The following is a 144,179-nucleotide window of genomic DNA, read 5'->3' on the forward strand; positions in this document are numbered from 1 at the left end:
TTGCTGAACCAACTGAGGATGAAACAAAAACTCTACTTTAAAAGAAAACCCCAAAAAATGTGTGTATATATATATATATATATATATATACACACACACCAATATCGCCTGTTCCACACTCCAGCCCAGCTGGTGGCGGTAATGGTAATGCACCTTTAAAGGTGCCCTTCCACCAAAAACGTTTAATACTGGCTCTTTTTGAAATACCATAGTTCACTCCGAGTTGCATATGCATGCTGCATGTGAAAATGTAATTCTACCCCCATTCCCTGTATTAGCTTATGAAAGAAAATAGTCAGAAAAATGAGCGGATCTGAAAAAGCCATACGATCTTACGTCACTTCGAAAATTAGTATTCATGGCCTCGCCCACCTTGGCTTGCGACCGCCCACGGGAAGGAAGTTCGGATTTAAGCGTGAGGAGAGATAGCAGAGCCAGTGTTGCCAGATTGGGCGGTTTTGAACATATTTTGGGCTGGAAAACATCAGCAGTATCTGGCAACACTGAGCAGAGCCCATCTCGTCAGTAGCTAATGAAGAGGACCTAACAGCAAGTTGAAAACATGTCTGAACAAGTTCGTGCCTGTGTTATTTGTGGCAGTAACACATCAACGTTGCATTTCTTGCCCAAGATAGAAGAGCTGAAGAAGAAATGGTTGGAATTTATCTTTGGAACACCACCAGCGAAGTATAATGCAGCGTTAGTACTGTGTTCTGATCATTTCAACCACAGTGACTTTTCAAACTTCGGTGCCTTCAGTAGTGGTTTTGCTTTGAGGCTGCATTTAATCCCTGGATCTGTGCCGTCAAGACGATCGACCACCAGCTCACAAGCTGTAAGTAAAACATGAACTTTTTGTTACAAAATAGCATGTTCATATTCTCCAAAGAAAAAAAAACGTAAAGAAGAAGAAGAAAACCCCAAAAAATACAGAAAAAAAGCGCAACTAAATATGGAATATAAGTATTTCATGGTAAGAATGTATCTTTTTTATTTTCCAAGAATTAATATTATTATAGCATTTTTCACAAATTGCTACTGTCATTTTGCCAGTTTGTTTACATTCTAAGCGGAAATTATTTTGTCAGACATTTTGCATAAAGTTTTTATTTATCGAATTTGCAAAAAATACAAACAAAAATGCTCCATTTCTCAAAATCCAGTCAATGTGGATAGAATAAAACAGTTATTCCACTCAATCTCATTGTACATGGCTTATAGCCAATTCGGTGCTACGTGCCTCGTCTGCTATCAGCTCATGTAAGACTTGATTTCATGGAATAACTGTTAAATGTATGTCTAAGGTATTAAAATACTTGAAAATGTGCAAAAATATTAATCTGTTAAACTCGCAGGAAGCATCAGTGGGTCATAGCAGTTACAGACGAATATGGTTGAAGGAGAAGAAGAAGAAGCTAGGATGTTTGGAAGTTAAATGATTGCTGGAGACTGTAGCTCATAGATCCATTTTCGTTCACTCATCTTCAGTAAGTGCTTTATCCGGTTTAGGTTGTGTTCAATCCAGAGTGTATCCTCGGAGCACTGGGAATACACCCTGGATACAACACCAGTCTATTTCCTGGTAATACTCACACACACACTCACACTTCTGAATAATTTAAAGTCAACAATCCACACACATGTTTTTGAGAGGTGGGAGGAAACCGGAGAACCCTGAGGAAACATTTGCAAACAAGGCAGATGGTAAGCCGAGCTCAGGATTGAAGGTGTCTAAGACCCTGGAGGTGTGAAGTGTTAACACCCAAATGTAGTTCAAAATGCATTAAAAGCAGCAGAAGTAAAAAGCAGAATTGAAATAACATTGTGTATAGTGGCAAAAAAAGGAACAACTGAAAGAAATTACTCAATGAATCATGTCAGAGGTTGGATGGAATGTGATACGCAGTTAGTGCATTAAAGCAATCACTTTAGCCACGCTGATGGGCACTGGAGGAGCCAGATGTTGACTGCGGCCCTGAGGTCAGCCTAATTACAGCGCCGTGTGGGTTGGTGGCTGCGATCCAATCAAAACAGATGGGGGTCTGAAAGGGGCTTTGTGCAGTGCCTGTGCAGAGGCTGGCTGTGTCTGAGACCAGATTTGTCTCAAACATTACACTCTGATATGAGTGAGAAGGTGCTTACCAGCATTAAATAAAAACATTTTTTTTTTTATAAGTCAGGATCCACATGACCATGCATGTGCTTAAGGTCAAAGTGGCTGTACTTCCCTTCTGGAGACATGTCTTTGAAGATTCTCAGTCATCCAGGCCATAGTAAACTGTGGGTGGTAAAAGAGAGCAACTGGACTTGCTTGAAGATTCTTGAAGATGTTTCACCTCTCATTCGAAAGGCTTCTTCAGTTCCGTCTGACTAATAGGGCGTATCAGGTATTTATCCTCTCATGGATGAAAAGCAATCCTAAGGTGTCGTTGAGTCATCCTGTTGGTGTGGGTCACTGGGGGCTGGGTGTGAATGGCCTAGAGAGCCTAGAGAGAAGCAGCTTCTCAACGAGAGAGTGAGACAAGTACATTTCACCATCGATGCTCTCCAGAACAAGACTGAACTGATGTTTGAAGAGTTGACAGTACTTCTTCCCAGTGAAGTTTTGGAACGAGTCTCTGAGTTCGCTGAGAATGCACAGATTTCACAACATACCAAAGGCAAGGAACGACAGATGTGCAAATTTCAAACATTGCTGTCTAAAACCACCTCCTCCAGCAAGACAGAAGTGCTGACTTGGAGGAAGAAATCTGACCAGGCTACACAACCGGACATAGAAGAGGAATAGGTGAAGAACTTATCCGACAGGGTACTCACCCAACCAGAGAAAGATGTTTTATCCAAGGAACTTAACTTTGCAGTTTCACCAGAGTAGATACCAGTGGTAGACCTCATCACAGCCACAGAGTCAGCCATCAAAAACAACAGTCTGACCAACACAGAGGCAGAACAACTTAGACTGAAGATATCAGCTGCTCTGTCCAGTGCAAAAGCACCCCCCTCCGACCTCACCAGTCAAGAAAGGAGGGCTCTTACATTGCTTCAAAGAGACTGGAACATCACCATCCTTCCTGCTGACAAAGGGAGATGCACAGTGGTGCCAAACACAGCGGACTACCACTCAAAGATGACCAGTCTCCTCAGCGACACAACCACCTATGAAACCGTGAGGCGGGACCCCACCGGTTGTTACAAAAAGAAAGTTGTTAGCTGTCTGTAACAACTAGAAAAGGACCAAGCCATCAACCGATCTCTGTACTACTGATTGTACCCTGGGGAAGCTGTTCCTCTTATATACGGACTCCCTAAGATTCACAAGGAAGGAGCTTCACTCAGACCTATCATCAGCAGTATAAACTCTGTCACCTATAACATTGCCAAACACCTAGCCACCATCCTGGCTCCTCTTGTTGGAAACACACCACATCACATCAAAAACTCCCAAGATTTTGCTACTAAAGTTGCAGACCTCAAACTAGACTCAGATGAAACCATGGTTTCCTACGATGTCACTTCTCTTTCCACCTGCATTCCCACCACAGAAGCAGTCGAATCTGTTAGAAAACGACTCCTTCAAGACAGCACCTTACTGGATAGAATGAACCTCACCACAGACCAGATTTGCACCCTGGTTGACCTCTGCCTGACCACCACCTATTTCCAGTTTAATGAAAGTTTCTACTTTCATTAAACTGGAAATAGGAAATAAACTGGAAAAGAAGCATGGATGCACCATGGGCTCACTGGTGTCCCCTATTGTGGCCAATCTACACATGGAGGAAGTGGAACATAAAGCTTTGACCACTTTTTCAGGAGTTGCTCCCAGCCACTGGTTCAGGTATGAGGAACGGCTTCCCCAGGGTACAATCTGTAGTACAGAGATCGGTTGATGGCTTGGTCCTTTTCTAGTTGTTGCAGGCAGCTAACAACTTTCTTTTTGTAACAACCGGTGGGGTCCCGCCTCACGGTTTCATAGGTGGTTGTGTCGCTGAGGAGACTGGTTATCTTTGAGTGGTAGTCCGCGGTGTTTAGCACCACTGTGCATCTCCCTTTGTCAGCAGGAAGGATGGTGATGTTCCAGTCTCTTTGAAGCAATGTAAGAGCCCTCCTTTCTTGACTGGTGATTTTAACCCACCTGGGTTAAAATCAAAACCCATGAGGTGGAAGCCTTCTCTAAGCACATCAATGCAGTGGACATCAACATCAATTTCACTCGGGAGGACATCAGTGGGAATAATCTAGCCTTCTTGGATTGTGATGTACACATTAGACAAGACAGAAGCCTTAGCATCGAGGTCTACTGGAAACACACACACACACCAGTACCTACTTTTCAACTCACACCACCCACTGGAACACAAATTGAGGGTCATTAGGACCTTGCAACACAGGGCTCAGAACATTCCTATGATGGTAGAGGGAAAAAGGAAGGAGCAGAATCACATTAAGAAAGCACCTCAGAACTGTGGGTATCCCAACTGGGCTTTCTTCAAGAGCAGAAAAAGGAACATAACGGACAAGGAGGATAACAGGAACAAACGCAAGAACATTGTCATTCCCTACATTTCTGGTCTATCTGAGAAACTCAGGTGGATCTTCTACAAACACAACATTCCGGTACATTTCAGACCCAGTAACACCCTGAAGCAGAAACTGGTCCACCCTAAGGACAGAATAGCCAGACACAAACAGGACAATGTAGTGTACGCAATTCAGTGCAGTGAGGAATGCACGGACTCATATATTGGGGAAACAAAACAACCGCTTCACAGGCGCATGGCTCAACACAGGAGAGCCAGTTCCTCAGGCCAGGACTCTGCTGTCTATCTTCATCTTAACAACAAAGGACACTCTTCAGGATTGCAACGTATGCATTTTAGCCAGAGAGGATCGTTGGTATGAGTGAGGAGTTAAAGAAACCATTTTTGTCAACCTGGAATGGCCATCACTGAACAGAGGTGGTGGTCTAAGACATCATTTATCAGCCACCTACAATGCAGTCCTTAGCACACTTCCCAGACAACTGAATGCACACCAAATCCCAGCTGTTTTCAGTGACTCACAGGAGGACAGAGAACCAACAATCCAATGATCACCCCAACGACTCTCTAGGCCGTTCACACCCAGCCCCCAGTGACCCACACCAACAGGATGACTCAACGACACTGTGGCAGTTTGTAAGAGTGGGCGGAGCACAGAAGACGGCAGGACAGAACTAAGTTTTGAAATCCTTTTTATTTTGTACACTTTTCAGTGGTCTCTCAGTAATATGCAGACACACGCGCACGCACACACATCCGGTGTCTGGTTCGGGAGAGCTCTCCTCTACTCTCGCTCTCTCCTTAAACAGGGTGCGGTCACTGGGGAAGACACATAAACACACGTTAATTAACCTCAGGTGCAGTGATTCTGCCACTTACCTTCCCTGACTCCGCCCTCCGGTCACAGACCGACGCTTGACCACGACCCCGCTGCCACATACCCCCACCGCCCGACTCAGGCCGGGCGGCTGTCCGGCCTGCAGCCGACTCACCCCCCCCCCCGACAGGAGAGGAAGTCCACCACGACCATCTGCGCCCCCGGCCTGTGGATCACCTTGAAGTTAAAGGGTTGGAGTGCCAGATACCAATGGGTGATCCGCGCGTTGGCATCCTTCATGCGGTGGAGCCACTGGAGGGGTGCGTGGTCCGAACAGAGGGTGAAAGGGCATCCCAGCAAGTAGTAATGGAGGGCAAGGACCGCCCACTTGATTGCCAGGCACTCCTTCTCAATAGTGCTGTAGCGCCCCTCACGCACCGACAGCTTCCTACTGATATACAGGACGGCGCGGTCCTCCCCCTCCACCTCCTGGGACAAAACAGCCCCCAGCCCTCTGTCCGATGCATCCGTCTGTAACAAAGGGGAGAGAAAAGTCAGGGGAGTGTAACAGTGGCCCCCCACACAGTGCAGCCTTTACCTCAGAAAAAGCCCGCTGGCATTGCTCCGTCCACTGGACTGGATCTGGTGCCCCCTTTTTAGTCAGATCAGTCAGCGGGCTGGTGACATCCGAATAATTAGGTATAAACCTACGATAATAGCCAGCCAGCCCCAGGAACTGTCTCACCCCCTTTTTGGTCTTGGGCCTTGGGCAGGCCACAATTGCTGCTGTCTTGTTAATTTGGGGACGCACCTGCCCGTTGCCCAAGTGGAAGCCCAGATACCGTACTTCCACCCGCCCAATCACACACTTCTTCGGGTTGGCTGTGAGACCCGCTCGCCTCAGCGACCTAAGGACGGCCCTCAGGTGTTGTAGGTGCCGCGGCCAGTCATTACTATAAATAATGATGTCGTCGAGGTATGCGGCCGCATAGGTGACGTGGGGGCGGAAGACCCTATCCATCAGCCGCTGAAACATAGTGGGTGCCCCAAACAGCCCAAAAGGAAGTGTGACAAACTGGTGTAAGCCGAACGGTGTGGAAAAGGCCGTTTTTTCTCGGGATAATGGAGTCAAGGGGATCTGCCAATAATCCTTTGTTAAATCCAGTGTCGAGTAAAAGCGAGCCGTGCCTAGTCGATCGAACAACTCCTCAATACAAGGCATTGGGTACGCGTCGAAGTTAGACACCGCGTTGACTTTCCTATAGTCTACACAGAACCGGACCGACCCATCGGCCTTGGGTACCAAGACCACCGGGCTGCTCCAGTCACTGTGGGACTCCTCGACGATGCCCATTTCGAGCATGGCCTCGAGTTCTTCCCGAACCACTTTTTTCTTGTGTTCGGGTAGCCTGTAAAGGCGGCTACACACTACCACCCCCAGGGGCGTCTCAATGTGGTGCTCTATGAGGTTGGTGCGGCCGGGCGGGGCGAGAACACGTCCGAAAACTCGCTCTGCAACTGGGCAACCTCCGCGAGTTGGGTCGGGGAGAGGTGGTCTCCACAGGGGACCGGAGAGGTACGTGATGCCAATGCTCCCTTTTGAACCTCCGGCCCCAGCTCCGCCTTCTCCGGAACCACCAACACCACGGGGACCTCCTCGTTCCAGAGTTTGAGCAGATTGAGGTGGTAAATCTGTAGCGACCCACCCCTGTCCGTTCGCCTCACCTCATAGTCAATGTCCCCGACTCGCCATGTGACCTCAAAGGGTCTTTGCCACTTGGCAATCAATTTGGAGCTCGATGTGGGCAACAGTACGAGTACTTTATCTCCCGGTGCGAACTCCCTAAGGCGCGTACCCCTGTCGTACAGGCAGGTTTGTCGTTCTTGGGCCTGCCGCAAATTCTCCTGGGTTAGGTGGGTTAGGTGTGTGAGTGTGTGGAGTTTTGCGCGCAGGTCAATACCGTATTGAATTTCATTTTTACTTGGTGAAGGTCCCTCCTGGGCGGCACGGTGGTGTAGTGGTTAGCGCTGTCGCCTCACAGCAAGAAGGTCCTGGGTTCGAGCCCTGGGGCCGGCGAGGGCCTTTCTGTGTGGAGTTTGCATGTCCTCCCCGTGTCCGCGTGGGTTTCCTCCGGGTGCTCCGGTTTCCCCCACAGTCCAAAGACATGCAGGTTAGGTTAACTGGTGACTCTAAATTGACCGTAGGTGTGAATGTGAGTGTGAATGGTTGTCTGTGTCTATGTGTCAGCCCTGTGATGACCTGGCGACTTGTCCAGGGTGTACCCCGCCTTTCGCCCGTAGTCAGCTGGGATAGGCTCCAGCTTGCCTGCGACCCTGTAGAAGGATAAAGCGGCTAAAGATAATGAGATGAGATGAGATGAGAAGGTCCCTCCTCCCAATTTTCTCGCAGCACATCTAGAATGCCGTGCGGCTTATGCCCATATAACAATTCAAACGGGGAGAACCCTGTGAAGGCTTGGGGGACCTCTCACACTGCAAATAACAAGGGTTCGAGCCATTTATCCCAATTACGTGCGTCCTCACTTACGAATTTTTTAATTATATTCTTGAGGGTGCGATTGAACCGTTCCACTAAACCATCCGTTTGTGGGTGATACACACTGGTGCGGACCGGCTTAATACCTAATAACCCACTCTGCGGTTCCTGCTGGTAAGCGAGCGATGAACTGCTCCAGTACCACCTGGTCAATGATTCCCTCGGCGTGGCCGTTGTCGGCCCTCAACCACCACCAGCAGGCGTCCTGGAGTTGCTGGCTAAACGTGAACGGCCGGCCGACTTCCTCCAAGCGCAAAGCGTGGAAGCGCTGTCGTTGTTGCTCAGGGGTGCACCCCACACACTGGAGGACAGCCCGGCGAAGGTCCGCATAGGCCAGCCAGCAGTCGGGGGGGAGCTGTAGCGCGGCCAGCTGCACCTTGCCCGTTAGCAGGGGGAGGAGGCGCGCTGCGCACTGTTCCACCGGCCATCCCGAGGTCTCTGCTACCTGCTCAAAGAGCGTGAGGAAGGCCTCGGGGTCGTCCTGTGGGCCCATCTTCGTTAGGGTGAGGTGGGAAGGACCCGTGGCGGTGGAGTTGGTGGACCCCGCCGACGCGAGGAGGTGCCGGAACGCCTGTTGATCTTCCTGCTGAGCCAACACCAGGGCCTCGAACCGTTGCTCCTGCTCCTTCCAGAGGGCAACTAGCGCCTGGTGCTGGCTCTGCTGGGCCGTGGCAAGGGCATGGACCAGGTCGGCGAAAGGGGAGGACTCCATGGGGCTATTCTGCTTCTGCACTCCACGTCCTGGGTTTCGGCACCACTGTGGCAGTTCGTAAGAGTGGGCAGAGCACAGAAGATGGTAGGACAGAACTAAGTTTTGAAATCCTTTTTATTTTGTACACTTTTCAGTGATCTCTCAGTAATATGCAGACACATGCGCACGCACACACATCCGGTGTCTGGTTCGGGAGAGCTCTCCTCTACTCCCGCTCTCTCCTTAAATAGGGTGCGGTCACTGGGGAAGACACACAAACACATGTTAATTAACCTCAGGTGCAGTGATTCTGCCACTTACCTTCCCTGACTCCGCCCTTCAGTCACAGACCGATGCTTGACCACGCCCCAGCTGCCACAGACACCTTAGGATTGCTTTTCATCCATGAGAGGATAAATACCTGATACTCCCTATTAGTCAGACAGAACTGAAGAAGCCTTTCGGATGACAGGTGAAAAGTCTTCAAGAATCTTCAAGCAAGTCCAGTTGCTCTCTTTTACCACCCACAGTTCCCTTCTGGAGTTTTCACACCTCTTGTAGTTCAAATTAGTCGATGCCGTTAGTAATACAGGAAATTAATGAAGTTTGAGCTGAGAAAAGAGTCTCTTAGACAGAACATGAAGAGTAACTGTGTGGAGTAAAATGTCAGTACACCATGTTAGTAATTCTGTTAATCTATATTAAATACTGATGGCTTGAAACCAAAGGGAAATGAGTTCAACAAACTTTTGGAGGGAGAACAATGTTATGTTATGTTACTTTAATAGCATTTAGCAGACACTCTGGATAAGAGTGACATACAACATACCCAGAGCAGTCTGGGGAGCAGTTGGGGGTTAGCTGCCTTGCTCAAGGGCACTTCAGCCATTCCTGTTGGTCCAGGGAATTAAACCAGTGACCTTTTGGTCCCAAAGCTGCTTCTCTAACCATTAGGCCATGGCTTCCCCATTATTATTATTATTATTATTACTACTACTACTACTGATAATAATAATAATAATAATAATAATAATAATAATAATAATTTTTACATAGCGCCTTTCTCAACAATATGTCCTGTTATGCCTAGCAATATAATGTAATGTAATATGTCCAACAATGTTGTGTTGTATTGTGTTATGTTATATGTTGTGTCCAACAATGTTATGTTATGTTATGTCCAACGATGTTATGTTATGTTATGTTATGTTATGTTATGTTATGTTATTGTGGCATTTCCCTGATACAGTGGACACTGAATCACAGGCAAGCAAGTTCAAGTTCACTTCCAGTTTTATTTCAAAGCCAGGAATCAAACAAAACATGCTTTTCAGCTGACTTCAAGGATTTTCAGTGTCCCGACACACAGGCGTGGGGAAGATCCTCACTTTCTGCTCCCCCCTTTTATCTGCTCCCTCTTATTGAGCACAAACACACACAGACAACACATTAATTCACAACAGGTGCTTCCACTTTGTCACTCACCTTCCCCGGCTTCACTCTCCATTCACAAACCGGCACTTGACCACGCCCCTGCTGCCACAGTTATGTTATGTCACGTTTTGTCCAACAATGTAATGTTATGTTACTACATTGTGTCCGGTAATGTTATGTTATGTCCAACAATGTGATGTTGTGTCCAACAATGTTATGTTATGCTATTCTATGTTATGTTGTTACAGTGTGTCCAACAAATGTAATGTTGTGTTATGCTATGTTGTTACATTGTGCCCAACATCCATCCATTATCTGTAGCCGCTTATCCTGTTCTACAGGGTCACAGGCAAACTGGAGCCTATCTCAGCTGACTATGGGTGAAAGGTGGGGTACACCCTGGACAAGTCGCCAGGTCATCGCAGGGCTGACATAGAGACAAACAACCATTCACACTCACACCTACGGTCAATTTAGAGCCACCATTTAACCTAACCTGCCACCAATTAGCCTAGCCTGCATGTCTTGGACTGTGGGGGAAAATCAGTGCACCCGGAGGAAACCCATGCACACAGGGAGAACATGCAAACTCCATGCAGAAAGGACCTCGCCGGCCGCTGGGCTCGAACCCAGGACCTTCTTGCTGTGAGGCGACAGTGCTAACCACTACACCACCGTGCCGCCCCTTGTGTCCAACAATGTTATATTTTATGTTGTGTCCAACTATGTTATGTTATTTTGTATCCTACAGCGTTATGTTGTGTTCAACAATGTTGTTATTTTGTATCCAACAATGTTATGTTGTTGTTACATTGTGTCCAACAATGTTATATTATGTTATGTCATGCTATAGGGCGGCACGGTGGTGTAGTGGTTAGCGCTGTCGCCTCACAGCAAGAAGGTCCTGGGTTCGAGCCCCGGGGCCGGCGAGGGCCCTTCTGTGTGGAGTTTGCATGTTCTCCCCGTGTCCGCGTGGGTTTCCTCCGGGTGCTCCGGTTTCCCCCACAGTCCAAAGACATGCAGGTTAGGTTAACTGGTGACTCTAAATTGACCGTAGGTGTGAGTGTGAATGGTTGTCTGTGTCTATGTGTCAGCCCTGTGATGACCTGGCGACTTGTCCAGGGTGTACCCCGCCTTTCGCCCGTAGTCAGCTGGGATAGGCTCCAGCTTGCCTGCAACCCTGTAGAAGGATAAAGCGGCTAGAGATAATGAGATGAGATGAGATGAGATGTCATGCTATGCTATGTTATGTTGTTACGTTGTGTCCAACAATGTTATGTTATGCTATGCTATGTTATTTTGTATCCAACAAATGTTATGTTGTTATATTGTGTCCAACAAATGTTGTTATGCTATGTTATGTTGTTACGTTGTGTCCAACAATGTTATATTATGTTATGCTACGCTATGTTATGTTATGCTATTATGTTGTGTCCAACAATATGTTATGTTATGTTATTTTGTATCCAATAATGTTATGTTATGTCCAACAATGTCACGTTATGTTATGTGTTGTGTCCAACAATGTTATGTTATGCTATGCTATGTTATGTTATGTCCAACAATGTTACGTTATATGTTGTGTCCAACAATGTAATGTTATGTGTTGTGTGTGATATGTTATTATTTTCATTATAGTTGTCATTCACTGTAAAGTCTAATTACTGGAAAAATCCACTCCAAATGACTTGCATCTTAATCTTTATACTTAATTAACATGTGAGCTTCAGTGGCATTGAAATTTTAGATTGTAATGAAATGTAATAAAGTGGACATTTTTGTTTAAAATTATAGTTTTAAAAACTTTTCATCAACATGTTGGTCTTTTTTTTTTTATAAACAGTCTACTACATGACTCACAATGCCATTCAAGTAATACAAATACCACTGTCACCGTGACTGTGCTAGTCATCTCACAGATCGCTAACTAACCAAGCCTTTGTGCAATTATGTCGTAGCGCTGTATTGCATTCTGGACCTTTGAATCCAATATTTGCACCATCATCTACACTAGTTCTATGTTAGATTTCTCATGAATATGACAATGAACATCTCTTGCTTGTGAGAAAAGAAACTCTTGCACTTTTGATTTCGAAGTTAACAGCGAAATCTGACCAGTCATTATCCCTTATATTAGAGATTGCTCAATTTTTCTCTTATTAAATGCCGTTGTACGTGTGCTAGCAATCTCCTGCTGTGGTACTGGCACAACATACAACTAATAACTTCTCACAGGAATAATACAAATACAGCACCAATTAACAACTTAGAATGAGAATCATTCAGCACATCATAAATAGTTAAATATAAACATATCTACAGCACTTAGTTTCAGGCTGGAGGTTTTCTTTAACAGCTAATTAGGAGCTTACTGAAATTCTTTTCAGATAAAGTGTGTTGAAATAAACACAAGTATTCGAAAGTGCACACATCATACTGCTCTACAAATCTGAACCTGGACCCTCTGGACTTTATCATCGAATCCTTTCTAATGAGTTGCTTCAAAACTATCAAAGCCAACAAACTGCTGCTTTTACTGTCTATGTGAGATAGTGTACCAGAAACAGGAGCTTCCTGTGATACTACAGTCTCCCAGAGCATAAACAGAGAACACATGGAAAAGCACATGAGCTGACAGACGAACAGAGGCCCCATTTACTGTCCCTCAGGGTGAGAGAGGAGAGCATGACACACAGGAAAGGCCATATCCTCCACCCTCGCTCATCACACAGCAGAGCTTTACACCACCAAGTTATGTCAATGGACTCGACCTTACTCTCCAACCGCTTGACCCTGCCATTAATACTCCCTAATGCTCTCTGATCTCAGGCCACTCTTGTTCTCAGGCTGCTTGTTCTTACATAAACACTGGCGATTACTGAGATACTGAGACATAACAGAGAGCCATTCCAGAAAGGAACTATAGAGAGCAAAAGGGGAAGAAAAAGATGACACACAAGCGTGTTTTTACAAGTTGGGAAACTTTGAGGAAAGGTGGCTGGAAAGTTTGTTGCTACATATACAGCACTAAGCATAAGTGTTGATTTATTAAAGGAACATTGTAATGAGATGTAATATGACGTTTTGTGACCACATTCAATGACTTGCACCTGCACAAAGAGTGAATCATAAATTCTGATCTAATGCTCTGCTTTGCATCCAAAATAAACTTGGCTCTATGCATTTAAAGGAGAACTGAAGTCATTTTTAAACTTGCTTTATTTTTTAATTAACGTGTTATTCAATTACGTTTTCGGTTTTAGTAACCTTATATCATGACTCGTATTGGCAACTAATTGCAATTAAATATTATACTTATGGCGGCACGGTGGTGTAGTGGTTAGCGCTGTCGCCTCACAGCAAGAAGGTCCTGGGTTCGAGCCCCGGGGCCGGCAAGGGCCTTTCTGTGTGGAGTTTGCATGTTCTCCCCGTGTCTGCGTGGGTTTCCTCCGGGTGCTCCGGTTTCCCCCATAGTCCAAAGACATGCAGGTTAGGTTAACTGGTGACTCTAAATTGACCGTACGTGTGAATGTGAGTGTGAATGGTTGTCTGTGTCTATGTGTCAGCCCTGTGATGACCTGGCGACTTGTCCAGGGTGTACCCCGCCTTTCGCCCGTAGTCAGCTGGGATAGGCTCCAGCTTGCCTGCGACCCTGTAAAAGGATAAAGCGGCTAGAGATAATGAGATGAGATGAGATATTATACTTATCGGCCTGTTCGGTTTTTCTCTGTGTTGAATTTAGTTCGTTTGGTCCACAGCAGGCGTCGCTTATCCACGCGATCTTCACGAGACTTGTGCGAGACTTCGAAACGTGAAGTGTCAGCCAGGTGTCAGTGCCACCATTTTGAAAACTGTTTTCCAAACGAAATATTGCACCAAAACGAGTTTAAATGACGTCTACTTTTTTCAAACTTTCCTGATTGCTATCACAACAAACAAAACTTCCGGGTTGATTACATCAGCATTCGAAAGAGGGTGCGCGCGTCTTTTGGCAACGTTGGCAGATGCCGGTCACTTTGATTTCCGTTGTACATTTTACTTCCGTCCTACGATGTCTCGCACAGGTCTCAACGAATCTCGTTTACGGCCATCGCTTTGACATATGGACTGATGGATTACATAGCATATTTCAAACACTCATAACTTGCTCTAGCAGTGACCAAATAGCGATCAGAAATGCATTCCTATATTTAATAAAATGAGATAAATAGAACTTTGATAATAAAAAATTTGCATTCAGTTCTCCTTTAATATGGTTATGGGCCAGCCTTGATTTGTTTGTTTTTTTCTTCCCTGTATTATAACTAACATTAATACCGGCGAATCCGTTTTTCAGGTCAGCTTTAAGTGGGATATGAAGAAAAAACAAAGGCATTAAGCTAAATGCCTTAAAATCTGGATCGAGCTATATGAATATTAAACATAACTAAAAATAGTGGACATAAATCTACAGAATGGTCTTTTAAAAAGGCCACTGTTGAAGGAACTGGGTACAAAATAAGGCTAGAATTAGTATTAAACCTCTCACAAATACAAGGAACAAATCTTCAGCTAAGTAGAGCACAGAATTATGCAAGTTAGTGTAATATAATCTGACAAAAAATGCTATTGGGGAACTTTGTTATATTTATGAGGAAGATATGCAAGTCAAAACTGAATTGAGCCCAATAAAAATTTTAAGCACAGCTGCGAACAGAGTGGGCTGAATGCTCCGAGTCGAAATGGAGGACGTCCATGATGAGGTCAGATTATCCAAAGGCAGCTCCTGGATTCCTCAGTGTATGTACCAATCCAGTGAGCTTGAAAAAAATACATATAAAGCTCTCTCTCTTGTGAGTTGCATCTACACTATAAACTTCTAAAATCACTCGTCTCTTGGGAACAGCGGCGTACAAACCATCATGGGTCACACCCCGATACACCAACCATGATGAACTGAAGCTGCACAGAGATATGATCATGCAGTCACATAAACACGAGCAAATTATAGACTTCCCTTCCAGCACAGAGCAGGAAATAATTACTGCCTTTGAGTTAATGCCCAGTATCGTTCTGAACTCCAGGTTTTGTACACAAACAGCAAATTAGTAAGACAGTCTGTGGATCCTTTTTCCCTACTGAGCAGATGTTGGTGTCTTGGTTGAGTGTCTGGAAGACTGGCCAAAACGACTGGGACTTCTGAACTTGACAGAAAAGTAATGCTGAGAAAGCAGTGTGTGATCCTGAGATCAGTTGACCTTGAACCTGTATGAGATGTGAAAAAAAAAAAACTGTAGAGAACTGGGTCACATTTTAAAAAATATATATTTTCTACTGTAGTTCCAAAAACTACAAGCGTTCCTGACTCTTCAGATCACAATCATCATAATTATAGCATTTGAAAGCATTTGAAAGATACCCAAAAAAGTGAAAAAGGACAAAATCACATTGAAAGATTTAATTCCATGTCCACTGAAAGACCTCTTGCCTATATTTATAACCTAATCTACTCATGGAAAAACAGCAGTATTGTCAATTACGGCCACAGTCTTCACACACAAGCCTTGATGTCTCTTCATTCCACTGATCTTGGCTCATATTAACATTGGTGGTGAAATAATCACTGAGTAATGCAATGAGTTCTGTTCTGTTGGCTACGTTTCCTTTTATTAAAGTGTAACTTCACTCCCAGTTCTGGGCCTAACTCCACCCGCTGCATAATTTTGAAAAACGCTAAAAAGTGGGCAAGGGGTTGAAAGAGGGGGCAGGGAGGGGATGAAAGGGGATGTGGGGAGGGTGTGGATGTGTGAAGCAGGAGTTGCTCAGTGAGTTCTGATCAGCATATATTTGAAAATGAGTGCAGATTCATAGACTCCCACTCAAAGGCGGGGGTTGAGTGAGGTGGATCGCCCACCTTTGAATAGAAAGCTTTAACATTCTTTTTTTTTAATACAAATTTCATGATGTAGAGAATTAGGGCGGGATGGTGGTGTAGTGGTTAGCACTGTTGCCTCACAGAAAGAAGGTTCTGGGTTCGAGCCCAAGGGCCTGATGGGGGCCTTTCTGTGTGGAGTTTGCATGTTCTTCCCACGTCTGCGTGGGTTTCCTCTGGGTGCTCCGGTTTCCCCTACAGTCCAAAGGCATGCAGGTTAGGTTAATTGGTGGCTCTAAATTGAGCGTAGGTGCGAATGTGAGTGTGAATGGTTGTCTCTATGTGTCAGCCCTGCGATAACCTGGTGACTTGTCCAGGGTGTACCCCGCCTCTTGCCCATAGTCAGCTGGGATAGGCTCCTGCGACCCTGCACAGGATAAGCGGTTATGGATGTAGAGAAATAGCAAAGAGTTGACTCTACATTAGCATCGGCCTTGTGAGGTTCAGGAAGATTTTAACCAGTAAATGGCATTTTGAGCCATTTTCAACCCAGAAAATGCCATTCTTTGGCTGGACCCTATAGAGGCACCTGTCTGTATGTGTATGTTTAACTGAGTTCGAGTGTGTTTAAGAATGTAATTGGCATGCCAGCCTCAGGTAGCGATTCCACAGTCACAGTGTGGTGCCACTGTGTAAGCACCACGTTATATAACCTCAGCTTGCACTGCACTCCTCTGTGGCTGAGTGGTCTAGAGTGCTATTCAGAAAAGAAAGTGATTTTAAAATGTTGGTTCAAATCCTAACGTTGACATAAAAGGCTGAGCTCAGACGTGCACAGGTCTCTAGTCTCCTCTCATTATCTCTAGCCGCTTTATCCTGTTCTACAGGGTCGCAGGCAAGCTGGAGCCTATCCCAGCTGACTACGGGCGAAAGGCGGGGTACACCCTGGACAAGTCGCCAGGTCATCACAGGGCTGACACATAGACACAGACAACCATTCACACTCACATTCACACCTACGGTCAATTTAGAGTCACCAGTTAACCTAACCTGCATGTCTTTGGACTGTGGGGGAAACCGGAGCACCCGGAGGAAACCCACGCGGACACGGGGAGAACATGCAAACTCCACACAGAAAGGCCCTCGTCGGCCCCGGGGCTCGAACCCGGACCTTCTTGCTGTGAGGCGACAGCGCTAACCACTACACCACCGTGCCACCCCAGGTCTCTAGTATAAAACTGATAATTTTGTCAATATTATCACCAGTACAGTCATCTCATTTAGTTTACAGATTTTAAAAAAAAAAAAACCACACACATTTAAGTGTGCAGTATCTTTTTGATCTCTTTTTATTAGGCAATTTAAACATTTTAAATCTTTCTCCACTCTCATCTGTACAGACTTTGTAAATGCTCTTCCTTGTTTTGATGATGATATTTTTTTTTTTAAAGATATTTTTTGGGCTTTCTTCACCCTTATTATTGGATAGGACAGTGCAGAGACAGGAAACGAGTGGGAGAGAGAGAGACGGGGAGAGATCAGGAAACGACTCCGGGCCGGAACCAAACCCAGGTCCCCGGACCCACGGTACGGCGCCCCATCCACCCGAGCCACGACGCCCCCTGTTTTGATGATGATATTAAAGCCCAGGAGCATTTCTGACATTTGGTTTACAAACTGAACTGATAAGGGTTGTATTCACACTGTGGGAAAAAAAATCTCATTGAATGTACTTAATTTAAATGTCTACATCGTTTCCACATCAATGAACTGAGTTTCACTCATTGAGTTTGTTTTCGTACATCCATCATGATTTGATCGTGTGTTTTCAAAGCCCGGAATATGATCTCACCTGAGCTCAGGATCAAACGAAGGCTGCTGGGTTTGTAAAGCAGTGACGTTACCTGCTTCACTATCATACTGCATATGGGATAATCAGGTTAATTTCATATTATACAGTAGTTGTTTCTTTCCTCCAACGTCCTCCTGAGGTTTTATTTGGATCCTGTTAATACGAAGTGAATTGAGCCTGACATTCACACTTAACTCGGAAGGTTTTTAGGCAAACTGATTATATTTACCACTGTGTTTCTTAAACTGGCTCCTTACTCAACTTTTACAGGCAGGCAGCCAAGTCAAGTTTTGAAAGAGGATCTAAAAAAACATATCTAGGAGGCATTGTGGTGCAGCGGTTAGTGTTGCTGCCTCATGGAGCTTGGGTGAGATCATGGGGTTTGATCTTATTCAGGGCTTTGAAAATACATGATCAAATCATGTTGGAACAAATATCACTTCGGTGGTGAACCTTTAGGTAGTGGCTTCTTAGCTGGTGTTGATTTGACACAGCATGTATGCATCAGGTAGAGCAGTGAAGACTCGGTGGTTAAGACTCCAGGTCAATAATCAAAAAGTTGGGGGTACAAGCTGCCACTGCTGGGCCCTTAAGCATGGCCCTTAACCCAATCTGCTCCAGGGGAGCTGTATCACGAATGACCCTGCACTTTGACCGTAGCTTTATAATAAGCTGGAATATGTGAAGAAAAATAACTTCATTGTACTGTAATGTGCCTTTCTGGGTGGAGTTTGTACATCACATCACATGTTTACCAGCATATCACAAGACACTGTTTACATATCACCAACATATCACAAAACTCTGTTTACATGGTCAGTACTTAATTTGCCTTCAACAATGTGCAATTGTTGGTACTCATACATGTCACTTTCTCCAATGTGCAATACTAGCACTTGTGCTACACCCCTGTCCCCCCACACTACCCCCGGAGACAATGTATGCACATCTCTTAATTATTTCTATTTTTACTCTAATTTTACTTCCATTTTTATACTTAGGACTCTGAATCTTTTTTATTGCTATACTGTTAAACTCCTGTGATTGGCGCCACCCAATGCGCCTTAAGGGCCTGGTCAGTACTGGGACGGGAGACCGCCTGGGAAGACCAGGTCCTGGCATGGGAGGTACTTTGACTTTGATACTGTTAAACTCCTGTAAGGCTCCAATGCTGAGAGACTTGTTTCAGGTTCTTATCTCGTCCAATGCATTTCATTCTAAGTTGACCCTGTGTTAACATACATTATGACAAATAAAACTGAACTCAACGGAACTGAATTGAACTGAACTGCATGTTCTCCTCATTCCTGCAAGGGTTCCTTCTAGTCCTCCGGTGTCCTCCAGCAGTCCAAGGACATGCAGATTAAGTCAACTGGCTACTCTAAATTACCCAAAGGTGCAAATGTGAGTATGAATGGTTGTTCATGTCTGTGTTTGCTCTGCGATAGATTGGCAACTTGAACCCCGCCTCTCGTCTGAAGTCAGATGCGATTGGCTCCAGTTTTCCCCTGCAACCATGACAGATAAACGGTATAGATAAAGGATGGATGGATGGATGGATGGATAGCTGTAATGTATATGTGACAAATAAAGGCTTTCTGTTGCTCACCTCAGAGTAAAGAATGGTTATTTAAAAATGCCTCTGTAAGAAAGCCTGGGTACAAATAAAACAAGACTGTCAATGACGGCGTAGCTCACGCCGACCCAGTGAGAAATCAAATCTGGGTAGACGTTATATGCACCCTAGGTACCCCTACCTTCATGCCAGAAAGAATCAAAATCAGTGAAGAATTGAGGGACAAGTGATTTGTGTGGAAACTGCTCATTAGGACTTAATTACTCCATATCCTTATTATTAATTGCAATTATGCTAATTTGGGTAGAACCTATATACACCCCAGACAGACCTACCTTCCTGCGAAAAAGAATAAAAATCAGTGATGAACTGAGAGAGAAGAAGCGATTTTCATGAAATGTGGATGACGCCAGACAGATGACACATGATGGCATAAACTCATCGCCTGTCGGCCGGATGAGCGAACTAGCACTAGGTCTTTGTAATACAGTGACCAGTAAGTTCACAATACAATGGCTATTATATAATATTATATAATCGCTGTCCAATGAAAACGTACTTCATTTTCAACTGGGATCAGTTTGTGCCATAAAAAACAGACATCTGAGTGTCTTGTGCACATGTGTAAATGAAAAAGAAATGGAATTTATGGCACCAGGTTTACTGTTCGATTCTCCCTGTTAAAAGACCCACACAAAGCCCATTTTGGAACAACAATAAAACAATAAAAGACCTTTTGGGTTTCTGAACTGGTTCCATGGCTTAATTCATAAGCCAGTATACACTGTTTTATTGTGTAGAATATATAACATACATTAAAGTACTTCATCTGTACACTCATCTTGGCCATCGTGTCTCTAATAATTGCCTTTAATCAGACCGTGAGTGAAAATGATCAGAATACACAATTTTTTTAGACAGATAATAAGAGAGAAAATGAAGTCTTGATGGGAAATCGAAGTCATGAAGTGATTTTAAAGCATTGTTTACCAAAGACTGAGTCATCAAGCCCCTTTAGTCAGAGTCCACAATGTGTAAACAAAAAGGAACAGGGGGTACAAAGGTAGGACAGAATGTTCTTGGCGGGGGACCCCTGAGGACAGTTCTTGCTTTAACTGAATACCAATGACTGCTAAACCTGGCAAAAGACATGTAGGTTGAAGGCTTCATGCCATGTTTAGCTCTTAGCTTTTTACTTTCAGTCGTAGATCATGCTTGAATAATCAAGACATCATGAAATAGGCCATTTCTGCTTGGGGTTTAGATATTAAAACCATGTGACATCATTTCTAAGCTGCAGAGCAGAAACTGTGTTAGACTATTTCCTCCAATGTGGTCACATTTTTCTGTGAATGTGTAATACAAGTGCCACCTAGTGCACATGTGAACACCAATGTGACTGCAGGAACGTTCTGCCTGCATCACCAATATTCCTGTTATTCTGTTTCGAAATATGGAAGTGTAAAATGCATGATTATGGACTCATACATACTTGAAACTCATCAAACCACATTACAAAACAGATGTTATCACTGGATGATTTCTTTTCTATGTTGTGAAACAGGAATTTATGCAATGTCACTCAAACGAGTTCTGCTCAGTGACTGTCTTCTCTGGAATGGTGAAATGTGCAAAAAGACCATAAATATAGCGGAAGCTGAGATACATGAAAGGTAGAGTGAACACGTCGCATGGTGAATGGTAATGCCAGTCTAACAGAACATGGGTTGGGTTGATTACCTTCTTGATGAGGAAGGGTCCAAGGAACCTGGGTGCTAGCTTGCGAGAGACGGTCCTAAGTGGCAGGTGGGACGTGGAGAGCATAACTCGTTGACCTACTCAGTAGGTGGGTGCCTTGGAGCGACGTTTGTTGGCCTGCTTCTTGGATGCAAGTGCGGGGTGAATGAGTCTTCTCCGGGCCAATGCCCACGTCCTCCTGCAGCGGCGTATAAAAAGCTGGAGAGATGATGAACCCCAGGAACAAGACAGAGCCTTGGTGGAACTCGCTGTTCTCTGCCTTAACGAACAACTTATTCTCCAGCAGGCGTTAAAGAACCTGCCGGACGTGACCCCGATGTTCCTCCAGGGAGCGAGAGAAAATCAAGATCTCGTCCAGGTAAATGAAGACAAAGGTGTTAAGAAAGTCTCTCAAGACGTCATTAACTAACACCTGGAATACCGCGGGTGCATTAGTCAGGCCGAAAGGGACTACGAGCTACTCATAGTGGCTTGTGGTAGTGTTGAAGGCAGTCTTCCACTCATCCCCTTCCTGATCCTAACAAGGTGATAGGCTTTGCGTAGGTCCAGTTTAGTGAACACCTTAGCTCCCTGGAGTAGTTCGAAGGCTGTGGTCATGAGCGGTAGTGGGTAGCGGTTCTTGACCGTGATGGCATTGAGACCTCAATAGTCAATGCAGAGGCGGAGCAACTTGTCCTTCTCCACAAAGAAGAATCCCGCCCCTGCTGGGGAGGAGGAAGGGCGGATGATCCCAGCTGCCAGAGACTCCGTGATATATTTCTCCATGGCTTGTCTCTCGGCGGGGGAAAGAGAGTAGAGACGTCCCTTGGGTGGCGCCGTCCCGGGCAGGAGGTTGATACCGCGGTCATAGGGCCTATGAGGGAGAAGGGACACTGCTTGGGTCTTACTGAAGATAGGCTTGAGGTCCAGATATTCCAGAGGCACATGAGAGAGGTCGGGAAACTTGCTGGCTGAGGGCTGTGGTGGTTTGGCGGGAGGCAGAGCGGAGTTCAGGCAGGAGGCCAGGCAGGAAGGACTCCAGCCTAAGATGGTGTGGTCAGTCCAGTTTAAGTGGGGGTTGTGCTGCATCAACCAGGGTAATCCAAGAATAACGGGAACGTGAGGGTTGTTCATGACGTGAATTTGTATCATTTCGGAGTGATTGCCTGAAATCCTTAGGGTGAGCGGAGTGGTGAGGTGAGTGATGGTGGTCAAGCCAGTGTCATTGAGTGTCAGGACGGTGAGAGGGACCTCGAGGGCGAGTAACGGGATTCCGAGATCCTTGGCGGTGGCAGAGTAGATCAGGTTCCTGTCCGACCCCGAGTCAACGAGCGCCTGAAGATGGCGATGCTGGTTGTTGAGAGTGATGATAACGGGGAGCAACGGTCGGTCAGCAGGGGACTGGTTCCGAGCATTGCCCACCAGGGCCCCTCGATTCACTGGTGGGCTCGTCCTTTTAGCGGGCAGACTTGGCAGATATGTCCCTGCTGACCGCAGTAGAAGCAAGCCCCCATGCTCCATCAGTGCAGTCGTTCCTCCGCTGACACCCGTACCCGATCTACCTGCATGGGTCTGACGGATGAGGCGGGAGGTGGAGAGGGGTTGAAGTTGAGGCGGCTCCTCCCTCTCCTCCATTGTTGAACCCGCACATCAATACGATTGGCAAAGTCCATCAGGCTGGAGAGGTCCGACGGCAGTTCCCGAGAGACAAGTTCGTCCTTGATGGTGTCGGATAAGTCATGTAGGAACGCGTCGACCAGGGCACTCTCGTTCCAACCACATGACGCTGCCAACGTCCAGAGCTTGGTGGCATAATCCGAGGTAGATCGGGACCCCTGCCACAGCTCCATGAGCTCTCTTGCCGCCTCCCGCCCAGACAGAAAGCAGTCAAATGTTTGCCTCATTTCCTCAGAGAATTCCTTGAAGCTGGAACAACAGGGTGCGTTGGCGTCCCAGACCGCTGTTCCCCATTCCCTGGCCTTGCCGGTGAGGAGCGTGATGGTACAGGCTACCCGGGAGTGTTTTGTGGGGAAAGCCAGAAGTTGAAGCTCCAAGATCAGTGAACACTGTGACAGAAAGGATCTGCAGGCACCTGGTTCCCCGCTGTAGGGCTGAAGCGAAGGAAGTCTCAGTTCCTGGCGAGCAGCGGTGGTGGGAGGTGAAGGAGGCAGCTGAGCAGGGGTAGGCATGGCTTGGGAGTGCTGGAGTTGTGTGGCTAGAAGGTTGAGTGAGTTGGACAGGGTGGACAGGCTCTGGGTGATCTGTGAGTTCCTGTTGGTGGGTCCCGAGGAGGGCTCCTTGCTGCTGCATAGCCGTTCTCAGATGGTTCAGTTCCGCTGGATCCATGTCGGCCAGAACGTACTGTTATGGGTGGTGAGATGTGGTGAGTAGGATCCAAAAGCAGAACGCAGACCAGTAACTCCAATAATAAAAAAAAAAAGATTTAATAGGAAAAAATAAACCAAAAATAATCCAAAAGACTAGGGACAAAAAAACGAGGCAGGCAAGGACAAAAAACGTTAGCATAAAAAATAGTCCAGACAAAAAACTTAACTCAGAAACATAGTGCAACAAACATGAAAAAAGACAAAAACGTAGTGCAAAAAACTGTGACAAGAAACAGGCCAAAAAAAAACAGAGAGCAAAAATCCAAGAAGCGATAATGGCACAGAGACGACGTGAAAAACCAACAAGGTGTTCTGGCAAAGTCCTCTTCTGAGAACGGCCTATTTATGCACAGCAGAGCAACCAGGAAATGAATGCCGGCAAGATGAAAGTCCCGTCCCGGTTCCGGATTGGCACTGGACTGGGAGATAATACATCTCTGGAGTGGAAGTCCGGGGCGGAGCATGACAATAAGAGCCACTGTAGCACAAACTGCTGAAAAAGTTAATGATAACACCTTTCTGTTTTAGCCAGCATTAACTTTTTCATCAACTTTTTTTTATCCTGGTCAAAGTCATAGTGTATCTGGAGTCTATGCCAGGAACAGGGTATGAGGTGAGAACACCACAGGACACCATGCACATACAGATTCACACACTCATTGACGCACCAGAAGAGCTTCACTTTTATTTAAGTTTCATGTTACTGCCCACTGACTGTGCCAAAGGGCATGAGCACCAATAAACTGAATCTCGAGTTGGGTGAAGATGGCGTCTGCCGTTCCGTTTTGCAAACAGGCATGTCCAAAACCTCTCTTGGTCAAAAATCCTGACTAGAATCGCAAGTCTCATCTCACATTTCTGATCATTAGACTCCTCAATCATCAGTGAAAATGGTTTTGTTTTGCTGTGATGAATCACTCTCTGTGTTGCATCCTGTGATTGGCATCTCTTATTTGTGTGTTTTTGGTGTGTTTGCAAGTCATTTTCTTCGCAATCTCACTTTCTGGGCAAATTTCTTTAATCGTCACAGAGATGATCTGACACGGCAAGTGGTGCACTGTGTTGAGCAATAAAATTACTCATTAACAGTTTGTCATGCAAAACATTCAACAGTGTATTCCAAGGGTTGGATTTCACAAGCAGAGCTCTCCGTGGCTGATTCTGACAATGGTGGAGATTTGATTTCATTACAGGTACTGAGCAGGCAGTCTTATCCAGAGTGACATACAACATATGTTGGGAGTTAGGTGCCTTGATCAAGAATATTTTAGCTATTCCTGCTGGTCCAGGGAATCAAACCAGCAACCTTTTGATCCCAAAGCTGCTTCTCAAGCCATTAGACCACAGCATCCCCAAACTGCAATTACATGTGTTCCTTGATGTTGTAAACCCTAGATGCCACCACTTTCATGTCACAATTATACACTGTGCAGTGAGCACACTGTTCGTCTTTTGCGGGAAAAATCAACAAAGTTCAGTTCACGATGGTGCGAAATGTTATTTGGTGTCATGTGGACACGTGACTTTCGAGTATGATATCGAAGTCTGAGCTTTCAAGCACCTAGTAAACCTGGTCAGAGGACGAGAATGGCTGAGATTTTGTGACCTAGCCCCTCTGCCTGCGTAACATGATGGTTTCCGGTTCGATTGTCTATTGCTTGTTTTGCATGTAATACACACTGTGAGCACACGGAAGAAGTACTTGTAGAATAAAAACGTTTTGGAGAAAACTAAGAATCCATAAGACTCTTAGACTTCAGCCATAAGCCTGACAAAAATCGAAAAATACCTAAGATTTAGGCCTATGGCTATTCCTTATAGGTCGACAGGAATGCAAAAGTACGAGGAAAATATTTTCAGTAATTTTACTGACTATCTTAATTGCATTTTGAAATACCTCAGCGTTTCTGGAAATGGGGTTTGTAACAGCACAGATGTGCAAATTGTTTACACCAAGATTTATTTGCTATGATAAAGACCCAGTCTGGCGGCATGGTGCTGTAGTGGTTAGCGCTGTTGCCTCACAGCAAGAAGGTTCTGGGTTTGAGCCCAGTGGCTGATGGGGGCCTTTCTGTGTGGAATTTGCATGTTCTTTATGGGTTTCCCCCAAAGACATGCAGGTTAGGCTAATTGGTGACTCTAGATTGACCGTAAGTGTGAATGGTTGTGAAGCTGTGACAGGCCTAACAAGCTTGCGTGTGTGTGCGCACACTTGATAGATGCAGACAGCCTTGTAAGAGGCTGGCAACTGACAGGCTAATTTGGTGTCAAGATGAAAATAAATAAAGACCCAGATCATTTTTGTTCTATTTAGGACTAGTTTAATCATTTATCTGGGTGCTGGTGCAACACAGGGACGACCTGAAACAGAAAAGCAGAGCCGAGTTCATGTACACTGTGTGTGTGTGTATGTGTGTGTGTATACACGTGCATATATCACAATAATTATCAAACCTTTTATAATGGTTTATACTATTCTGACAATATTGTTTTACCATTGTGGCATTTTACATCATTTTATTACTGCATTAAAATTTTTTGTCACTCCACATGTGCTTTGTTCAGTAGGCAGCTACTGGTAACTACATAGTGCAAAGATACATTCTGTAAGGCATTATAAGGACAGCTATGACTTATGATGTGGCTACATCCTCTGAGTCCAGGCAAAGGAAGCCTTGCACTGCTCATTGTCTTTGGCCAGCTTCATGTACAATGGCCTCCTGCCCAGGATCTTCCCATTCATCTACTTTACTGCCTTTCTGGCTTCATCAGCAGTTGAAAAATGCACAAATCATATCCCTCTTGAGCAGCCATTTTCCATTATCACCTGTAGGGGAGATACTATCCATCCATCCATCCATCCATCCATTATCTGTAGCCGCTTATTCTGTTCTACAGGGTTGCAGGCAAGCTGGAGCCTATTCCAGCTGACTATGGGCGAGAGGCGGGGTACACCCTGGACAAGTCACCAGGTTATCACAGGGCAGAGAAACAAAAACCATTCACACTCACACCCACGGTCAATTTAGACCCACCAGTTAACCTAACCTGCATGTGGACTTTGGGGGAAACTGGAGCACCCAGATGAAACCCACACAGACATGGGGAGAACATGCAAACTCCACACAGAAAGGCCCTCGCCATCTGCTGGGCTCAGGACTTTCCTGCTGTGAGGTAACAGTGCTCACCACTACACCACCATGCCGCCCTAGGGGAGATACAGAAAGTAAAAAGTGAGCATTACACACTCTCATGTGGCTAACCATGAGGATAACCTAGCACTGTCTGTACAACAAAATATAAACTTGTATCAGGGTTCCGGTATTGCACGTCCCCATAGCTGATATGAACCTCTTTTATGTTAAAGGTAATTTCTGGTAGCAAATATAGAAAAAAAAAAACGCCTCCCTGCTCCACAGTGGTCTGCTTGTGCTGCAAGTGTACATAGGTTTTGATGTAATAGAGCGAGTAAGGGGACATGAACACAGGTTCTTGGGAAAGGACTAATATAGATATTTAGACGGTGTCTAAAAGCGGAGCTCCTGATGAGTGTATGAGCAAAATATTTGCAAAGGCACAAAATCGACCTGAATAGAATAATAACATTAGAGCATATGAACCATTGAATTGTGTAGTGGCGTGTATTTCACGTCAATAAGTTGCTGCATTGTCTTGTGACAACTGGAGTAATCTCATCTCTTTATCTCTAGCCGCTTTATCCTGTTCTACAGGGTCGCAGGCAAGCTGGAGCCTATCCCAGCTGACTACGGGCGAGAGGCAGGGTACACCCTGGACAAGTCGCCGGGTCATCACAGGGCTGACACATAGACACAGACAACCATTCACACTCACATTCACACCTACGCTCAATTTAGAGTCACCAGTTAACCTAACCTGCATGTCTTTGGACTGTGGGGGAAACCAGAGCACCCGGAGGAAACCCACACAGACACGGGACAACTGGAGTAACCCATATTATATTAAGAACTGCTCAACTCAGTAAAGAGAAATGACATCCATCATTGCTTTAAGACATGACATGTCTTTTAATGAATAAAAATAAAGAAAAGCATTGAATTAGGAAGTGTGTCCAAACTTTTAACTGGTACTGTAGTTCTATAGTCTTACAAAACCTTTGTGATGCAAATTTGAATAAGCTTGTTGTGTAAAGAGGTTAATCCTTGGTTAAAAATAATACATGTTCACAAATAACCTATATGCTAAGTTAAATTTGGTTATTGTATTAAATATAAACAGGAACCATCCAGCCATTATCTGTAGCCACTTATCCTGTTCTACAGGGTCGCAGGCAAGCTGGAGCCTATCCCAGCTGACTACAGGCGAAAGGCGGGGTACACCCTGGACAAGTCGCCAGGTCATCACAGGGCTGATACAGAGACACAGACAACCATTCACACTCACACCTACGGTCAATTTAGTGTCACCAGTTAACCTAACCTGCATGTCTTTGGACTGTGGGGGAAACCGGAGTGCCCGGCGGAAACCCACACAGACACAGGGAGAACATGCAAACTCCACACAGAAGGGCCCCCCCTCGGCTGCTGGGCTTGAACCCAGGACCTTCTTGCTATGAGGCGACAGTGCTAACCACTACACCACCATGCCACCCTAAACAGGAGCCCCATCCATCCATCCATCCATTATCTGTAGCCACTTATCCTGTCCTGCAGGGTCGCAGGCAAGCTGGAGCCTATCCCAGCTGACTACAGGCGAAAGGCGGGGTACACCCTGGACAAGTCGCCAGGTCATCACAGGGCTGACACATAGACACAGACAACCATTCACACTCACATTCACACCTACGCTCAATTTAGAGTCACCAGTTAACCTAACCTGCATGTCTTTGGACTGTGGGGGAAACCGGAGCACCCGGAGGAAACCCACGCGGACACGGGGAGAACATGCAAACTCCACACAGAAAGGCCCCCGTCAGCTGCTGGGCTCAAACCCAGGACCTTTTTGCTGTGAGGTGACAGTGCCACCCTAAACAGGAACCTTTAGCATGTATTTGGTGAAAACACACAAGTGGGAAGGCAGGTGGAGTGATGTTTACCTGTAGGGGGCAGTGTGCTTCTGCACTATCAGACCCAGAAAACAATGTTAGGATTAGACATGTGGGTGGAAACTTCTATCTGAGGAAGTGAACAAACCTTCAGGTGACTCATATGGCGTGTTTGATACTTTGAAGTTTGTGACTTGCCAAATTACTTCACGTTTTGGATGTCATTAGGTTACTTGAGAAGATCCGGAGTGAAGATTTCTGTTTTTACAGGATGTAATCTGCATTTTCTGTCATAAATCAGGTTGTGTGGAATTTTATCATCTGTGGCTTTACTAAGATGATTTCAGTGATGTAAGTGTGTGTATGTTTGTGTTTACTGTGCTATAAGCATTTTATTTGGGTTATGGAGTTGCAGATTTATTTTCAAAAACATTTTGTTACTTTACTACTACTAATTATTATTATTATTATTATTATTATTAAAGTAACAAAAAATGTTTTTGAAAAGAAATCTGTCTGTGACGGGTTATTTTTATCCAACAACACTTTATTATTATTATTATTATTATTATTATTATTAGTAGTAGTAGTAGTTTTTGTTGTTGTATACAAAGAATCCATCATAGATAGATATGTAACATCTGACTTGTTGTTCAGGCAATCAATCAATACTCAACCAAAGACAGGAAAAGAGAATCAAAACAAAAAACGTATGTTAAAACAGTTCAGTTCTAGAAAATCCTCAACTGGTTTTATGAAAGCATTTTTTTTAAGGTATAAAAGAAACTTTTTTAAAAAATGACAGGTGGTGCACTGCAAAAACTGATCTTATTAAAGATATTTTCTCTTAACATGGGTGAATTTATCTAATATTTCCTATTAGAAGCGTATTAGAGCTCAAATATATGATTATTTAGCTTACTATTAGACACTTACTCATTTCAAGCTTTAAATTTTCTTATTCTATTGCCAGATAATTTAGCTTCTTTCTAGAATTAAATGTTTAAAATTGGCAAAATTACCTGCCATCAGAATAATAAAACGTAAAGCTTGAAATGAGTAAAAGTGTCTAATAGTAAGCTAAATAATCATATATATTTGAGTTCTAATAAGAAATATTAGATATTTTCTCTTAACAAGATATCATTTTTCTTGCAGCGTGCAGCATGTAGTCACTTTTTTGTTTTAGCTCAGATTGCTGTCTCTGTGGTCTTTCACATGCTCCCTGTGTCCTTGCAGGTTTCCTCCAGGTTCTGAGGTTTCCTCCCGTCTCCCAGAAACGTACAGATAAGGTGGACTGGATAAAGATAAAAGTGTCCTGAGGTATGAATGTGCGTGTGAAATATGCTCTGAGATAGATTCATTCCAAATTATGAAGAACCGGATAAGCGTATAGATTTATTCAAAACAAAAAATGTAATCTTCAGTAATATCTGCTGAACTGAAATAGGTTGAAATCTTAGTATGTTCTGTGATTACCTGGCATTTCATCCAGGGTATATATCCACCTGGTACCATTCCTGGGATAAGTTCAGATGAAGGTGAATGTATAAATAAAATGAACTAGGTGGCATTTCATTGAAACACTGGATTGTACTGATGTGGAAGTGCATACTGGTGTTTTGTTTTGTTTTTTAAGCCTGTGGGTCTTTGGGAGGGTTTTGTTCATCATGCTTGCTGGAATGAGGAAGTAGCCTACAGATAAGACTTGACTCTAGCACATGCGTTTGACCAGCAAAACACTTACCTTGACTGTGCAGCTGAAAAACTCTAACAAGATAAGTCCATGGAGCTGACTTTCTAACATCATATCTTGTAGTATTTTAATTTTATTTTATTTTTTAAACGCAGTTGTTTGAGACGTCACAGTAAAGAATTAGTGATTCACTCCTGAACCTTTCTGACCTGCACCTCTGACGACCTGAAACGTTTCTGGACTGGACACAGGAAGAACATTTCTTCTTAAGACAAAGGATACAGGACTATAACCATGCTGCAGCAGATTCTCAGCGACATGTTCATCGAGCCGGAGCTGCTGGCCGAGCTGAACGAAGAGCAGAAGCAGATTCTCTTCTTTAAAATGAGAGAAGAACAGGTCCGCAGGTGGAAAGAGAGAGAAGCACGGCTCGAGCAGGAGGCTAAAACGGTGAAGCCCAAAAGAGGTAACGGTTCTCTTTTTTTTTTTTTTTCATTTACCACAAGAGAAGCTAAACCTTTTCAGCCTGAGACACAAATAGCACATGTCCTGGGACCCACACATCCTCATTCATCCCAAATGTTAAAGAACCTGATGAGATGAGATGAGATGAGATGAGATGAGATGAGATATTTAGTTGAGCAGTTCAAAACAAAAATCTAACAATCATTTATTTTCACAGAACCGAAGTCATAGTTCAGCCTGAAACTGGAAGTTATTGCAAAAGAGTTCAGTTGTGTGGTGGTGTTTTTTTTTAACTGATTAACAGACAACTGCTGCATCACTGCTGCTGTGTAATGAAAAAGGCTTCATGTTGTTACGAGTTCAGAGACTATGGCTTACAGAATAGTAAAAAAAAAATTCACTTGGAGTTAATTTCTAATGGATGTTTAATACTTTACAACACTTTTTGAATTCTTGAGTCTGATTGGTCACAAGCTGTTGATTTTAATTTTCTCTAATAGCAGCTGGGACAGTAGTGCGAACTCTATGCGTGTCTTCCAGAATTGTTCGAAAATCATTGAGTTGATTTGGTATAAAAGGACTAAAACACTACAGGATGCCAGATTTAGAAATCATAGAAATATCATCAACTTCAAGGTGATAAAAATAACTTTGTTTAACTTAGCATCGAGCCTCATCATTTTTATTATGTCAGGAAAAAAAAACAAGACAGGGTGTGCTATTCTAGGGAAATAATCAGTGATGGAGTCACCACTCCATCATTGGTTATTTCCCTAGAATAGCACACCCTGTCTTGTTTTATTCTTTACATAATAAAAATCTTCAGATGAAACAAACATATAACAATTATTCCATGCCCCTTGTCGGCTCACGTACGACGAGATTGAGTGGAATAACTCTTTTTTATTCTATCCACATGCACTGGATTTTGAGAAACGGAGCATTTAATTTTATTTTTTGCAAATTCGATAAATAAAAACTTTTATACAAAAGACGGACTTCTTAAAAACCTATTGATAGCTGCCTGAACTGACTTTACCGTTGTTGTTGCGTTTTTTTTCTCTAGAAAGTGCCGTCTTGCTGTCGTGCCGAGGTATACAATAGCTTTGGACATTTTATTTAATTCTTCCTTGGACATTTCAGTTCTGTAATTTTCAAACTTCTTTGAGCTTTTGAACCAGTCTAAAAAAATTCAATAAATTTTAATGGTTAAAGATGAAGAATGTAAACAAACCAGTGAAACGACAGTTGCAATTTCTGAAAAATGCTATAATAATAATAATAATAAGAAGAAGAAGAATAAGAATTTATTAAAAAAGATGTACTTCATTCCATATTTTGTTGCTTTTTTTTGTATTTTTTTTTGGGTGTTTTTGTTTTTGAGTAGAGTTTTTATTTCGTCCTCGGTTGGTTCAGCAACATGCTCCTCCATTTTGTTTTTCTCTACTCATGGTATACGAGCTGATAGCGTTGTAGTAGAGTAGCCAATCAGAGTGCATGATTACTCATGTCCAGTGAATGTGGATAGAATAAAATAAAATATCTTACCAAATCTGCTTCCTCCTTATTTATTTATTTATTTTTACCAAGCGTAAGAGCAGTTGTTGGGGTGTTGGTTAAACGTTTCAGTTTAACACTAAAGTCATATGTTCGTTTAAAAATACTTCAGCTAAAAACTTCGTAATCCTTTCAGAGATGGGATATGATTAAGCGTGTAGCAACATAACCCGCATAACTTAATGCCAACGCTACAGAGCTTCAGTTGCGGACTGATCATGCTTGTGTATCTCAAAACCCCAGGGAAAGCTTATATAAGTGGAATTACTCTTTGCTGTATTTCTCCAGTGTTGAATAGTGAGAGAAAAAACCAAAAAAACCCTCAGTACAGGGAAACATTTTGAAATGCTCATCTGCGGTAATCACACTTAAACTCCAGATATAATGGATATAGTTTAGTTTGAAAAAGCTAGAATATTCTCTAAACATTACCTTTCCTTCAATTCAATTAACTTTGTGTGTGTGTGTATTTGGTCCCTCAGTCTCAGTGAAGACAGTATCATGGCTGAAAGCGTCAGACAGTGACGTGTGGGTGTGGGTGATGGGTGAGCATCCTGACGATAAATCGTATGACCAGATCTGTGATGAGATCATGGCTGAGAGGGCGGCACTACAGGCCCAGAAAGAGGCAGAGGATCTCAGGTGTGTGTATTATCATTCACTAGAAGTTCACTACACTGGAACGGACTGGAATTTCCCATCTTGCTTGTTTCCAGCTACAGGAAAAACTGCACTGTAATAATGATTTGTTCTTTTAACTTAAAACAAAAGTGAGGAACCTGGTGTCTTAACATTGTGAGTTCATTGAATCTCATATAGTAAAGTAGCACAATGAGGCCATCAAATTGCATTGAACTAATGTACGATATGAATTTTAAGGCGATCACACATCATTGTACCTATAGGGGTACACTAGCTTGTCACTGGGGCAATACCCTTTTATATACTGATTGGGAGCATGGGGCGGCACGGTGGTGTAGTGGTTAGCGCTGTCGCCTCACAGCAAGAAGGTCCTGGGTTCGAGTCCCGGGGCCGGGAGGGCCTTCCTGTGCGGAGTTTGCATGTTCTCCCCGTGTCCGCGTGGGTTTCCTCCGGGTGCTCCGGTTTCCCCCACAGTCCAAAGACATGCAGGTTAGGTTAACTGGTGACTCTAAATTGACCGTAGGTGTGAATGGTTGTCTGTGTCTATGTGTCAGCCCTGTGATGACTTGTCCAGGGTGTACCCCGCCTTTCGCCCATAGTCAGCTGGGATAGGCTCCAGCTTGCCTGCGACCCTGTAGGACAGGATAAAGCGGCTAGAGATAATGAGATGAGATGAATGAGATGAGATTGGGAGCATGGATGTGCCTTCTTGACCCTAGAAAGATACACACAGTTACCCTGAAGTCCAATAATGAGCCGTAGGGGTACATTAGTGTAGCTTGTACCCTGGGGACAGAAATGGACTCTGACTGTACCCCTATTTCTGACTTGGACTTTCTTTATTGTCATTCAGATTTGCATCAAACAATACACACCAGAACGAGACTTCATTGCTTTGGCTCAGTGTAGTGCAGAACGAAACAGCAGCAAGTATATTACCTAAAAAGAAAAGCAAAACGTTTTACAATAAAACGACTTTTTTTTTTTTTTTTGCAGTGTGGTTAAATTCCTACTATTTATCTATTAGAATGAATAGGAAGTTAATACAACAGTAACATCAGCTCACAACAAATCCTTTTTCGTATCTTCATTGTTACAACAGCGTCCGTTTGTTTGTTTATAGCACTCATTAGAGTGCTTAGTGAGGTTTAAGAAGTGGTTCTGTGCCATTCATGGGTTGATGTATTGTGTGTCCTCTTTCTCTACCAGTTTGGATTTTAGACGAGTTATCATGGATCCAATAAATACCAGGTCTTTGATATGTGGTAGACAATTTATTGCTGGGTATTGAGTTTTGTAAAATGTGCTAAGATAAAAGGATTACCCATATTTAAAGAAAAGAAAGCACAACTTTATTCATCACATGTACACTTGTGAAATTCCTTTCTGCATTTAACCCATCTGAAGCAGTGAACACACACATGCACATACATGTGAGCAATGAGCACACGCGCGCACACACACCCAGAGCAGTGGGCAGCCATGCTAACAGCGCCTGGGGAGCAGTTGGGAGTTAGGTGCCTCGCCCAAGGCCACCTCAGCCCAAGGCTGTCCCATATTAACCTAACTGCATGTCTTTGGACTGTGGGGGAAACCCACGCAGACACGGGGCGAACATGCAAACTCCGCACAGAAAGGCCCTCGCTGGCCGCTGGGCTCGAACCCAGAACCTTCTTGCTGTGAGGTGATAGTGCTAACCACTTACACCACCATGCTGCCCATTTATTCCATTATATAAGATTACTCAGGATTGGATTCTATTATATTAAAGGTGCCCTTCCACCAAAAACGTTTAATACTGGCTCTTTTTGAAATACCATAGTTCAGTCTGAGTTGCATATGCATGCTGCATGTGAAAATGTAATTCTACTCCCATTCCCTGTATTAGCTTATGAAAGAAAATAGTCGGAAAAACGAGCAGATCAGAAAAAGCCATACGAAGTTACGTCACTTCCAAAATTAGTATTCATGGCCTCGCCCACCTTGGCTTGCGACCGCCCATGGGAAGAAAGCGTGAGGAGAGAGAAGTAATTCGTCTTGAGGCGCAGCGCGGTGCTCCGCATCAGTTTCGTTTCTAACGGCGGCTCCAGCCCGACTTTGCACGCTCGTAACTCGGGCAGGGGAGGTCCCAGCCTCCCCAGACTTGGCAGTCAGTGGCCTCTGCCCCTCCCGAAGGAACGAGTGCTGCCAGGGCGGGCTAGCTCTGCCCCACGGGACGTAATTCACCTAACCCTAACCCTAGGTCCCAGCCTCCCCAGACTTGGCAGCCAGCGGCCTCTGCCCTCTCCCGAACGAACCAGCACTTCCAGGGCCCATCAGCTCCCAGCCAGAGGACGTTATTCCCCCCACACCCCCCGAGGCAAGCTCCGCTCCGTGCCTCGTGCCTTGATGAGAGCCGCTGCCGCAGGGAGTATTCAATTAAATAAATGAATGAATGACTCCCTCCCAGTCACGCGTGTGCGCACACAAGCGTTCTGGTTGGGAAGAGCGCTCCCTTCCTCCGCACTCCCTCTCCTCTTATAGGGCGTGGTCACTGGGGAAGACACACAAGCACAGGTTAATTCCCGTCAGGTGCAGTGATTCTGCCACTTACCTTCCCTGACTCCGCCCTCCATTCACAGACCGATGCTCGGCCACGCCCCCGCTGCCACATCTACATTGTTATTGGTCAAAACATCGATGTCGAGACCATAATAGCCAATCGAAACAGTTTTTACAAAGACGCCCACATCCGCTTGTTCTGACCCACTGGAGGTAGCATCACAGTGCTGTTAGCCAATCAGAGGTAACACGTTTACATGTCATGAATATTAATGAGTAAGAGCTGAAATCCTGTCGTTCTCCCGCCACCCACTCCTCCACCAAACTAGAACAGCCTGAAACAGGAGAACTACAGCATTTTTTTTCACCAAAACCGGCTCACAGGGCATTCATTCATACTAGAGACCACCGCGCAATTAATGAAAAAACGATGCAAGGGGACCTTTAAGAGATTATATTATATTATATATTCAAAGACATGCAGTTAGGTTAATGTGGGGACAGCCTTAGGCTGAGGTGCCCTTGAGCGAGGCACCTCACCCCCAGCTGCTCCCTGGGCGCTGTAGCATGGCTGCCCACTGCTCTGGGTGTGTGCACGCATGTGTGTGTTCACTGCAGAGAGGAATTTCACAAGTATACATGTGATGAATAAAGTTCTTCTTATTATTATATTGTATTATGTAATGCGCTAATTATGTCTGAAGCTGTTATTCACACTTTCGTTATTACATTCATGGGTCACTCCCTAAAGCTGCAACGCTGTCAGCACATTTACTCCTCCCAAACCTGACAAAGCAAACCGCTGTTATCTTATCTAAAATTTTTCTTTAAAAAAAAAAAAAATCAGAGGTGAACTCTACCTCCAGCTCTGACGTTACCTTCAATGAAGGTGCGAGTTAGTCATTAATTGTCCTTGTAAGATTTCCTTAATTCTCTTTAGTTAAACATTTCTCCAGTCTAATCTCTGGATATTGACTCAGTCCACTCCCTGTACATGCACTTGCTCAGTAGATAGTTTACTATCGACTCCACTTTTTTTTTTTGCATTTGTTTGCATATTTAATTACGCACTTAATTGCTATTTCCTTCCTTTCTTCATTCCTTATAAATTTACTATCACAAATAACAAATATACCGTACTTTATTTGGAAGAACAACTGAATTTCTGATCGCTGTGTTCTGTGCTGATGATAAAAGTTGCACGAGGCTTGAAAGCTCATGAAAAATCTCTTATGTTCCGTGTGTGAATAGAGTACTAGTGTGTGTTTGGTTGCTCCTATCAAAGTGCGTCCATTTCATTCCACAGTGGAATGTAGTGATGTTCTGTTTGACCTGGGTGTCGTGATCATGTACAGAGCCAAGAAAGAAGCTGAACTGGAGAGACGGTTCTCTGGGTTGCATATAGAGGACGAGGAAGCTGCCCGGCAGGAAGAAGCTCGAAAGGCAGCTGCTCTGGAGAAGAGCCAACAAGAGGAGTTGAAGGTATCGTGAGTCATTATGTCAAATCGAGCCAAAGCTTAGGCCTTCACACCTTAAAGTGATTCTTCATGCTTTGGATTGCTCTACCAGTTACTCCAGGTTTGTAGTATGTCCAAAAAAAAACCTGAAAAGCATGTTCATTACAACACTTAAATATGATCTGTAAAAAATGAAAAACAAAAACTTACAAGGGCACTTGTTCGAGTGTATACCTCTGTCAAGCCACATATTCGAATATCCAGATGTTTGTTAACATAAATATTTGGATTTGCAGCAAAATGTAATCGAGTGTTACTTGGCCCATGGCTCGCATTTCCTCAATTTCATCAAAATCCGTTCACTACTTTTGTAGTTATGTTGGGAACAAACAAACAAACGGAGGCGAAAACATAACCTCCTCCAACAAAGTTGGTGGAGGAAATAATGAGTACAGCAATTGGAGATAAAGTGCTAGAATGTGAGCTGAATCTGATCCCATGAAAGAGAACCAGTGCTACATTTTCATTTTACTTTATTTCCAATTTTAAAAATGCTGAGACCATATAGTTGAGAAGAACAGTCCAGTTTCACTTCTGCTGCTAATCCAAAGGAGTTGGGCCCCCCTTCTACCTTCTCCACTAGTTGAAATTAAAGATCGATTAATTGCTTGTTTCTAAAGGCGGCATGGTGGTGTAGTGGTTAGCACTGTTGCCTCACAGCAAGAAGGTTCTGGGTTCGAGCCCAGTGGCTGATAGGGGCCTTTCTGTATGGAGTTTGCATGTTTGCCCCCTGTCTACATGGGTTTTCTCCGGGTGCTCCGGTTTCCCCAACAGTCCAAAGACATGCAGGTTAGGCTAATTGGTGGCTCTAAATTGACTGAATGTGTGAATGGTTGTTTGTCTCTTGCCCTGTGTCTGAAATCATTCATTACTCACTGTCTAGGGAATTCTATATAGAGGACTATATATAGTGAGCTCATTGATTAAAATGAAAAAACACTTTCGGACACTACTCTGCCACGCCGTTTTTACGTCATTACTGTCGCACAATTAAAACGTGCCAGATCAGTCGGCTGGTGGGTTTTCAAAATAATAAATACATGCATGTATTTTTGTGATAAATCCATATTATACTGAGCGCATTTCCCACATTAATCAATACAAAGTACTGTGTGTCTGCTGCATCTTTCAGTTATTTTTAAATCAAGGTTGAATACTTTCTTCTTTGCTGCTGCCTTTTATTAAATCAAATTTGAGGCTTTTGATTTCTTTCAGCGCAACCGCAATGCATGATGGTATACATCGCTTGGTTAGTGACTATTGGTTGTACACTACTGTTCATGATGCATTGTGGAATACTTTGAGTGCACTATATAGGGTGTAATAATTCTCACTATACAGTACATTTGGACAGCACTACAAAATGGTGAACTTGCTATATATCGTCCACTATATAGTGAGTAGGGAGTGAATTCGGACACAGGGTATGTGTCAGCCCTGCGATGACCTGGTGACTTGTCAAGTCAACTTTATTGTCAAATATGCTATACATGCTCGACATACAGCACAGATGAAATTTCAGTCCTCTCTGACCCACGGTGCAAACAGGCAATGCATTCATTCATTCATTCATTCATTCATTATCTCTAGCCGCTTTATCCTTCTACAGGGTCGCAGGCAAGCTGGAGCGTATCCCAGCTGACTACTGGCGAAAGGCGGGGTACACCCTGGACAAGTCGCCAGGTCATCACAGGGCTGACACATAGACACAGACAACCATTCACACTCACATTCACACCTACGGTCAATTTAGAGTCACCAGTTAACCTAACCTGCATGTCTTTGGACTGTGGGGGAAACCGGAGCACCCGGAGGAAACCCACGTGGACACGGGGAGAACATGCAAACTCCGCACAGAAAGGCCCTCGCCGGCCACGTGGCTCGAACCCAGGACCTTCTTGCTGTGAGGCGGCAGCGCTAACCACTACACCACCATTTATTGCATTGCCCACAGGCAATGCAATAAATAAAAATAGAATAACTGAAATAAACAATATAAACACTCTCTAGATAAGAAATAGACATAGACTAAACACTCACAGGTGTGTGTGTATGTATATGTGTGTGCTATATAAAATACACACACAAAAATTGGAGCAAAAGGACATAAAATAAACAGTCAAGGGCACTTGAGGTATAGCAGGTAAACATGAAATAAGCAGTATAAACAATAAACTAATAGCTGTTCAGGTGAGGTAGTGCGGAATAGTGCAAATGAGCGAGGTAAAGTGAAATGTGCAGTCCCTGAGTTCAGTGTGCGAATGAATCTTGAGTGTGTGTGTGTGTGTGTTGGGGGGCTGTGAGGGTGACATGATGTCAGATGCTCAGGGGGGTGTACGGGCAGAATCTGTGGCACGGGGGAGGAGGGGCAGAACAGGGAGGGAGTTGAGCCTCCTGACCGCCTGGTGAAAGAAACTGTCCTTGAGCCTGCTGGTTTTGGCCCGGAGACTCCGCAGTCTTCTCCCCAACGGCAGCAGGCTGAAAAGGCTGTGAGATGGGTGGGTGGGGTCACCTGCAATCCTGATGGCTTTGCGGGTGAGGCGGGAGTTATAGATATCCATAAGAGAAGGGAGAGAAACACCAATGATCCTCTCAGCTGCTCTCACGATGCGCTGCAGAGTCTTGCAGCAGGACACAGTGCAGGCGCCATACCACACGGTGATGCAGCTGGTCAGGATGTTCTCGATGGTGCCTCTGTAGAATGTGTGCATGATGGGGGCCGGGACTCTTGCTCTCCTCAGTTTGCGGAGGAAGTACAGACACTGTTGGGCTTTTTTGGCCAGTGATGCGGTGTTGTTGCTCCAGGACAGGTCTTCAGAGATGTGCACACCCAGTAACTTGGTGCTGCTCACCCTCTCCACTGCAGCACCGTCGATAGTTAGTGGAGCATGCTGGGTGTGCTCTCTCCTGAAGTCCACAACAATCTCCTTCGTCTTCTCCACGTTCAGGCAGAGATTGTTGTCCTTGCACCACATGGCCAAGCGGCTCACCTCACTCCTGTAGATTGTCTCATCGCCATTGTTGATGAGACCCACCACGGTCGTGTCGTCCGCAAACTTAATGAAGAGGTTGGAGCTGGATGTTGGTGTGCAGTTGTGGGTCAGCAGAGTGAAGAGGAGGGGGCTCAGCACACATCCTTGGGAGGGCCCCCCGTGTTCAATGTGATGGTGCCAGAGGAGTTGCTGTTTTAAAAAACAAACACGAAAACACCGTTCTGTCGGGATGGAGAGGAGCAGCTGCATGTGTATGCGCCGCCATCTTGGATAAGGTGTGCCCCGCCTCTCACCCATAGTCAGCTGGGATAGGCTCCAGCTTGCCCATGACCCTGCTTACTTGTTTCTGAAGCTCTGCATGACATAAAATGTAGCTACATATCGAACCTCCTGTGTCCTTACTCTGTCTAGAGCTCTTTCAATCTATTTCACAATCTCACACGGGGTTTAAAGGTGATTTTATGATGCTGTTGCAAGATTATGGAACAGCTTACTGCATTATATAAAATTATCCACTACAATAAGCATTTTAAGAACAAATTCATTGTCCCTTGAGGCTTTTTAAGTTCTGGTGCGTCACATAAGTTTTTTTGCTTGTTGTGTCCCTGGTAGTTTGTGTCCTTTATGCTCCTTCATTGTTTAAAGTTCTCTTTGTTATTTGTGTTCAGAGGCGGGAGGAGGAAGAGGAAAGACGAAAAGCCGAGGAGGAGGTCAGGAGGCTCAAGGAAGAAAGGGCGCAGCAGATCTATATGAACCTGAAGGAAGTACAGAGACTACGGAAAGGCCAGGACAAAGAGGAGCAAGCCTGGCAGGATTCATGTAAGGGAATAGAAGCTTTGCACCATCATGTGACCCTCCTAGCAATAGTAACTATGCCGCCATGACAGGAGGCATCTTATAGTGCTTCATTCAGACAAGTTAGTTATTAATCAGTATGGGAGGGTTTTGCTGCGTTTTTGGATGTGCAAGTCGTTTTGAACAAAATAAAGACGACATTTTTTTTAATTTACCAAAAGTAATTCTTCATCGTGGGGGAAAAAAATGAAAGAGATTTCTAAACACAGAAAGGAAAAATGGCTCACAAACATTCGGTAGGACTCGGTGTTGAATGGAGAGGTAAAAAACTCGATGGTGCTCAGTTAATTTCCACAAAGGTAAGAATTCCAAAAGAAAAATTTAATTTCAGAGTTGCAGCAAGGTGCTTGTCCTTATCCAGTGAAGTGAACATGAGCGTAAGAAACAAAGTGCAGCAAGGTGCTCAAGCTCATGTTCACTTCACTGGATAAGAATGAGCACCTCGCTGCACTTTGTATTTCTAAACACAGAAAGGAAAAATGGCTCACAAACATTCGGTATGCCGAATGCGAGCCATTTTTCCCTTCTATGTTTAGAAACCGCTCTAGTTTTCCCTGATGATGAATTACTTTTGGTAAATTAAAAAATCTGATGTCTTTGTTTCAGCCCTGTGATGACCTGGCGACTTGTCCAGGGTGTACCCCGCCTTTCGCCCGTAGTCAGCTGGGATAGGCTCCAGCTTGCCTGCGACCCTGTAGAAGGATAAAGCGCCTGGAGATGATATGATGTCTTTGTTTCATTCAGAACAATTTGCACGTCCAAAAAATGCAGCAAAACCTTCCCATACCGATCAATAACTACTAACTCATCCAGGGTTCTAACTAGACCAAAATATCAGCGTAGTGGCACCAGTCATAATGGCTGGGGGTTTGGGAGTTGCCTTAGGCCCCTGAAAGCTCACGGGTTCTACATGCTCAGAGATGCATTTTAGTGCAATTCCTGGCACTTGCAGGCCTCCCTGAAAATCACTCTTTTTTGGTAATATTAATAAGGGTTATTAATTTATTTTGCCAAAAGTTGCTGAGATTGTTTTTGATTGAAGACCTTATTATAATTAATATTCAGCTATATTCGTTACATATTTATGGAATAAGAATCAGAATAAAACAACCTGTTAATGTTCACCAAGTGTCACCTTTAGTTAGGTTGACGTGGGGTGGCCTTGAGCTGAGGTGCCCTTGAGCAAGGTACCGAACCCCTGACTGCTCCCCGGGCGCTCTGGTGTGGCTGCCCACTGCTCTGAGTGTGTGCGTGTGTTCACTGCTTCAGATGGGTTAAATGCAGAGGATGAATTTCACTGTGCTTGAAGTGTGCATGTGACGAATAAAGGTTTCTTCTTCTTCTTTATTTTCAGCTTCAGCCATTCGATTACAGCACATGACTATCCAGATCTAACTCGTATCATACCTTCCCCGACTGACTGTTACTCCGATGGTTTCAATGCACTGTTGTGTCAAAAAAATTTGCTAGGGACTGGTACGTATTACGTGCATGGCGCGTAAGCGCCTCTTAACACGGATGGCACTTTACCACGAACACAGCATAAGGAAGGAGGTTAACCAGACTGGCATGATCAGTGACAGTCTCCACACAGAACTACTCGGGCAGCTATGCACTGGACGTGGACGGGGAGTGGAGTATATCCGAATGTAGAACATTCGCATGGCAGCATGCCATCACTGCCCCGTGGGGATAACGAGAAAATTAAACAAAAGGCTACATTTTCAAGACTGACAAGTCTTTTTATTATTGAAGCTGCAACTTTTACAGGCATGTCGGCAATGTTGTGGTCGTAGCGGTAAGGAAATATTGCATTTCGGCCCGATACACTGAAAAGGCCTAGTAAGAACCCTGGTTATCTGAATGAAGCACTACAAGCGTGCCTCCTGCCATGGCGGCATAGTTACCGTTGCTATGGGGGTCACGTGACGATGCAAAGCTTCTATTGACTATGGAGAGAGAATGAGAGCTTTTTATATTTGCCTGTGAAAAAGATAACGTTACAGTTCTGTATTAAAAATCAGTCATGTCTTCTGGCTTATAATCATCTCTTTGAAATGTTTCATGTTACATATTCATGATAATGAAAGTTTCAGTAGGAACCATATCTAATGTTTAGAGCAGTTTCCTGTAACTAATTTTACTGTTTTAAAAGCTAATGTGAATCTAGCATTCCAATAATATTTTCAAATGTGCATACCGTATGTGGGTTGTTTTTTGTGTTCTAGTGCGGAAATCTAAAGCAGCTGACCAACGGAGACGTTCTCTGGCCAAGCAAACGAGGGAGGATCACCGCAGGCGTTCTCTAAAGGCACTGGAGAGAGGTCGAGTGGCGGCCATGACCAAGGCCTTTGGAGGAGAGAAACCGGCTCCTCTACCTAAACCCAGAAACCTCACTCTCACTAATGAGCCTCTTCACAGGTCTGTACACTTCTGTACTTTTTCTAATACAAAATCCTATTGGAGTTTTACTGGAACCATTTCAGTGGTAAGAACCGTTTCACTGGTTTCTTACCAGACGATGAGTCTTATTTTAAATCCATACCCCAATAGACCCTGAAGACTATAACGCAATCATTTTCCCTTGTAGGTTTTTAAAAAAAAACATGTATACAGTTGTGTTCAAAATAATAGCAGTGTGTTTAAAAAAAGCTCAAAATCCTTATAATAGTTTTTATTTCCATGCATTGGGAACACTGCACATTATATTCTACATCAAAACATGAAGAAAAATGTATCAATATTTTAATTACTTTACAGAAAATGAAGAAAAATGAACATTGCGCTGTTCAAAAAAAATAGCAGTGTCTGCATTTTTCATTACAAACTCCAAATATTTACTGTATAAACTGAAAAAATCTTAAGGATTTAGTATTCCTGTGAATCACTAAACTAATATTTAGTTGTATAACCACGGTTTCTGAGAACTTCTGGCACCTGTGAACAGGTATTCCAGCCCAGGATGATTTGACAACATTCCACAATTCCTCTGCATTTCTTGGTTTTGCCTCAGAAACAGCATTTTTGATGTCACCCCACAAGTTTTCTATCGGATTAAGGTCCGGGGATTGGGCTGGCCACTCCATGACTTTCATTTTGTTGGTCTTGAACCCTGATGCTGCTCGCTTACTGGTGTGTTTGGGGTCGTTGTCTTGTTGAAACACCCATTTCAAGGGCATTTCCTCTTCAGCATAAGGCAACATGACCTCTTCAAGTATTTTGATATATGCAAACTGATCCATGATCCCTGGTATGCGATAAATGGGCCCAACACCACAGTAAGAGAAACATTCCCATATCATGATGCTTGCACCACCATGCGTCACTGTCTTCAGAGTGTACTGTGGCTTGAATTCAGTGTTTGGGGGTCGTCTGAAAAACTGTCTGCGGCTCTTGGACCCAAAAAGAACAATTTTACTTTCATCAGTCCACAAAATGTTTTTCCATTTCTCTTTAGGCCAGTCGATGTGTTCTTTGGCAAATTGTATCCTCTTCAGCACGTCTTTTTTTTAACAGTGGAACTTTGCGGGAGCTTCTTGCCGACAGATTAGCTTCACACAGGCATCTTCTAATTGTCACAGTACTCACAGGTAACTTCAGACCGTCTTTGATCACCCTGGAGCTGATCATTGGCTGAGTCTTTGCCATTCTGGCTATTCTTCGATCCATTCGAATGGTAGTCTTCTGTTTTCTTCTACGTCTCTCTGGTTTTGCTGTCCGTTTTAAAGCACTGGAGATCATTTTAGCTGAGCAGCCCATCATTTTCTGCACTTCTTTACAGTATACGTTTTACCTCTCCAATCAACGTTTTAATCAAAGCACGCTGTTCTTCTGAACAATGTCTGGAACGACCCATGTTTCTCAGGTTTTCAGAGAGAAATGGATGTACAACATGTGCTGGCTTCATCCTTAAATTAGGGCCACCTGACTGACATCTGTTTTTTCACAGAATGAATGATCTCACTAATTAAACTCCACACTGCTATTATTTTGAACAAGTCCCTTTCACTTAATTATTAGATTACACAGACTCAGGAGCATGCATATCATGAATGTTGGGTCTGTTGGTTTTCTATGACTCTACTACACCTACTGGTAAATTATTTGCCATGTAGTAATGTAATTTCCACCAAAAACAGTGATTGATCGGGTTAGTCGTGTTGGACTGCTATTATTTTGAACACAAGTGTAATGTGCTATGGTGAACAATAACCACAAAAAGTATGACTAGGTCATGAACTAACATGGGCAACAAAGCACAATAATAGTAAACCAAAAGGGCCAATCAGTGGTTCACAGCAGCCAAGAAGTTCTCCCTACGAGATCACAGTACAGAAAGCAAATAGTGATGAACACGAGTTTTGAAAGACTGAAAGCTATCGTCACTAATCTCTCCAACTATGCTCTCTGGGAGTCCATTCCAGATACGGACCGCACCGCAGTGTGGATGAAGGTTCTGCCTGTGGAGTAGGTTCTTGAGATTGGTTCAGTGAGTGCATGACTTGGCGTAGATAGGCTAGTGCGAGCTGCACGTCTGATCACGTGTGGCTGAGGAGCTATCCTCTTCAGGCCTAGTGGGCATGAGCTAGTGTGCACTTTGTAGATCACAGCAGTAGCAGCCACCTGATGTCTAGGATGTAGGGACGGGATATTGAGTTTATACACAGATCCAGCAGCACATTGTAGTGAGATTTCCCGAAGCCTGTTTATTTTTAACCACAACACTTCTTCCTGTTATGAATTACAGAGGGTCTGGTTTACGTCGTTCACTGTCCTCGTCCAGCCGGAAGGAAATCATCCGCTGGTTCAGAAAGGAACAGTTATCCCAAAGAGTTTGTTTCCAAGACGGTGACAGCCGCATCGCTTCCTGGTTTCATGGTAAGTTCACATTCTGCATGGTATGGAATGTTTAAGACAGATTAGACTGACAAAAAAGCATGACACAATGTAAGGAAATGAACCATCAATGGTACTTAAGATCCAGTTATTTACCTTTAAGAAGTTTCTCTACACTAAATTACAAAAGACTTTCCCAAGAGCAGATGCGCAGCTTGTGAACAGGCAAGGCAGGCAACTGCTTGGGGCCCCAAGCCCAGGGGCCCCCCAAGAGTTGGGGCCTGAGGGCTTATTTATTTTGTTTTTTATTGTTTTTATTGTTCTTTACCATTGTATTTTCACAGTTGGAATTTAAAAACTTTGGTTTCATACGTTTTTTGTTGGTGTCAGATTATTTATAACACATTGGTGATGAACACTGGTCAGAAGGGCCCCCTGGAAATTTTTGCTTGGGGCCACAACAGACTTTAGAATCACCTCTGCCCAAGAGGGCATCATGCCAGGTCGGTCTTTTTCACTGAGTTTATACAGTATGCATTTTAATACAGTACATAGTGTACGAGTAAACAATAAAATAACTTTGTATCGGGCTACATAACACCACTTCACCACTGATTATTTTTCTATAACCGCACACCCTGTTGAGTTTTATTCCTTTTATACCACAGCAGTTTGCCAACACTGAATTTTTTTTTATTTATTAAAGTACAACACCATGTATTTTTTTTTATTTATAGTTATGTTTTAACGTTGGGGAACATCCGTGAAACAATTTAGCTTATCACTTTTATTACCATAACAATAAACAATTTCTTCACCAGCTTTATCTATCTATCTATCTATCTATCTATCTATCTATCTATCTATCTAAATAAATAAGTAAATTAATTGCTTGTCTGCCTGTCCATCTGAGATTCTCATTAGCGTGATATCTCAAGTATGAGTGAGTGACTATTTGTAGGATTTATATCGAATTATCATCGTAACCAGTAGATGAACTGGAATTGATGCAAACAGGGTCAAGGTCAAATGTTAGGCACGTTCATTAGCGGACTTGTGAACTAAGCGGAGCATGTTGCCTTTTTCTCCAGGTATAATCTCACGTCAAGAGGCTGAGGATTTGCTGAGCAAGGGTAGCCCTGGAGGCTTCTTGGTCCGTGTTAGTGAAAGGATCTTCGGATATGTTCTGTCTTACCAAAGCCCAGATGGAGTCAAGCACTTCCTCATTGATGCTACAGACAACTGCTACATGCTGCTAGGAGACCAGATCAAGTTTGCGTCTCTGGGAGAGCTGGTGGAGTACCATAAGGTAATACATTGTTGACTTGAGTGCAATTAATACCATCCTGATATGGAATATTAATTTTTGATAAAAGTCAATCAAAATATGGTTGAATGGAATTCTGTATTTGGCTTCACATTTTACATTTTTTGGCGGCATAGCGCTGTAGTGGTTAGCACAGTCGCCTCATAGCAAGAAGGTTCTGGGTTCAAGCCCAGTGGTCAACGGGGGCCTTTCTGTGTGGAGTTTAGATGTTCTCCCCGTGTCTGTGTGGGTTTTCTCCAGGTGATCCGGTTTCCCCCACAGTCCAAAGACATGCGGTTAAGTTAAAGGGTGTATCCTGGACCAATTTAGTGTCTCATCTCATTATCTCTAGCCGCTTTATCCTGTTCTACAGGGTCGCAGGCAAGCTGAAGCCTATCCCAGCTGACTACGGGCGAAAGGTGGGGTACACCCTGGATAAGTCACCAGGTCATCACAGGGCTGACATATAGACACAGACAACCATTCACACCTACGGTCAATTTGGAGTCACCAGTTAACCTAACCTGCATGTCTTTGGACTGTGGGGGAAACTGGAGCACCCGGAGGAAACCTACGGGGAGAACATGCAAACTCCGCACAGAAAGGCCCTCGCCGGCCACGGGGCTCGAACCTGGACCTTCTTGCTGTGAGGCAACAGCGCTAACCACTACACCACCGTGCCGCCCCCAATTTAGTGTTTTTTTTTTTTATTATTATATATGATAGTATGTCCCTTTACACACTCATCCAGAAGGGTAATTTTGCACAAGGCCATCTGTCTACAGCAGAAAAAAATAACAAAACGCATCTGGAAAAATCCCAAGGGAGTCTGGAGCCATATTGATCCAGATTCGTGACGTCACGTGCAGATCCGCCAGCAGGCTGAGACACAAACACAAGAACACCTAATTTAGAGTATAGTCTCTTATTTCTTACCCTGGCAACAGTCAACTTGTGAATTGCCGATTTTCTTGGTCTTTTTCTCGGCTCTGCTTGGTCCTCGACTTCAAGGGCCTCAGTGGATGCGGCACTTCGCCTTCTGTCAGGGGAGACGAACACGGCTGGCTCCTTTGGTGATGCTGACACAAATGGAGCCAGTGTTGCTTTGGGCATTCTAACAGATGGAACTGCGTCTTTTTTCAGATCAAGTTGCTTCTTGAAGCCCATTTCCCACTGCAAATAGTTCTCAGTCATCGGGCTTTATGAAGTGAGCCCTGCATATGATGCTGTGGTCTGTTGCATGTTGCCAGGTTTTCCGGGTGCCTCTCACGAAGCGCTCCCATTTCTCTCTCATTGTCTGGTCTTTTGGAAAACGATGAGTACTAATCCCATCAAGATTGGTGTCGCTACACCCTCCTACGATACATCTGTTAACCATTTTAATAATTACGTGATAACGTTGAAGAAATTTGCAGAAAACCACCAGGTCGTTTTCTCATAAACAAACCAACGCTGACATGGGATTCAGAAAGGGGCGTCCCACACGTGACGTCACGAAAAGCAACGTTTGCCACGAAAAGCAACGTTTTTTGGAGGGTTCGTGCCATCTGATTTACACAACATGCCTACCACTTTAAAGGTGAAAATTGTTGCTTTATTGTGACACAAACAATAATTACGGTGAAAAAAACCCAGAAATCTGGAATGTGCATAAGCATTCAACCCCCAAAGTCAATACTTTGCAGATCCACCTTTTGCTGCAGTTACAGCTGCAAGTCTCTTGGAGTATGTCTCTATTAGCTTAGCACATCTAGCCACTGGGATTTTTGCCCATTCCTCAAGGCAAAAAAACCCTGCTCCAACTCCTTCAAGTTAGATGGGTTGCGTTGGTGTCCAGCAATCTTCAAGTTAGGCCACAGATTCTCAACTGGATTAAGATCTGGGCTTTGACTAGGCCATTCCAAGACATTTAAATGTTTCCCTTTAAACCACTCCAGTGTAGCTTTAGCAGTATGTTTAGGGTCATTGTCCTGCTGGAACGTGAACCTTCGTCCAAGTCTCAGACCTCTGGCTGACTCAAACAGGTTTTCCTCCAGAACTGCCCTGTATTTAGTGCCATCCATCTTTCCTTCAGTCTTGACCAGCTTTCCTGTCCCGGCAGATGAAAAACATCCCCACAGCATGATGCTGCCACCACCATGCTTCATTGTAGGAATAGTGTTCTCAGGGTGTTGGGTTTGTGCCACACATGGCCTTCCCCATGATGGCCAAAAAGATACATTTTGGTCTCGTTTGACCAGAGAATCTTCTTCCATGTGTTTGGGGAGTCTGCTACATGCTGTTGAGCAAACTCAAAATGTGTTTTCTTAAGCAATGCCTTTTTTTTTTTTCCTGGCCACTCTTACATAAAGCCCCACTCTGTGGAGTGTACGGCTTAAAGTGGCCCTATGGACAGATACTCCCATCTCCGCTGTGGATTTTTTTGCAACTCTTTCAGTGTTATCTTTAGTGTCTTTGTTGCATCTCTGATTAATGCCCTCCTTGTCCGGTCTGTGAGTTTTGGTGGGTAGCCTTCTCTTGTCAGGCTTGTAGTGGTGACACATACTTTCCGTTTTGCTATAATGGATTTAATGGTGCTTTACAAAGTTTGGGATATTTTTTTATAACCCAACCCTGATCTATACTCCTCCACAACTTTGTCTCTGACCTGTTTGGAGTGCTCCTTGGGTTTCATGTTGCTTGCTTAGTAGTGTTGCAGAGTCAGGGTCCTTCCAGAACAGGTTGATTTATACAGACACCATGTGACACTTTGATTGCACACAGGTGGACTTTAATCAACTAATTGAGACTTATGAAGTGAATTGGTTGGACCAGCTCTTATTTAGGGGTTTCATACGAAAGAGGGTGCACACTCCAGATTTCTGTTTTTTTTTTTTTCCATCTTAATTATTGTTTGTGTCGCAATAAAACAATTTGCACCTTTAAAGTTGTAGGCATGTTGTGTAAATCAAAATGGTGCGAACTGCCCAAAAATCAATTTTAATTCCAGCTTGTAAAGCGACAAAACAGAACACCAAGGGGGATGAATACTTTTGCAAGACACTGTAACTGTGTTACTGGTATAAAAGTAGTGTTGGTGAATTGCTGTTTATATGAGAAATAAGACACTCTGGGACAATCAACAATTGATTATTTTCCTAAGGTGTGATACACACAGCCTCGGTAAAGGTAACCATATTTGAACTAATGAAAAGAGAGAACACCAGAGCACAATGTTCTGAATAACTCTGTCTGGTTCTGCTTTCAGGAAGAGCCCTTAACACCCTCTGGAGGTGAGCGGCTGCTGCATGCGTGCGGACAGAAGCCTGGCACTCTGGACTATGCCGATCTCTTCACCTGAAGCCTGTAGCCCAGTGAGCCGTGGTGCAGTAGAACCAAACGCACATCTCTGTTCTTATGAGCTTTCTGCACATACAATCTACAAACGTGAAGGATTGTATATTGAACAAATCTGAAGCGGGTGGTTATGATGCAGTTCATGTTACACAGGAACGATTTAACCGTCCACCCATGAACAAATAATCTTGCAAAAAAAAAAATCTATTTTTTCTCAGACGCCATTTCAGATATGAAGGCACAATATGCACTTTTGATAACGTGGTTGCATTTTGAAGGATTTAGTCGGTATAAAGATAATCTGTACCACTCGTCTGTTCCACTTATGAACTTGGCAGCTTACTTGAACACTGCCAGAGTAATTTAATAAATTCTGTGGGGAGCAGTTTTCACTACTGACTGGACAAGGCTGGGCAATACGACAATATAAATATCAATATTGTGATAAATTATACTGCAGTACTCATTTCTGAGATACAGCAGATATTGGGATAAATTTTGTACTGAATCGTTACAATTGTAAAACCTCACCGGCCTTCCTTCATTTTCAGTAGTAATTTATTTATTTTTAAATTGAAACATTTTGCTGGACGTTTGTACCCTGTATCTTAGAGTTGTGCTTTTTTTTTTTGGTCATATCGCTCCGCCCTTCCACTGACAGATCCTCGTCATCATTTACAACCCCAAATCACAAAAAAGGTGGGACTATATGGAAAATGCAAATAAATTTAAAAAAAAAAAAAAAAAGCAATGATTTCTAAATTTACTTTGACTTGTATTTCATTGCAGACAGGACGAACCCAAGATATTTCATTTGTTAATGTCTGTCCATTCCATACGGGGGTAAATTTAGGCTTAGTTATGAGTATAAACAATTAAATAATGATGCAATTTGAAACAGGTCATGTCAACAGGTGAGTGTAATCCATAGATTGTAAAAAAAAAAAAAAAAATAGATGAACAAAGCCTCTGTGACGTCACTCATAGGATTTCTGAAGAGCAGGTTTGACGCTTGAATAAGGAGGCTATGGACGTTGCCATCTTGGCAGCGCCTAACTCCCGGCTAATCCGTAAATGGAGAAAGGGGCGGGGATAGTGAAGCCTGGCCGCTGGAATAGTACAGCTGGAACAGTACAGGTCAAAGATTATTTTAACATACCACCCCAACCTTTTCTCTATAATAACCTGAACTTGGCTCCTCAAAATGCTTGGTGAAAAACAGGGTGCAAAACGACTTCTATCCATATTCGCTGGATATGAGCAATGGCGCACTCCGATTGGCTACTCTACTACTAGGATATCAGCTCATATACCGTGAGTAGAGAAAAACAAAATGGCGGAGTGTGTTGTTTAACCAACCAAGGATGAAATAAAAACTCTACTCAAACGAAACCACAAAAAAAAGCAACAAAATATGGAATAAAAGTATCTTATTTTTCAATATTACAATAGCATTTTTCACAAATTGCTGCAGTCATTTCATCAGTTTGTTTACATTCTTCATCTTTAAGCATTAAAACTTGTTGAATTTTTTTCAGACTAGTTGAAAAGCTTAAAGTAGTTTGAAAATTACAGAACTGAAATGTCCAAGGAAGAATTAAACGTCTAAAGCTATTGTACACCGACAACAGCAAGACGGCACTTTCTACAAAAAAAAAAAAAAACAAGTCTGTTCGTGCCACCATTGATTAGATTTTTAAGAAGTTCGCCTAAGCGGAAATTATTTGACGTTTTGTATTAAGTTTTTATTTATCGAATTTGCAAAAATTAAGTGCTCTGTTTCTTAAAATCCAGTGAATGTGGATAGAATAAAACAATTATTCCAATCAATTTCGTCGTACATGGCTTATAGCCAATTCGTCTATACGCACCTCGTTGGCTATCAGCTCATGTATGACTTGATTTTGTGGAATAACTAATAATATATATGACTGAGACACACACGGTTTTTTCCAATTTATTAAAAATGCATACAAATGTACGAGTTATATGGCTTACCAAACAAAAAGCTATACACCTTTCCAAGACACTTAACTTTAAAATTTCATCCGATATGCAAATTAAAACTCTGTAAGCCAGAAAAATGTCAATGTCATACATCTCTAGCGTGATCGTTTAAGACACTCATGGATCGCTAATACTACTTTGATTTAACAATGTTGCAATCCGAGATCATCATCTTCAAATAAATCCAGAGACCAGTGAGATCACAGCTCTCAGGTCATTTATATCCCTTCATGTTTTTCAATACATTCAAATAATTTCACACAACAATACACAATTCATTGGAACAGTAAAACTTGATATGTATTAACCTATCTCCAAAAATATTGGCATCCTTCTTGAAAATGAGCAAAATTATATATATGAAAACAAGAACCTGCCATAAGGCGGATGTTTTTTTTTTTTTTTTGGGGGGGGTAGTTACATTGGAAACAAAAAATAGTGCAATTTTTTCCACTTAAAAAAAAAAAAGACTTGTGTATAAGATCTTGGTCTTTTAAAAAAAAAAAAGGTTTTGCCAAGTATAGACCTCCTTGTAGAGGCAACCTGGCATTAAGCTGAAACATCCTGGTGCTTCGTAGAACTGATGATCTCCTCAACCTTTACAACAGCCCCAAAGCATTAATGATGCACCTCTATATTTCGGGTGATTTTCTAACACTTCCAAACAGCTTGTTGTTGTGAAAGTGTTCGTTTAACAGTTAGTTTTGAAACTTGACAACTGTTCAGTTCTGAAACTTATCTTTAGGCTCTTTATTCCTTCCTTCCTCCTCCTCACTGTCAGGAGAGACAATGTGCTCGAGTCTATTTCCTAACAAGCGTCCAACTGTTTTGACATCTAAACTGCTTTTTATGGCCTTCATGGGACTTAATGGCATGTATAACTGCTTTTATTCTATCTACAGTCACTGGATATGAGCAATCGCACACTCTGATTGGCTACTCAACTACTAGGCTAATCAGCTCATATACCGTGAATAGAGAAAAACAAAATGGCAGAGCGTGCTGCTGAACCAACCGAGGATGGAAAAAAACTCTACTTGAAAACAAAACCCCAAAAAATACAAAAACAAAAAAAGTAACAAAATATGGAATAAAAGTATTTGATGGGAAGGATTATCTTTTAAATTTATTTTTCAAGAATTATTGTCGCGTTATTCATAACTTGCTACTATCATTTCACCGGTTTGTTTACATGCTAAGCGGAAATTATTTTGCTGGACGTTTTGCATAAAAGTTTTTATTGATCGAATTTGCAAAAAAATAAACTCAGTTTCTCAAAATCTAGTGAATGTGGATAGAATAAAACAGTTATTCCACTCAATCTCGTCATACATAGCTTATAGCTGACACAGTGCTACGCACCTTGTTGGCTATCAGCTCATGTACAACTCGATTTCATGGAATAACTGTTAAATGCATTGAAATAACCATTTTTTTTTTAAAAGATTTTTTTTGGGCTTTTTTCACCTTCATTGGATAGGACAGTGTAGAGACAGGAAATGAGCGGGAGAGAGAGACGGGGAAGGATCGGGAAATGACCTCGGGCCGGAATCGAACCCCGGATTTATGGTATGGCACCTTATCCACCTGAGCCACGACGCCCCCCCCATAACCATTATTATTGAAGGTCAACAATCGAATCGCTCTTTTGTAGTGAGAGATGTTCGGTTTGCCACACAGTAAAGGATGTCAAAAGGATTTTACATCTGGGAAAGCTCTTACTGACACTCGAGCTCAAGGGAAACAGGTCAGAGTTAAAGGTTCCTGCGGAGGACAGCAAATGCAAAGTTGGATATATAAAGTCGAGCATGGTTCCTTTGGTCTTTACATTGTATGGGGGGGATGTACAGAAACTGAGTGCTTTACTGGAAAACTTGCACTGAAATTATCAGAGAAGAAACAGCTGGAGTAAAATATAGCAATGCACTGGCTAGGAGCGAAGTTATCATTTAACATACTTAGATCAGCAGTGTTATGTTTGAGAGGTTCTAGGATAACAAAACAAGAAATGAACTTTGGCAGCATGGAAATCTTAACGGCAATTGGGAAACTTGAGGAGACATTTATCTGAACAATGAATATTTTAATCCAAGTTCTGGGTTAAAATAGGATGGGATTTTAACAGGTTATCATAATTATTTTATTTTAGGTTTTGTATTATATATATATATATATATATATATATATATATATATATATTTTTTTTTTTAAAGATTTTTTTTGGGCTTTTTGCACCTTTTTATTGGATAGGACAGTGTAGAGACAGGAAATGAGCGGGAGAGACGGGGAGGGATCAGGAAATAACCTCGGGCCAGAATTTTACCCAGGTCCCCGGATTTATGGTATGGCGCCTTATCCACCTGAGCCACGACGCCCCCAGGTTTTATAGATACCTTTTATAGATAGAGTACTGTACAAGTCTTCGGCACCCTATTTTTTTTCCATACAAACTTTGTTATAGATTTCTATTTTATGACTTCTACATTATCGAGTCAGTACAAAAACATTTTAGAGTCCAAGCGTTCGTTTTTCAGCACAAAAATTAAATGTTACAGGGGAAAAAAAAAGTTTGTATCTGAGCAGCATATTACATAAAACGATTTTCAGATTAAAAAAAAACAATGAAGGCTACTGGATTTTGGTGCAAAATTAAAAAGCGAGTGTGACAGTCAAAGTGTCCAGAAGAACTGTGGCTGGTTCTGGAAGATGCTCAGTAAAACCAACATTTCCTTATAAAACTGCACTCACTGTACCAGAGACTACTATTTTTTTTTTTTTTTTAAAGCAAAGGGTCGTCTCACACCAAATATTGACTTTATTTCATTTATTGTGGCTTACTGCTGTGTTTATATATATATATATATATATATATATATATATATATATATATATATATATATCATCATTCTCATGATCTCTAGCCGCTTTATCCTGTTCTACAGGGTCGCAGGCAAGCTGGAGCCTATCCCAGCTGACTATGGGCGATAGAGATATATATCTCATCTCATCTCATTATCTCTAGCCGCTTTATCCTTCTACAGGGTCGCAGGCAAGCTGGAGCCTATCCCAGCTGACTACGGGCGAAAGGCGGGGTACACCCTGGACAAGTCGCCAGGTCATCACAGGGCTGACACATAGACACAGACAACCATTCACACTCACATTCACACCTACGGTCAATTTAGAGTCACCAGTTAGCCTAACCTGCATGTCTTTGGACTGTGGGGGAAACCGGAGCACCCGGAGGAAACCCACGCGGACACGGGGAGAACATGCAAACTCCACACAGAAAGGCCCTCGCCGGCCCCGGGGCTCGAACCCAGGACCTTCTTGCTGTGAGGCGACAGCGCTAACCACTACACCACCGTGCCGCCCAGAGATATATATATATATATATATATATATATATATATATATATATATATTTATTTTTTTAAATATTGAAACATTTCATTATTTCTAAGCCATTTTTGGTCTACAGCATTTTTTTTTTTTTACTACACATGCCTAAGACTTTTACACAGTACTGTGTATATAAGCGAGAAATACTATTATTTTCAAAAGTACTTCTAACAACATTTTCCCCTCAAATTATTTTATGTAATATTTGTCGTCATTTTTTGCTCATTTTTATGAAGGGTGTCAAGGGTGGAACAGTAAATTACTAAATAGTGAGTTCATGGTTCAGAGAAAATGAGTGCACAAATAAGTAAAACCATCAGTGAGTAACCTGAACGTTCAGTTTACAGTCTGACATTGTTTACAGTCTGACATTGTGGACAGAGAGAGATGCATAAGATAAGATATCAAATGCACAAGATGTAGAGTTTAAAACGGTCAGTGCAGTTGAAATACAAGTGTGTAACACCTCAAATGGATTAGTCACCTGCCTGAGGTACAGATTATACCTGCTATAACTCAAGTTGATACTTAAACGTTCCTTGGCAGCCGTATCTTAACGAGTGTAATTTTAATTTCAATGAAGAATTAGAGAGATTCCTTATTGCACAAATTCTAACACAACCATGCTGATGGTTGATTTTTCACTCAATAACATTTACTTAAAGGGCTTCATTTCAAACAGAGGTGATTTATGTTAAAGTTGGCAGGTTTCCTTGCTGAAATTGTTCATGAGTAGATTACTTCAAAATACTTTTCTAGAACTGCAATATTGCCACCTAGTGCCAAAACCAGAGCTACAACCGTGAGAATGGGTGCCAGAGAAAAATGTGATGGTCCTACATGAAAAACTGGGCCAGGAGGTTGGCCACACCAAGCATGATGAGGAAGACGTGGAAGCAAGCAGAGGGCCAGCGCAGTTTACCACTGCTTCTCAGGGCCTTCAGATGGACAGCTGAGGGGAGGACAAACACCAGAGCCAAACCACATATCGCCCCCGAGTACCTACGGTACACACACACACAAGGAAATTACTATATTCATGATGCATTATCTGCAGGTATGTTTGCTTCATAAGTTATTGGGTTGTTTTTTTTTTTTTTGGAAAGTGACTATTGGAAACAGTTCTGTATTGTGGCAAATTCTGATTTTTTTTTTTTTTTTAAAGTTTTTTTTGGGCTTTTTTCACCTTTATTGGATAGGACAGTGTAGAGACAGGAAATGAGTGGGAGAGAGATGGGGAGGGATCGGGAAATGACCTCGGGTCGGAATCGAACCCCGGTCCCCGGATTTATGGTATGGCGCCTTATCCACCTGAGCCACAACGCCCCCAATTCTGATTTTTTTTAAACTAATCTGTAATGTGTCTCACTGCACACTCTCAGACCAGGCCCAAAAATATGAATGCATTTTGCAAAAGCAGAAAAAGAAAGTCAATCTGAAAATTTTTATATCCAATTTTTGTACTCATTACAACAAAAACTGTTTATTTTTACATTATTTGCTACGTATATTCTCCCCCCTTATGTATGCATCTTTTAAAGTGATCTATAGATAGATAGATAGAAGTTAGCCTTTATAACATTTATGATCACTACACACTTTTAGTTCACTTTTTTTGGCTATTTAATGTTACTTTTACCGTTTTTAGTTGACGACAAGGGGAAACTGGAATTCCCCCCAAAAAAATCATGAAAAGGTGTTTAAAAAAAAAAAAAGCAGATTCAAGTCAACAATTTAAAAAAATTTACAAATTCCTTTTAACTTGGTTGTAGGCAATTTTCCATCTGCTATTCCACAACACAATCAGTGTGACGATCTTTTCAAACTATAACTCATGAGACTTTACAAGGCAGCTGAATGTGCTTGGAAAACATGCGAACTACAATCAGCTAGCGATGCTCTGACCGACAGGGGAATGAGTGAAACCCTCCCTCACTCCCACAGAGCACCAGCACATTTGGACTCTGGATGGCAGTGGAATTACTTGGCTGAACCCTGGGTTAAACGTTTGCACACTTGAGAGACCCGTGAGGTTTCCTGAGTCACACTCGGACGCGAGAGCGAATAGAGGAACTGATGTTTGTAAGGCAAGAGGAACACTCAGTGGTCCCACTACATCCATCCCTAATCACTATGGAGTGTGGGAACACCAGGGCTTTAAGAATAAAGTCTCCTTCAGCAGCAATGTTGAAAAAAATGTTTGATTTGTCTGAGACTCCGATCCAAGACTGACAGACAGTTAGTTAGTTAGCTAGCGTGTGAGCACCCTGCCCTCTCCTGCCCCATTAGTAGCATATTTAGTATAATCAGTGGCTGAAGAGGCAGCACGGTGGTGTAGTGGTTAGCGCTGTCACCTCACAGCAAGAAGGTCCTGGGTTCGAGCCCCGTGGCCGGCGAGGGCCTTTCTGTGTGGAGTTTGCATGTTCTCCCCGTGTCCGCGTGGGTTTCCTCCGGGTGCTCCGGTTTCCCCCACAGTCCAAAGACATGCAGGTTAGGTTAACTGGTGACTCTAAATTGACCGTAGGTGTGAATGTGAGTGTGAATGGTTGTCTGTGTCTATGTGTCAGCCCTGTGATGACCTGGCGACTTGTCCAGGGTGTACCCGCCTTTCACCCATAGTCAGCTGGGATAGGCTCCAGCTTGCCTGCGACCCTGTAGAAGGATAAAGCGGCGAGAGATAATGAGATGAGTGGCTGGAGGTCACTGCTATTGATTTCATGGCTGTTCATCTCACAGCCAGTAGAGAACTCCAATATTGACTTCAATCTTGAACTGTGCTATAAAATATAAAAAGTTCTTCACTTAAATCATGAAAATCTAAAGAACTACCTTATAGCACACTGTTGTAAAGCTGAAAGGGTTTGGAGGAAAATTAATAACACAGTATGAATGTTTACACTTTATGAGACCAATGTGGCAGAGATGGCGTTCCTTATTTTTGAGATTTTGAAAGAAATAATAAGCCGACCCTTATTTTCAGAAAACCTTTACCCTAAATGTTAAATGGTAATAATTCTCTCAAATTCTGGACATTGTCATCTAGGGTGACATGATATGAAGCCAGAATAGCAATATCATGCTATATTATGTCACAACACACTTTTCTGAGTTGTTGTGGGCATTGTGATTTTTTTTTTTTAATAAACGTAATTACAGACTGACTGGAAGCAGCTGAAATGACGTTAAAATCTTTCCAATTGTAAAATAAGCATTTATGTTTAATTTTTTTCTCCTTTTCAGTGTTTTGTTTTAAATAATAAACTGATATTTATATAAAAAACTGTATTGCTGACAGTTTATGAGCGAACCTATATACTGTGAAAAATATCATGCATCATAAAAATGTCTTTGAGAATCGTATGATTTTTTTTTTTTGGTCATATTGTTCAGCCCTCTGTTGCTCCCATCACCCTTCTGGTCCTCTGCTTTTATTTTTAGCAGGCTATATGGCTGTATACAGTATGTACAGTACCAGTCAAAAGTTTGTACACCCCTACTCATTCATAGTTTTTTTTGTATTTTCTACATTGTAGAACAATACTGAAGACATCAAAACTATGAAATAACACATGGAACATATCTGGAATTATGTGGTAAACAAAAGAAGTGTTAAAAACGTGTTTCATATTTTAAATTCTTCAAAATAGCCACTGTTTACCTCGATGATGCTTTGCACGTTATTGGCATTATCTTAACCAGCTTCATGAGGGAGTCACCTGGAATGTTTTTCAGTTAATAGGTGTCTCGTCAAGTGGTAATTCGTGTAATTTCTTGCCTTCTTAACGCGTTTGAGATTAAACAGCCCTATTCCACAACTGTAGTAATCCGTATTACATCAAGAACCAGTCAACTCAATAAAGAGAAAGGACATCTGTCATTACTTTAAGACAGGGCATGTCTTAATAAACAAGCAAAGAGAAACACGCTACATTAGGTGGTGTGTCCAAACTTTTGAAATGGTATTGTATATATTGACTAATTCCTGGCAAGCTTCTGCTGTTTCAGTTGGCTGCATGTCAGGCTTCAAGAGCACTCCAAACACAAACATGATCAGCCCTGTTCACAGATACACACGATGTGTAAATTAAAGGAAAATGCTTCACTGCAATGTGTGCCTTATAACCAGAACAAACAAATGATACAAAGAACACATGGATTCATCCAACGCATTACATGTCCAAACAAAACAATGCAAACACATTTAAAATAGATTACAGTTGAGATAACCGTTAAATAAAAGCCGCCAGTCAGAATATGGGTGGGGGAGAAAAGGGGAAAAGAAAAATCAAAACGTACATCACTAAAACTGCCATTTGTTCAGTTTAAAACCTGACTTGCAAAAAGTTAGACCCATCTTCACTGCAAGTTGCCTTTTTCACTACTGCAACACTGAAGACACACAGTCAAAACTTCTCAACCGGAGCTGTGGTTAATGGGGTGAAAATTCTAGGGGCCATAAAAAGTCTGAAGATGCCTGAAATGCATTCATACAAAATAAATAAATACAATTAAAAAACCTTTATAATAATTATAGACTGGTACCAAAATTCAAAAAAGTACTTATTTAAGGAGTTAAAGGCATTTTTGAGACAAAGTCGGCAAACAGTCTTATTTTGTCAATTTGGGTGTGCCGAATTCAAATCGGCAATATGCCGAGCTCTATCTGACCTCTGTTGACCTCTAGAGGTCATTGAACTTTGGGCCTGTAAACGTCTCAGCTGAACCCAGTTTCTCAGCTTTCTAAGGAATGAAATGTACTAAAATGATTAATGAAGTTAGCAAATGGCCTTGTTTGTTAAATGTTTGGGTGCTGAATTCATTTTTCATTTGTAAAACGACATATGACCTCTGATAACCTCAAGGTCATTAAACTTGGCCTACAGGCCTATGCATTTAACGGCATTTTTAAACTGACTTTACTCCCCCAAAAAGAATATGAACAGACAAAAAACAAATAGAAAGGAACAAATACAACATTAAATGCCAGTCCATGTACATGTGACTTACTTTTCACAATGAGAATGCCTCGGCGATCACCTTACATAACATTGCATTACATTTAGCGGTTATTGTTTATACAAAGCTACTGAAAAAAGGACAGATTCAGCAGCATACAAAATATGGGGGCATACAGGGTATACAGGTTAATCAGGGTTAGTATATATATGAGTTTTTTTCTTTGTTTTTTGTAAAGGCTTTACCCCGTTTAAAACAAAACAAACAAAGAAAAAAACTCTCATATATACTAACCCTGATTAACCTGTATACCCTGTATGCCCCCACATTTTGTATGCTGCTGAATCTGTCCTTTTTTCAGTAGCTTTGTATAAACAATAACCGCTAAATGTAATGCAGTGTTATGTAAGGTGATTGCCTAGGCACTCTCATTGTGAAAAGTAAGTCACATGTACATGGACTGGCATTTAATGTTATATTTGTTCCTTTCTATTTGTTTTTTGTCTGTTCATATTCTTTTTGGGGGAGTAAAGTCAGTTTAAAAATGCCGTTAAATGCATAGGCCTATAGACCCTTTTCACGTGACGTCACGACAAACGCGGCCGCCATTTTGGACATGTACTACCAGTAGTTTACCACAGCCAGCATTGAGGAACGGCAGCAAAGAAAGTGTTCATTTTCAGCAAGACTTCCATCATGCCACTATATTGTTGTGCACCTGGATGTAGTAACCATCAACACACAAGGCAAGGGTTATCATTTTAACGGATCCCGGTAGATGCTGACCGACGGAGAAGATGGATAGCGGCCATTAACAGGAAAGATTGGCAGCCCTCGGCACACCAGCGCTTGTGTAGTGACCACTTTGTTGGAGGTAAGACGAATAAAATTAGCCAGAAAAGGCATTACATTACTGTTAACATTCTGTGGCGGCAAGTGTGTAACCAAATAGGCTAAAATAACCCATTGTAACCTCTTTGTTCTTCTGTAGTAGCTATTAGCTAATGACATTAGCTAGCGTTGTGTTCCTTTGCTGTTGGTAGACTGTAGGACAGATCAGAGGCAGTGTCCTACAAACGGCGCTTAATTTGAGGGGGAGCAAGCCGGAGCGCGCTCCGGAACCTCGGGTGTTGGCTCCGGCAGCTATTTACACTGGATCCGGTGATCCGACACCTCTTTTGACTATGTAACAAAAAACAAAACAAAACAAATAATTAAATAAAAAAAGGCAAGTTTATTTAGTGTTAATGTCTGATTTTGATATCTGTCTTGTTGGTGATTTCTCTCATGAAACGACATCCACAAAACAAAACATGCCCAGAAGCGCAGCGCCGCGCCCCCCTCCCCCCCTCTTTTTTTCCGCACCGGAGCCGCTCATCCTCTGCGCTCCGGGACCTCCCACTTTACAAATTAAGCACTGCCTACGAATAAGTGTTCAAAACAAGAGGAACATGTATTTGTCTCTTAAATCCAGGCTGTTCCCTGTAATCTGTAACAACGGTTGGAGAAAGTAATGGCAAATAGTGAGTGCACAAACCATAGAAGGTAAACTGTACACAGCGCCAGGGCAGTGTGATGGTAAACTTCGCTCTCTAAGCCTGCTAACCTCAATTTTTGAAAATACCTCTCCCTCTGCTCACCCTGTAAATGCCCTATGTCGCTGGATAGCGAAGGTATTTTCTGCATCTCGCTCCTTTTTCTTGTATGTTCTCCGTTTGTCGCCTTCCTCGCATTCAAACCAATTCGAGCCGAAGTCCGCTACATGTCCAAAATGGTGGTCGCATTTACGAAGGTCGCGTGACTGAAAAGGGTCTATAGGCCAAGTTTAATGACCTTGAGGTCATCAGAGGTCATATGTCGTTTTACAAATGAAAAATGAATTCAGCACCCAAACATTTAACAAACAAGGCCATTTGCTAACTTCATTAATCATTTTAGTACATTTCATTCCTTAGAAAGCTGAGAAACTGGGTTCAGCTGAGACGTTTACAGGCCCAAAGTTCAATGACCTCTAGAGGTCAACAGAGGTCAGATAGAGCTCGGCATATTGCCGATTTGAATTCGGCACACCCAAATTGACAAAATAAGACTGTTTGCCGACTTTGTCTCAAAAATGCCTTTGGGTGTCAATTCTGGATTTTGGTACCAGTCTATTATAATATGAAATGGAGCACAGAATTTCTAGCTTTTCAGGTACATCTCCTGTAAAAATGCAAGCCAAGCTTCAGAACTATGTAGGCTGTATCCTGATGGGCCAGTCACATTTTCATCCAGTGGTTTTGAATACTGGGACACAGTGAGTCTTTCAAAACAACTGGATTGGATTTTTTTTTTGGGGGGGGACAACAAAGTTCAAGCCAACACATATTTAATAATTATTAAAGGGTTTGGTCAATATATGAGCTTCAGAATCAGATTACAACTGCAAGATTCAGAAGCCTGTGGCAGAAAAGTGTGTAATAAATATCAGATGCACTGTAAATACAATCTAAGGAGGGTGCATAATTAAACGATGTGTGCATAAAATATAAAATCACAAAATCTACTCAATGGACCATGTAAGGCACACAAACAAGGATTTAAACACCATGTTTTTTAAATGCATTTACAAGAAAAGGAAGGTAGGAGTATTCACAATAAGTATTAAAAATAAACCCATCACAACGCACGTGTGCTATTCGCAAAAGTATGTTGCTACTTATCTACTGTTTACAAAAAGATTTAAAAAAAAACAACAAAAAAACCTTTTAAAACCATTTGGGAACAAAATTGCTCCTGGCTGAATGTTTCCTCACTCCTGAGACATCTATGCAAAATAAGAAAGCATTAATACGAGGGTAAGTCAAAAAGTTCTAAGACAAATTTTTAAAAATCTTTATTTATGAAAACAACAAAGCTATTTCTCAACATATCCTCCATTTAAGTCGAAACACTTCTGCAAGCGATGTTTCCATCAGAGAATTCCTTCTTTGAATTCCTAACATCTGTCTTAGAACTTTTTGACTTACCCTCGTACGCATCAGCTAAAAGTTAAGTGAAATGATTAAACTTGGCTGTTTGGGATCCATTTATTAATTGGGACAGAATTCCCAGCGATGGTCCTGTTCCTGTCCTCAAGGCCTGAGAAAACTACAGAAAATAACATTTATATTTATTCTACTTTCTGTTCTTTTTAAGGCATTATCCTTTATTCTATCGCTTTCTAGGCGAGTGATTTCGAGTGTCATTCGTTTCGATAGATTTCTTTTAACCTTAATTCAGCAGATGTTATTTTACTGTCCTTTTCCTGCCTTGCACAATTTCTATATTGTATTTATACTATATATTATTTACTATTAGTATAAATACACAGATGATTATAGTAAACTGCATGCGCTGATTGGTCGAGAAATATGGACTATTTCTCTCTATAATCACCTAGAGCGACTTGGCAAAATGTCATTTCGATAGCCATTAGTAGTAGTAGTAGTATTAACTGGTACTATTATTAATTAGTTAATGCTCACCTGATAATGGAACCAATGTTGGGATAAAACCTGGCCATCAGGACCCCAGCACCCACAAGGACGATGTTCAGTGTGAAGACCCAGAAAAAACTATTTAAAAAAAAAATTAAGCCAGTATGTTATTTACTCAAGACATTTTTACTTGCTATTCTACACTTTTATTATGACTCTCAATAAACTCTTACTCTTATTGCTTTTACTAAATCACTTTCTTCAACAATTACTAGTTTACAGACCATTTTTGCACGAGGTTTTCCACTCAGCATTGTACTGTTGTCCTGTCTAGTTGACGTGCACCGTCCCTGTGTGTTTATTATCCTATGTATTATTTGTGCTTCTCACACTGTTGTGTAGTCCTCTGTACTGTACTGTATTGTATTGTGTGTTGCACCATGGTCCTGAGGAAATTATTTTTCATTCCAGTGTTTACAAGCTATACAGAGGAACGACGACAAAAGCCACTTGCGTCGATTTGAAATGAAAGGTATAATGACTGAACTACAGAACCAATAAACAAAATACTGTATAAAACTTTTCCACTTTGTCTTCAATTCCTAAAGAATGTTGCTACTCCTGAACAACACTCCAGGGTCTTTCCTGATAATGCCCGGGACAGATGCATGCTGTGACCTGCGATCGGCTGGGTGGAGACTGATCGCAGGTGGACGCAGGCGTTTTGCGTCAAATCCTTCGTTGTGGTCAGACGTACTGCGAGACGCAGAGTTTTTAAGCTGAATCTGTGCCGATCGCAGGGCGTTGCAGAGTGAATCGTGCAAGTGTTGCATGATCAGACGCAGGACTGGCTGTTTCGACCTGCGAGTGTTAGAGTGGAGGCAGACGTCCCTTGCAAATAGTCTGTAATTCGATAAGATTTGACGCAACGTAGCTCTGCGTCTCACTATTTCCATTATTTATCCTGCCTACTACTACTACTTGCGACGAGTAGCAAGTCATTGCACGAGTAATCGCACTACCACCTGCAAATCGCACGGGGTGGAGTCTAGTCTGGCAACTAGTTACGACAGGACGCAACCAGTCAGAAGCAGACGCAGCTTGACCAGGCCCGGCGCCGTGGGGGGGCGAAAGGGGGCGTCGCCCCCTCGTGGCTACAGCCCCGCCCCCTCAACGGAGACTCAGATCACTTAATTGTTTTCTTATTAAAATATAATGTATTATAGACGGAGGGGTCGTGCAGGCGGGGGTTTTACATGTACACTTACAAGTGCACTGTCTCTGCAATATCCTGCAATATGCAGTCAAGTTTGCGGGAGTAGTCTTTCCCCCACCGAATTAAACGAATTCAATCACAATACTGTGAATCCATTTTCTTTCTTTGTAGGCTAAGTTTATCTCCGTTTATGTTGGTGTATGTGTTCAGGTCCGCTTTGTGCGCAAATAGCGTAAGAATATGTGTCGTTGACGTCACCCCCCCATGCAGCGGGGGTGAAAATTCATCACTTCAGAGTGTTTAGTCCCCTACACGCCTAAACTGGGATCGCGGATTAAGTGGTTAGCGTTGACTCGGTGCGAGTCAGGAAGGCTATTACTGGTGCAGCCGCGGGGTCTGTTGATTTTTTTTTTAATTATGATTTTGGCCGCCGAGCCAAGTACCTTAGACTTGCATTGACGTTTTGTTTTCATGCCGCGGAGCTATTTGTATGTATTTTAAATGTAAAGGACTTGCCTGTAGGTTTGTGTGTGTTGTTTTATGTTTGGCATCTTTCCGGTTGTAAGACGTGTCTGTGAGAAAATCGGAGGGGAGGGTTAACAGGTGGGCACGGGGGTTGATAAAGCGCAACTGCCCTGGTAATATGTCACATGATTTTCCCGTACTAAAGCAACCTTCGGGGCCGTGGTTTTGTGGTTGGCGCAGTTAATTGTTTGAAACACGTTGTCAGACCGCCATCACTACTACACACTATATGAAAAATATTTGCCCCCTTGCGATTTCTAATTGCCCCCTTAGTAAACTGTTCCTGGCGCCGGGCCTGAGCTAGACGCGGCGCACAGAAAACCTTTAAAAAAAATATAAGCCCATAAGACTGCTCGCAGGTTGTTGTAAACTATTTGCAGGTGCAGTCTGCGTCTACCTGCGATGCATCGCAGCCATCTCTAAAGACTTGTCTTCCCCTGCGTCAGCCTGCGTCTAGCTGCCACTACCTGTTTCAACATGCGATTGGTCGCTTAAGCGTTGCACGACTACCTGCGTCAACCTGCTATTTGCACCGATTGGAAGTGAATCGCAGCTGAAATGCCAACAGATCGTGATCCACTTGCGTCAACCTGCATCTACAACCCCGATTCCAAAAAAGTTGGGACAAAGTACAAATTGTAAATAAAAACGGAATGCCATGATGTGGAAGTTTCAAAATTCCATATTTTATTCAGAATAGAACATAGATGACATATCAAATGTTTTTAAACTGAGAAAATGTATCATTTAAAGAGAAAAATTAGGTGATTTTAAATTTCATGACAACAACACATCTCAAAAAAGTTGGGACAAGGCCATGTTTCCCACTGTGAGACATCCCCTTTTCTCTTTACAACAGTCTGTAAACGTCTGGGGACTGAGGAGACAAGTTGCTCAAGTTTAGGGATAGGAATGTTAACCCATTCTTGTCTAATGTAGGATTCTAGTTGCTCAACTGTCTTAGGTCTTTTTTGTCGTATCTTCTGTTTTATGATGCGCCAAATGTTTTCTATGGGTGAAAGATCTGGACTGCAGGCTGGCCAGTTCAGTACCCGGACCCTTCTTCTACGCAGCCATGATGCTGTAATTGATGCAGTATGTGGTTTGGCATTGTCATGTTGGAAAATGCAAGGTCTTCCCTGAAAGAGACGTCGTCTGGATGGGAGCGTATGTTGCTCTAGAACCTGGATTTACCTTTCAGCATTGATGGTGTCTTTCCAGATGTGTAAGCTGCCCATGCCACACGCACTAATGCAACCCCATACCATCAGAGATGCAGGCTTCTGAACTGAGCGCCGATAACAACTCGGGTCGTCCTTCTCCTCTTTAGTCCGAATGACACGGCGTCCCTGATTTCCATAAAGAACTTCAAATTTTGATTCGTCTGACCACAGAACAGTTTTCCACTTTGCCACAGTCCATTTTAAATGAGCCTTGGCCCAGAGAAGACGTCTGCGCTTCTGGATCGTGTTTAGATACGGCTTCTTCTTTGAACTATAGGGTTTTAGCTGGCAACGGCGGATGGCACGGTGAATTGTGTTCACAGATAATGTTCTCTGGAAATATTCCTGAGCCCATTTTGTGATTTCCAATACAGAAGCATGCCTGTATGTGATGCAGTGCCGTCTAAGGGCCCGAAGATCACGGGCACCCAGTATGGTTTTCCGGCCTTGACCCTTACGCACAGAGATTCTTCCAGATTCTCTGAATCTTTTGATGATATTATGCACTGTAGATGATATGTTCAAACTCTTTGCAATTTTACACTGTCGAACTCCTTTCTGATATTGCTCCACTATTTGTCGGTGCAGAATTAGGGGGATTGGTGATCCTCTTCCCATCTTTACTTCTGAGAGCCGCTGCCACTCCAAGATGCTCTTTTTATACCCAGTCATGTTAATGACCTATTGCTAATTGACCTAATGAGTTGCAATTTGGTCCTCCAGCTGTTCCTTTTTTGTACCTTTAACTTTTCCAGCCTCTTATTGCCCCTGTCCCAACTTTTTTGAGATGTGTTGCTGTCATGAAATTTCAAATGAGCCAATATTTGGCATGAAATTTTAAAATGTCTCACTTTCGACATTTGATATGTTGTCTATGTTCTATTGCGAATACAATATCAGTTTTTGAGATTTGTAAATTATCACATTCCGTTTTTATTTACAATTTGTACTTTGTCCCAACTTTTTTGGAATCGGAGTTGTACTAAAGACCCTCTGTAAAACACTGCCATTATCTGCATCGTTGTGCATCGGCGCAAGACCAGTTTTGCGTCTACCTGCGATTTTGTTATTGCAGGTAGACACAAGTAGTTGAAAACTAGTTGCAGCCTGCTGTCTGACCTGGGCATAAAGTAAGCTCCTTCTACCAGGTTTCATACACAAACCACACAAAGACAAACACAGATGTATGCAAACTAGTGCCTGTGCACAAAACACACACACACACGCAGGAACTTTAGGCTGCTTTCAACTTGTTTGTTTTTTTTTTTCCCCCAGGGCCAGCAATCCATGGAAAATGACTACAACGTGGGTGGCGTGAACTTTTTTTTTTTTTAAAATAAAAAGGTACTGCTAGTGGATGTCTTCTGATTGATTTAGCTTTTGAAACTTAATACAAAAGTTCCACTTCTCAAAACCTTTTAACTCTAGACCAATCAGGCCACAGCTCAGCTTTAGTGGTGTTCCAGAGCAGTCCCACTTTTATGGTTGTCTCTATCCTACAGTGGTGTAAATGCTGTCGAGTCGCACACATCGTCCAAGCGCACATACAGTATACGCTCTTTCTCTGTTTTTATGCCTCCGCCACCTTAAGGTGCAGGAGGCATTATGTTTTCGGGTTGTCCGTCCGTCTGTGCGCGAGTGCGTCCGTCCTGAAACCTTGTGAACGCGATATCTCAAAGGCTAATGAAAGGAATTTCACCAAACTCTCACCATTTGTGCGCTTTGGGACAAACATGAACTGATTAGATTTTGAGGTTAAAAGGTCACAGGTCAAGATTACCGTGAGGTCAAATGTCCATCCCCAAACCTTGTGAACGCCATATCTCAAAGACTAATGAAAGGAATTTCACCAAACTTTCACCATTTGTGCACTTTGGGACAAAGATGAAATGATTAGATTTTGAGATCAAAAGGTCTAAGGTCAAGGTCACTGTGAGGTCAAATGTCTGTCCGAAAACCTTGTGGACACAATATCTCCAAGGCAAATGAAAGGAATTTCACCAAACTTTCACCATTTGTGCGCTTTGGGACAAACATGAAGTGATTAGATTTTGAGGTTAAAAGGTCACAGGTCAAGATTACTGTGAGGTCAAATGTCCATCCCCAAATCACAACTTAATAAGGCGTGTAGTCTACCAGGCAGAGGCATCCCCATCGACACCGTTGGCGTCGAGTTCTATCTAGTTGTGTCCGGTGATGTAAACAATCAGTGAATCACATCATAACACCGGTGGCTATATTCACATGCAAAGATTATTGCCAATCCAACTGTGATTATTAAATGGACAGAAGTTTGTAACTGCAGCAAAATGTTTCTTTGAATTTCACATTTGCTCAACAAATCAGGAACAAGGACGTGCCGCTGGAAAATAGTATAGGATGCACATATTATTCATTGGTATGAATACTGGTCTAATGTTACTAGTTTTGGTAATTTTTGGGAATAAAACAAGAAATTAAATGGGGTGGTTTTTTTGCCTCAAAGTTTTTACTCCATTTTTAGTGTGTAAGTTTTGTATCTTCACAGAATTTCCAGCGAATAATAAATGCTGAGGGCGGCACAGTGGTTGGCACTGTTGCCTCACAGCAAGAAGGTTCTGGGTTTGAGCCCAGTGGCCTACGGGAGCCTTTCTGTGTGGAGTTTGCATGTTCTTCCCACGTCTGCGTGGGTTTCCTCCACAGTTTCCGGCGTTCGCCCCATCATCTGGAGATGACGAGTTCATCTCAATGTTGTCACAGCCATCCATGACCCAGGAGCTCAAAAAGAGTTCCCTGTGCTCTTAGGGACTGATGGGTGTGTTACACCATCCCCCTGATGCTGCAATTCATAAAGACGTGGTCCGTTGGCGTCACATACTTCAGAGGAAGCACGTGATGGCCTTCGCCCTGCCTGAGTGATAGTGGAGAGAAGTCCAGTAGGTGGGAATTGGCCATGACTAAATTAGGGGATTTTTTTTTTAATTATTTAATTTGATGCCTTCAAACTATCCAGCCAATCGCAATCATTTTAAACATTGCAAAATCTGTAATACGAGCCTGTATTATATCTCTAATAACTGTTTTCTTACAGAATCTTACTCTTTAATTGCACATGGAGCTCATGACTCAACACACACACTCATTCTGATTGTGAAAGTAATCAGACGCTAAGGGGTGTTACACAGCTGTTATTCTTCTATTTAATGGAGTCCTAAAAGGATTAACCAATTTTTAACCAATCAAAAATTATTTGGCTTGCTGTTAATGTGTTTTCTCTATCTCAAAGAGATAGAGAGAGAAGAAACCCACACCAAATGAGCATGGTGCTATGCAAATAAAGTTAAGAACTCGGGCCAGCATTAATGAACTTTGTAAATACTGTATTGTGAAAAAAAAAACCACAGACTTGGAAAAGTTTTTTTTTTGTCTGTCACTGAGCACCAAACACACACAATAAACAGTGGTCTGTTTTTCTTCAGCAAGTGGTTGCTATGGCTGCCTTCTCCATTTCCTCCCCTCCACATTTAACCATATGTTACAAACTTCAAAACTGATCCTATGACATGCCCTGGAGTTATACCACAAGCATTTTCTAGTTTCTGTCTTCCAAGTAAAGCTCAATCAAACTGCCTCTTTCTACTCTGTGGTTAGATTAAATGCTGAAAAATCATTTTTATTATCATGAATAAATTTAGTTATCATGCACCAAGGTGATAAATGTTATGGTTACACTAATGGTGTGTCGCTGTCCCCCCCACAAAACAAAGCCTTGCCAGCAGAATCTCAGTGCTAACTGATTGTCGTAAACCTACATTATGAGACATTTTACCTGGGGTAATGATCACCAAAGAAATGGCCCATCAGCTGCACCCGAACCAGGTACCCCAGAAGCGGGTAGACGGAGGTCATTTGGACCAGCAGACAGGCTCGAGCCACAAAGACCTGAACATCACTGCTGGGAAAGTTATCCAGAAAGTTCTGCACCAAAGCAAGGGTCAAAGGTCAGCACGACTATCCATGGTTAAATGACAAAAGGAGCCAGAAATAGACATATGAGAAAGCTGGACAGTGCTTTACAGCTCACAGACAGGACATAAAGAGGAAATGAGGCTTACTGGTTCAATGCAGTCTTTAGGCAATGGTGGAGAAGGAAAAGAAGCAAAGATCATAACTCCCACATAGAGGTAGGTTAAGCCTACTAAAAGGTAAGCCAGGGACAAATCCCGAACCTGGGGGAAAAAAAAAAAAAATCTCTCTCATTAAAGCCTTTAAACATTAAAGTGCTGATGACACGAACATGACTATGAAATTTCTTAAATAAACTAAACAACATAGCAAAAATGTTAGATTTCTGTTATAATTACGTGAAAAGAAGCTGTTATGCAAACATCCAACTTTTAATTGCACAGCGCAAGAAAACTGGGTCCGTGGCTCGCGGCCATGTTGTGACATCAGCGGAAGAACACGCTGCGGTTCAGTGGCTGTTCTACTCTGGTTCTACTCAATGGAAATGGCGCATGAAAACGCCGGTGAACTCTCTAGTGCTAGCTCTTCCTCTTCTGGGAGTCTAGAATTGTGTTGATCTCTTCCGAATAGAATCTATGATAGCCTACCCTCTTTACCCTTTGCCTCTCGTTGCTAGGCGGCAGTTACATGAAAGCCGCAAGCATTCACAAGCAAATACATGACTGATATCACGCCGACTTTATGATTACATTTATGATTATCATGTAGAATCTATAGCTCTACGTACCTTTATCTTATGTCGTTTCACAACACATGTTCTGACAGGAGGACTGTCTTTGGATCCGGCATTGCTACTAGTAGACCCCCTCCGGAATACTGGCAGTGTTGCCAGATTGGGAGGAATCCCGCCCAGAATGGGCGGTTTCAAGTGCATTTTGGTGGGTTTTGAACATATTTTGGGCTGGAAAACGTCAGCAGTATCTGGCAACAGATACTGCTGACGTTTTCCAGCCCAAAATATGTTCAAAACCCACCAAAATGCACTTGAAACCGCTCAACTGGGCGGGAAACCTCCCAATCTGGCAACACTGTGTAGGCACTGCTGATGGTAGTAACACACGTTTGTGCTGAACTGAACACCCAAGAGATTCTTTTAAGCTGGGAAGGGTGTCAAAACAATCCAAATCGAAGTGTTCAGAGCACAGGACGGATGTTGGTGAGGGCTCCCACTTGTCACAAGTGCGCCTGACTTGCTTCACCCACTTCGCATGCAGCTCGGGATCTCTGGGAAACTTGAATAAACTTACCCCATCCTTGTAGGTTTTGGAGCAAAAGCCGGCAACACAACGCGAAGGCATAATAACTTATATAAAAATAAAATAACATATAATAATAATAATGACAAACTGAACACCTGTCGCATCAACAACAAACTGGTAAGTTAGGAGGAAGGTTCTTTCGCTGACGTCATATAGCTCCTCCTCCTCTTTCGTCTCCTGGGTGCTGCAGCCCTGTCAAATTTGCCCAAATAGCCGCGTTTTTTATCATAACTTGTAAAATAGGCGCCTTCGTGAATTAATATATGGATCATCAGGAATTACTTTTTATGTTATAAAACATCACCAAAGATGTCAAAAACGTGTCATCAGCACTTTAGATAGGAAAACGAGCATGAGAACATTCAACAGCAACTTGTAGTGGTGTGTTTCGCGTGGTATAAAGTCAGAACCAGTAGCTATTTAACCGGTAGGAATTTTCAAAATTATTTTGCAGCAAAGAAACGTGACAAATCCAAAAGACGGTTTTGCTTATAGAAATGAAGCTCAGTTCATTGGATAAATAAGTAGATACCAAAAAAAAAAGTTATTCAGAAGTCATGTTTAGATCCCATTTCATATTTACTCAACATCCAGTTTAACAGGAACATGTCTACAACCTGCTCATTCAGGAAATTATACAAAAATCAGTCAACCGTGAAGCAGCAGTGCAATGCAAACAACGATGCAAATACAAATCAAGATCTTAAGGTAACTTTTTATTTTTTTAATGATTTGACTACAACGCTTTTCCTAAGCGCTCCAGTTTTGATGAGCCTGTGTCCACTTTTGCATCAGATTCTTGTTCGTGGGTGACAGGAGTAGAACCTGATGTGCTCTTCTGCTATTGTAGCCCATCCACCTCAAGGTTGGATGTGTTGAGCGTTCTGAGATGCTTTTCTGCTCAGCACGGTTGTAAAGAGTGGTTATTTAAGTTACTACAGGCTTCCTGCTGGCTCAAGCTAGCCTGGCCATTCTTCTCCCTTTCTACTCTATTGATGTTAAAAGTAACTTAAATTTACTAGAAATTAAGATAAAATTAGCTTATTTTTCGCAAATTGAGAAGAACAGAAAACCCAGCAAAAAAGATTATTCATTTCATCGGACTTCAGCATTGCACATGATCAGAAAAGTGCAGGATATGCAGTAAAAAAAAAAAAAAAAAGACGTTAAACAAGCAATACTTTCTTCTAAAAACCATAACTTCTGCTCACAACAGCCTACTGATGAAGTCACAGTGAACACCACCTGACCGGCATTTACCACAGAGACTCGTAGTTCTGTTCTTCATAGTTCAGTCACATGCAAAACTATAAAATCTCAGTTTCTGAAGATACTTCTGTATGCAGTAACGGATAAAATAATCTAACATGGCCTTCTAGATGGCTGGATTTGATGACTGTGAATCAGTCAACTATAAACAACTGAAACAGACAGGTTATTGTAAGATATGTGAAAAAATTATGGCATGGGAAACGAATAAAACAGGGGAAAGCAGCACTCACATTGTTCTCCTGATTCTTATTGTTCTTCATGAGGGTGATGATGCAGTTGTGGATAAAGAAGGCCAGAGTGAGAACACCAGTGAGTTGAGGACACCAGGCTCTGAACTCTACACAAACCCCCACACACAGATTAGAGATGAATAATGAAACAGCTTGGTTCAATAATTATAGCTTTCCTATCTTTGTTTAAAGCAAAATACGCTGAGCAGTAAAGTGACATGATGATCACTGAGGGCTTGACGCCATCCTGAGCCATTTTATTTTATTTGAAAATCTAGTGCTTGCTATGAATTAAACAATAAACCTCACTACTGGCATGTAGTCATGCAGGATGTCTTTTATGGAAAGAAAAAAGATAGGATTTTATTTTTTTTTCTCCCTTATGCCTGTAAAAAAAAAAAAAAAAATCAGTTCTTTCTCTCTTATATGTACCGGTTCTCTCTCGTTTTATCACTATGGCACTACAATGCAGAATCATGTCAATTCATCTCGACCTGATACTGGTGTTTACCTGGGACAAAAAAATGGGTGGAATCGAACCAATGGAACTCCAGATGAAAGCCGAGATGAAAAGATTTAAGTGTGACCAAGATGATGAGATAGACCACTGAAATAGTACCTGCGTGAAATGAAACAAACGACCGTTTCAACAACAGTCTAGTCACGTGGTTAACCTGACAAACAAACAAACAAAGTCAACATGGAAAATACAGAAAAATAATAACTCCCTTATAGGAAAATGCAAATCGACTTCCCATAATAAACAAATGCAGCACATAACACACGTTTCACGAGATATTCAAAATCTATCACCATGAAACATCAGATGCACTTTATTATCCTACCAAATCCAAATATTCAAATGAACCTGCTTTTACTTTTCCAGCACATCAAAGCAAAATGGAACAAAATAGACACACAGATCATAGTCATGAAAGAAAAAAAAGCCTTACCAAGAAAGGTGAACCTGGCGAAGAAGGCGGCCGAACGAAAGTTGAGCAGTGGCAAAAGTAGCGCAATAAGGTACAAAGGGATGGTGTTGGTTTTATTCCACCAGTGGTCAAACAATGCTGCATCTGTATTATTATCACTGTTATAATGCTGGCTAACGCTTCTGTTATTATCTGGATACGGACAAATCACTGGAAGAGATGATGGAATTAGATTACTCCTACTACAGTACACATGGAGCTCATTAAGCATTAGTTTAGTAAGTATACTATACACTCACCAGTCACTTTATTACGGACACCCATACACTTGCTGTTTTATGCGGTTATCTAATCAGCCAATCCCTTGACAGCAGCACAGTGCATAAAAATCATGCAGATACAAATCAAGCGCTTCGGTTAATGTTCAGTTCAAATATCAGAACGGGAAACATTATTGTGATCTCTGTGCCTTTCACTGTGGTCTCATCCCATCTCATCTCATTATCTCTAGCCGCTTTATCCTGTTCTACAGGGTCGCAGGCAAGCTGGAGCCTATCCCAGCTGACTACGGGCGAAAGGCGGGGTACACCCTGGACAAGTCGCCAGGTCATCACAGGGCTGACACATAGACACAGACAACCATTCACACTCACATTCACACTTACGGTCAATTTTAGAGTCACCAGTTAACCTAACCTGCATGTCTTTGGACTGTGGGGGAAACCGGAGCACCCGGAGGAAACCCACGCGGACACGGGGAGAACATGCAAACTCCGCACAGAAAGGCCGTCGCCGGCCACGGGGCTCGAACCCGGACCTTCTTGCTGTGAGGCGACAGCGCTAACCACTACACCACCGTGCCGCCACATACAGAATGGTGCGAAAAACAAAAAACATTGAGCGAGCGACAGTTCTGCGGGTGGAAACATCTTGTTGATCAGAGAGGTCGGAGAAAAATGGCCAGATTGGTTCGAGCTGCCAGCAAGGATATAGTACAACTCTTCACAACTGTGGTGAGCAGAAAAGCATCTCAGCATGCAACAGCAGAAGACCACATTGGGTTCCACTCCTGCAGCTAAGAACAGGAATCTTCGAATCAAGAACAAGTTCCTGTTAAAGTGACCAGGGAGAGGAGAGGAGTGTATATATCAGTTTCTCTAGTTTTACTATTTATAGGTATATGTTTGAGGAACATGAACATTTTTTGTTTTATTCCATAAACTACTGACATTTCCCCCAAATTCGACATTAAAAAAATATTGTCACTTAGAGCATTTAATTGCAGGAAATGACAACTGGTTAAAATAAAAAAAATAAGATGAAATGTTTTCAGACCTTGAATAATGCATAGAAAACAAGATCATATTCAATTTTAAACAAGACGATACTAATGACTGAACTTAGAAATGAGTTCAGAAATCAATACTTGTTGGAATAACCCTGACATTTAAATCACACCTTTCATGCGTCTTGACATGGAGTGAAACCTGACGTGGTCTTCTGCTGTTGTAGCCCATCCACCTAAAGTGTGATGTGTTGTGCGTTCTGAGATTTTTTTTTTCTTCCTCACCTTGGTTGTAAAGTTAAGTTACTTTTGACTTCCTGTCATTCTCTGCTCACTCTCATCAACAAAGGATTTCTGCCCACAGAATTACTGCTGACTGGATGTTTTTTGCTTTCCATTCTACGTAAACTGCAACTCTTTACCCATATCTGCATAATTTTATGATCTGCTATGTTGCCGTTTGCTTGGCTGACTGGATAATGGCATATGGTACAGGGATTCCTATTAAAGTAGTTCCTGACTATATATATATATATAAATAAATGCTACACATTAGGAAATGATGAGCTCCTAGGCTGAAATATCTCACATACTAACCTCTCTCTGTTCCATTTGTGCCAAAATCTGAATCAGAAATGTTGACATGGTGAACATAGTCTGGTGGCAGAAAGAAAAGCACTTTGACCTCAGGACAGATTAAATCATTGTCTCAACTACAATGAATCACTGAATTCAGGGAAGTAGCATGACACAATAGCTGCTTACTGTAGATGAATTTGCCTGTGTTAAACAGAAAGTTGGACATAAGCACCCAGTACACCACCATTGCCCCAATCAGCGATACCATGGAAAAGAACAGACTTGACCACTGTCCAAAACTCCCAAAGTAATATTTACACACATCAGGGAACTCCCAGTCTGAAGTATCGATAGAAGCTGTAATAAGAAGTGAAGAAACGGTTCGTATCAGAGTAATCTCTAGAATTCTGCATGTTACAAAAACACCAAATAATCATTTTTCACATTTGAACTATGACCTATTATTTGCTGAATCCCTGTAACAGGATGTATCTACGATAAAATGCTGACTCCACATTCAGGACACAAAAAAGCAAAGGTGGAACATAAATCGTGGTGCTAAATGTGACAAATACATAAGGAAGTAGTAGATGAATCCAAGAATGGAACATGTACCAACAGCAGTTAAACAGCTCAGTAACGCCAGAGTAAGGAGGGATCAGTGGTAACGCCGACCTGCTAAAAGGGAGTTTTTCCACGCACCTTTTGCAATGCTGAGAGCTGGGCAATGCTCCTGTCCTGTCTAAAAGCATTACCTCCTTTATCTCATCTCATTATCTGTAGCCGCTTTATCGTGTTCTACAGGGTCGCAGGCAAGCTGGAGCCTATCCCAGCTGACTACGGGCGAAAGGCGGGGTACACCCTGGACAAGTCGCCAGGTCATCACAGGGCACCTCCTTTATTGTATCTGAAATCTATTTTACAAGTATCGTGTATCTGCCCAGAAACACAATACTATTACGACTAATAATAATAATAATAATAATAACAACAACAACAACAACAACAACAACATTATTATTATAGCAGCTTTAATGGATTAATTTCATGCATTAAAATGCATTAATGTGCTTTACAAAGGGGGAAAAAAAAAAAAACAGGCCTCGACTTAGGCCAAGTTTACATTAGACCGTATCTGTCTCGTTTTCTTTGCGGATGCACTGTCCGTTTACATTAAAACGCCGGGAAACGCCGGGAAACGGGAATCCGCCAGGGTCCACGTATTCAATCCAGATCGTGTCTGGTCCGGTGCTGTGTAAACATTCAGAATACGCGGATACGCTGTGCTGAGCTCTAGCTGGCGTCGTCATTGGACAACGTCACTGTGACATCCACCTTCCTGATTCGCTGGCATTGGTCATGTGACGCGACTGCTGAAAAACGGCACGGACTTCCGCCTTGTATCACCTTTCATTAAAGAGTATAAAAGTATGAAAATACTGCAAATACTGATGCAAATACTGCCCATTGTGTAGTTATGATTGTCTTTAGGCTTGCCATCCTTCCACTTGCAAGTGGTAAGTGACGCGCATGCCCGACATGCACGGAGATCACACACACAGCGGCTCAGTCCCGAATCACTGCTCGTGCGCTATACTCGCGTGCTCTGTGAGCTGCGCAGGGCCGGAGTGCGCACCCTCCAGAGGGCACTCGCTGTTCAGGGCGGAGTGATTTGGAGCGCAGGATGCCTGCGGAGCCGAGCGTATCCGTGTATTGGCGTTGCTATGTGCATGCGAATCGTGTACTGGCGTTGCTGTGTGCACACTAATCGTTTTAAAAACGTTAATCTGATGATCCGCTGATACGGTCTAATGTAAACCCCACCTTAATTCAATCACATGACTCATCAGTGCTATTTAAGAGCTGACCATGGAAAAACCATTACGACTTAGTTTTTTTAGACAGAGATAAGAGCTGTGTGGCTGGCTTACGTATTGATTTAGTGGACTTCAGAATCCTGTAACAACAGTAGAGTGTAAGTAAACCCATTAAGATGAGGATGATGACTCCTAGTGTGAACCCAGACTGCAAACCAAACAAGAAAGCCAGTTACAGGCAAGTGATACACAGAGATTTTGAATGAAAACTAAAACTTAAAAACACACCTGCTTTATTCCCCATGGTATGCTCAGTATGGACGTTCCCATCATCGTGTTCCAGATAGCAAAACTGCACAAACAAGTGGCTTCATTATTCCACTGGCATGTTTTCAGGCGTAAAAGGTTTACGATAAGAATTCAAAAACATCTACATTTCTAATACATACATCGTGACTATACTAGGGTTTTTGGCAGAACCCTCTCCTCCTGGCACTTTAAACGCTGTTCCCAGAGGGCTGTAAACGTAGATCTCTTCACGTGGAGGAATCACATGATCAGGGGGAGCCTTCAGAGGTCAGATGTCAAAAACAAAAACATTACCTCACGACAAAGTCATGGCACAACGAACGCTTGGACGTCATCTGCTTTTCAATCACTTTAGAATTAAAGCGATGTAATCAGCAACTCGACATGGTCAGCTTGCTCTCACTGTGCAATTCGGGTTCCAGCACAAGTTAAATCAATATTAAACCTGAAACATTGACGACTGAAGATACAGTGGTGCTTGAAAGTTTGTGAACCCTTTAGAATTTTCTATATTTCTGCATAAATATGACCTAAAACATCATCAGATTTTCACACAAGTCCTAAAAGTAGATAAAGAGAACCCAGTTAAACAAATGAGACAAAAATATTATACTTGGTCATTTATTTATTGTTTTATTTATGTATTTATTGTTATATTTATTGTATTATTTATTTATTTATTTACTGATGATGTTTTAGGTCATATTTATGCAGAAATATAGACAATTCTAAAGGGTTCACAAACTTTCAAGCACCACTGTAATAGGAAAGGATCATCTCTGGACTTCAACCATATGAAGCATCCATTTACTTAATGGTGCTCTAGTTATCCACTGAGCATTTCAAATGAACATATTCATTCATCTTCAGTAACTGCTTTGTCCTGGTTAAGGTTGCGGTGGATCCTGGGAATACTGGGCGTGAGATGGGAGTACACCCTGGATGGGAAACCAGTCCATCGTAATGCACACAAACCCATTAATGCCTAGAGGCAATTATACGAGTCTGGCATGTTTTTAAGAGGTGAAAGGAAACTGGAGAACCTGTTGTGAAACCCACGAAAGACTTGAGGAGAACATGAGAAAAACCCAAGCTCAGTGGATCCTGGAGTTGAGAAAGATCAATGCTATCTGCTGCACCACTCTCAATAAACACAGTTTTACATAAAGCACAGTAGCCAGACACGTGAAATCATATGTTGGTGTATTCAGTTTTATAAAAGAGGATAAACAGCACATAGATTACCAGCAGCCTGTCTGACGACGCAGACAGACGACTATAATAATGAACTCTGCTGTTCAGCGCCGAAGCCTCAGCAGAAACCTGCTCATGAGTCGAGTGCTCTATGATGTTCCTCGGCTCCACATGGAAAGGTCTGCGAGACAAACAAGAGTACTGATTAGCTCAACTCATTAGCTGAAACTTTTAACTGCATTTTTTTCCTCTTGCTGTTAGATTTGAACTGATGTTCATGATTGAGCTCTAGATTAGGAATTGAACATCTTTCTATTATAAACACACTGTTCCTGGCTGGCATCATGTTCAAATTAACTCGCCTGTCAATTTGGGTTATATCTACTGCATGTATCTAACTAGAACAGCTATAACCATAATCAGGTGTACTAAAATTGCAGAAACACTTTGAGGACTCCAAACAATCTCAAAGCATTATTTCTTTCGAAAATGCTCTCATGATTACACGGCTCTGAAACACCAATTAACCCCCCCCACCCCACCCCCAAAAAAAAACATTCACTAAAAGCAACCAGACGCTTTCAGTATAGCAAACAATTACAGGCACTTGCTGTCGCAATATGAAAGCACGCCCAGCACATTTCAGTACCTGTGTGGTTTAACGCATTGAAAACTTCCAAGCATTTCCCAGAACATACACTCACTGTGCCTTTCGGACAATTTGCAGTGCTAAAAAGAACAGTGTTTGACATGCTTATGATATCGTCACAAGTTCCAACAGGATAAAAGACACTTGCATTTCAATCTTTCTCAAATCCATACTAATTGGTTTAGTTAACGCCTGTTGTTTTTGGAAATTCCTGAGAAATAGCTTGTACAGGCATGTTACAAACAGCCAGGGAGTCAAAATGACAGCTCGCACATACAAACAGCAAAATGCTCCACATCACACATGCAGCTGTTTTCAAGATGGCAGCGTTAAAAAAATAAGTCAATAAAAATACTACAAATGTTGGTCAATGGAAAAAAAGTGAGACAAACAAAGCAAAATTAAAAAATTAAGCCACCTCATAAATACCGAAAACAGCACAAGAATACACGTTAAATACAGCCACTACTATTAGAGACCGTAGTTTTGAGGCTCAGTTAGTGACCAGAAGGTTGCGAGTTCAAATCCCAGCACTTCCCAAACAGGCCCTTAACCCTGATCCTGCTCAAATCTACAGCTTCTCTATCCTCATGTTTCAGTCATGAGATTTTGCTGTTACAGTGGGTTTAATTGGGACTGAATTTCTGGCTTCACTGGACAACACGAACGTAACTGAAGGTGAAGCATGGCTAAAATTATTCGCCTTACTTCTTAATAGAATAAACAGTACTTTGTTGAAAAAAATAGGCTGTGATTCTTTTGTACTTTCCACTGACATACTGGTTCCACTTAAACTGGCAGAAAATGTACCAAATTTATGTTCGCTGGATATGTTCCCTGTTCCTAAGAGTCCTCCAGGGGATTTACGTGCACCCAAGAGTACTAGCTCTTCATGTCCAGGTGGGTATAAAATATACCAGATGTTGAATCAGAAGGAGATTTTTTTTTGCATTATAGAAAGCTTACGTAGATATCAGCTAAATAACTTTTGCTAGTATGTATGTAACGAAGTGTATAAAGGCATATCATCAGAATCAATGAAAAAGTTTCTTCATAAAAGCACCGACACAATAATGCCGCTTTTCCACTACCAACGCGGCTGAGTCGGGCTGAGCCGTGCCGAGTCGGGCTGAGTCGAGCTGAGTGGGGCTGTTGGAGTTGCATTTCGACTACAACCGCGCTGAACCGTGCTGGCTGGAAGTGGGTGGACACATTGGGTGGAGTTAGCGAAAGTGGGTGGACGTCACATGATGTCGTTAGGCGGCGCAAACAGTGACATCAGTGATCTTTTAAGCGGTAGTCTCACGACCCGGATAGTAAACAATAAACATGGAGTCGTTAGTGTTGCTGGTCTTGGTGCTGTGGCTTGTTGTCACCGACAACGCCAACAGATACTGGCAAGAGCGTATAGATGAGGCGAGGCGCATAAGGCTTCAGAAATTCTCGTAATTCGTAATTATTCTTCTTCCGGGTTTACGGTGTTTACAGATCCCAGCGTGCTCGCGGGGCGTGTGTGGGCATGTGAGGACACTCCTCCTCACCAATCAGTGCACAGGGGAGTGTCTGCTCACGCCCCTAGCCCCACTCGGCTCGGTTTGGCTCGCTTCAGCCCTACTCCAAAACCGTGTGAGTTTTGGGTGCTAAGCAGGGCTGAAGCGAGCTGAGTCGTGCTGCTCTAAGGTAGTCGAAACGTGAGCCGTGTCGGGCTGAAGTGAGCTGAAGCGAACCGAAGTGAGCTGAAAAAGGGTAGTGGAAAAGGGCCATAACAGTGATGCAGTCAGTCCCTTAGTTGGGCTGCAAAATGACAGCAATTACACACTGCGGGGTCACATGAGGGTAAAAACGTCTGCCAAGCTGCAAGATTTTGTCAGAAAAAACACCAAATCCTTCCCTAACATACCAGATAGTACACCAATGGATTCTATATTCTTACTGAATCCATTGACAAAAGGAGGAATCTCGACTCTTTACAATGCACTTTCATGTTTAAATGGTGCCACCTCCTTAGATCATTTGAAAACAGCCTGGACAAATGACCTGGGAACAGTCATTACTGATGAACTTTGGACAGGAGCTTTGAAGCAGGTGCACTCCTCTTCGGTCTGTGCAAGACACGGGCTCTTGCAGTTTAAAGTACTTCATCGATTACATTTTTCAAAGGTAAAGCTCTGTAGAATGTATCCAAATATAAATCCTGCATGTGACAGATGTGGTCAATCACCAGCCTCGTTAGCCCATATGTCCTGGCACTGTCCGAGAATAATTATATACTGGCAAAAGATTTTCCAGTCTTTCTCGGACATCATAGGAAAAGTGATTGATCCTAACCCACTGACAGCTATCTTTTGGAGTTAAAGAACCTGGTCTCGTACTGTCTAGCTGTCAATGTAGCATGATAACATTTATATCTCTTCTAGCACGCAGACTGATTTTACTGAACTGGAAACAGGCTCGACCCCCGACTCACTCTGCCCTTTTGAAAGATGTTATGCAACATCTACAGTCAGGAAAAATTTCTCATTGAGAGGGTGTGAAGATGAATTCCATCAAATCTGGAACCCTTTTGTAGATCACTTCAACAGAAGTAAACCAATACTTCCCGCAATTTAGCCTGATGTTAATATGAAGACAGCACTGAACTACTCGATGTCCTCTTTTATTTCTGTCGCTTCTTATGGGTATTTTTTTTTCTTGTTTGTTTTCGTTTTCTTTGGTGTATATACAGTTGTGTTCAAAATAATAGCAGTGTGTTTAAAAACGTGAGTAAAGCTCAAAATCCTTATAATAGTTTTTATTTCCATGCATTGGGAACACTGCACATTATATTCTACATCAAAACGAAGAAAAATGTATGAATATTTTAATTACTTTACAGAAAATGAAGAAAAATGAACATTGCGCTGTTCAAAAAAATAGCAGTGTCTGCATTTTTCATTACAAACTCCAAATATTTACTGTATAAACTGAAAAAATCTTAAGGATTTAGTATTCCTGTGAATCACTAAACTAATATTTAGTTGTATAACCACGGTTTCTGAGAACTTCTGGCACCTGTGAACAGGTATTCCAGCCCAGGATGATTTGACAACATTCCACAATTCCTCTGCATTTCTTGGTTTTGCCTCAGAAACAGCATTTTTGATGTCACCCCACAAGTTTTCTATCGGATTAAGGTCCGGGGATTGGGCTGGCCACTCCATAACTTTCATTTTGTTGGTCTTGAACCCTGATGCTGCTCGCTTACTGGTGTGTTTGGGGTCGTTGTCTTGTTGAAACACCCATTTCAAGGGCATTTCCTCTTCAGCATAAGGCAACATGACCTCCTCAAGTATTTTAATATATGCAAACTGATCCATGATCCCTGGTATGCGATAAATGGGCCCAACACCACAGTAAGAGAAACATTCCCATATCATGATGCTTGCACCACCATGCTTCACTGTCTTCAGAGTGTACTGTGGCTTGAATTCAGTGTTTGGGGGTCGTCTGAAAAACTGTCTGCGGCTCTTGGACCCAAAAAGAACAATTTTACTTTCATCAGTCCACAAAATGTTTTTCCATTTCTCTTTAGGCCAGTCGATGTGTTCTTTGGCAAATTGTATCCTCTTCAGCACGTCTTTTTTTTTTAACAGTGGAACTTTGTGGGAGCTTCTTGCCGATAGATTAGCTTCACATAGGCATCTTCTAATTGTCACAGTACTCACAGGTAACTTCAGACCGTCTTTGATCACCCTGGAGCTGATCATTGGCTGAGTCTTTGCCATTCTGGCTATTCATCGATCCATTCGAATGGTAGTCTTCTGTTTTCTTCCACGTCTCTCTGGCTTTGCTGTCCATTTTAAAGCACTGGAGATCATTTTAGCTGAGCAGCCCATCATTTTCTGCACTTCTTTACAGTATACGTTTTACCTCTCCAATCAACGTTTTAATCAAAGCACGCTGTTCTTCTGAACAATGTCTGGAACGACTCATGTTTCTCAGGTTTTCAGAGAGAAATGGATGTACAACATGCGCTGGCTTCATCCTTAAATTAGGGCCACCTGACTGACATCTGTTTTTTCACAGAATGAATGACCTCACTAATTGAACTCCACACTGCTATTATTTTGAACACGTCCCTTTCACTTAATTATTAGATTACACAGACTCAGGAGCATGCATATGATGAATGTTGGGTCTGTTGGTTTTCTATGACTCTACTACACCTACTGGTAAATTATTTGCCATGTAGTAATATAATTTCCACCAAAAACAGTGATTGATCTGGTTAGTCGTGTTGGACTGCTATTATTTTGAACACAAGTGTATGTGTCATTGATGTATATCGGTATGTCAGATATGTTAAATATTGCGTGTATGTTAAACTCTGAAAACCCCAATAAAGTGTTAAAAAAAAAAAGTCTGCCAAATGAATCAATCAATGTAAATGAAGACACCTACACTCACTGGGGACTTTATTAGGAACACCCACACCTGCTGTTTTGTGCGGTTCTCTAATCAGCCGATCCCTTGACAGCAGCACAATGCATCAAATCATGCAGCTACAAGTCAAGAGCTTCGGTTAATGTTCAGTTCAAACATTAGAATGGGAAACATTATTGTGATCTCTGTGACTTTCACTGTGGCATGGGTGTTGGTTTGAGGTTTGAATATTCCAGAAACTCCTGGGGTTTTCACACACAACAGTCTCTAGAGTTTACACAGAATGGTGTGAAAAACAAAAACATACTGAGTGAGCGACAGTTCTGTGGGCGGAAACATCTTGTTGATAAGAGAGGTCAGAGGAAAATGGCCAGATTGATTCGAGCCGCCAGCAAGGATATAGTGACTCATAGCAACTCGTTACAACCGTGGTAAGCAGAAAAGCATCTCAGCATGCAACAGCAGACCACCAGACTGGGTTCCACTCCTGCAGCCAAGAGCAGGAGTTTTAGACTCAAGAACAAGTTCCTATTAAAGTGGCCGGTGAGTGTATAATCCTGGTGTATTTAGTCAACTGGGCACTCAGTGCATCCTTTTACTTTCAAGTCAAGACTATTACCTTGCACATATTTTCAGTGTTGTTTTATGATCGTGTGTGCCTTACAAATAAAATATAAACAAACGCGTACCTTCTTTGTCTAGGGTCCAGGAAGTCTGTCTGGTCTGCGTAGTAAGCTTCTGCTTGAATCGAGCCCAGCAGAGGTTTCCCCTCATCCTCCATGACCTCTTCTGATTCACTTCAAAATCATTGCCTGGTGAAAAAAACATACAAACACAGTAAACATTTCCTGAACATTCTACAGAGGAAATTTCTAACAGATTAATGATCCGGGGTTTCTTCAGATGAAGCACAAACCTAAAACCAATTAAACTGAAGATAACTAAAGCACAGACTGGACACTGTGTTGTTCCTGAGAATCTGACTTTCTACGGTTCGAGTCCTCTCACTCCAACAAAAGGAGTTGAGATTCCTGGACAAAAAATAGATCGGGGACGTCATGGCTCAGGTGGATAAGGCGCCATACCATAAATCCGGGGACCTGGGTTCGATTCCCGATCCCTCCCCGTCTCTCTCTCCCGCTCATTTCCTGTCTCTATACTGTCCTATCCAATAAAGGTGAAAAAAGCCCAAAAAAAATCTTTAAAAAAAAAAAAAAAGATCAGCAAACAACAACCACATTCCAGCTCATACAATACTGTCAGGGAAATTATGTTTCTTTACCAATTTCTAACCTTTTCTATCTGCTGCAGTTAAGAGTTTAAGAGCAAAGACTGAGCAAATTGATCAAAAGTTCTGAACTAATAGACGATCAAATGAAATGATTAATGTGGCTATATGTTACAAAGCAAATAAACAATGTAAGGCTAAATGCTGATAAGGAGGAAAAGTTTAATATAACCAGAAGAAGCAGCCTTTATGTGTCACATGTACACTAGAGCACAGCAAAATTCCTCCTCTGCATTTAACCCATCTGAAGCAGTGAACACACACCCAGAGCAGTGGGCCGCGATGCTACAGGACCCTTACTCAACACGGTCAGAAACAGGGGTACAGTCGGAGTCCATTTCTGTCCCCCAAAGTACAGTCTACACTAATGTACCCCCTTGGGCTCATTATTGGACCTCAAGGTAACTATGTGTACCTTTTTAGGGCAAAAAAGGTACATACATGATCCCAAGCAGTATATATAAAGAATACAAATAAGTACCTTAGAGGGCACTGCTACAGTGACGAGCCATTCTACGCCTAAAGGTACAATAATGTACTTTATTTTCTGAGAGCAAAGGGCACTTCAACCATGAATACAAAAGGAGGGAGTGTTCATTCACTCCCCCCAGTTGAGGGAATCAAACCACCAACCCTTTGTACCCAAGGCTGCTTCTCTAACCTTTACGCCCTAACTGCCCCACGGCCTGAAGAGGAAAATTTGAGTTGATTTAGGACTTCTCAATATTTCAACACACTTGTATTGTTGGACCGAAATTTTGTGAAGCATAAAAATATCTTCAAGCGTTGTGATACACTGTATAAAAGTTCAAGCTGGTTAAACTCAGAAACGAAAGTTCATGTGAGTAAACTCAACTTGAAGATAACTTTATAACTTTCAGACACGAGTTAAAATGAACACGGGCAACCCAGACACAAACTCACAAGTAGTCAAGAAACTTTAAGATTCATTTAGAAAATTTATAAACTTGAGTTCAATATCCAAAACTTGCCATGACAATTGGAATTAAAGACAAGAAATAAGTTCAAATAAATTCATGCGACTATAATTTTGTTTGTTTTTTACAGTGGCAGATTCTACCATAACAGAGGCCAGTTAAGTCCCATCTCCTTAAATTGCTGAATTGATTGTTTTGATCATTCTATTAAGTTTTTCTAGTAGCATTTGGGGTCTTGGACAGTCACAGTAAATTTTAGGACAGTAGTCCTGGGAACTAATTAATAAAAGCCTGACATGACAGACATGCTAAATGACAATAGAAACACATCGGTTTCTATCATCAAAATCTGACAGACAAACTAACGTCTACCATCATATTCTGACAGACACTCGAGATGACAATAGCAACAAAACTGTTTCTTATATTATTAATCTGACAAATAGTAATAATATTAAATACCTCATCACTAGAACCAAATAATAAAATAAAATATTGAAATAAAAAAGATAAAATTTATTTTCAAAATTGAAATATCAACAATAATTGTCAGAACAGTGACTTTCGCGGGGAAATAACACATTGAAATGGCCTGTCGGCTGAAAAGGTTGCAAGTGGCTCTGATTTATCTCAACTTACGATAGTTTTCCTCCAGAAAACTTTAAATATGAATGCACAAATATATTCTCAATGTTTCTATCGTCAAAAATTTCTATCGTCAGGATAGCTGACTGAAAAGCTTACCTTGATTTATTTGATGAAATCTAGCTGTCAGAACTCCAAGTCTTGCCTGGAAGTAAATGTCTGCGGTCACAAAAATCATGTGCAGTAGAATTTCCTCTTTGCGTCAGTCAACATGTGCGTGGTGAGGGCTTGAATTTTGCTATCGTCAGGTGCATTAGACTGACAGACTGACGATAGCATTTTTTAAAAATAACTGTGGGCTTCTCTCGTGAACGAAATAGTTTTTTCGCTGTTAATCTATTTCAACTCTATCTGTTGACACCCAAAAATGATAAAGCCTGCTTCCACACGATAACTACCAAAGATCCATAACGGCCGAGTCTATCGTCAGGTCATCTGACAGAAATTCACTGACGATAGCAACAGGGATAATGAAAGGGATTTTTAAAATGGGAGTTATATGTCTGTCAGATATATCAAAGAAATAGAACTTTATTCTTTAAAAATCTTTTATTGATATACTCAGTGTATTTTTAAATGACGTGCTGTTTTAGAAGACCAAATACCATATTTTCAATCTTGAAAATATTACCTCACTGAAAAAAGGACAAGAAAAATTTCTTATTTTGTGGGCAAGTGATTAATGGATCCAGTTATGGTAGAATCTGCCCAGTGTACATCACTAACCACCAGGCCTTGTATTAATACATTTTGTTGGGTCCTGAATGTAATCCAGTCGTGTGCAAAAGCCTTAGGCGGCCTATAGATTTTTTTTTTTCAAACCACTTCTACATTATCGAGTCAGGACAAAAACATTTTAGATTCCAAACATTAGTTTTCCAGGACAAAATTAAATATTACAGAGAAAAAAATGCTTGCATGTCAGTAAAGAAAGCAGGACATTACATAAGAGACACTTTTCAAACAAAAACATCAAGAAGGCTACTGGGTTTTGCTGCAAAATTAAGAAGCGAGTGTGACAGTCAAAGTGTCCAGAAGAACTGTGGCTGGTTCTGTAAGATGCTCAGTAAAACCTACAGCTCATTTCCTTATAAAACTGCACTCACTGTACCTGAAACGACTTTTTTTTTTAAACAAAGGGGCATCTCACATAGGGATGGCGAAAACTAAAAAAAATCTTGACTGACCACCGAGCCTCATTACCCGGTTAAAGTCGGTTAACCTACGAGTTTAAACAGGGATGCAAACAGCGCGCCTTTTGGCGGATGCCGCCTTTTTCACGGCTGAATCGTGCAGATCCGATTTTTTTTTAAGGGGGGGCGTTGGAGTGTCTGAATAATTTCATCAGAGTAAATTCTGTATTAAAATTACTAAATAAGCAAATGCCGTTACAGTCCATGAAACATAGGAAGTATGAGAAGAAAACAGTAAATCAGAAAGCTGCGCACATTTGCGCAGCTTCCACGAAAACGTGCGCAGCTTTCTGATTTACTGTTTTCTTCTCATACTTCCTATGTTTCATGGACTGTAACGGCATTTGCTTATAGTAATTTTAATACAGAATTTACTCTGATGAAATTATTCAGACACTTAAAGGGGTACCAAATATAATATATACAGTTGCTGATGTGACAAAGTAACGTATTCTTAAGTATTCTATCAAATTTATATACTAGAAAACAACGAAATATCTTGGTAATTGTAAATATAATACTTTATACGCTAAACCGCACAAGAGTCGCCATTTTTAAAAGACCGTGACGTCAGCGCTACCCACTGCACTAGCGGAACTCTCCGAAATAGAGGAGATATGCGTGTAATCATGGCGTCGGGCGCATCAAGTGAAAGCGACAGCTCTGTCGAATCATACGAAGAGATCCCGCAAGACACACTGCAAGCAGGCTATGGCTTAGAAGGGTACCAGTTTGAACCTAGGAGAGGTACTCTCGACTCCGGTGATGAAATAAGAGAAGAAAGCTCGGATGACGGCGAGGATGAGACTGATGCTGACCATGGGTATGGCGAGCGTGGGGCAGAGCGTATGCGTGCAGGTGACACGGCGTGGTGCTCGTGCGGAAAATGTAACGTGGAGTTGCTCACGAGTCCAGCAGAATTTATTTGCTGCAATGAGATAGGCGCCACCCGTGGACTTGCGAAATCGTCGCAAGAGGCAGAAACAGGTATTTCACACGTGCTATTCCCAACCTCAATGAGCCAACACAACTGGGCACATACATACGTCACGAGTGTTACGCAGAGAAAATGAACGTGCATTCTGATTGGATAAAATTAATATCATGGCGGGCTGTTCAAACTGCGGAAATAGTTTGCTCGAGCTACTTTCAAAACACTATAACTTTCCAACCTTAGAACAAAAAACTTTTGTAAGTCTTGAATAAGGTTCGTTAATGTGTGTTTTATTGTTATATTTACTCTATATATTGCCCTCTGTTCCTCTTTAAGTCGGCATCTGCGCCTTTAGTTTGTGTGGAGAGATATGATCTGCAATAACATGCACTGTTGGCTACAGACCGAAACATACTTTCAGAATGCACTGGCCAAGGCATGACTAAACTCGATGTGCCTTCTAATAATAATAAAAAAAAAAAAAAAAGAAAAAACAGAATAGTAATTTGTAAGCTAAAAAGCCTGTTAGTGTAGCAGATTAGTGGCAAAATACTTCACTTAATGATACAAGCACCAAATTTTGCACAGACATAGATAACATCAAGATGTTTCAAAAAAGCCCGGTAGCCACTCAAAATGGCGGCCATTTTTCAAGATGGCCGACTTAAAAATGCATTTTGTACTGATAAAGCACTTCACTTCATGATATTGTCATCAAATTTTGAAGAAACATAGCTAAAGCCAAATAGCCTCTAGTAAGGTTAGTATCCTCACAAAATTTAAAAATGGCGGCCATTTTAAAAGATGGCTGGCTTAAAACACAAATTACTGACAGAGCACTTCATCGAGAGATAGTCATAAAATGAGCTAAATATATAGTTTAGACCAAAGTGCTTAAGGAATTCCTGATAACCACACATACAGTAAAGATGGCAGCCATTTTCCAAGATGGCCAACTCAAAAATACATGCCTTATAGATAGTTTTCACATGACGTCACAGAGTCAGGGATTCCCTACTGGCGGCCGTCTTGCGGGTCAAGCTTACCGTATGGGTCACTGAGCACACATTGTAACGCGCGAGTACAAAGTCTTCAAAAGAACCCAAGCAGGCTATTTAAAGCTAGCAATGGTGCACACCTGTTGTATTTACGGCTGTCGTAATAGCTCAGGTGATGACGTCAAGCGGAGCTTTTATGGAATTCCCACTGTACGGGAGCACGAAGGCGAGCAAACAAAGAAACTCAGCATACAAAGGAGAAATCTATGGCTTGCAAGAATCAACCGCAAGGATTATCAGCCTTCCAAACACAGCAAAGTCTGCGCCCATCATTTTATAAGTGGTAAGTTGTTTAAATAAACAATCAATTGTGTTTAAGTTTGTTTTTGGAAACCAAAACATTGTGTAAACAATCTCTGGAGGATGCCTAACTGGAACTGACATGGTACTGTAATACCACTAATGGATGTAAAATTTGTCTTAAATCAACTCGATATTATACACACACATTTATATGCAGTATTGAGAGCTCTAAAATTCCAATGTTTACATACCTTGGCTGTAATTAGGACACGACTGTCACTTGGTTTTATATGGTGGACTTCACGGACCCAGGGGAAGTCATGGCCTAATGGTTAGAGAAACAGCTTTGGGACCAAAAGGTTGCTGGTTCGATTCCCCAGACTAGCAGGATTGACTTAAGTGCCCTTGAGCAAGGCACCTAACCCCCAACCGCTCCGGCAAGAGTGGTGGCGTACCTTGTGTCTGATTAGCCAAAGAAAAACTGATGATGTGATCATCAGTTTGGGCATTGAACCCGACCAACTGAACTGACGGACCCAGCCACAGACAAAATAATTGTATGACTCCAGCGACTTGTATGCTTTGAGGTCGTCAAGTGTGTAGGCACTTTTACCATTCACAAAATAGTTCACAATATCAGGGTACGATATGGATGGCAGCCCTGCATAGTCACTTGAAAATGCATCTTTGTCCACTTCGTAGGGGTCAATTCCCCCAATCAAGGCCAGTTTGGCTGCATACCGTTGTCGTGAGATGTCGTCCAATGTATCCATATACTTCCGTTTGCTTGATTTTGCCGACATTGATCTTTATTTTAGAAAACTGACTATATAACTTTATAAATTCGTCCGAGATAACGTAGCCGGTAATAGCGATGGTCCGTTTTGTTAGCCCCACAAGATGGCGGCTGGAGGGCGTTCCCCGGAATGCCGTGACGTCAGTGAAAACTATCTATTGACTGTGACAGAGTACAACTTAATAAATCATCAAATTTGACAGAGCTCAAGAAAACAGCCAATTTTTCATAATATTTGAAACAAAACCATATCATTGAAAACACTTAACTACATGATGCAACAACCAAAATTATAAGAAACATAGCTTAGGCCAGTTCATATTATCTTTTGCACATAAAGATAATAAAACAGCCTCATTCACATATATACAGATAAATTCTCATTTCAATATTACTGCTAACATATGTAAACAATATAACAAACCTCTGGTGATTTAAAACGCAACTAATCATAGGTATGAAAATATACAAACTAATGCCATTAGGGCAAAACAACTGGAACAAAACAACCTTGTGGTTACATTGTAATAGAGCAAGAATGCAAAAGCTATGACACTGGGTCAAAACTACTAAAACTACCAAAACAGGAACAATCAACATAACTTAAACTAAATACTAAGCTCAACAAGTTTATGTACATTTTATGAGATCCATTTGCCATACATGTATGTCTCTTATCTTGGCACACAGTTACAGCCACAGAGCTGTGTACATTTCAAGCCAAGTCGGTAACACGTGCAATTTCCATGGCAAACACCCTTGCACTTCGTAAGTTGCTGGCAACTCTGACTAATTGGTGCCAAAGTGGTCCACAATTAGCCTGGGCCTGCCCATCCTAAGCGTGACGCAACACGAGGGCCTGTTGCGAGCTTAGTCTGGCCAGGCAAGCTATCTACAGCTCTTCCAAGCTCCCGAAAAATCAGGAACCAATCAACTTTGAGCATCTCCAACGGCCCTGGGTAGAGGCGTGTTCAAGGCACTGACGTAGTAGAACTGCGACCGGAAGCCATAGATTGTTTACAGAATCTATGCCGGAAGCACTTCATTCACGCTTCCGCATCCATTACGCATAGATGCTGTATTGAAAGCATTCAACGGGAAGTTCTCATTGAAAACGGAGCAAAGAGCAGCCCTGGAGGTATTTATTGAAAGGAAGGACGCTTTCGCCTTGCTCCCGACCGGCTTCGGTAAGAGTTTAATCTACCAGTTAGCCCCGTCGTGTCGCATACGTCAGAGGAAAGAGTGATGTGATTGGTTTAAGCTTCGTCACAGCCTTTTCTGGCTTCGACCAGTAGCAAACTGAGGCATTTCAGGGAGGCGGGTCAACCACGGGCTCTGGGAAACGGTTGGGCTTAATATCTTGGCCAGACCAATAGCTCGGAGAGCTTTGAAGTCGCGTTAGCCAGGCTAGTCCACAATACCTTCCAACCATCACCCTCTTTCTCCCATCCCCATTCAGATGGACTTTCTTCCTGCATTTCTCTACACATTGCTTGTCCCCAGATGTTTGCAGATTTATCCTGTGTTGCACGATTTGTTTGTTGCACCAGTGCTCCTTTTGTAGGGGGGATTGCATCATATGCCCTCTGTTTTCGAGCAAACAACTCAAGACGGGCCTCATCAACACTATCTAAGGGACAGCTTTTGTCAAACAACAAGATAAACTTTTCAAGATGTTTGAAATCATTCTCTTCAATATTGGCAGGGTATTGACTCAGCTTAGTGAACACTTGAGATACTTCTGGACCCCAGGGTAAGTGGGTTTAAAAGTCAATGTCGAGCCCTGATAGAATGGGTTATAATTCCTGTTTAACCTGTAAACAGTGTACATAAAAGGCATGATATTCAGATGTTCAGCTAAATCTGAGGAGCATTTCATATGTCATCACTGTATTATTGCTTTTATATAAAGGAAAGAAAAAAAAAAAACACATACTTTTTCCACCAAGAGATCTTCTTGTCATGTACAAGAGGCAGAGCCAGGAGCGTCGTAGTGGGGGGAAAAGGGGGATGGAGTTACCAGGGCCCCAAGTGGGGGGAGGGCCCTTGAGGAGTCTGCAATTTTATTTTCCTTTAAATATCAATACCATTTATTTACTGTTGCCTAAAATAAAATATACACTGATCAAATGTGTGAATTTGGTGAAGAATAAACAAAATCATGTGAAATGCATCATTTAATTATGTGTATATGATGTAATAAACTGTAAAATGTTAATTGCAGGTCAAAATATAGATATTATGCTTTCCCGCTTTTTCGGCCGCCATTTTGGCCGCCATCTTGAATTTTTCAGGTGGCTACCAGGCTTTTCTGAAGGAGGGGTATCTAAACTAAGTCTGTGCAAATTTTGGTGCTTGTATCATTAAGTGAAGTATTCCTGTAAAATTTGGACCTAATCTGCTACACTGTGTGTCTACACTTTTCTTTCGCCGAGTGGCAGCTGTCTTCAACTGGGGCGGGAGGGCGGGACATGACTGAATGGGTGTTTCTGATTTGTCAGCTGTTGTCCTTACACCGCATGGCATGCCCCAAGCGTTTACAACACAGAATTCCAGGTTCTCCGCTCCAAAATCGACAGCTTCAAAATGATTGGGGTTTTTTTTAACCGACAACCAAAAAAAATTTAACCGGTTGACATTGATTCGGTCAACCATCGGTCAAACGGTCATCGGTTAACATCCCTCGTCTCACACCAAATATTGACTTTGTTTCATTTATTATGGCTTACTGCTGTTTATAGAGTGGTGGCTACAATTATCGACAGTCCATAATTATTGACACCTTTTCAGATTTACCAATAAAAAAAAACATTTTACAAAAGTGAGTTTCAGTCACAATGCATCAAATTGCATCACAATGCATCAATGGGGGCGGCATGGTGGTGTAGTGGTTAGCGCTGTCGCCTCACAGCAAGAAGGTCCGGGTTCGAGCCCCGTGGCTAGCGAGGGCCTTTCTGTGCGGAGTTTGCGTGTTCTCCCCGTGTCCGCGTGGGTTTCCTCCGGGTGCTCCGGTTTCCCCCACAGTCCAAATACATGCAGGTTAGGTTAACTGGTGACTCTAAATTGACCGTAGGTGTGAATGTGAGTGTGAATGGTTGTCTGTGTCTATGTGTCAGCCCTGTGATGACCTGGCGACTTGTCCAGGGTGTACCCCGCCTTTCGCCCGTAGTCAGCTGGGATAGGCTCCAGCTTGCCTGCGACCCTGTAGAACAGGATAAAGCGGCTAGAGATAATAATGAGTTTCAGTCACAACAGTTATTTTTGGTTAATTAATCAACCGACAGACCCCCCTCGCGCTTTGATTTTGTCGTCTGATGACACAGCTTGTTACCTGAGATGGAATTTTTTTCAGCACGATCAGCAATTTGAGGAAAACCCGGACATTATCATCACAGGTAAGCACGGTGGAAAGATCATGGATGTGTTTTTACTTATCAAATTCATGATCTCCTCGTCGAAACCTACTTTGTTTCTTACGCTTTCATTTGACAGCCGCCATTTTGTATCTAAACGCGCGTTTGAGAAGAAGTCACGTGAGGTGTCGATAATAGTGATGACTTTCACCAGCATCCACCATTATCGACACCCTGTGGAATTAAGTGACATTTACAACTGTTATGGATCGATCTTTGTGTAACATTGTTTAAGTTGATGAAGTACTTTAAAAATATATAAAAGTGCTGTGATTTATTATAATAATGATAATTTTTTTTCTGATTCACAACAGAATGGAATGTTTATTTGGAATCCTACTGCAATAAACAGAATGGGACCAGAATTAAATTCCTAACATAGAAAAAAAATTACATGCTTGAAATATTCAGATTTTTCTATTCCATTCAGAAAATGGTTTTTTTGCAGTTTGTTGTAAATATCTACCACATATTACAATATCAGTAGACATTTTATATTTTGGTTTGAGGAATGACATGTGACCTTTGACCTGGATTTTCACGGGGTTACAACGTTAATTTCCTGTAGACATTTATTGATAAACTACACAACTAGAAATTAATACAAACAACAACGAATGATTAACAAAATGTGAGCTATGAAAATATTTAGAAAGTGGAACAAAAAGATTTTCTGACAGGTTAAACTTTATCAGTTCATCTGTTTACAAACATGAGAATTACTTCCTCATTTACGTAAGCACCGACATCCATATATTTATATAAAAAAGATATTTTGTACTGGGCGGCACGGTGGTGTAGTGGTTAGCGCTGTCGCCTCACAGCAAGAAGGTCCGGGTTCGAGCCCCGTGGCCGATGAGGGCCTTTCTGTGTGGAGTTTGCATGTTCTCCCCGTGTCCGCGTGGGTTTCCTCCGGGTGCTCCGGTTTCCCCCACAGTCCAAAGACATGCAGGTTAGGTTAACTGGTGACTCTAAATTGACCGTAGGTGTGAATGTGAGTGTGAATGGTTGTCTGTGTCTATGTGTCAGCCCTGTGATGACCTGGCGACTTGTCCAGGGTGTACCCCGCCTTTCGCCCGTAGTCAGTTGGGATAGGCTCCAGCTTGCCTGCGACCCTGTAGAACAGGATAAAGCGGCTAGAGATGATGAGATTTTATATATACACACACCTGTGAGTGTTTAGTCTATGTCTTATCTAGAGTGTTTATATTTGTTTATTTCAGTTATTCTATTTTTTGCATTGCCTGTTTGCACCGTGGGTCAGAGAGGACTGAAATTTCATCTGTGCTGTATGTCGAGCATGTATAGCATATTTGACAATAAAGTTGACTTGACTGCAACCCTGTAGAACAGGATAAAACGGCTAGAGATAATGAGATGAGATATTTTGTACTGGCGGCACAGTGGTGTAGTGGTTAGCACTGTCGCCTCACAGCAAGAAGGTCTGGGTTTGAGCCCCATGGCCGGCGAGGGCCTTTCTGTGCGGAGTTTGCATGTTCTCCCCGTGTCCGCGTGGGTTTCCTCCGGGTGCTCCGGTTTCCCCCACAGTCCAAAGACATGCAGGTTAGGTTAACTGGTGACTCTAAATTGACCGTAGGTGTGAATGTGAATGGTTGTCTGTGTCTATGTGTCAGCCCTGTGATGACCTGGCGACTTGTCCAGGGTGTACCCCGCCTTTCGCCCGTAGTCAGCTGGGATAGGCTCCAGCTTGCCTGCGACCCTGTAGAACAGGATAAAGCGGCTACAGATAATGAGATGAGATATTTTGTACTGAATACAAGTTTATGTAAAACAAATTTTAAATCAAAACTATGTTTTGTTAACTTAATACCACATACTGATTTTGTTTTTAAATAAATAATTTGAATGTCGATAATCGTGGAACGGTGTCGATAATTGTGAAACGGTGTCACAAGATCTGATACGCGAAATAATCAGGAATCAACTCTTTTTTTTTCCCAGTAGAAGTCTGAGTAATTATTCATGCACAATTTACGTATTTAAAGTCTTTTCTACTTTTGCAATGGCCAAAAGATTGTTTAGGTGGTGTCGATAATTGTAGCCACAGCTCTATTTTATTTTAAAGCAAAGGCTCACCATACCACATATCAACTTCCTTTTATGTATTCCTGTTAACTGCTCTTTATAGTATTTTTATGTTTAAAAAAAACACTTAAATATCATTGTTTTTGAAGGCATCTTTGCTCTACAGCATTTCTTTACGTGTCTAAAACTTCTGCAATTTTTGCAGAACTATAAATGTCTGTCCAAATGAATGAAACTGTTTCAAAATTTCCAACATATAACATTACAAATATTTATCAACACTGTTTACTTGATATTAGGCAACTTTTTTTTCAATCAAATCAGAGTATAAAAGATTTACCAGTATGAGACAAAACCAGCTGGTAATATTGTGAAATTTGATATTAAAAAAAGTAAAACCAGGACTAGTCTGGAGATATTAAAAAAGTTAGCTCTGAAAGAAAGCATTCCATAGCACACAAAAGTGGAAAGTTCAAACTTGACAGGTTTTTTTTTTTTTAATTAATTATAACCTTACTTACAGATTTGTACTTTAGGAATGCTCGCCTATAAAAATCGCTGATGAGGTAAATATCGTTAGCTTCAATGCTAACCCAGTTCCTGATTCTTTTACTCAACACCAGCCTTTTACTCCACAAACCCAGCGTCATTAAAAAAACCTTACATATTTTACATTTTGATTTATCTTTGTTAACTTACCTATTAAAAACGGTCGTATGGTGTTACTTTCTTTCCCAATACACCGCAGAAACAAAAATACATTAGTAAAATAACTTGTGAATTGATGCTAAGTTACAGGCCTTGTGGAACATGTAGTTAACATTTCACTCAGATGTAACGTAATGGTAAAGCATGGGCACGCTGATTAAACTACATTACCCATAATGCATCTGCATTTTGAGGATTGGTCTGATTTCAGTTTACTCACTACCTCGGGCCACTTTTATGTTCAATTCAAGACAAAACAGTCCCTTTAAACCCACAGTACTTTCATTGTGCAAATATACAGCCACTCATTTCACTCATTTATATCATATTTAAATGAATAAAACTGTTTATAAAGTGCTGTACCTACCATCATATTGTGAACGAATTTTCTGCAAAAGATGTCTTCTTATTTAAATAAATCTGAGGAAGACGCATCATATTCTGTCTGTATCATGAGATTCATTTTAATATCAGAAAAAATTATTAATATTATAATACAACAGGCAAGAAAGATGACATGCTATCTTCAATTTATCTCATTTACCGCCTGTGAAAAATGACAGTATTTCAATTTCACTGTATGGTCAAAAGTATGTGGACACCTATCCATCACACATATACATCCATCCAGTTAACATTAGTTAACATTAAACCCGTAATTCGACCTGTAAAATCAAGGAACCTTAGTCTGGTTAACACCAGACCATATCACAAGTGAAATATGGTCTGGGGGGCGGCACGGTGGTGTAGTGGTTAGCGCTGTCGCCTCACAGCAAGAAGGTCCTGGGTTCGAGCCCCGGGGCCGGCGAGGGCCTTTCTGTGTGGAGTTTGCATGTTCTCCCCGTGTCCGCGTGGGTTTCCTCCGGGTGCTCCGGTTTCCCCCACAGTCCAAAGACATGCAGGTTAGGTTAACTGGTGACTCTAAATTGACCGTAGGTGTGAATGGTTGTCTATGTGTCAGCCCTGTGATGACCTGGCGACTTGTCCAGGGTGTACCCTGCCTTTCGCCCGTAGTCAGCTGGGATAGGCTCCAGCTTGCCTGCGACCCTGTAGAAGGATAAAGCGGCTTGAGATAATGAGATGAGATGAATATGGTCTGGAATCCGCCTATTGAATTTCTCGTAGGGGAGGTGTGGTTTACGATTGTCAACGGCCGTTTATTGGACGTTGCAAATGTCTATCATTTGGCGTATACGTAGCCCATGGCCAATCATGGCAGTTGTACCCGGTGACGTAGTTAGAGCGGCGAAGAAAGACTGAAACGCTAAACGCTGTTCTTTTTTTAAAACAAACTTTCGCTCTAAACTATTCAGAACAGTGTCTAAAACTTGATCAAAAGTTTGGTTCGTATCGCTCGCCGCCATGTTAAATGTGATCCGTAAACAGTCCCAAATAAACTACAAGCTTCCGTTTGTCGAGTAGTACGCGTCACCGTCTTTCTACCCCTCCCCACTCTCTGATTGGCTCCCTAACTCAGGCGAGCCTTTAGACCATAGTTTCCATGCTGTCTTTTCAGATCGGAACGATTGTGCAAAGCAGCATGGGATTTCCCAGGCTAAAGAAACCCTACTCCTAGATTTAACTTCCGCAAGGCAAACTGGGAGAACTTCACCACGGAAATCGACGATAAAATACAGTCGTTGGAATCTCATCCCAACAACTACGACCAGTTCCAATCCCTTATTTGGGAAACTTCAAAGAAGCGTACCGTAAATCCTCTAATACTGGCCTGTATTCCATTATTGGCCGGTCTCGCTGTCGGAGGAGGTAAATAATGGCCGGACTCTAATACAGGCCGGGGCTATAACCAACGATGTTTCTGAGATCATAGTGGCCTTACACAATCGTTCCGATCTGAAAGACAATTGTGATCAGTGGCGCCGCCAGGCGTATGGCCGTACGCACTAGGCGTACCTTGGGGAGAGAGAGATTTTTTTTTAATCATAATTGTTACCTGAATACTTTGGCAATGCAACATAATTTGAGAAAGAGAGAGAGAGAGAGAGACGTGTGTGTGCCGGCGCATTTGTGTGCTTCAGGAGTGGGCGGGGTGTGCGTGACCAAGAAAGCTCATTGGTCAATGCAGATATACTTTTCTTGCACCACTGAGATTCTCTCCAGTTTTGAGAAACGGAGACAGACAATCGTCAGTAGTCAGAGCTTGTGCGAGAATTTATTGAGAAGCGAGTCAAAAATGAGTAAACGAACCCTGAAACAAACGAGCTTGTTTCAGACTTTTACGAAAAAGTCCAAAAGCAGTGATCCAGGGGTGTCATCTGCTTGCCAGTCCTCTCCAGTATCAGCTAGTAACACGGCACCGGCAGCTTCCACTCCTCCGCAACCGAGCAGCAGTACGCTGCAGCTGGATGCGAGCTCAGTGCCTTTGAGGGAATTGCCTTCATCTACCTCTGAGTTTGAAACTAGCCATACATCCAGTGAATTTCATATAAGAACACCTACATCTCCCCATGTCCCTTACGATCAGAAGTAGATGGTTGCTCCACCTTGCTGACAAATGAGCCATCAGATAGCTTTACTAATGAGCCACGAGTCAGCCCGCTATCACTGACATCAGATTTATCAGACATAGGTAAACTTCAACCAGATGCCTTAAAATGTGCACCGGACTCTGTAAAGCTCAATGTCCTACAGAACCGCTTCAAACCAGACAGAGGGTGGGTGGCTCCTTCTACTCTGATTTTCGGTAAACTCAGAAAAAACCCGAGGAGTTTTTCAACGAGTCTGTACCCCACGTTGCGCTACAGTGTGTGTCAGAGTCGTGCGTGCGGTAGTGCTGAGCAAGTTCACTAGATTCTAATCGAGGCTATAAAGAGTTTATTGTTTATTGTCGTGTGTAGTTCACATATGTTGTTCAAATATCAGCCTGTGTTCATGGAAGGCTATTGTTCAATTTCAAGTTAAAGTTCTATCGTTGTTTTGTGTATAAGCCTATAGATCGACTCTTCATAGAAACTGCAGCACGCAAGCGTTTTTTTTTTGGGGGGGGGGGGGGGGGGGGGATTACACCGCTAGTGCACCTTACAGTTCAACCCTGCAGGCGCCCCTGATTGTGATTCCCGGTAGGTCTGGTGGTAACCAGGCAACCAAGCATCAACTTGACAAATAGACACAAAATCTCGTTTTTATTCATTCCACTGGTAGTCTGTTTTGCTCAAATAGAAATAGAGGCCTGCCTCTAATTCTGGCCTCCTTCCAATCATGGCCTGGACCAAGATGCACTTGAGTGAAATAAAGGCCCCGGCCTATATTAGAGGATTTACGGTATCCCAAGAGGATGCCACAAGTCCTACATCCCTTGTTTAAGTGAAGACAGCAAAAATCTCTATTACCCCTTTTCCACCAAATCAGTTCCAGGGCTGGTTCGGGGCCAGTGCTGGTACTGGTTCACAACTCGTTCAACTTGCGAGCCAGCTGAGAACCAGTTTGCTTTTCCATAGCTCGGGGTGCTAAGGGGAGCCACATCATTACGTCACTGTATATGTCAGTTACATCGCTGCGTTTGCATAAACCTTGGCGTGAACATCGAAGCAACAACAACATGGAGAAGAAGAAGAAGCAGCAACAACAACAACTGCTGCTTTATTGCAGCCATGATATCTCGTCGCTTATTTAAAAATGGCGACCTTTCGTGGTCTTGCTATTGTTGTTGGTCTTAACAACTCCGCCCCCTGCTGACGTAAGCGGTTCTTTCCTCTGGCCCAGCAAAGAGCTGGTGCTAGCCTGGAACCAGTTTTTCTGGCCCCAGAGCCAGTTCTTTGTCAGTGGAAACAGAAAACCTGGTTCCAAACTAAGCACTGTCCCCGAACCAGCCCTGGAACTGATTTGGTGGAAAAGGGGCATATGAGGCGTATGCGAAAGCATATGAAGCCGACCTATTTGCAGAGGAAACAATAGCAATGGGAGAGTCTGTGCTGGCTTCAGTCTCGGAAGGACGTAGAGAAAGGTGGAAGGAACTCATCACCAATGTTGACATGACTCAGAACAGCAAGAAAGCTTGGTCCACGATTAAGAAACTGAACTCTGACAAGAACCCACAAGCAAGGTTAGCTGCCGTGACACCCAATGCAGTTGCGAAACAGCTACTTTTGAATGGCAAACCTCTGAATAAAGAAAGAGGTCACCTGAAGAAGATGAAAGAAGAGATGGAGAAGGTGATGCTAGAAAGTGAGGATGAGTTCGTAAATTTCACCATCACTGAACTCAACGACGCCATCAAACTTCTGAAACCTGGGAAAGCTGCTGGCCTTGACGGTATCACGACCGAAGTCATAAGGCATTTGGCGCCAAAGTCAAAGCCTGGCTGGTACAAATGTTCAACAACTGTGCTACCACCTTCACAACCCCTAAGATCTGGCGGAAAGCAAAGGTGGTCACCCTGCTGAAATCTAACAAGGACCCCTGCCACGCCAAAAACTATGGACCTGTATCACTGCTGTGCATACTTTTTAAGTTATACGAGAGAATGATACTTACGCGTATAGGACCTACAATAGATGAACTACTATCTCCCGACCAAGGTGGTTTCAGGCCAGGAAGGTCCTGCTGTGGACAGGTTCTGAACATTACCCAATTCATTGAAGATGGTTTCGAAACCAGGCAGGTCACAGGGGCGCTTTTTGTTGACCTGACCACTGCCTACGACACTGTCAATCACAGACTGCTCTTACTAAAACTGGCTAAAATGGTCCGGAACTCCAGCATCATTAGGGTAATCAAGTCGTTACTCGAAAACCGACGGTTCTTCGTTGAGATGGATGGGAAAAGGAGCTGCTGGCGCTCACAGACAAATGATCTCCCTCAAGGTTCAGTGCTTGCACCAAACCTGTTTAAGATCTACACTAACGACCTCCCCCATTTCAAAAATATTCGACGGTTTATATACGCTGATGACCTAGGACTCTCCACCCAACACAAGTCTTTCGATGTCATTGAGCAAAGACTTACGGCTGCCCTAAATAGTCTTTCAGACTACTATGAAACCAACTTCTTAAATGCAAACCCTGGCAAGACTCAAGTCTGCGCGTTCCATCTGAACAACCATCAGGCCCAATGACAGCTGAACATCGCTTGGAATGGTAAGAAACTGGTCAACGACAAATTCCTGGTTTACCTTGGAGTAACCTTAGACAGAACTGTATCTTACAGAGAGCATGTAAGAAAACTCAAGGAGAAGATCGCTTCTAGAAACAATCTCCTCAACAACCTAACAACTCTCAACTGGGGAGCTGATGCCAACACCTTGCGATCTACTGCTCTGGCATTATGCTACTCTACAGCAGAATACTGCTCTCCGGTATGGGAAAGGTCATGCCATGCTGGAAAAGTGGATGCTGAGCTTAATATCTCTTGCCGTATCATAACAGGAGTGCTGAAACCTACACCCCTATCAGCACTATACCGGCTAGCAAGTATTGCACCACCTCCCATCCGACGAGAAGCTCACTCCAGAACTCAGAAGTTTTTACAAGAGCAAGACCCAAGACATCCTCTACACCATTACCAAGATATAAGAAGAAGACTCAAGTCCAGACAGAGCTTCATGGTTGTACAGAATCTAAACCCTAAGGACTCTGCCAAATATTGACTAGACCGTTGGAAAGCTTCCGACACTCTACCACCAAATGAAGCTCTTCAGAGTACTTGCGAGTCCCTACCTCATGGTACTCACCTGCCCAGAAGGGAATGGGTTGCCCTGAACAGAGCCAGGAGTGGAGTAGGTAGAACTAAAGACAACCTACTGAAATGGGGACAGGTGAACTCAGCCGAGTGTCGATGTGGTCATCCTAACCAAACTATGGGACACATTCTCCGTGAGTGCGAACTGGGTCCAAATGTCACCAATCAAGACCTATATGAAGCTAACCAAGAAGCCCTGAACTGGCTGCAGTACTGGCATGACAAGATATGATGATGATCCATCCATTATCTGATGATCCATCCATTATCTTGTCCTACAGGGTCGCAGGCAAGCTGGAGCCTATCCCAGCTGACTATGGGCAAGAGGAGGGGGGTACACCCTGGAGAAGTCACCAGGTCATCACAGAGACAAACAACCCTTCACACTCACACCTATGGTCAATTTAGAACCACCAATTAACCTAACCTGCATGTCTTTGGACTGTGGGGAAAACCAGAGCACCCAGAGGAAACCCACGCAGACTCAGGAAGAACATGCAAACTCCACACAGAAAGGCCCTCGTCGACAGCTGGGCTTGAACCCAGGATCTTCTTGCTGTGAGGCGACAGTGCTAACCACTACACCACCGTGCCGCCCCACGCATATACAGTACTGTGCAAAAGTCTTAGACACGTAAAGAAATGCAGTTGACCAAAAATGGCTTAAAATAATTAAATGAAATGTTTCGATGTAAAAAAAAAATACTATAAACAGCAGTAAACCATAATAAATGAAACAAAGTCAATATTTTATGTGAGACGACCCTTTGCTTTAAAAAAAAGTAGTCTCAGGTACAGTGAGTGCAGTTTTATGTGGAAATGAGCTGTAGGTTTTACTGAGCATCTTCCAGAATCAGCCACAGTTCTTCTGGACACTTTGACTGTCACACTTGCTTCTTAATTTTGCAGCAAAACCCAGTAGCCTTCATTATGTTTTCTTTTTTCATCTGAAAAGTCGTCTCTTATGCAATATGCTGCTTAGATGCAGACTTTTTTTCTGTAATATTTAATTTTATATATTTAAATGTAACTGAATTGTCTTAGCCAGCCCTAAGGGTCCCATCTGCATCTCATCATTGCTGAGGAGTGTGCTCCCATCACCCAATCAAGCATCCAGCCAGAGCAGGTCATGATATTTTTTAACCATATTAACATGCCATTGTTGTGTATTATGCCTGATGTCAAGACTCTCGTCTCTGCGAGCCTACCACACAGATTTAATACTTGTGTCATTTTTAGGGCATACCTAACAACCTGTGTTTTCTCTCCCCCACCCCCATCTGTCTCTCTGAGTTACATGTCGGTCCTGGGATTGAGATGCTGGCCTCTTCTGCCCCTCGGACCTGCTTGATCCATCCTGGTGCCCTGTGTCTGGTCGGAGTTTTATCACATCGCTCCTGTGGAGGACGGCTCCATGAGGACAGTTGAGGGTTATACCTGGAGGATGCTCTGGACTCTTACAGTAATGCTTTTATGGCTGAGGACTACAGTTGACTTGCTAACTTTAGGATTGCAGTTGCCATGAACAGTTTTGCACTCAAGTTTCTATCAATGAAGAGTTTATAACATCAACGAAACTGTCTTCATGTTAAAACTGTTAATGTTATAGTCATGCTGTCTGTTGTTGCCCAAATGAGGATGGGTTCCCTTTTGAGTCTGGTTCCTCTCGAGGTTTCTTCCTCATGTCGTCTGAGGGAGTTTTTCCTTGCCACCATTGCCACAGGCTTGCTCATTGAGGCTAGATTAGGGACAAAATTAGCTCATGTTTTAAGTCATTCAAATTCTGTAAAACTGCTTTGCGACAATGTTTATTGTTAAAAGCGCTATACAAATAAACTTGACTTGACTTGAATTTTGTGCTGGAAAACAAATGTTTGGAACTCTAAAATGTTTTTCAACTAACTCAGTAGTGTAGAAATCCATCCATCCATCCATTATCTGTAGCCACTTATCCTGTTCTACAGGATCACAGGCAAGCTGGAGCCTATCCCAGCTGACTATGGGCGAGAGGTGGGGTACACCCTGGACAAGTCGCCAGATTATCGCTGGGCTGACACAGATGCAAACAACCATTCACACTCACATTCACACCTACGGTCAATTTAGAGCCACCAATTAGCCTAACCTGCATGTCTTTGGACTGTGGGGGAAACCGGAGCACCCAGAGGAAACCCACACAGACACGGTGAGAACATGCAAATTCCACACAGAAAGGCCCTCGTCGGCCACTGGGCTCAAACCCAGGACCATCTTGCTGTGAGGCGACAGTGCTAACCACTACACCATAGTGAATAGAAATCTATAACAAAGTTTGTATGAAAAATAATAGGGGGCCTAAGACTTTTGCACAGTACTGTATGTGAGTCTTCAAACTGTTGCCACAAAGTTGGAATCCCACGATTGTACAGAATGTCTCTGTAGGCTGTAGCATTAAAATTTCACTTCATGGGAACTAAAAATCCCTCTTCTATTCCTTGTGAGCAAAGCATAGCCCATGAAGACATGGTTTACACAGAGCTGTGACCTCAACCCCACTATACACCACTGGGACAAACTGGAACATGAACTGCACATCAATCCTTATTAATACTCTTATAACTGAATGAGCAAATCCCCTTAGCCCTGCTCCAAAATCTAGTGGAAAGCCTTCCCAGAAGATTGGAGGTTATTATAATAACAGAAGGGGGAATAAATATGGAATGAGATGTTCCAATAGGCGGCACGGTGGTGTAGTGGTTAGCGCTGTCACCTCACAGCAAGAGGGTGCGGGTTCAAGCCCCATGGCCGGTGAGGGCCTTTCTGTGTGGAGTTTGCATGTTCTCCCCGTGTCCGCGTGGGTTTCCTCCGGGTGCTCCGGTTTCCCCCACAGTCCAAAGACATGCAGGTTAGGTTAACTGGTGACTTTAAATTGAGTGTGAATGGTTGTCTGTGTCTATGTGTCAGCTCTATGATGACCTAGCAACTTGTCCAGGGTGTACCCCGCCTTTCGCCCGTAGTCAGCTGGGATAGGCTCCAGCTTGCCTGCGACCCTGTAGAATAAGATAAAGCGGCTAGAGATAATGAAATGTTTCAATATTACATATACAGTGGTGCTTGAAAGTTTGTGAACCCTTTAGAATTTTCTATATTTCTGCATAAATATGACCTAAAACATCAGATTTTCACACAAGTCCTAAAAGTAGATAAAGAGAACCCAGTTAAACAAATGAGACAAAAATATTATACTTGGTCACTTATTTATTGAGAAAAATTATCCAATATTACATATCTGTGAGTGGCAAAAGTATGTGAACCTTTGTTTTCAGTATCTGGTGTGACCCCCTTGTGCAGCAATAACTGCAACTAAACATTTCCGGTAACTGTTGATCAGTCCTGTACACCGGCTTGGAGGAATTTTAGCCCATTCCTCCATACAGAACAGCTTCAACTCTGGGATGTTGGTGGGTTTCCTCACATGAACTGCTCGTTTCAGGTCCTTCCACAACATTTTGATCGGATTAAGGACTTTGACTTGGCCATTCCAAAACATTAACTTTATTCTTCTTTAACCATACTTTGGCAGAACGACTTGTGTGCTTAGGGTCATTGTCTTGCTGCATGACCCACCTTCTCTTGAGATTCAGTTCATGGACAGATGTCCTGACATTTTCCGTTAAAATTCGCTGGTATAATTCAGAATTCATTGTTCCATCAATGATGGCAAGCCGTCCTGGCCCAGATGCAGCAAAACAGGCCCAAACCATGATACTACCACCACCATGTTTTACAGATGGGATAAGGTTCTTATGCTGGAATGCAGTGTTTTCCTTTCTCCAAACATAACGCTTCTCATTTAAACCAAAAAGTTCTATTTTGGTCTCATCCATCCACAAAACATTTTTCCAATAGCCTTATGGCTTGTCCACGTGATCTTTAGCAAACTGCAGGGGAGCAGCAATGTTCTTTTTGGAGAGCAGTGGCTTTCTCCTTGCAACCTTGCCATGCACACCATTATTGTTCAGTGTTCTCCTGATGGTGGATTCATGAACATTAGCCAATGTGAGAGAGGTCTTCAGTTGCTTAGAAGTTACCCTGGGGTCCTTTGTGATCTCGCTGGCTATTACATGCCTTGCTCTTGGAGTGATCTTTGTTGGTCAACCACTCCTGGGGAAGGTAACAATGGTCTTGAATTTCCTCCATTTCTACACAATCTGTCTGACTGTGGATTGGTGGAGTCTAAACTCTTTAGAGATGGTTTTGTAACCTTTTCCAGCCTGATGAGCATTAACAATGCTTCTTCTGAGGTCCTCAGAAATCTCCTTTGTTCGTGCCATGATACACTTCCACAAACATGTGTTGTGAAGATCAGACTTTGATAGATCCCTGTTCTTTAAATAAAACGGGGCGCCCACTCACACCTGATTGTCATCCCATTGATTGAAAACACCTGACTCTAATTTCACCTTCAAATTAACTGCTAATCATAGAGGTTCACATACTTTTGCCACTCACAGATATGTAATATTGGATCATTTTCCTCAATACATAAATGACCAAGTATACTATTTTTGTCTCATTTGTTTAACTGGGTTCTCTTTATCTACTTTTAGGACTTGTGTGAAAATCTGATGATGTTTTAGGTCATATTTATGCAGAAATATAGAAAATTCTAAAGGGTTCACAAACTTTCAAGCACCACTGTATGCATCTATGGGACATCAAGACATGTATTGTGGTTGTTTATTCACTAGGCATGATTACCATAAACCTTGTCAAACATCTTGAGAAGACTGGCATTACAATAAAGATAGAACTCGTGCAGAAAGCTGCATTACTCTGTTCTGCAAGAATCTTAAGAAATGTGCTAGACACCTAAGGCTATTAGTTATAGCTTGCCACCTAAACTGAGAAATTTCTCATAATAATAATAAACGGCACAGTGGTGTAGTGGTTAGCATGGTCGCCTCATAGTAAGAAGGTTCCTGGTTCGAACCCAGCAGCCGGCGAGGGCCTTTCTGTGTGGAGTTTGCATGTTCTCCCCGTGTCTGCGTGGGTTTCCTCCGGGTGCTCCGGTTTCCCCCACATGCAGTTAGGTTGACGTGGGGCGGCCTTGGGCTGAGGTGCCCTTGAGCTAGGTACCTGACTGCTCCCCAGGTGCTCTGGTGTGGCTGCCAACCGCTCTGAGTGTGTGTGTGTGTGTGTGTGTGTTCACTGCTTCAGATGGGTTAAATGCAGAAGATGAATTTCACTGTGCTTGAAGTGTGCATGTGACGAATAAACGTTTCTTCTAATAAGCAATTATTATTATCTCATCTCATTATCTCTAGCTGCTTTATCCTATTATTATTATTATTATTATTATTATTGGTCGTAGTATTAGTAGTAAGGTGGCACAGTGGTGCAGTGATAAGCACTGTCTGGGTTTGAACCTCACGGCCAACTGGAGCCTTTCTGTGTGGAATTTGCATGTTCTCATGCCTGCGTGGGTTTCCTCTGGGTGCCCTGGTTTCCTCCCACAGTCCAAAGAAATGCAGATTAGATCAAAATGTCTCTCTAAATTTCCTACAGTTGTGAATGCGAGTGTAAATGGCTGTTCATCTCTGTGTTAGATTTGTATCTCTGCGTAGTTGCAACTTGCCCAGGATGAACCCCACCTCTAACCTGGAGTCAGCCAAGTTTGGCTCCAGTAAATGAATGGATAGATAGTAGTAGTACTAGTAGTAGTCATAGTCATAGCTTCATTGCACATTTTAATGAGTATGTCCTCACTTTCCTGTATGCTTGCACAATATCTAAGTGCTTTGTTTACAACATTTTTTTTTATAAGAGACAGGCTCCATCTCCTCCCTAGTAGATTTCCATTAGACTCTCCCCAATGTGCTACCTGATTTTATTTAGATTTATCAATCAATCAATCAATCAATCAATTTATCCATCATCCATCCATCTATCCATCCATCCCTCTGTCTATTTCTCCATCCATCCATCAGCTCTTCATCCATCTATCTATCTATCTATCTATCTATTTCTCCATCCATCCATCCATCCATCCATGTATCTCTCCATCCATCCATCTATTTATCTCTCCATCCATCCATCTATCTATCTATCCATGTATCTTTCCATTAATCCATCTATCTGGCTATTTCTCCATCCATCCATCAGCTATTCATCCATCATCTATCTATTAATCCATCCATCTGTCTATTTCTCCATCCATCTGTCCATCCATTTCTCTATCCATCCATCTATGTATCTTTCCATCCATCCATCTGTCTATTTCTCCATCCATCCATCCATCCATCCATCAGCTATTCATCCATCATCTATCTATCCATCCATGTATCTATCCATCCATCTATATATGTCTATTTCTCCATCCATCCATTTCTCTATCCATCCATCCATTCATCCATCCATGTATGTATGTATGTTTCTTTCTTTCCTTCCATCTATCTATGTCACATTAGCTAGGAGACTCTTATCTATAGTAATTTTTTCCCCTTCCTTTATTAAAGAAAAAATCCAAACATACAGTACGAAATATGCAGCGTATATCTGCACATACAACAAGAGAACAAAGACATACAAACACATATTGAACATGAACAGACTAGAGGTTACTTACACCAAATATAGCACATTTTAAACGAGTATTACAGTTTCTCAATTGGTTTGGCTCATTTCTTGAAACTGAGATGACATTCCTATAACTATAAGGTCATTTTGCGAAACAGTGATACAGCTCTGCACAACCCTTCAGATAACCAGCAAAATGTCATATCTCTCCCAAAACCATTCATTCACGCTTCAAAAGGAAATCCCTTTCCCATGTAAATAGTCAGTACCATAAAAATGGCATAGATCCTTCTCAATTGCTTGGCCTCATTTTTGTTCATTAAGTGCTTCTGTCTAAATGACCTGGATGGCTCAACACAATTACATGGATCATCTGCAAATGCTCATATCTCTCCCAAAACAGTTTATCCATGTGTCAAAACTAAATATCCTTCTCAAATAAATAGTCAATACCCCCAAAATGCATTGTCCCTTTGGCATCGTGTAAGCACTGCAAGTCAAAATGCTTAGACAGTTTGTCAGAGGTCTAGCTAAAGGAATACTATTATATATAAAACTGGAGAAATAGGGTTTTACAGTGACAGCAGCCTCCAAAGTTTGACACCACACACAGTGCACTCATTTCACCAAAGAAATTGTTTATTCACACAATTTTCACACAAACAAAATTGCATGCATTACTGCATTACGAACAGAGAGTATAGGTATACAGTAAAAGGAAAATATGCATTTACCTCCTGCATGTGATGTCATGCGTCTATAGGCTATATCACAAAATATAAACATGAACCAAAAAAGGAATTGAAAAAAGCAAGTTCCACAAGTTTAACACTTGGATTAGTCGCTGTTGCTGTCTTCCCCCACCCTCTCCTGGTAGCCTTCCTCATCCTCCAGGCCATCCATCCGCTGCTCTCTGTTTGGCCACAGATTTTCATCAACATCGCACCGGATGTTCTCCCTTGCGATGCAGCGTGGAAAGAAGCGGCGTGAATGTCTTAGCCAACCCCGACACTGATCGCCTGTGATGTCATCGCAGGCAGCATCCATGGCATTGAGGAGAGACCTCTGATCCCCAATGTGGCGTTCATAAACCCTCCACCTCCAAGCAGAAAAAAATTCTTCAATGGGATTGAGGAATGGCGAGTATAAAAAAACATTACGCATCCTTGGATGGGTGTCGAACCACGCTCTGATGAGTGGGCCACGGTGAAAGCTGACATTGTCCCACACAATGACAAATTGTGATAGGTGGGGCGCTTCGAGTCCCCTTTCATTCTCGGGGACCAAATCCACATACAGACGATCCAGGTAGAGGAGGAGCCTCTGCGTGTTGTATGGGCCTAGGCTTGCAATATGTGTGGCCACACCATTGTCAGAAATGGCCGCACACATTGTGATATTTCCTCCTCTTTGACCCGGGACGTCTACTGTGGCCCGCTGGCCAATGATGTTACGTCCGCGCCTGCGGCACTTGGCCAGATTGAAACCTGCCTCGTCCACAAACACCAGGAGATGAGGTGTTTCTATTCCCTCCAATGCCATTATTCTCTACAAAAGAGAAACACAGGTAAAACCAAATCATGCAGATGGGTCATACACAGCAGTAATATCTTCTTCACAAAGTCAATATAACCTGCAACGGTTCCAAACCTATGCTGGCCTATGCAGAGATACTCCAGCTGGTATGTGACACAAAATGGAGAAATACTGATCACAGTTTTCTGTTACAGTTCTTAGGCAAAATTCTGTGGTCAGATACTGGATTCCAAAGGTACAGTAAAGATACGGAAAACCCCCCAAACTTTGAACCTCTGCATAGTGTATAGGTTACAATGGTGGAAAACAAATACAGTAATTGACTTACCTGCACATACTGGTACCGCAGTTCTTTTACCCTCTCTGTATTCCTGTCAAATGGTACCCTGTATATTTGTTTCATTGTCATACGGTTTCTCTTGAGTACCCGGTCTATGGTTGATACACTAATGGAGTTGATATTGTGGAAGATGGCTTGGTCTTCAAGGACTGCATTGCGGATCTGTGTGAGTGTAATGGCATTGTTCTGTATGACCATGTTGCAGATGGCTTGTTCCTGGGGATCTGTGAGCAATCTCCTTCTACCGCCCACAGGAGGCTGTCGCCCAATTCTGCAGATAGACACGGACAACATGACAATTTGCACTGCAAAACTACTCTAAACTGCAACTGTAATTTGCTTTATTTTGTCCAATTTACTGTACTATGAACACTGCATCATACGATTTTGCAGTATAGGCCTACACACATGCACACACGTGCAGGCGTGCACGCACACACACACACACACACACCTTTCCAAGCAAAAATTGTAATTCCATCACTGCCTGGGTGCATACCTGTTTTCCCTGCGAAAGGTTTGAATGATGGAAGAGACTGTAGAGCGTGGCACATTAGGCTGCACTCGGCGCCCTGCCTCTGCCATGGTTAGACCATGATTGACAACATGGTCAATAATGGTGGCTCTAATTTCATCGGGGACAGTGTGATGCCTACGCACGCCTCGCCCTCTTCCCCCTACTCCACCACCACGCATACGCACCCCTCTTCCTCTTCCTCTCCTTCCTCCTCCATCTCTTCCTCTTCCCCTTCCTCCAGCTGGAAGTTGACCTTGTTGAGGTTCCTCCATATTCATTCTGCAAATAGTACTGGCACCAGGCCAAGCTCTATATATACATGTATGGCCGTAGGCACAGTCATACACAACACCTGCCAGGTAACTCCACAAACTGTTGGATTGGTCATCTGTGATGTGGGAAACTCCTCCATCGTTAGTCTAAACCTGAATTCACCTGTCACTTATTCACCTAACTGCCATGTATTTATTCCAAAAATCTTCCAAATTCTTCTGACAAAAATATATATATATATACTATATTGTATTATGTCCTTGACTAATTTTGACAATTGAGCAGACTATTCTGCATATGATGGCTTATACGATGAAATTGTTCTGACATGTTTTGGAGGGAACGACCATAACATTGAGAAGCAGCTAATTGGGATAGATTATGAACATATATTCATTTGGAAGTTGAGCTAAATGTGGGATGATTGTGTTAACTGTGGGCCACTTGTACATAACCATTTGCAAGGATGCACTAGACACCGGAGACATGTACAAAGGATTTGCAATTTGACGAAAGCAATGAGAAATGCCAATCTGTTGTGAGAAGTTGCAAGTGGGTTTGGGGATTTGTCCATGTTATTTTGAGAATGTCATCTCAGTTTCAGGAAATGAGCCAAACCAATTGAGAAAAACTGTAATAGCTTTAGGGCAAAGTGAGTGATCAATTGATGATAAGTAACGTATTACATCTTTTTTAAAGATAAAAAATAAAGGTTTTCTTTTTAGAAATTTACATTTGTGAATGAAGAATTTAGCCAAGAAAAGAAACAAATTGATAAGAAAGTCCTGGTTTGTTACAGTGTTGGGGTCCTGTGGAGCACCAAAATACATGATATCAATGGTTAAAGTAAAGTCCTTGTCAATGTATTGTTTAATAAAGACTGCAAAAAAAAATCCAGAAGACCTTAGTGTAATTACAATTCCAAAATAAATGATCAATTGTTTCAGGGTGAGAGGAACAGAAAGAGCAGTCAGGAGAGATGTTAGAGGAAAACTTAGACATCCTATAGTTACAAGGGTAACATTTATGTACAATCTGAAGTGAAATTTCGGCAACTTTGTTTGTGATCATAAATTGTTTTCTAAGTGACCAAAATCTTGACCAATCAATATTTTCAAAACGATTATTCCAATAACTAACACACGCAGGGGTGGAGATACTAGGTTTAAGTAGGATAGATATAATTTTCTTGTTAGTAAACTCACTGCTAATAAAAAGATTACCATCTATACAAAGAGAAGAGGGTGGCACGGTGGTGTAGTGGTTAGTGCTGGCGCCTCACAGCAAGAAGGTCCGGGTTCAAGCCCCGTGGCCGGCGACGGCCTTTCTGTGCGGAGTTTGCATGATCTCCCTGTGTCCGCGTGGGTTTCCTCCGGGTGCTCTGGTTTCCCCCACAGTCCAGAGACATGCAGGTTAGGGCCAAGTTTACATTAGACCATATCTGTCTCGTTTTCTTCGCGGATGCACTGTCCGTTTACATTAAAACGCCGGGAAACGGGAATCCGCCAGCGTCCACGTATTCAATCCAGATCGTGTCTGGTCCGGTGCTGTGTAAACATTGAGAATACACGGATACACTGTGCTGAGCTCTAGCTAGTGTCGTCATTGGACAACGTCACTGTGACATCCACCTTCCTGATTCGCTGGCGTTGGTCATGTGACGCGACTGCTGAAAAACGGCGCGGACTTCCGCCTTGTATCACCTTTCATTAAAGAGTATAAAAGTATGAAAATACTGATGCAAATACTGCCCATTGTGTAGTTATGATTGTCTTTAGGCTTGCCATCCTTCCACTTGCAAGTGGTAAGTGACGCGTATGCCCGATATGCACTGAGATCACACACACAGCGGCTCAGTCCCGAATCACTGCTCGTGTGCTTCACTCGCGCGCTCTGTGAGCTGCGCAGGGCCGGAGTGCGCACCCTCCAGAGGGCACTCGCTGTTCAGGGTGGAGTGACTTGGAGCGCAGGATGCCTGCGGAGCCAAGCGTATCCATGTATTGGCGTTGCTGTGTGCACGCGAATCGTGTATTGCCGTTGCTGTGCGCACACTAATCGTTTTAAAAACGTTAATCTGATGATCCGCTGATACGGTCTAATGTAAACCCCACCTAGGTTAACTGGTGACTCTAAATTGACCGTAGGTGTGAATGTGAGTGTGAATGGTTGTCTGTGTCTATGTGTCAGCCCTGTGATGACCTGGCGACTTGTCCAGGGTGTACCCCGCCTTTCGCCCGTAGTCAGCTGGGATAGGCTCCAGCTTGCCTGCGACCCTGTAGAACAGGATAAAGCGGCTAGAGATAATGAGATGAGATGAGATGAGATGAGACAAAGAGAAGAGGGATTCAGGTCTGGAGGAGAATGAGAAGGACCTTTAGGACAGGAATCAAGTAGAAACCTGACACCAGATGGGATAGCATCAAAGATTATAGCATATTCCTAGGATATTCTTTTCGAACCAAGTATGATCAAATAACGTTTTATTCTTATAAGTGATATCCTTATTATTCCATATAAAATATGAGTGTGGAGAGAAATTGTGATTGTACATGCTAGTAATGGTGAAAGCTCATGAAGGCTGCCTGACGCCTCCCCTCTCTTCCCCTCCCCCTCTTCACCGCGCTTCTCTCTCTCTCTCTTTTTCATCGATCTGCTCTTCGCAGAGAAGGTCACAGTCTGAGACTCATCTTAAACTTTACAGGCAGTTTTTTTTTCCTTAAAAAGATAACCGCATAACTGTGAGTGATACCTTAGAAAGTACTCAGTATACCACACCGGTGAACCCAGGCACTTAAAGTGATGTTTAAAATTTGAGCTGCAGCTTTAATTCCTGATGGGTTCATGAATACTGCATAGGTTTATTGTTTTTTTTTTTCAATATACACACGATAGGTAAAAGTTAGATCAAGTTTCTTGATATATAATATGCTTGTATTAGTTGAATTAAGGCTAAGTCATAACTGAGGCCTGGTTGGGGGGAAACGCTATGATGTTAGCTGTAGAGAGATAGAACTGGGTACATACGTTTTATTTGGTAATTTATGGTGTATTGTATTAAATGAAGTGTTTGAAATGTTCGCTGTGAATTTTAACAAAAAATGTTTTTTTTTTAGACGTTTAAAATGGACTTGTGCTTGAACTCGTGCTAGCTAAACTAACTGGGAGCTAGCAGGCTGAAGTGGAGAGCTAGCTCATGCTAGGCCTCAAAGCAGTTATCTAATTAACAGCAAATTTCTTTTAGCAGTTTTACTGAAAATGAGTTGTAAAATGTTTGGGGAGGTGTATGTATAAAACTGAGTAAGGGTTGTTGTCAAACTTTTATAGTAAAAGCGTCGAATTTTTGTCGTGTTGATGCTTAGTGAAAGTTCTGGCGTGTCCGCCATTTTGTTAGCGTGACACTGCAAAACTCAGCTGGTTAATGACTCTTCTTTTCCCCTCCTGCTTTGTAGCCGTCTTCAACTATGGAGGACTGGGAAGATGATCAGGTAACGGATTTCATGTGAATACATTAGCATGTTCATGATGTCTGCTCCACACGTATTCAAATACAAATGAGGGACAGTAAAGGAGGAGGTGTGTGAGATGTTGGGCCCCAGAGAGACACTGGAGCCACATCGTCTATTCTGCCAATGCTTTGTTGATGGAGGTAAAGAGCACGGTCTAAAACCAGGAGTTGGGATCCGGCTACATGAATTCAGCCTTATTTTGACCCCTTTTAGGCTACGTTCACACTGCAGGCTGAAGTGACTCAAATCCGATCTTTTCGCCCATATGTGACCTGTATCCGATCTTTTATTGACAATATGAACGACACAGATCCGATTTTTTCAAATCCGACCCAGGCCGTTTGGATATGTGGTCCTAATTCGGATTCCTATCCGCTCTTTTCATATGCGACTTCAGTCTGAACCGCCAGGTCGCATTCATCCGACTTGCACGTCATCAACAAGCCACAAACGTCACTATTCTGCGCTGAAGTAGGCGGCGGGTCTCTCAAAAAAAGTTACAACAACAAAACCCTTGCCTTCTTCCTTCTCAACCTCCTCCTTAACATCAGGCTATTGTGCATGTTCTGGCTCCGTCGCAACAACAACTGCATCATCGCCAGGTACTCCATGCTGGCTACTGTCATACACAGGAAACTTTAGGCCAAGTTTACATTAGACCGTATCTGTCTCGTTTTCTTCGCGGATGCACTGTCCGTTTACATTAAAACGCCGGGAAACGGGAATCCGCCAGGGTCCACGTATTCAATCCAGATCGTGTCTGGTCCGGTGCTGTGTAAACATTGAGAATACACGGATACGCTGTGCTGAGCTCTAGCTGGCGTCGTCATTGGGCAACGTCACTGTGACATCCACCTTCCTGATTCGCTGGCGTTGGTCATGTGACGCGACTGCTGAAAAACGGCGCGGACTTCCGCCTTGTATCACCTTTTCATTAAAGAGTATAAAAGTATGAAAATACTGCAAATACTGATGCAAATACTGCCCATTGTGTAGTTATGATTGTCTTTAGGCTTGCCATCCTTCCACTTGCAAGTGGTAAGTGATGCGCATGCCCGATATGCACTGAGATCTCACACACAGCGTCTCAGTCCCGAATTACTGTTCGTGCACTTCACTCGCGCGCTCTGTGAGCTGCACAGGGCCGGAGTGCGCACCCTCCAGAGGGCACTCGCTGTTCAGGGCGGAGTGATTTGGAGCGCAGGATGCCTGCGGAGCCGAGCGTATCCATGTATTGGCGTTGCTGTGTGCATGCTAATCGTTTTAAAAACGTTAATCTGATGATCCGCTGATGCGGTCTAATGTAAACCCCACCTTAGGTTACTTCCATAAACACTGGCCATGCTCACTGTGTGTGACGTCGTCGTATCCTGCAATGCGCATGCGGAACACTTTTAGGTCGCTTTTTGTTCATACTGAGGATCACATACAAGTCGCATATATTTGTTAATGTGAACGACCTCACAAAAAAATCAGGTTTCACACAAAAATCGGAATTGAGCATTAAGCCTTGCAGTGTGAACGTAGTGTTATTTCACCTTGTGTTCTGTATAGACCAGGGGTCAGCAACCTTTTTGCCATGTAGTGCCAATTATAAATTTTCTTGTTAGTGTGCCATTCAAATAGGTGTTGTTAACTATGTGTAATTAGACGCCACACATTTTAGACGGATATGGATCTTTAATGCATTGAGCAAATGTAAAACACCATTGGACTTGTTTTATGCCATTAACCTCACACACAAGGTTTAAGAACTCTCCCCCCCCCCCCCCCCCCCACACACACACACATTGTTTCAAATATGTTTTATTTGAGCAATATATATATATATATATATATATATATATATATATACACACACAGTATATACATAAAGTATGTCGCGTATCTTTCATACGCACGTTTCATCATTTGTTGCTCTTTCCTTTTTTCCCCATGAACACCCATACACACACAAAATACTCGCAGGACCAAAACACAATAGAATGAAAGAAAACAAAAAACATGAATTAAAAAAAAAAAGACTCTCCATTAATTTAGTCTCAGAGTTCTATTCCCGACTCTCTCCAGCCCCACCCCATTCCTCCGTCAAGCTTGTTGACATTAAGTGTGCCATGATTTTAATTTGCCAGATACTTAATTAGAGGTGACCCCACCTTATCAAAGTAGGGGAGTTTGTCCATAAGAGTGTATCGTATTCTTTCTAGGTGGAGTGTGTTCATAAGATCACTAAGCCACAACTTTGTAGGAGGGGCCTCCTTCTCTTTCCAGTGCATGAGAAGCAACCTCCTTGCAGTAATAAGACTGTAGGAAAGGAAACATTGCTGAGCGTTGGTCAACTTCATAGTATCATCAGACACACCTAAAATGATAATTAGTGGGTCTGGTTCCACACATTGGATAACATTGTAAGCAGCTTATACAAATTCACAAAATAACATCCAAAATCTTTCAGTGGCTAACAGGCCCAAGTTATTCACAATAAAGACGTAGCAGCCTAATGGAAATGGAACTGATGAATAATAAAACTACAGAAAAAAATTAACGAGTGTCAGAGAACACTGACAAGTAGCCTACATAAAATGGCTTAACAATAAACTGCAAATTTGAAGTAGCCTTGTTACAAAATAAATGTTTTGCCTATCAGTCTATGTGATCCCTGGCCCTGCTTCCCCTTACTTAGCTCCGAGATGTGGGGATGGTGATTGGCCACTTTGAGTTGGACGCATGCTTCCGAATGGCCCGTTGTCAGACGACTTCGGGAGGGGCAAAGTACATTCTTCATGTGCGAAAATATCTGTTCACACAGATTTGTTGATCCGAACACTGACAATAAAGCCAGTGCGATATTGCAAAGACAGTTGAACTTTTCGGGTAAAGATGCCCAGCAGGATTCATTGGCTGTAAACAGCAGAGCTCCTCTCACAGTCACATCACAATATCTTGCCATCACTGCCAAACGTGCCACATCATTCACATCTACGCTTTCGTCAAGCGCAATGCTAAATACCGCTGCGTCTTTTATGCCAGTTGTTTGCTGCACCCTTACGTTTTCTGCCATTTCACCAATTCGTCGCTCAACAGTTCTGGCTGATACAGGCATGTCTTTTATTCTTGATTTTATTGTCTCTTTATTTGGCAGCCCCTCAAAAAGACTATCCGAGCCGGAGAGAAAGGCCTCCTTAATGTGTTCACCGTCTGTGAATGGCTTTCCATGTTTAGCTATGCAGTGAGAAATTATATAGCTAGCTTCAGTGGCATTGTTTTTAGCTGAGGCAAAGACTGTTAGTGTGGGCTTGCTTCCCATATCCGCACACTGCGCGTGAGATTGATTGATTCGTCCCTGTCTGCCTGATCTTTGAAAGTCTTTTCTTGCTTTGCCTCGAAATGACGTTTAACACTGGATGTTCGACACACAACACTTTCAAAACACAACGTGCACACAGCGCGGTCCCTCTGAGAAACGAACCCATATTCTTTGGTCCACGAGGAGAGGAAAGCCCGAACTGTCGGCTTCTTTGCCATCTTAGCGCAACTGCTGCATCAAGTGGGCCCGTCTCATGAGAAATATGGGGAGGGGGCAGTGTTGCCAGATTGGGCGGTTTTAAGTGCATTTTAACAGGTTTTGAACATATTTTGGGCTGGAAAACGTCAGCAGTATCTGGCAACACTGGGAGGGGGGCGCTATATTGTGTAGTCATGCTAAAAGAGCAAGCTCGCCATGCAACAGCCAATGACGGTTCAAGATGACGTTTGAACATTTTTAATGTGTTGAATAATTAGGTTTGTGAATCATCGTCAGTGTGCCACTGGAAATTCCTCGGCGTGCCAGTTGTGGCACGCGTGCCTAGGGTTGCCGACCCCTGGTATAGACTGTATATGACTTGCAACCACGTGATGAAAATGTGCTACGTCATGAGCGTCTGCCATGATGGTGGATATAAAAAGCAACTAGGATGGCAGCCGCTGAAAGTGTCTGTAAACGATGCTGAATTTTCTTAGTATTACCATGAATTGAACAATCGAGCGAAGTGTGGTTTTGACCTATATTATTTAAAAAAGTCAGGCTTTTCTGAAGATAAGATGTTTCTACTGACGGAGCACGAATACAGGTCGTTTCATCCAATGCCTTTTTTGTACGCGCTATCAGTTATTTTATATTTCAGGTATTTGTTTGTTTGAAAAAAGGAGGATTTCACCATGGAATTTGACCAAAACACATGTTTGTAAAAGCAAATGAGTGCCAGAGTATGGATCATATTAAATCTTAAGGCGCCGAGCAGGACTCTTGCAGGGGCTTCATTTGCGAATCCCGGGCCGAGGAGCGGTCCTACTGACCCGAGACCATGCCCTTTCCAAGCGGAAGGCTTAGAGGGAGGTGCCTGTAAAATATGGCTTCACTGCGAGCTCCGTTGGCAGAGTTATTAATTTTTAAAGCCGGCTGGCATATTCTGGACCAATTTCATGTTTTTTTAAATATGAAATGTCCCTTTACACACTCATCCAGAAGGGTAATTTTGCACAAGGCCATCTGTCTACAGCAGAAGAAAAAAATAAATAAAACGCGTCTGGAAAAATCCTAAGGGAGTCTGGAGCCAGATTCATGACGTTCTCTGCTCAAGCTGTGCTCAGCCAGTGTAGACCAAGCGCTCCCATTTCTCTCTCATTGTCCGGTCTTTTGGAAAACGAGGAGTACTAATCCCATCAAGATTGGTGTTGCTACACCCTCCTACGATACATCTGTTAACCATTTTAATAATTGCATGATAACGAAGAAATTTGCAGAAAACCACCAGGTCGTTTTCTCATAAACAAACCAGTGCTGAAGTGGGATTCAGAGGGAGGCGTCACGAAAATCAGTGTTTGCTGGGAAATTCACATGCAATGTGGTGATTTTTATTTTTTAAAAAAATGTTCGTTTTTCATTCTACTTTTATATTTTGCATTGCATATGCATTTTATATTTCGTATTTTTATATACACACACAATACAGACACAGGTTTTTCTAGAAAAATTTAGTATGAGGGCGCTCGCCATGGCGAGGGAGCGAAGGGGAGGGATGGTGCCGGTTTTCGCCCCCCCGGCCGCTGTGCGAAGCCTTTGAAAAATTGAGGCTCCAATGGGACATTCTGAGGCTATCTGAAAGGGAAATTGTAACAAATTGTCTGTCAACATTGAAAAAGAAAGAAGTAATCGTTTTCTGCCCCGGACAGTCTTTGGCTTTCTTCTGTTTTGTGCCGTGGGATGACATCTTTAAATGCCCAAGTGTCAAGAAAAACAACTTGCGAACAACTACTGTCAAAAGCTCCCGCGCCGGTGGGTGAAAGGTCATTCAGTCTCGAGAAATCTCGCTCTACAAGTCAGCTGACCTTGTATGTAACCCATGTCAAATCTCGCAAGAGCAGCCGTGACAAGTAAACAACTAAACAACATGGCGCCTCAGTCTGGAAAACGCCAATTCGGATTGTTTTTGCACCGTCTGGCAGTGTATCTACTATGATTGGAATATTTTTGGAGTAATTATAACGTATTTGATGATCAGACACATTGTCACGTGATGTTGCTGGGATGCTTTCATGGAGAAAAGATCGTTTTGAGAAAGCTTGCATGTTGTGCAGTCGTATATAACTTTATAGCCTAAGTGTGACTTGGGGTTCAATCTGCATTTCGGTAAGGGGGCGCACACCGAGAGTAAGAGGGTGCAGCGCCCCTGTTCCCCGGTTTAGACGAAAGCCTGTGTGTATGTGTATATAAAAATAAAATTTCTTTTTATATTGGTAAGCATAGTTTGGTCGGGCAGTTGCAAAATAAGAATTTCATGACCCAATAATAAGCCGCTGTGTCTGTTGTGTATGTGACAAATATACACAATCTTGAAGTTTTTTCAGAGGCGGATCAATTCGCCTCAAATCGCTTGATTTCAACTGAATTTTTCTGGTATTGCACAAGGTAAAAAAAAAATTGCAGAGAATGCAGAATGTTACAGATATTTGACCAAAGTTTAATATAAAATAGAATTACATTGATCTTGCTCCTGAATTTACCCGTGATATACACTTTAAATCTTTAGGCACAGAGCAACACTCTCGCAGGGCTTCCATTCACGAACACAGGAATGCCTGAAATATAAAATAGTTGATATGAAAAAGGCTTTGGACGGAATGTCTTAACTATTGGATGAAGTGTCCTGATCCTTTCGTGTCCTCTCTGTACGAAGCCTCAGAGTTTCCTCTTTCCGAATCATGGATGGAATTCTAAAATAATCAGAACGTGCCACGGTCACGAGTACTGTTGTGACCACAACCATATACAGCACAAAGATATGGTATAGCTAAAAGAATGCTTAAAGCAGTGGAAAAACAGAGTTGTGTGCGCGTAACTTTTTTTTTTTTTTTTGTATGGAATGTCGCTTGACTTCGCATTTGTATATCCACAAATATCCAGGTTTCCGTTTTGCTTTGATGTCACTTGCAAGTCAAGGATAAAACATCTGAATGTGGAACGGGGGTCTGTGTTGTCCTACGTGACAAAATGGTGTGACGTGTGCATCCGCCACCATGTTGGAGGATATACAAATCCAAAATGCCGTCTTGTGCGAACAATAACCGTGATGCATGTCTGAATTTCTCAAAATAGAGTCCTCTGCCAAGTCAAGATTTGGAGAAAAGGTTTACATTTGTGGATATTATATTTAAAAGCTGTTCAGTTATACAGAGGATTTAGCCTCATTGCCACCGATTGAGTACCCTGATATTGTAAACTATCTCGTTCTGCCAAAAATAAAAAAAGTGCCTAAGTAAAGCAAAGTTACTGGAATGGCATCACTAATATTTCACCTGGCAAAGTTGACCCACGTTGTTCTCCTTGTGTATCCAAACTCACTAAGGTTTGTGGTGCTTCCAATCTGGTTTTCTTGGTAGAGCATTCGTTTATCCTGTTGCTTCTTGATACTGTGAGATGAGTCGATCTTGTCGTGTCCTAATTTGAATGTTTGTGCCCAGTCTGGCTTTGTTTTATCATGTAGGTTTGCTGCTGCTCCCGCAAGGCAAGAAGCAGAGTGTTTGTGCCACAGCTCGAACGTTCAATCTAATCAGCAGAAAACATGGCTTTAATTAGTAGTGAACTCTTACCAGGTATAAAGTGGCCACCACACATGTGGGTATAATTAGCTTTTTCTTCAGTTAAGTCCTTATGATGTATGTGGGCCATTTCAGTGTGACCAGGCTGCTCGGTTTTTTAATCTGAGAACTGAGGGTGACGTTTTTTCGGAAGTCAACCTAACTGATTTTACATATTAGACATATCTATAAAACACACGTTTGTTTTATTTGAGGAAAGTGGGAAAAAATATTTCCAAACAGTGACTCACGTGACAGCCTCAGCATGCCATTTTCCTGTTTGCGTAACAATGCGTCAACTTCGTAGGCTGTTATTTAAATATTTTTTTCCCCCCACTTACCTTTGCTGAAAGTAACAAGAATCTAAAGAAGCAAAACTCAAGTTTAATAATCTCATAGGAATACTTCACCTAGGACAATTTGAAAACTGTGACTTGAAAAAAGTGACTCGCGTGACAGATTATTAAGCATAGTGAAAAACTTTTGATTAAAAACACTATGTAACTCCCTCAGTACAATCTAAAGTCCAGTAAATGAAGAATTCAATGAAAAATATGTATGAATGTAGATCATTGTCAAACTGTGCTAAGCATTTAATGTCTGTAGATGAGAAAGTGTTCATCCATCTATCATCTGTAGCCGCTTATCCTGTTCTACAGGGTCGCAGGCAAGCTGGAGCCTATAGGTGAGAGGCGGGGTACACCCTGGACAAGTCGCCAGGTCATCACAGGGCTGACACACAACCATTCACACCTTCGGTCGATTTAGGTGGGGTTTACATTAGACCGTATCAGCGGATCATCAGGTTAACGTTTTTTAAAAATGATTAGCGTGCACACAGCAACGCCAATACACGATTCGCGTGCACACAGCAACGCCAATACACGGATACGCTAATCACATGACTAATTCGGCACGTAAGTTGAGAAATGTCAGTGCGGCTCATCGCTTCCTCCTCAGCGGCTGCGCTCCAAATCACTCCGCCCTGAACAGCGAGTGCCCTCTGGAGGGTGTGCACTCCGGCCCTGCGCAGCTCACAGAGCGCGCGAGTGAAGTGCACGAGCAGTGATTCGGGACTGAGCCGCTGTGCGCAAGTCACTTACCACTTGCAAGTGGAAGGATGGCAAGCCTAAAGACAATCATAACTACACAATGGGCAGTATTTGCATCCGTATTTGCAGTATTTTCATACTTTTATACTCTTTAATGAAAGGTGATACAAGGCGGAAGTCCGCGCCGTTTTTCAGCAGTCGCGTCACATGACCAACGCCAGCGAATCAGGAAGGTGGATGTCACAGTGACGTTGTCCAATGACGACGCCAGCTAGAGCTCAGCACAGCGTATCCGCGTATTCTCAATGCTTACACAGCACCGGACCAGACACGATCTGGATTGAATACGTGGACCCTGGCGGATTCCCGTTTCCAGGCGTTTTAATGTAAACGGACAGTGCATCCGCGAAGAAAACGAGACAGATACGGTCTAATGTAAACTTGGCCTTAGAGCCACCAATTAGCCTAACCTGCATGTCTTTGGACTGTCGGGGAAACCAGAGCACTTGGAGGAAACCCATGTGGACACCAGGAGAACGAAAGTGTTTATTACACGTGGAAATTATTTGAAATGAACAGTTTTAATGTAGGGCTGTCTAAGAACTGCTTTCTGGACATCTTTTAATGCTCCCTCGCCAAAGTCAAGTTGGCAGTAACAGCCGTCTTCTCATGTTTCAGGTAATTGCTTATTACAATATGCGTTGTAACCTTTCCACGAAACCAGTACACTGAAGGAAACAAAGTCACTTGAGTTTGGTTCCAGGGGGCACTCTGAACTTCATCCTGTGCCTTGCAGGTGTAATTCTCTGCAAAATCCATTTGAAGAACGGCAGTAGGGGAGTCTATTTTTAATGACTGGATTTTGTCTGCTTCAAATCGTTCTTCCTGCTTTCATTTAACAAAGCGGTGCGCCAGGAATTTCGGAGACGTGGAGCAAACATGATGAAGTTCTTCTGTACATCCTTCCATATCATACGGAGTCATTTGGCCATGAGATTCTTTCCACTGCTGCCACTTGGTCCTTTCCTCAGATACCTGTTCCTTCAAGTGCACATTTATATTTTGTCGATGTAAGGCATCTAAGGCCAGTATGAGATTCTGATGAAGAATGTAAAGGCAAACATTAGCCGGTGTCTGGGAACAAAGCAGGATGTTTTGTGGTCGCAACTGTGCAAATTTACTGACTCCAATCTTTATATCTGGATTTTCTTCTTTGAATGTTGCATAGCATTTCTTAATACTCGGTCAAATGTCTCTCTTGTTTTCTTTTGCCGTCAGCGTCTCGAACAGTAATGATATCCCGTCTTCCAGGTGTAATTCTACTTGTATAGTCCTTTACAGTAAAACTGTCTTACAGCTCCCACTGTTGACTGACTGCCTCGTAGGCGTGTTTGGTTATTTTCAGTTCCTACAGAATCTTCATGAAACTCTGATGCCAAATTTCATAATACAGCTTGTCTTTTCACATGACTTCTAGGTAATAGGTTTCTAAGTCAATAGGTGGCTCGATTTAATGAACTGGAAGTAGGGTCTTCTGCCATGTTGACTAACATATGGTTCAGGAGTCAAACTGGCCAAAGTCTTGCGTTGTCTGCATTTCTATTGCCTTATTTGCTGCTCCAATCTTTTCTTATTTAAAACAATAGTTCTTGCTTTATTTGTCATTCTTTCCACTCTCTTCTGTTCTCTCTGATGACTAACTTTACAGTACTCTCTATGCTTTGCCTTATACAAGTCATAATTTCCTTCACCTTTAAGTTTTGCTCTTCATTTATGTCTTTCAGCTGCTGTTAAGGCCATTGTTTAAACAGTGAACTGCAAAATAAATAAATCGGTCATGAATTTTGGCAGGGGATCTAGAACATCCAGCGTGACTTGCGTGACAGTCTTTGAGGTGGATATTTATATATTAACTAGTCAGAAAAATAAACTTATTTGTAGCTTTACTTTATCCATGAGGGTTATAATGTACAACTTTTAATCTTCAGAAAATAGTTTGCTATTAGAGAAATTAAACTGCTTACATTTGTTATTCGCTTGATGTAATCAGTGAGACTGATTATGGTGAGTTCACGGTCTGAAGCATCTCTGAATCTGCCCACCTATAATACCACCCTTTGTTTGTCTGATTTTACATCTGTGGAATTATTTATTTATTTATTTATTAAACTTTACACATGGCACGGAAAAGTCCATGGAAATTTCCACTTGAAGGAAACCGATCCAAGCTGAGAGCCTGAAAGTGCACTCGTTGGCAGCTGCCCTTTCATGTAAGCTAGGAACTACTGAGCTCCAACAGATGTTACCATTTTTGGATTTGTTTCAACAGGAGCGTGAGCAGCTTCAGCACCTGTGACCTCATCAGATATGTCTGTGTCCTCCGATTGATATTCTATATTATCCTCGTCCTCAGAAACCTGCTCACCCATATCACTATGCTGCTGTGTGTCCTCTGCGTCATCTTCAGCAAAGATATTATCCAGAGCTTGGCTTATTGTAGATCTTATTTTTGCATGCTGCAAACTGGAAATTTGTATTCTGCAAGTCATCAACTCCTCGTTCTTGGTGGTGGACAAACATAATTGTGCATTACTGCCACCAATGAGTAAGGAGTGTAACCACACTCCTTGCGGTGTAAGGACAGTGTGTTTGATTTCAGTTTTGGCACTAATTGTTTTAAAATCTTAAATTATAACTGGGTCGAAACTGACCCTAACAACACGCAGGTCATAATTTTCACAAGAGCATTTTATAATTTAGTAAAATTTGATTTTTTTTTTTTGTGCATAAATAGAGGTTCCTGACAGTCAAAAAGCCTTGATGCAATAAACAAATTTAAATGGCACTTTTATGCATTTCAAACCTAAAAATGGGTCGGTGCCGACCTTAACACGAGGAAGGTTAAATATTTGTGTGGAAAAAGGCTATTGGTACGATTGTCACACCTGACAAATTTCTAGCGTGTGGTGTGAATATGAATGTCTGGAATAATCAGGGATGAAAGTCTTCTGGATTTGCCCGGAAATCCAGATATTTGAGACAACTCTTGAAAATCTCCGGTTTTCCGAATGGAGAAATTTTATTTTTCGGGTTTTTCATGTTCCTCCACGCGGCGTAATACTTCATCATCCTTGCATAGGCGCAGTCCTTAAATAGCCCAAACATAGTTCATTGATTAAAGACAGGTGTTCTTTATTAACGGCGCGCGTGCCGGAGCTCGTTAGAAGCGCACTAGAAAGCATGTTCAAGCTGCCAGTGTAGCTGCAGTTTTTTAGTTGCGAATTACAAGTATTTCCTTTTGTGTTAATAATTGGCCATGTCAAAACAAGCAAAACTTTCCTCCTTCTTTCGACATAAAGGTAAGCAATTTATTATATATTTTCCATCAGAGTTGCATTTTGTGGTTTTGAAGCTAAGATTTAGCGCCATTTCTAGAACATATCAAGAAAACGTGGAAGAAACGGCAATAATGGAAGAGCCGGTTTCTAAGCTACCTAAAACTAGCAAAGGTTATTTTTTTGTTACATAATGCACTCAGGCTGCCAGTCAGTGTGTGGGAACCCCCCCCCCCGAAAAAATCCTAGTAACGCCCCTGATTTACATGAGAAATTTGGTATTCATTGGTGTTTTAAATTTAGAGACAATACGAACTAATGTAAACAATTGGCTTCAACTCGTATAAATCTCATTATCTCTAGCCGCTTTATCCTGTTCTACAGGGTCGCAGGCAAGCTGGAGCCTATCCCAGCTGACTACGGGCGAAAGGCGGGGTACACCCTGGACAAGTCGCCAGGTCATCACAGGGCTGACACATAGACACAGACAACCATTCACACTCCCATTCACACCTACGGTCAATTTAGAGTCACCAGTTAACCTAACCTGCATGTCTTTGGACTGTGGGGGAAACCGGAGCACCCGGAGGAAACCCACGGGGAGAACATGCAAACTCTGCACAGAAAGGCCCTCGCCGGCCACAGGGCTCGAACCCGGACCTTCTTGCTGTGAGGCGACAGCGCTAACCACTACACGACCGTGCCGTCCAACTCGCATAAATATGAATGGGAAATTTTTACTTCACTTTAGCATGCAAACGCACAACTCTACTAAAAGATTGATAAACGAGGCTCAATGTCCCCAACATTGAAACCTGAAAGCTTTAGAAACTCTAACAGACCTTTACTTTAACAGTACTGTTTTGGGATTTTTCTGAGTTTACCTTCGACTGTCTTTTTTTTTTTTTTTTTTCAAAGTAATTAACTGTGTAGCCAGGAAAATCACCGCGTTTTCTAAATGCACTCCTGAAAATGACTCATTAACTAGGGGAATTAAATTTGATATTTTTGACATGTTAATCATTAATCTGCGTGAAGGGAAAAGGCTTAAAAGTTATAACTTTAGGGAAAATAAGTACTAAAATGCACTAGAATGCAGGGTTTTGCATGTTATTAAAATATTTTCAGGGGATGTTGACTTTCAAAAGTTCAGGGTTTTTTTTTTTTTTTCTTTGCTCCAGTTTCATCTAAGACCCCGTCCACACGTAGCCGGGTATCTGCTAAATCGAAGATATTTTTCTACGTTTTGGCCTGTCATCCACATGAAAACACATCAAAAACGAATATTTAAAAAAACTCCGGGCAAAGTGAAGATTTTTGAAAACTCCGTGTATGCCTTTTCGTGTAGACAGAGATAACCGGAGGTATGCGTTTTAGAACGTCACAATCTGGCCAAAAAAAATGACAACAAATCTGCCCTGACGTCAAACGTGCGACCTTTGTTTACTGCAGAAGCCAGATTAAGCATGGACTTAAGCTAGCCGCACACCACGGCGATCCACGCGGTACCGAACCGACCCATTTCAGAGCCGACTCCCGACAGGGCACGCACATATCCCCCGACTGTTTACGAGTGCAGTGGCGATTGAAGCGACACGTGACAACTTAATAGCTTTGTGATTGGCTATTGGATATCGTTACTGTTAAATCCACTTGAAGATGCTACAGGCTGAATTACAAATGACACAACATGGAATATGTAGCGCACTATCTAGGCTGCATGAGCTATTATTTCCAACCTTAAATAGTGCACTTAAATAGGGGAGTTAAAGCGATTTGGAATTCAGCCACACAACTTGAGCAGAGTGGCTTTCCAGCCCACTGTGTCTATGGATAAAGCTTCAGTCTATGGAATTACTGTATATACCCGCATTAGGTGCTACCAACACGTATTTCTCGCGCTCGAAATTGTGTTTAATGATGTCACGTGTTATATGCGAAAGATATGATTGGCTATTTATTGCTAGCGACTCTCGCCGATCAGTCTGGCTCCCGATTAGTTTTTCGAATCGGCTGTGAGATGAGTCTGTACCAATCGAAAACTAGTCTTTACGCCTGACTCGCGACTTCAGTTGGCTCGGTACGCTGAAAATCGGCGTAGTGTGCGGCTAGCTAAAGAGTAATGGATCGGAGTAGTGCCTTGAAAGTGTTAATTATTGTGCAGGTGCTATTTACATGTTTAATTTTAGAAGCCCAACTACTGCTCCAAGAGCACAGGCGATGTGATTAGGGGGTAGGATTTGGGGAAATAATGCCATCTACAGGTTTGGAATGCTTATGAATGTGATTGAAAACGCAGATGTTCGGTTATGTGTGGAAGGGATTTTTTTCGAAGACGAGGTGGTGTGGATAAAACATTTTTATAAACGGAGGGGGGGGAAATGTTCGGTTTTAAAAATACCCGGCTACGTGTGTACATGGCATAAATAATGAACTGGCCTTGTAGTGTTACATAATCGAAGAACAGTGATCTGCTGTCTTGGACACCCCACAACACACCAGTGAAAATTTAGCATGTTTGAATTTTTTTGTGCTTCTTGCCTAGTTTGAGCCTTACATGTTCCTTCTGTAGCCATGATTTACAGTTTCTTGTCCCTCCTCCTGTCTGTGAAGATTCTCAATCATCCAGGTCATAGTAAACTGTGGGTGGTAGAAATGGGCAACTGGACTTGCTTGAAGATTCTTGAAAACGTTTCACCTCTCGTCCAAAAGGCTTCCTCAGTTCTGTCTGACTAATAGGGAGTATCAGATATTTATCTTCTCCTGAATCAGAATTCTGATGACCAGCTCATCTAAGGTGTCATTGAGGCATCATGTTGGTGTGGGTCACTGGAGGCTGGGTGTGAACGGCGAGTCATTAGGGTGATCAAAGGATTTCCCGTTAGGGTGAACAATGGCAATCTGACTCTCTCTGTCCTCCTGTGAGTCACCGAAAACAGCTGGGTCCTGTTCGGTGACTCAGGCCAAGTTTACATTAGACCGTATCTGTCTCGTTTTCTTCGCGGATGCACTGTCCGTTTACATTAAAACGCCGGGAAACGGGAATCCGCCAGGGTCCACGTATTCAATCCAGATCGTGTCTGGTCCGGTGCTGTGTAAACATTGAGGATACGCTGTGCTGAACTCTAGCTGGCGTCGTCATTGGACAACGTCACTGTGACATCCACCTTCCTGATTCGCTGGCGTTGGTCATGTGACGCGACTGCTGAAAAACGGCGCGGACTTCCGCCTTGTATCACCTTTCATTAGAGTATAAAAGTATGAAAATACTGCAAATACTGATGCAAATACTGCCCATTGTGTAGTTATGATTGTCTTTAGGCTTGCCATCCTTCCACTTGCAACTGGTAAGTGACGCGCATGCCCGATATGCACAGAGATCACACACACACACACAGCGGCTCAGTCCCGAATCACTGCTCGTGCACTTCACTCGCGCGCTCTGTGAGCTGCGCAGGGCCGGAGTGCGCACCCTCCAGAGGGCACTCGCTGTTCAGGGCGGAGTGATTTGGGGCGCAGGATGCCTGCGGAGCCGAGCGTATCCGTGTATTGGCGTTGCTGTGTGCACACTAATTGTTTTAAAAACGTTAATCTGATGATCCGCTGATACGGTCTAATGTAAACCCCACCTCACAGGAGGACAGAGAGAGTCAGATTGCCATTGATCACCCTAACGGGCAATCCTTTGATCACCCTAATGACTCGCCGTTCACACCCAGCCTCCAGTGACCCACACCAACATGATGCCTCAATTACCCGTTTTCCACCAAATCAGTTCCAGGGCTGGTTTGGAGCCAGTGCTGGTTCACAACTCGTTCAACTTGCGAGCCAGCTGAGAACCAGTTTGCTTTTCCATCACTTGCGGTGCCACGTCATTACGTCGCTGTATACGTCATTACGTTGCTGTATACGTCAATTACGTCGCTACGTTTGCTTAAACCTTGGCGCGAATATCGAAGCAAAAACAACACGGAAGGAGCAGCAACAACAATAATAATAATAATAATGGATGACTTTGCGTTTGTACAGCTGTGGCTTCTCGCCGCTTAAAAATGGCGATCTTTCGCGGTCTTATTGTTGTTGGTCTTAACAACCCCCCCCCCCCGACGTAAGCGGTTCTTTCCTCTGGCCCAGCAAAGAGTTGGTGCTAGCCTGGAACCGGTTTTTCTGGCCCCAGAGCCAGTTCTTTGTCAGTGGAAACAGAAAACCCGGTTCCAAACTAAGCACTGGCCCCGAACCAGCCCTGGAACTGCTTTGGTGGAAAAGGGGCAAATGACACCTTAGATGAGCTGGTCATCAGAATTCTGATTGTGATCCAGGAGAAGATAAATATCTGATACTCCTTATTAGTCAGACAGAACTGAGGAAGCCTTTTGGACGAGAGGTGAAACGTTTTCAAGAATCTTCAAGCAAGTCCAGTTGCCCATTTCTACCACCCACAGTCCCTCCTCCTGGTGACACATGAGGACGTGAAAGATGATTGGTCGGTGTCAAACTTGTAGCATTGCCGGTCTCTTGATCAAGACACATCAAAAAGTTATGGTGCTATGATTAAAAATCAAACATTACTTGTAGTTCTATGCTGGAAACATCATTTGAAAGTCACAGTAAGTAAATATAGCACAGAACACTTGTTTCAAAAGACCTATAAATATGTGGATAGTTTTTGATAAGGTCAACATCAACTTTTACACCATATGATTTTGAGCCCTTGTTCAAATTCAATTAGCTTGTCCATCATATTTTATTTTTTTCACATAAAACTTGCGTTCTGACAGCAATAAAACTGCCCCAGGAGCAGTGGGTTTCTAATGGGTTGTATTTTCTGTTAATCCGGATGTTTGTATCACATGGTCATGTGAACACAATTCATTTACAATATGGCATCCAAGCAGTCAAAGAAACACCTGGAGTGGAAACAAGTTGGCTTATTTCAGTTTTGGTGCGAGCCGAGGTTCCAGCATGAATTGGAACACAGTTCATAATCCCAACATGTATGGATGAGTGCCTTTTCCAAAGCAGCATCCCCCCTCCCCTCCATGATTTGAGAAGTGCTTGTTTATTATTTGAGCTACAAGACTGAATACAGAAAGTGGCAGCAATCAAACATCTTCCCCAGCGTGAGGTGATAACTGAATAGAAAATCAAACATGTAATAGGTTTGCTCCAGTTACCTGTAAATTAGTTTTATTTGGAAAACTCCAAGGCTAGCATTTTAGTGGAGATGGGCAGAAACGGAGACGTTTGTAAATAATACACACCCATGTTTGCATCTTGATTGGGTTTTATCAGTCATGACGTATCCTTTGCTGATTAATCATGTGACACTTTCCTGGAAGAAAGCAAAAGGCATCAGTTGTTTACACTGGCACTCGCATACCCAGTATTTGTGAAGGGGGGTGTGTTCGTATGGACAGATTATTTCTGATGGCGAGCTAAAACGCTCGTCTGGACAGAGATGGTTTTCGTTTTAAATTATTAGTGTGGCTTTAGGGCCTCTGCATGCTCTTGCGACAAGGCTTTCGCAGATAGCTTTTCGCAGACAGTTGTAATTTATCGTTGAGCGGGAAGTAATAGGCGTGTGCGATGTTATTCACTGCCGGGGCGCGAAGTCGCGAAATCGCTAGGAGTAGTTGGTGGGTGTGGTTAGTGGAGTGTTTATCCTCCGGTTACTTATAATCACTAGAACTGGAGTCGTATAGATGTACGTACTTCCTCGATCAACCGCTCTTCGTGCTGCTCCATCTTCGCTCGTGTTTTTAAAAATGGCGGTAGTGAAAACAAACCAAACCGGGAAAGTAGGGAAGCGGAAGTGCGTGTACAGCGGATGTAGAGTGGACCAATCAGAGCCCTCTTGTCTGCGACGCTGTCTGCGAGGCTTCTGCGGTGGTCACAATTTTTGGGAGGTGCGTGCAGAGCGTCTGCGAAGGGGGGGGCTACGCAGACGCCATCTGCGAGGACTGGGTTGTCAGCATAAATTGGCCTTTAGCCTACTTGGCAGACTACTCCTTAATGAATTCATGAAGGAAAGAATAAGGCTATGGAGCACTTGCATGTGACGTCACAGCCGATCCAGATTGTGACAGATGCCATCGTGTCGGTCAAACGCCATATTCCGCCTTCTACTTCTGGTTCTACTTCTGCTTTTACTTCTGCCTTTTCTTCTGGAAAACCCTACTATATACAATTCTACTACAACGGCTGCGGCTACAAGCTCTCCCTACCTGTGCACGTTTTTGTTTTTTGTGTGTATTTTTGCGTGTTGTTCGTCTGTACCGGACTTCAATATCCACTACAACCGTATGAACTTTGGTTTCCAGCAGAAAATGACGGTTTGTAATTTCCATCGCATGCACAACATTCCGGACGAGAAAAAAAAAGTTCCGGGGTCTCCGTGGATTGTTATTGGAAGCAAAGCGAAGGAGGCGGCGCCCGGAGCAGAAGCAAAAGCGAGGCTACAGGCAGAGCCGGCCTGTTGACTAAGCTCAGAAAACAGCCACTCAAATCTCCACTGCCAAGCCTCTACCTCTCCAACGCCAGATCCATGTAAACAAGACGGACGATTTGGAATTACCTTATTCTATTCTATAATCGGCTGGTCAGTGCTATACTCAATACTTAAGTGACTTACCCATCCAATGACGATTATTTTCTTGTTTACAAGATGCCACATCTGAGTCGCTGACAAATCCTGAATTTCTGTAAAGATAACTGTCCAGAGATTTATAAGCACGCAGTGCTTCACCACTGAACAGCGAGGGAAAGTTGATGAGGTAATCATACACGTCCGGGTATTCCGCTGGCAGTTCAAAATCCGGTCGTGAAAACTCCGTCCAGAAAGCCATAAGGGTCACAAATCTGTAGATCGTTTATTTTAGACATATATCTAGTTATCTGTTCATTAGAAAAATGAGCCGTGTAGTCCGTCGGTTGAAATTGATCCATTTTGTACATGAGTGCAGCAGTATTCAGCTGTGTTTTTGACCGACAAGATGGGGGTTGTGTACTTTCCGGTCACGTGACTGCAAGATCTCTATAGAAATACCCTTAGCTGTTTGCAAGGTGAGCCTACTTATGAGCCCTTATTTGTACACTGGGCATCCACACGGAAGCAGGAAGTTACTGTTTTCACTCATTTCTGTGTCTTCCATTATATTATATACCATTATATTGGGGGGGGGGTTCAGGATCCGGTGCAGGCACTAGGATCACATGGAGAGAGTACCTGCTCCGAAAGAGGTGTGTGCAGGCCCTAGGACCATGCAGAAAGATCCCTCGCTCAAGCTGCTGGCTTCCCATCCACTTTGCTTTCCTCTCGTGCGCTCACAAATGATTCGATTCAAACAATAGTTAGCAATGAGTGTCCAGAATATCTTCAGTGCTCTTTGCCAAGTTTGTGGAACTGTATTGGAGGGATGAACATTCCTCCAAGATATTCCCTCCTTTATTTCACCTTTATTTAATCAGGTAATTTAATTGAGATCAAGATTTCTTTGCAAGAGATCAGAGTGGAGCAGATAGAGCTCAGGTAGAGGTATGTGAAAAACTTGAGCCCTTTTGAGGATCTGTGCCTGTACCTTGACACCCACCACCACATTTTGAAATCAAAATTCTGCCCCTGCCCGAAGAGAACACTATCAGCTCTCCTGCTGAAACTGCGTCCCCTAAGCACAGGACTCACCACAGGATCAGTGGCTTTGATCCAACTTGGACAAAAAAAAGGGCTCTATTGTAAAAATTGTTCTAAAATAAATGGGAAGACTAAAATATGACTCCTTTAAAGTGTATATAATGCCTTGTGCTTTAAAATGAATATCATTAGTAATGACCAAAATGAAGTAATAAAGCAGGGGGAACAGTAATGTACATTATTTTATCAAGCACAAAACTATTGACAAATCGCAGCATCCGGAAAAAGGCAGCCTTGCCCCAGGACTGATCTTTCATGATGACATGCATGGAACCTTGGGTTATCTGGGTCATTTCCGTTCATCTGACTCCGTGCTTGTTTACTCACTGAAATTGGATATTGTTAATGGAATCTTAGAAAAATAATGATGGGAAAGCGCTGTTTTTGGATGTTCAAATTCATATACAGCAGGACTCGTCTCATCTCCTCTCTAGCCACTTTATCCTGTTCTACAGATTCAGTTCACACATTTCCGAGAAACGACACTAATCTAAAGTGACAGTGGGTGAAGTCTTCATCAATCTGATTCATCAAGTGTTCACCACCAGAACGACCTCATGGGAATTATTGGAATACAAAAAGAAACCCATTTATTTTAATACACGACGTTTGATCTGACATTTGGACAGTTCGTCGATTCCCCTATTATCTTGCGCACATGCATAGTGCACCAGACGCAAGGTTATGAGCAACATTTACATGCTCGCAACATCCGATCTTATCTGAGACACTTTAATAGGAAGAAAAATGCGCTTGCACAATCATTAATTATTAACTGAAACGTGTTGAATGCTCTGATTGCAATATTGCGAGACTCTATTTGTTTTTAGTTTTGTTCGGGAAAACATGGTGAAAGGTAACCACCATGTTCTGCACCTCTCTCCCTCCCTCCCTCCCCCATCTCTCTCACACTACAGAGGAAGACTGTCGTGAACTGGCAGTTTTTTGTTTTGGAGGCTTGAAAAGATGACCATTTACTGTGGAATATCCTTGATAGTCATCTGCCCCTTCATCCGACATATAAGGATCCCACTCGCTATCAGAATTCTCTCCAAAACGTGATTCCATATCGAGACTGGTCTAACCACTGTTGCACACATGAATGAAATTGATACCTGGATTGTTACACATGTGACGTCACGCACCTCTTCGGGATCTTCCGCTTCAATCTCAGCAGATTCTGTTTAAATCGTCTCATCTTACTGATTTTTTCCATCAACTTATGGCCTTTTGGATCAACTATGGTTCGAAAACACATGGGTCAATCAACATGACGATTGTTGCTTTGTACATGGAAAAAAAGTGTAGTTCAAGGACATTACGTTCACTTTAAGCCTGGGGTGCCATGGTAACGGCCCGCGGGCCGGATACGGCCCGATTGGTCATCACATCCGGCCCGGTGGTTCATGAGACTTTTTTTTTTTAAATAATAAATTAATAAAAATCGAATGTTGTGTTTTTTTGTAATGATTTTAAATCTAATGTTTCAATTTGATTCCATTTTCGTGTAATCCATCGGTTCGTTTTTAGCTGCTCTCTGCTTGCTGCAGCACGCGCAGGTGCAATGACCCGGATTTAATGTAGTGTAGGCTAGTTGTTGCTCGTTCACAAGCAACAACAGTCTAAAAAGAGAAAAGTTGATTCTGAGGGTTGCATCTTTCAGGAAAAATGGAGAGAGAAATACTTTTTCTGGGAAGTAGGGGGAAAACCTGTTTGTCTGATTTGTTCGCAACAAGTGGCTGTACCGAAGGAATACAATGTCAAAAGACATTACGAGACCCACGCCGACAAATACAGCCAATTCACCGGGCAACGCAGGACTGAAAAGCTAAATGAGCTTGCCTCAAACCTTCAAAAACAGCAAACAGCTTTCTCAAAGTCTCGAGAGACACATGAAGGTTCGTTTTAATATCATACATCATCTTCAGTTCTCCTTTAATGTTAAATGCGGCTGTTTTCAAAGAGGGGTGTCTCAACATCTTTGTTGTACATTTTATTTCATGTTAGGGGCAGTGAAGGCGAGCTACATCATCGCGTGGGAGATGGCAAAAAAGTCTCCAAGCCATTTTCGGAGGGTACATTCGTCAAGGATAAATACGCATCTGTTGGAATCCAATCTTTCTATCAGTCATTGCCACCAGAGTACCCAATTATCACGGCCTTTGCCGGTAAAATACTCTGTATGTTCGGGACAACATATTTATGTGAACAGGCATTTTCAGTAATGAATATTAATAAATCGAAACTGCGTAGTCGTCTGACCCATGGACATCTCAACGATGTCATGAAAATAGCAATTCCCCGAGTCTGTCCCCCAATGTCGACAAGCTGGTAAAAAGTAAAAGACTTCTGGCTTCCACATATAAAATGTAGCTGGTATTTCTCCCCCATGTAACCTTGTGCTGTGTGCTTGAGGGGGAATAAACAGGATGGGTGTGTGGAAATATATGTGGGACTTGACCAGCAAAGTTAATGTGCCATCTGTAGTTTGTTTTTATTGGTATGTTCAGTCATATTTGGCTCTTTTAAACTAATGCTACTGGGTATTTAGTCACTTGACCTATTGGTGGAATTATTTACCCTGGCACTTCTTTCTTTTGACTCGTTTAGGCCTACTTGCCAATCGTTTTAATTGGCCTAATTAGGTCTATGCATTGACATGTTTTTGATGTGCAAGATCAATAAATCTGATCTGTCATTTACAGTTTACACTTGTGTTATTTGTCTTAGTCCATTTCTGTAGCGCTTTTTTTTTTTTTTTTATAAATGTAGGCTACTTGCATGCTTACACTGAGTGCAGAATTATTAGGCAAGTGAGTATTTTGACCACAACATCCTTTTAATGCATGTTGTCCCACTCCAAGCTGTTTAGGCTTGAAAGCCTACTACCAATTAAGTATATCAGGTGCTGTGCATCTGTGTAATGAGAGGGGGTGTGGTCTAATGACATCAACACCCTATATCAGGTGTGCATAATTATTAGGCAACCTCTTTTCCTCTGGCAAAATGGGTCAGAAGAGAGATCTGACAGACTTTGAAAAGTCTAAAATTGTGAGATGTCTTGCAGACGGATGCAGCACTCTTGAAATTGCGAAGATGTTGAAACGTGATCACCGAACAATCAAGCGTTTCATTGCAAATAGTCAACAGGGTCGAAAGAAGCGTGTGGAAAAAAAAGGCGTAAAATAACTGCACATGATCTGCGGAAAATCAAGCGTGAAGCTAACAAGCAGCCATTAGCATCCAGTTCTGCCATATTCCAGAGTTGCAACATTCCTGGAGTGTCAAAGAGTACAAGGTGTGCAATACTGAGGGACATGGCCAAGGTAAGGAAGGCTGAAAAACGACCACCACTGAGTAAGGCACACAAGATAAAATGTCAAGACTGGGCCAAGAAATATCTTAAGACTGATTTTTCTAAGGTGCTGTGGTCTGATGAGATGAGAGTGACTCTTGATGGGCCAGATGGATGGGCCTGTGGCTGGATCAGTAATGGGCACAGAACTCCACTCTGACTCAGACGCCAGCAAGGTGGAGGTGGAGTACTGCTATGGGCTGGTATCATCAAAGATGAGCTTGTTGGACCTTTTCGAGTTGAGGATGGACTCAAACTCAACTCCCAGACCTACTGCCAGTTCCTGGAAGAAACCTTCAAGCAGTGGTATAGGAAAAAGTCAGCATCTTTTAAGAAGAACATGATTTTCATGCAGGATAATGCTCCATCTCATGCGTCCAAATACTCCACTGCGTGGCTAGCCAGTAAAGGCCTGAAAGGTGAAAAAATAATGACATGGCCCCCTTGTTCACCTGACCTAAACCCCATAGAGAACCTGTGGTCCATTATAAAACGTGAGGTCTACAAAGAGGGAAAACAGTACACCTCTCTGAACAGCGTCTGGGAGGCCGTGGTTGCTGCTGCACACAATTTTGGTCGTGAACAGATAAAGAAATTGACAGAATCTATGGATGGAAGGCTTTTGAGTGTCCTCATGAAGAAGGGTGGCTATATTGGTCACTGATTTGTTTTTGTTTTGTGTTTGAATGTCAGATATGTTTATTTGCAAGTCTGGAGTTGTCATATCAGTGTACCTGGTGAAAATAAATAAGTGAAATGGCTACATATTTGGTTTTTATTAAGTTGCCTAATAATTCTGCACAGTGAAAGTTACCTGAACACATACATATTCTCCTAAAATGGCCAAAACTAAAAACGCCCCACTCTAACTTCCATACATATTCAGCTTTGATATTTATGAGACTTTTTGGTTGATTGAGAACATAGTTGTTGTTCAATAATAAAACTAATCCTCAAAAATACAACTTGCCTAATAATTCTGCACTCAGTGTAGACTGTTACATTTTCAGAGGGTAAATTGCTTTTGTCTGCCATGTTATTGTGCGCCTCATTTTGAGGCTATAGCTTTACAATTCCTTTTGGGCATATAGGCCTTCAAAAATCATATAAAATAATGTCCTTTTGTTGAGTTAGTGTCTGGTCTTTTCAGGCCAAAAGTGTAATTCGGCCCCCAAGGTCCCACTTGAAAAAAATCTGGCCCCCTTACCAATTTCACCCTGGCACCCCTGCTTTAAGCAGTACAGCTTTTGATGTGGATTAATTTCATCAGTTTGAGTTTTTTTTTTTGCATTGGTACCAAACTAGTACCGTTATCGTTCTACTTTGCCGGGTACTATACTGTAAAATTGCTATTGAACCAGCCTTAATGTGTATCCAGATGCAGCTAAAGTGATCAGACAACTGCTGTCCAACGACTCTCCTTGGTGTTCAGCTGGGTTGAGAAGGCCACAGCATGCGATTTTAAGTCATTTTTATACACCAAACCATTCCCTCAGTCCTTGTGCCCTGTGGATGGGAGATATTGTCAGTTTGGAAGTAACCACCCCCATCAGGATAGAAATGTTTCATCATAGGATAAATTTGATCAGTCAGAAGAACTGTCTTGTTTTGCACTTTTCACACGAGGAGGTCTTGTATGGAATCAATTTTGTGCCAAAATGTTCATACAATACTTTGGAAATATCACACAAAAACGACAAAATACAAAAAAAAGTCAATTTTTTTAGACTGGCAAACAAATTATACGTGTAATCGTGCAAAATATCAGTCTATTACTCTTCAGAAACCTTTTTTGTTCCGCGGCTTTCTCAGTTTTGTTTGGCGTAATTTATTTTGGTTGCGAGTGGACTTCAGTGGCGACTATAATATTGAATTAATTCAACAAAGTGTAAATTCAATATCATAGTCTCCACTGAAGTCCACTCGATCCTTGTTTACCATCAATGGATCGGTCACTCATCAAACAGTCCGCCAGAATCCGAGTAGGGAATGGCTGAGCGTAGCTGTCAGTCAAACACAAGTTACCCAATGGGAATGCGTTCCTGGACAGCCCACCCACACGTGAAGTTTGTGCCAAAACTACAAGCAAAAAGTCAGGGAGCGCAAACGAGAAAGCTGGAATCGCAACCAAAATAAATTACGCCAAACAAAACTGAGAAAGACGCGGAACAAAAATAAAAGGTTTCTGAAGAGTAATAGACTGATATTTTGCACGATTACACGAATAATTTGTTTGCCAGTCTAAAAAAATTGACTTTTTCTTTTTTTGTATTTTGATTTGTCGTTTTTGTGTGATATTTCAAAAGTATCGTATGAACATTTTGGCACAAAATTGATTCCATAGTCTTGTGGCGCAAAATGGTGTCAGGCAACCTATGTGGGTATTAGAGCCATCAGGTTTGGTCACCCATCTGTAGATTAATAACTGTCATGCCAGTAAAATGCTCCCTTAAGGGTATAACGGCCGTCATGTTTTGTTACCTGTCACAATCTGTTCGTTAATAATGCATAATGTAAACAAACATGTCTGAACCATACGCTGAAATTACTTTCAGTCACAAGCCATTGCTGATAACTGAATGCTCGTATGGTGTGCATGGCCAAGCTGTAAAGCAGGCTTCAGCATGTTCCTTAATTACCTCAGCACAATGCTGGTGTAAGGGTGCATGTTATAGCTAGTCTAGACTGCGTCTCCTTGTTTTTAATTTGAGCTTGCACGTTTAGTGTTGTGCAGCGTAATTTAAGGCTTGTTTGTGCTTCTGTGTTGAAGCATATTTAGTACAGTTTAGCATAGTTAGTGTGCACTCTTCCAAAATCCTGATTTACATAATTTGTAGTGTTGTGTAACTGTAGAACTAGAATTTTGAGATGGTTTTTCTTTCCGATTAGACATAGTGTGGTAGGAAAAAAGGAAATTGCATTTCAGATACAGCATGTAATAAGGGCTTATTATAGATTCTCTTTTAATATACAAGGTTTGTACTTTTTTATTTTCTGTGCAGAAAATCTGACCAATCCCATAGATTCCTCTTTTATATAATCCCTTGTGTTATCAGTGATTTAGGAGCCAGACACACAGTGAACCTTGTTTACTTTATTCCTTCTGCAGTGAAACTTTGGGAGTGGTTTCTTCCCACGTAACCGTCTTTTAGTTGAAGTTCTATGCCTCTTACTGGGTTTGCATGTAGGGTTAGTCACCTGAGTGACTGCTTACACGCCTCAGTTGTGTGCACATATTTGTCCACAGATGTATAAACCAGGCTTTTAATAGATTCGTGTAAGTTCGTAGGGGTGTGTGGTGATGGCGATATATCATGATGCGTTAATGGTATCGGAGATTCTGTATTTCATGAAGAACTAGTATTGATGCATCAGACAAATATTTCATGTTAGTTCTATATTTGCCTAAAAAGGTTTAAAATTTGTTTACATGCGTGAGCCCTGAGAAAAAGCGATCTAATGTGATGCAGTCGCAGGTTGTTTGATCCAACAATTTTAATCTAGATCCATGTTTAACTCGCAGAACTAAATAAAAACAATTGCTATAATGAAAATGGCTGCATAGTCGTGATTTAAAAAAAAAACTTATTGGCTTTTATGCTTTACGGCATGCCACAGAACATCCAGAACAGTATGTTTACATGCGTAATCAAAAGATACAGAAAACAGGATTTTAAGAAAATCTGTATCAAGATGCAGGAATGTGTTTTTTAAAATTATTAAAATTTATTAACCTAATGGTGTGCGCCTAAAAGATCTAAAGGTGGGAGCTACAGGACAAGATATAAAATTATGAAGATGTGACTGCTAACGAGAGCAAGAATAAAATGAGAGATTGAGGCCTTACAAAACTGCCAGTGTAAGGGCCAGTTGAGCAATAATAATTTAAGTTAAAAACAGTTAAAAATGAATAATTTAAGAACATAGAGTTTAGAACATAGAAAAGAGTTCCATGTTCTAAATCTTGTGATGTGACATCACTGACTGTGTACACCTTAGTTTCGAGTCAGAATACGGTGGAAGCAACAGTCTTTTGATCGTGAGCCAGACTTGGTGATTTACCTTGTTGTTTTTAAGTAAGCATTTTAGAAAGACAAGGGAAGTTGTCATGTCTCGTCACTCGCGTGGAAAGAGTGTTTGTTTGTTTTTTGACTGACTCCAGAAGTAGTACAGTAAACAAGGAAGAACTAACAGCGTGCCATTACATTTAGGCTACGTTTACATTAGACCTTATCTGTCTCGTTTTCTTTGCGGATGCACTGTCCGTTTACATTGAACCACCTAGAAACGCCGGGAAACGGGAATCCGCCAGCGTCCACGTATTCAATCCAGATCGTATCAGCTCCGGTGCTGTGTAAACATTCAGAATACACGGATACGCTGTGCTGAGCTCTAGCTGGCGTCTCATTGGACAACGTCACTGTGACATCCACCTTCCTGATTTGCTGGCGTTGGTCATGTGACGCGACTGCTGAAAAACGGCGCGGACTTGCGCCTTGTATCACCTTTCATTAAAGAGTATAAAAGTATGAAAATACTGCAAATACTGATGCAAATACTGCCCATTGTGTAGTTATGATTGTCTTTAGGCTTGCCATCCTTCCACTTGCAAGTGGTAAGTGACGCGCATGCCCGACATGCACTGAGATCACACACACAGCGGCTCAGTCCTGAAAACACTGCTAGTGTGCTTCACTCGCGTGCTCTGTGAGCTGCGCAGGGCCGGAGTGCGCACCCTCCAGAGGGCACTCGCTGTTCAGGGCGGAGTGATTTGGAGCGCAGGATGCCTGCGGAGCCGAGCGTATCCGTGTATTGGTATTGTTGTGTGCACGCAAATCGTGTATTGCTGTTGCTGTGTGCACACTAATCGTTTTAAAAACGTTAATCTGATGATCCGCTGATACGGTCTAATGTAAACATGGGCTCAGTCAAAAGGCTTGCTTAACGATCGGAGCAGCGGAGCTGGAGTTGCACTGTGTATGTGTGAGA

The 144,179-nt window shown here is 42.4% G+C and overlaps 3 protein-coding genes across 9 annotated transcripts; 1 reads left to right on the top strand and 2 right to left on the bottom strand.

Moving 5' to 3' along the window:
- Positions 1 to 28,629: 28,629 nt before the first annotated feature.
- sh2d4a (SH2 domain containing 4A) lies at positions 28,630 to 50,605 on the top strand. Of its 3 annotated transcripts, none has more exons than XM_060909730.1 (10): positions 28,630 to 28,817; positions 29,706 to 29,789; positions 30,318 to 30,628; positions 32,667 to 32,826; positions 36,723 to 36,849; positions 40,546 to 40,696; positions 42,961 to 43,153; positions 45,480 to 45,610; positions 46,660 to 46,877; positions 50,122 to 50,605. In XM_060909730.1, the coding sequence occupies exons 3-10, from the start codon at positions 30,457 to 30,459 to the stop codon at positions 50,212 to 50,214; spliced, it is 1,245 nt and encodes a 414-aa protein (XP_060765713.1). In that variant the 5' UTR covers positions 28,630 to 28,817; positions 29,706 to 29,789; positions 30,318 to 30,456; the 3' UTR covers positions 50,215 to 50,605. The 3 variants fall into 3 exon arrangements, with proteins under 3 accessions (XP_060765713.1, XP_060765715.1, XP_060765714.1); XM_060909732.1 differs by having other exon boundaries at positions 28,630 to 28,767; XM_060909731.1 differs by lacking the exon at positions 28,630 to 28,817 and having other exon boundaries at positions 29,526 to 29,789.
- On the bottom strand, positions 43,548 to 98,317 carry slc38a9 (solute carrier family 38 member 9). 5 transcript variants are annotated; one of them, XM_060909729.1, is made up of 15 exons: positions 98,204 to 98,317; positions 85,640 to 85,762; positions 79,931 to 80,060; positions 78,826 to 78,944; positions 78,665 to 78,728; positions 78,491 to 78,584; positions 76,746 to 76,916; positions 76,578 to 76,637; positions 74,717 to 74,905; positions 74,275 to 74,382; positions 73,764 to 73,870; positions 71,092 to 71,205; positions 70,806 to 70,954; positions 64,082 to 64,171; positions 43,548 to 45,623 (listed from the first exon to the last, which is right to left on the bottom strand). In XM_060909729.1, the coding sequence occupies exons 2-15, from the start codon at positions 85,729 to 85,731 to the stop codon at positions 45,617 to 45,619; spliced, it is 1,494 nt and encodes a 497-aa protein (XP_060765712.1). In that variant the 5' UTR covers positions 85,732 to 85,762; positions 98,204 to 98,317; the 3' UTR covers positions 43,548 to 45,616. The 5 variants fall into 5 exon arrangements, with proteins under 5 accessions (XP_060765712.1, XP_060765708.1, XP_060765709.1 ...); XM_060909725.1 differs by lacking the exon at positions 43,548 to 45,623 and adding an exon at positions 56,288 to 56,621; XM_060909726.1 differs by lacking the exons at positions 43,548 to 45,623; positions 98,204 to 98,317 and adding exons at positions 56,288 to 56,621; positions 98,026 to 98,115.
- A 12,987-nt stretch (positions 98,318 to 111,304) lies between these two features.
- On the bottom strand, positions 111,305 to 112,684 carry LOC132873229 (uncharacterized). The gene is made up of 2 exons (XM_060908588.1): positions 112,332 to 112,684; positions 111,305 to 112,015 (listed from the first exon to the last, which is right to left on the bottom strand). The coding sequence occupies exons 1-2, from the start codon at positions 112,635 to 112,637 to the stop codon at positions 111,305 to 111,307; spliced, it is 1,017 nt and encodes a 338-aa protein (XP_060764571.1). The 5' UTR covers positions 112,638 to 112,684.
- Positions 112,685 to 144,179: the final 31,495 nt, after the last annotated feature.

Source organism: Neoarius graeffei, chromosome 25 (genome assembly GCF_027579695.1).
Source record: "Neoarius graeffei isolate fNeoGra1 chromosome 25, fNeoGra1.pri, whole genome shotgun sequence".
Taxonomy (NCBI): domain Eukaryota; kingdom Metazoa; phylum Chordata; class Actinopteri; order Siluriformes; family Ariidae; genus Neoarius; species Neoarius graeffei.

Coding starts and splice junctions, on each gene's coding strand:
- sh2d4a (XM_060909730.1), top strand. CDS start 30,457: ATGCTGCAGCAGATTCTCAGCGACATGTTCATCGAGCCGGAGCTGCTG. Junction 32,827..36,722: donor AAAGAGGCAGAGGATCTCAG/GTGTGTGTATTA, acceptor GATCATGTACAG/AGCCAAGAAAGAAGCTGAAC. Junction 46,878..50,121: donor AGCTGGTGGAGTACCATAAG/GTAATACATTGT, acceptor TTCTGCTTTCAG/GAAGAGCCCTTAACACCCTC.
- slc38a9 (XM_060909725.1), bottom strand. CDS start 85,731: ATGGAGGATGAGGGGAAACCTCTGCTGGGCTCGATTCAAGCAGAAGCT. Junction 80,061..85,639: donor CTGGACCCTAGACAAAGAAG/GTACGCGTTTGT, acceptor TTTGTCTCGCAG/ACCTTTCCATGTGGAGCCGA. Junction 70,955..71,091: donor CTAAAGACTGCATTGAACCA/GTAAGCCTCATT, acceptor GCTTTGGTGCAG/AACTTTCTGGATAACTTTCC.
- LOC132873229 (XM_060908588.1), bottom strand. CDS start 112,637: ATGTTGTCCGTGTCTATCTGCAGAATTGGGCGACAGCCTCCTGTGGGC. Junction 112,016..112,331: donor TGCGGTACCAGTATGTGCAG/GTAAGTCAATTA, acceptor TCTCTTTTGTAG/AGAATAATGGCATTGGAGGG.